Raw genomic sequence first — 143,127 nt, 5'->3', positions numbered from 1 at the left:
CGTTTTTGCTAACAAAAACAATCTAAAATATACGAGTGCACAGAATGCAATACGGTAGTAATTACTAAATATGAGAACACAGCCTTTAAGTACAAACTCTCCGGCACTCGCAATCTTCTAAATATAAAGGGACACACACAAACTGTATTGATATCGAGAGTTGACTGTGAAACGGTTCTATCGCCCAACCTTTTTTATTAGAGATAAAATTGTCTCATGCTGAGCATGCAGTTAACATTGTTGCAAAACGCACTGTTTTATCCCTTTCTAGACTCTATACTTCCCAAAATTTTAAAAGTCAATCGTATAACATATGATTGTAAATGCTAAAACTGTTTTTAGATTGCACGTGTTCTATTTCGAAAAGTTTGAGGTCTACCGACGGAAAATTTTATATTCAAATTGATAGACGCGTACAAAGGTCAGTTAAGGTGAAAAGCTGAATTTAACAGCTGTGCCGAAAAAAAGGTACTAGCATGTTATATGTTGTGTACAGCTGCATACAACAAACATTGTTTTTCATTTGTTCGCATACAACGATGTTGAAAAGTTATTCTTTATGTTTGATTTTTCGTAAGTAAGCATTATGTAGTTTTTGAGCACACCAATCGTCGAGGACAAATGTTTTCTATCTTACAAACCACAAACTTTCCGTATAAAACAGGCAATCGGAACCTTTTACAACCGTTAACACAACACCGAGATGTGCGTATTTAATTATCAATTACCCCGTCCAGAATCACGCACTTTGGACTCGTTTTCAATATCAAAGCAGTCATTCGTTAAAAACAGACCATACTTCTTTTATCATTCACAAATTTACATAACATTGCCTTCCACAAATAAATTAAGTAGCGGAGGAGATGAAATTACAAGACAAAAGTCGGCCATAAATTGTGTTCCCATAATTTTCAGATCAAAGAAGAAAGATATACTAGCACGCTGTCATCAGAAATCCATGGAAATTACATTCAAACTCAAATTCGACGAAAAGTAATGGATTTGGTAGTTATTTGCATCTTAAAATATACTTTGAAGGAACGTCTTATGCATAGAGCATCAATTACTGTGAGAAAGTGTTCTTTATCTACTTTGACCTATGCAATCATGTTTCATATATATTCCTCAGAACACGAGAAGCTTGGTTACACCATTATAAACGAAACAAACATTTGTAAAAACCGAAGGACATGATTGTTTGGAGGATTGGTTGATTTATGCCTAAACCGTATATGTTTTAGCTATGTACATTATAAAGACGATATGGCAGTAAAAATTTAGATTATATTAAAACATCGTATTTTGTAACGTAAGGAAACCTAAATGAATATAATATTCTATATAAAGATAAGTTATAAGTTTATGACATAGAACGAACATGTCAAAAAAGTCATACACATTTTTTTTAAACGTGACACTGTTTTGAGGTAAAAACAGAGTTAACTAATTTTTATTTAAAAAACAATTTATGCCTATATAGATTAAACATTTTAATATGTTTGGCCAAATGCAAATGCAATGATAACATATGGCTTCATATTTTCAAACAAATGTAAAACACGCAAATTAATTTAATATTTAAGATAAAATCATACATGTACAAGTTTTCCGTATACCTGAACATAACATACAAAATAAATGATCACTTTAATAAGGTTTATGAGTTTAATGTGTATTTTTGATGATGATTCGTAATTTAATAAAAACATAAGAACGTCACAAAACCAGGTGTTCAACGTTTTACTCTATAATTGAATATAAATACTTGCCCCCCCCCCCCCCCCTCCAGGAGTTATAGCAAATATATGATAAAAGATACCCCGGTTATAAAGTTGCGAACACAAGTGCAGTAACCATTGCAGGTTGTACGCTATGGAAGCGTATAAGTTATTTTTTACCCCATGACACCTTTTTCATATCATGCCGTCATTGAATGTTGACATCATCACAGCATCAGGGTGTACCATATACGCTTCCATACACGCTGATCTTCGTATACACATGCTGATACATAAACACGCAAACAGTCTCCATGTGCTATCATTAATTGGGGTTTTACTTTCGAATCTTGACAAGTGCATGCAGATTGTAAGATCACACGTTTGTATTGGGATTTACCGAAACTGCGCAAATCTTTTAGTGTTTGAAAAGAAATAAGTCTACCCAGATAAACAGACAGAATAGACTGATTACTTGCACTACAGCATTTTTGTGAATAACAATTGTATTATCATGTAACGATGTCAATAAGTGTTTCATCCAGTGCACTATTACATCCATTCGGCGCTTTCTCAGCAATTTTAAAACGGCATAATTATACAAGTTAGTATATAACACACAGTCGCTTGAATTTACTTTCTCAAAACAATACACTCATCACTATTAGTTTTGGAACATTTTTAACTTTGTTTTGCCCTGTTTTCAGCCAAAATCGTTGTTTTTTCGTAACACTCAACCTTAAGACAGAAAATTTATAGACATGTTTAATGATAATTCTGCCTTTTTCGCTTATCTGGGATTACATCGATCACGTGTCAGCGTACACTTATCTGGGACATGAAACTCTGAATCTTCAGCTACATCATCGGGATAATAATTCTAAAATACCAAATGACTTTCATTTATTGCAAGTAACAAATTCCAAATAGTATGACATATATCACGTGTAATAGACACAAAACACAAATACATTACAAACAAATAAACATACATCAGACTCGTACTGCCATATTTATCGCCAGTTGATCAAGCGGAGTCATGAGTTAATATAGTTTTATATAGCACTAATTACTATGTATTATTCTCTTAAAGATGAAATACACAAATTTCTTTGTTATGTCGACCTTTTTATGACATGCTTTTAACAACAATAAAAAAAGAAGATTTAAATAAATCTCATTATAAGGTTCAACGTATAATTGTTGCACACTGCTGTAATTGAAAAAAAAGGGACAAAATTATCACAAAACCAGGTTTTCAGTTGAACAAAGTCTGATAAAGGGAGACAATTCAAAATGTGTATTGTTAACTCCCTTGTGTAAAATTGACCTTGATTTCAATTAGAAAAAAAAACAAGAGATATGGTCGTCAGAAACACAATCCCCTTATTGCGCCGCTTTGAAATAAAATAATGTATTATTATTATTTGTTTACCTTTGACCTTGAAGGATGACCTTGACCTTGAACTTCCACCACTCAAAATGTGCAGCTTCATGAGATACACATGCATGCCAAATATCAAGTTTCTATCTTCAATAATGCAAAAGTTATGGCCAACGTTAAAGTTTGTTAGTTATTTCAAAATCAATCTATTTTTAGTTGTGGCGACCTTGACCTTGTAGATATTGACGTAATTCTTTCGCGCAACACACCGTCCAATAATGGTGAACAAATGTGCCAAATGATTTAAAAATGTCACAATGAATGACATAGTAATGGCCCAGACAAACTCATTTATGGCCATTTTTGACCTTCAAACTCAAAGTGTGACCTTGACCTTGGAGATATCGACGTGATTCTTTCGCGAAACACACCGTCTAATGATGGTGAACAAATGTGCCAAATGATTTAAAAATCTGACGATGAACGACAAAGTTATGGCCCGGACAAGCTCAGTTATGGCCATTTTTGACCTTCAAACTCAAATTGTGACCTTGACCTTGGAAATATCGACGTAATTCTTTCGCGCGACACACCGTCTAATGATGGCGAACAAATGTGCCAAATGATTTTAAAATCTGACATTGAACGACAAAGTTATGGCCCGGACAAGCTTGTTCCGCCCGCCAGCCCGCCGGCCAGCCAGCCCGCCCGCCCGCCGACATCTAGTAACCAGTTTTTTCCTTCGGAAAACCTGGTTAAATATTTATTTACCTGATGAGCCGGTTGCACTCATTTAGATCTTTTATAACAATGTTTGTATTTCCATTTTTTTAACCGAAGTTATTCAAACGAAAACAGCGAAATAATTTTACATTATTATTTCAATCGCCTTAAAGTGAAATGATCAGGATTGTCTTTAAGCGGTATGTTAAAGTCATTAACAACACAGTAGGATATCATTTTTATTTTCTATTAGTATTCATTTTTTGTAACCGTTGGATATGTCCAAGATTTACGCATTTTTATCCCCACGCTTTTTGAAAAAAAGGTGGAGATATTGTGGTTATCTCCGCCGTCCGTCCGTCCGTCCGTCTGTCTGTCTGTCTGTCTGTCCGTCCGTCCTGGCCACTATCTCCTCCTACTACACTAAAAGCACTAGAACCTTGAAACTTACACACATGGTAGCTATGAGCATATGTGCGACCCTGCACTATTTGGAATTTTGATCTGACCCCTGGGTCAAAAGTTATAGCGGTTGGGGTGGGGCCGCGTCAGAAATTATCACTCATTTTTTTAGGTTATTTTACATTTACTTCTTTATTTCTACACCGATTCACTTCAAATTGATACTGGACCTCTCTTATGACAATACGGTCAATCTCAACCATGCATGGCCCCATTCCCAACCCTGGGGCGCCCCGCCCACATAGGCCACACCCACCAAAAATTTCCATTTACTATAATTTTTTCATTTCTACACGGATTCACTTCAAATTGATACTGAACTTTTGTTATGACATTAGGGTCAATCTCAACTATGCATGGCCCCAATCCCAACCCTGGGGCGCCCGCCCACATAGGCCACACCCACCAAAAAATTCCATTTACTATATTTTTTTCATTTCTACACGGATTCACTTCAAATTGATACTGAACTTCTCTTATGACATTAGGGTCAATCTCAACTATGCATGGCCCCATAACCAACCCTGGGGCCCCGCCCACATAGACCACACCCACCCAAAATTGCCGTTACTATAATTTCTTCATTTCTACACCGATTCACTTCAAATTGATATTGAACTTCTCTTATGACAATACAGTCAATCTCAACTATGCATGGCCCCATTACCAACCCTGGGGCGCCCCGCCCACATAGACCACACCCACCCAAAATTGCCTTTTACTATAATTTCTTCATTTCTACACCGATTCACTTCAAATTGATACTGAACCTCTCTTATGACAATACGGTCAATCTCAACTATGCATGGCACAATTACCAACCCTGGGGCCCCGCCCACATAGACCACACCCACCCAAAATTGCCTTTTACTACAACTTCTTCATTTCTACACCAATTCACTTCTAATTGATGATGAACTTCTCTTATGACAATACGGTCAATCTTAGCTATGCATGGCCCCATTACCAACCCTGGGGCACACCTAGGTCAAACATTCGGCGTGGGGATACGCGTCGGCCTCTGCCGCGCCATTTCTAGTTACTTTAACTTCTGTCAAATAAAGTAAAGCAATATTGGTCGGAATTATGCATCAAGCAAAATTACACCAATTGTGAACACAGGACCGACGCTTAATAAAAATAGTATTTCAATGTTGGAATACATGAAATATAAAGATTTTATATACTGATACCATTGAACGGTGTTTCAATGCTATCCGATTACCTCTTATTACTATGGTAATATTATAATTGGCCTATAGGTAGGCAAAGTTGTGTAGCTTAGAACCATATGTCCTCGAAATGTTGTTCTTAAAGGGTTCAAAAAGACTTTGAAGTGGGGAAAAAAGAAATACACCCTAATCCAAGAGTTCAATATGTTTCATTCAGTTCAGTCGTTCAATTAATAAAATTTCAGAATACTAAAAAAATATGTTTTTAATAAATTTAAGAAAAGTCTGTTGAAATACATTAAGCACTAAGCCCATGAGAAAACACATAGTTATAGTGGCCAATGAGGTTCAGTCGAATAAATAAAATATATATGTTAACAAATTGAAATATAAGCTGCATAAACATAACAGAAAAACGTATTATAGCACGTGTTCCTTTGTTTATGGAACAAACACAATGGCCAGAACGTGTGGCACAGAAACTGCATTTTTACACACACAAAAACGTTATTCTAAAAACTGACACATCAAAACACTGCAAATATGAGACAATAAAATGACAAGTACTGGAATTAGAACTGCATTCGCACAGCATGAATCAACTTGTTTTGTAATGCTCAAATATAAACGACTTGAAAATTCAGCTGCACAAGCAAGACAGAAACCTTCTCATAAAATTGTGGTCCTTTATTTTTGGCGATTGCCAGACAGTTTTACTACATATTTTAACAATTTATGATACATTTCAACAAAGTCTTTATTTGACTATGATCCGATTTAGCATAATTTTATAGATGAGGAATCTCAATATATTTAAAACAAATCTTAATTAATACAAATACGTATTCTAGCTATTCAACAAAGTCTTAGAATATTGTGGATCTAAAGGTATTGAAATCAATATATCAAGGTGAAATATGCAACGTTTTATCAATGAAAAGAATGTGTTTTGAGGCTAAATTAAACAGATATGTCATTATTTTAATTAATTGGAGCTTCGTAACTCAATTCCTACCTCTTGTACAATAAAGCAGAAAAGGGGATGAAATTAAAATTGTATTGAATCAATGTTTTAATGTCATGTGTTAATCAACTTCAATAAATATCAAATGAGTAACTCGATATTTGTTATATTACATTTCCGATTGTATATTTAATATAAAATATGTACCTAACAAAGATTGTTGCTCAGCGTTGTGAAGCTGTTTTGGCATAAAAATATCCTTCTTATATTATGTGCAAATATTCTTAAGATCTGGATGGAGTAGATACAATCTATTGACTGCAATTCTTATATCGCCGAAATTACCATTGAGTAAACTAAATCAAAATTATGTCATTGGACGAAATATATCAAACAAAACTGTTTGAATCTCCTGTTGAAATTAATATACGTGTACATAGCCATTTAAGCAAACCTACGATGTAAATGTGAAGTTCAGTTTGTAATATCTGAAATTTTACGATTTCGTAAAAATGTTGGAAATATATTTACTGTCATACAAATGGAAAATAAAGTGAAATATCGATCAAATAAGCAGTTATTGCGGCCGAATTATATAAATCCTTTTAATTTAAGGCATGACTTATGTCGAGGGAAATGTGTTTCGTGCCTAGAGAGCATAATCAATTTTATTTACTCGTTCATCTATACAGTACGAATAGAACTTAACTCGCATTTATTTTATTTCATCATGCATCAGACAGTTGACATAAGTGAATAATAAAGCATATAAATAAATCTGTTTTATTATAGTTTAATACTTATAGGTTATTAGACGTTTCATTGTACAATACGGAGATATATTTGGACGAGCACACAGTTTGACGTCATATTGGACGAGCCGTTAGGCGAGTCCAATATGACTTCAAACTGTGTGCGAGTCCAAATATATCACGTATTGTACTGTTCAAACGTCTAATAAACTTTTTATTCTATATCCCTTTCTTCAGCGTTGTGTTTATTTAATTTTAAATTGATGCTTTAATTGCATGTATGCTATTTTCAAGACAATTGCCCGTGTGAATCGATTATTTTTCGATCGTTATAATACGATTGCTTAGTGCACATGTACTCAACTGTCCAATATGGAAAAAATACAGACTTTTTGGATCTAATACCGGAATATATTGGACGGTCACGTGGTACAAATGATGAATGCCGATTGGATGAATTTATTGGATATAGAATAAAGAAGTAGTATTAGTAGTATACTAGTAGTAGTAGTAGTAGTAGTAGTAGTAGTAGTAGTAGTAGTAGTAGTAGTAGTAGTAGTAGTAGTAGTAGTAGTAGTTGTGTAGTAGTAGTAGTAGTAGTAGTAGTAGTAGTAGTAGTAGTAGTAGTAGTAGTAGTAGTAGTAGTAGTAGTAGTAGTAGTAGTAGTAGTAGTAGTAGTAGTAGTAGTAGTAGTAGTAGTAGTAGTAGTAGTAGTAGTAGTAGTAGTAGTAGTAGTAGTAGTAGTAGTAGTAGTAGTAGTAGTAGTAGTAGTAGTAGTAGTCGTAGTAGTAGTAGTAGTAGTAGTAGTAGTAGTAGTAGTAGTAGTCGTCGTAGTAGTAGTAGTAGTAGTAGTAGTAGTAGTAGTAGTAGTAGTAGTAGTAGTAGTAGTAGTAGTAGTAGTAGTCTTCGTCGTCGTCGTCGTCGTCGTCGTCGTCGAAGTCGTCAGTCGTCGTCGTCGTCTGTCGTGTCGTCTCGTAGTCGTCGTCATTCTCGTCGTCCGTCGTCCGTCGTAGTCGTCGTCGTCGTCCGTCTCTTCGTCGTCAGTGTCGTTCGTCGTACGTCCGTCGTCGTCGTCGTCGTCGTCGTCGCTCGTAGTCCGTAGTCGTAGTACTGTCGTCGTCGTCGTACGGCTCAGTCGTACGTCGTCCGTAGTAGTAGTAGAATAAGGAGTAGCGTCACTAGTCAGTGTACAAAAAGTAGGATTTATCTTAACAATTAGTAGAACGTAAATATGTTGAATCTTTCAGTAGCAGGCAATAAAATAACCACAAAATCAGAGTAGTTACACTGGTTTGCGTATTCTACATTTCTTATAAATCATATTAGCATCGTTCAGCCTGGACCTATTTTTCATTTATATTGAAGCTCTATTTATTTATTGCACAGTTGGCACAATCGCTTCAAGTTTCTTATTATTTCGACAGGCAATCTAGATGTGATGAATAGCTATTCCCCAATCTTACATGTGCGCTCTTGGATAAATGACGGGAATAAAAACATCTATTCGATATCAAACTGGCCGTTTGTTACATCTCCTTACTGTACGTGCTTCTTATTTTGCGCGTTTACTGTTATTTCCAAGTTTAATTTCGTGTGTGTGATTTCATTTTAACTTTTCAAGTGTGTATAGTTTTTTAATTGCGGATGCTGATATCATGGTCTAATAATATTCTATCACATTGTTGTAATTCTACAGGCCAAAATAAAAACGGAATTGCAAACGAACGATTAATGATGCGTTTATCGTACTTTCCTGCTAAAGTAACTGTAGACAACCACTGAGATCACAGGGCTATCCATGACTACACTCATTTTGAATGAGTCTAGTAAGATTGCTTTATTGTGAAAAAAGTATACGCAAAACAAAGTAAAAGCTGATGTTAACCTCTTACGTCTTCTGACCAGTATTGACACAAACAATAGTTATGGTGCATTAAGATCCGAGAACCAAACAAACAAGCCTTTTGCATCGCGAACATGTTTTTGATAAAGGCGAAATAAGATTTCTTAAACAAAACTGGGCATATCTTACATACCCTTGATTTTGTTCATATAACGAACAATTTTTATTGGAGATAAGTAAAAGTCTTAGTAAATCGATTCATAAACCTCATGAGACATCAATGTAACAAACGTATTCTTCTGTATATGTAGCATACATGATATACATATTCCAATGGATCATTCGAAAATATCGTTGATAGTTCGATATTCATAAAGATCTTATGCTATAATTTAGCAAGTAAGTCTACAGACGAAGTGATCCAATGTTCTTTTGTAGTTTTTTTGCCAACAAAACTCAAAACTTTAAATAACCTCACCCTCTTGAAGGTGTTGAAAGTCTTAAACCAACATTCTGTATATTGTAGCAGTTGTTAATTCTGTCGTCATTTTTAAGTAAACACAATTAACATAATAATCCAAACAATTTTAACTTTTGCAAATAATTTATGAGAAGGTTAAACCTTGCAATCAACAACTACTTTTACTTTGAATTTCTTTAGCAGTGGGAATATCATCGCTATAATATGAAATATTGTAACTTTAAACAAAACACGAAATATTTATTGATAATATTTCAAAAGCTACTTGCATTTGCTCAACATTTCTTTATACATCGGTTATGCATATTGTCTGAATTCTAATCATAATTCATTTCATATGAAGGGGGTTCAGCACCGCAGAGGTGTATAATCATTAACTGGTGAAAGCCTATTCAAAATCCAAATCCCAGAGCAACCGCTATGCCGATGGGTTAGTTAATTGAATTCATCGTTCTTTTGATTACAGATTCGCGATGTCGACAACAACACACAAAGTCGCAAAATGTGTATAAAGAATATCTTTACATACATTTTCCGAAAAAAGAATCCACCTGATTATGTTAAGTACGCGCAGAAGTCTCGATTTACTTGATAAGTAAATGTAAGAAGATTCAATTGACACATTAAAGAATCTGGAACAAACGCTATTATCGCAAATTGATTCAAACTCTGACCCTGATATTCTAGTGGGAGAATTATTTAAATATTTCTTGTTTAAGGGGGCACATATTCAAAGCGCATAAGCGATTTTTATATTCTGATAAATATAAACAAAAATGGTTTAACGAAAAGTGTAACTCATCTAACAAGAGCTTTATACGAGTACAATCTAAAATACAAATGGACGTACGCGAGAACAAATGATTGCTATAAAGAGGGATTACAAGTATACATGTAGGAAAGCAAAATTCAAATATAACAAAGACCAAAGCAAATGACTAAACGAATGAATAATATGAGACGGAAATCACCTCGTGAATTTTAGAAACTATTCAAGCGGAAACCTACATCACAAATCTCTGAGACGATAACGTTTTTTTTTAAACGAATTTCATGATCATTTCATTAAATTAGCCGACGGAGTCAATGTAAATTTAAATCCGTGTGACTCCGAATCTTTCTTAAATGAATTTCAAAATAGGCAAAACACACAACCGTCGTACCCCAAACAAGATAATCCTATACCACAAGAAGAAAAAATAAAGGCAACAAAACGATTTGTTTTGACTTATTATTATGTATCTCCTGACCAGACTGAGAAATGCGCATGCTGAGTGGGCTATATATATATGATGGGCGCATGTGGAATAAGACCCATTTTCGCATGACGAGGGTCATTAAAAATTCTCATTGTGAATTTTAAATGGCACATTTTAGCACAATGCTCTTCAATACAAAATTGAATTCAAAATAGCAAACTTGTAAATAAGGGCGTTCAGGAACGATTTCCAGACGTGCTGACCGAGTACGGCAAACATGTGTGGTTGGATAATTAAACGATTTTCCTCTTATCGTGACACTATACTATTCCGGTAATGTTTTTTTTCTCATTTTAAAGGCAAAACTGTATGTATCGATAGTCAATTATTTATTCCCCGAACGATTTAGGGAACGAGTGTACTGACCCTGAAATTCTGCGAGATGGGTTTAAAGCGTAGTCCGAAATTCCTTATATTGGACAGTGCTACATCCTTTGCGCTGAGTACAGACATAGTGATGTAGCCACAGTTCAGAAGTTTTATCTCGAACCAGCCTATGAAATATTTGAAAATATGCATGCGTGTCTGCTAGCGTTATGTAAAAGTCATTTAAGGTGACACGCTGGGTATAACAGCTATGCCGAAAAAGCGCGTTAGTGCTCTATACCTATGTTTAGGTCAGAGTTGTTGACACCGTGTGAACTGCTAGGGTAACAAGTACATGTAATGCATTAACAACAAAGTAAGGGTCAACAGGGCTGCCTTTATGACTACCTAATTCGTGAGTAAAAAGTATTGCTCGTAGTTTTATTTTTTTATATTTAATTCAATATTATTTTAGATTTAAAAGCAACGCGTGTTTAAGGCAAATTTAAAAGATCTTTAATGTATCTATCCTACCTCTTGTACAATCAAGAAGAAAAGGTGATGGCATTTAGATTGTGTTCAATCAATGAATTCATGGTATGTGTATTAACTTCACTTAAAATTGAATTAATAACGTGATATATGTTTTATTACATATCATTTGTATATGTTACATCAATAATATACAAAACAAAAGTTTGTTTGTGATGCTTGTCTTGGCGTAAAAATAACCACCTTCCATTATATATTATGTCGACCTTTTTAGGTCATGCTTTTAACAACAATAAAAAAAGAAGATTTAAATAAATCTCATTATAAGGTTCAACGTATAATTGTTGCACACTGCTGTAATTGAAAAAAAAGGGACAAAATTATCACAAAACCAGGTTTTCAGTTGAACAAAGTCTGATAAAGGGAGACAATTCAAAATGTGTATTGTTAACTCCCTTGTGTAAAATTGACCTTGATTTCAATTAGAAAAAAAAACAAGAGATGTGGTCGTCAGAAACACAATCCCCCTATTGCGCCGCTTTGAAATAAAATAATGTATTATTATTATTTGTTTACCTTTGACCTTGAAGGATGACCTTGACCTTGAACTTCCACCACTCAAAATGTGCAGCTTCATGAGATACACATGCATGCCAAATATCAAGTTTCTATCTTCAATAATGCAAAAGTTATGGCCAACGTTAAAGTTTGTTAGTTATTTCAAAATCAATCTATTTTTAGTTGTGGCGACCTTGACCTTGTAGATATTGACGTAATTCTTTCGCGCAACACACCGTCCAATAATGGTGAACAAATGTGCCAAATGATTTTAAAATGTCACAATGAATGACATAGTAATGGCCAAGACAAACTCATTTATGGCCATTTTTGACCTTCAAACTCAAAGTGTGACCTTGACCTTGGAGATATCGACGTGATTCTTTCGCGAAACACACCGTCTAATGATGGTGAACAAATGTGCCAAATGATTTAAAAATCTGACGATGAACGACAAAGTTATGGCCCGGACAAGCTCAGTTATGGCCATTTTTGACCTTCAAACTCAAATTGTGACCTTGACCTTGGAAATATCGACGTAATTCTTTCGCACGACACACCGTCTAATGATGGTGAACAAATGTGCCAAATGATTTTAAAATCTGACATTGAACGACAAAGTTATGGCCCGGACAAGCTTGTTCCGCCCGCCAGCCCGCCGGCCAGCCAGCCCGCCCGCCCGCCGACATCTAGTAACCAGTTTTTTCCTTCGGAAAACCTGGTTAAATATTTATTTACCTGATGAGCCGTTTGCACTCATTTAGATCTTTTATAACAATTTTTGTATTTCCATTTTTTTAACCGAAGTTATTCAAACGAAAACAGCGAAATAATTTGACATTATTATTTCAATCGCCTTAAAATGAAATGATCAGGATTGTCTTTAAGCGGTATGTTAAAGTCATTAACAACACAGTAGGATATCATTTTTATTTTCTATTAGTAATCATTTTTTGTAACCGTTGGATATGTCCAAGATTTACGCGTTTTTACTTTAACTTTTGTCAAATAAAGTAAAGCAATATTGGTCGGAAGTATGCATCAAGCAAAATTACACCAATTGTGAACAAAGGACCGACGCTTAATAAAAATAGTATTTCAATGTTAGAATACATGAAATATAAAGATTTTATATACTGATACCATTGAACGGTGTTTCAATGCTATCCGATTACCTCTTATTACTATGGTAATATTATAATTGGCCTATAGGTAGGCAAAGTTGTGTAGCTTAGAACCATATGTCCTCGAAATGTTGTTCTTAAAGGGTTCAAAAAGACTTTGAAGTGGGGAAAAAAGAAATACACCCTAATCCAAGAGTTCAATATGTTTCATTCAGTTCAGTCGTTCAATTAATAAAATTTCAGAATACTAAAAACAATATGTTTTTAATAAATTTAAGAAAAGTCTGTTGAAATACATTAAGCACTAAGCCCATGAGAAAACACATAGTTATAGTGGCCAATGAGGTTCAGTCGAATAAATAAAATATAAATGTTAACAAATTGAAATATAAGCTGCATAAACATAACAGAAAAACGTATTAAAGCACGTGTTCCTTTGTTTATGGAACGAACACAATGGCCAGAACGTGTGGCACAGAAACTGCATTTTTACACACACAAAAACGTTATTCTAAAAACTGACACATCAAAACACTGCAAATATGAGACAATAAAATGACAAGTACTGGAATTAGAACTGCATTCGCACAGCATGAATCAACTTGTTTTGTAATGCTCAAATATAAACGACTTGAAAATTCAGCTGCACAAGCAGGACAGAAACCTTCTCATAAAATTGTGGTCCTTTATTTTTGGCGATTGCCAGACAGTTTTACTACATATTTTAACAATTTATGATACATTTTCAACAAAGTCTTTATTTGACTATGATCCGATTTAGCATAATTTTATAGATGAGGAATCTCAATATATTTAAAACAAATCTTAATTAATACAAATACGTATTCTAGCTATTCAACAAAGTCTTAGAATATTGTGGATCTAAAGGTATTGAAATCAATATATCAAGGTGAAATATGCAACGTTTTATCAATAAAAAGAACGTGTTTTGAGGCTAAATTGAACAGGTATGTCATTATTTTAATTAATTGGAGCTTCGTAACTCAATTCCTACCTCTTGTACAATAAAGCAGAAAAGGGGATGAAATTAAAATTGTATTGAATCAATGTTTTAATGTCATGTGTTAATCAACTTCAATAAATATCAAATGAGTAACTCGATATTTGTTATATTACATTTCCGATTGTATATTTAATATAAAATATGTACCTAACAAAGATTGTTGCTCAGCGTTGTGAAGCTGTTTTGGCATAAAAATATCCTTCTTATATTATGTGCAAATATTCTTAAGATCTGGATGGAGTAGATACAATCTATTGACTGCAATTCTTATATCGCCGAAATTACCATTGAGTAAACTAAATCAAAATTATATCATTGGACGAAATATATCAAACAAAACTTTTTGAATCTCCTGTTGAAATTAATATACGTGTACATAGCCATATAAGCAAACCTACGATGTAAATGTGAAGTTCAGTTTGTAATATCTGAAATTTTACGATTTCGTAAAAATGTTGGAAATATATTTACTGTCATACAAATGGAAAAAAAAGTGAAATATCGATCAAATAAGCAGTTATTGCGGCCTAATTATATAAATCCTTTTAATTTAATGCATGACTTATGTCGAGGGAAATGTGTTTCGTGCCTAGAGAGCATAATCAATTTTATTTACTCGTTCATCTATACAGTACGAATAGAACTTAAATCGCATTTATTTTATTTCATCATGCATCAGACAGTTGACATAAGTGAATAATAAAGCATGTAAATAAATCTGTTTTATGATAGTTTAATACGTATAGGTTATTAGACGTTTCATTGTACAATACGGAGATATATTTGGACGAGCACACAGTTTGACGTCATATTGGACGAGCCGTTAGGCGAGTCCAATATGACTTCAAACTGTGTGCGAGTCCAAATATATCACGTATTGTACTGTTCAAACGTCTAATAAACTTTTTATTCTATATCCCTTTCTTCAGCGTTGTGTTTATTTAATTTTAAATTGATGCTTTAATTGCATGTATGCTATTTTCAAGACAATTGCCCGTGTGAATCGATTATTTTTCGATCGTTATAATACGATTGCTTAGTGCACTTGTACTCAACTGTCCAATATGGAAAAAATACAGACTTTTTGGATCTAATACCGGAATATATTGGACGGTCACGTGGTACAAATGATGAATGCCGATTGGATGAATTTATTGGATATAGAATAAAGAAGTAGTATTAGTAGTATACTAGTAGTAGTAGTAGTAGTAGTAGTAGTAGTAGTAGTAGTAGTAGTAGTAGTAGTAGTAGTAGTAGTAGTAGTAGTAGTAGTAGTAGTAGTAGTAGTAGTAGTAGTAGTAGTAGTAGTAGTAGTAGTAGTAGTAGTAGTAGAATAAGTAGTAGCATCACTAGCAGTAGCAGTAGTATTTATAGTAAAAATAGTAGAAAGTAAATATTTGCAATCTTTCAGTAGCAGCAATAAAATAAACACAATCAGAGTAGTTACACTTGGTTTGCGTATTCTAACATTTCTTATAAAATCATATTAGCATCGTTCAGCTGGACCTATTTTTCATTTATATGAAGCTCTATTTATTTATTGCACAGTTGGCACAATCGCTTCAAGTTTCTTATTATTTCGACAGGCAATCTAGATGTGATGAATAGCTATTCCCCAATCTTACATGTGCGCTCTTGGATAAATGACGGGAATAAAAACATCTATTCGATATCAAACTGGCCGTTTGTTACATCTCCTTACTATAAGTGCTTCTTATTTTGCGCGTTTACTGTTATTTCCAAGTTTAATTTCGTATGTGTGATTTCATTTTAACTTTTCAATTGTGTATAGTTTTTTAATTGCGGATGCTGATATCATGGTCTAATAATATTCTATCACATTGTTGTAATTCTACAGGCCAAAATAAAAACGGAATTGCAAACAAACGATTAATGATGCGTTTATCGTACTTTCCTGCTAAAGTAACTGTAGACAACCACTGAGATCACAGGGCTATCCATGACTACACTCATTTTGAATGAGTCTAGTAAGATTGCTTTATTGTGAAAAAAGTATACGCAAAACAAAGTAAAAGCTGATGTTAACCTCTTACGTCTTCTGACCAGTATTGACACAAACAATAGTTATGGTGCATTAAGATCCGAGAACCAAACAAACAAGCCTTTTGCATCGCGAACATGTTTTTGATAAAGGCGAAATAAGATTTCTTAAACAAAACTGGGCATATCTTACATACCCTTGGTTTTGTTCATATAACGAACAATTTTTATTGGAGATAAGTAAAAGTCTTAGTAAATCGATTCATAAACCTCATGAGACATCAATGTAACAAACGTATTCTTCTGTATATGTAGCATACATGATATACATATTTCAATGGATCATTCGAAAATATCGTTGATAGTTCGATATTCATAAAGATCTTATGCTATAATTTAGCAAGTAAGTCTACAGACGAAGTGATCCAATGTTCTTTTGTAGTTTTTTTGCCAACAAAACTTTAAACTTTAAATAACCTCACCCTTTTGAAGGTGTTGAAAGTCTTAAACCAACATTCTGTATATTGTAGCAGTTGTTAATTCTGTCGTCATTTTTAAGTAAACACAATTAACATAATAATCCAAACAATTTTACCTTTTGCAAATAATTTATGAGAAGGTTAAACCTTGCAATCAACAACTACTTTTACTTTGAATTTCTTTAGCAGTGGGAATATCATCGCTATAATATGAAATATTGTAACTTTAAACAAAACACGAAATATTTATTGATAATATTTCAAAAGCTACTTGCATTTGCTCAACATTTATTTATACATCGGTTATGCATATTGTCTGAATTCTAATCATAATTCATTTCATATGAAGGGGGTTCAGCACCGCAGAGGTGTATAATCATTAACTGGTGAAAGCCTATTCAAAATCCAAATCCCAGAGCAACCGCTATGCCGATGGGTTAGTTAATTGAATTCATCGTTCTTTTGATTACAGATTCGCGATGTCGACAACAACACACAAAGTCGCAAAATGTGTATAAAGAATATCTTTACATACATTTTCCGAAAAAAGAATCCACCTGATTATGTTAAGTACGCGCAGAAGTCTCGATTTACTTGATAAGTAAATGTAAGAAGATTCAATTGACACATTAAAGAATCTGGAACAAACGCTATTATCGCAAATTGATTCAAACTCTGACCCTGATATTCTAGTGGGAGAATTATTTAAATATTTCTTGTTTAAGGGGGCACATATTCAAAGCGCATAAGCGATTTTTATATTCTGATAAATATAAACAAAAATGGTTTAACGAAAAGTGTAACTCATCTAACAAGAGATTTATACGAGTACAATCTAAAATACAAATGGACGTACGCGAGAACAAATGATTGCTATAAAGAGGGATTACAAGTATACATGTAGGAAAGCAAAATTCAAATATAACAAAGACCAAAGCAAATGACTAAACGAATGAATAATATGAGACGGAAATCACCTCGTGAATTTTAGAAACTATTCAAGCGGAAACCTACATCACAAATCTCTGAGACGATAACGGTTTTTTTAAACGAATTTCATGATCATTTCATTAAATTAGCCGACGGAGTCAATGTAAATTTAAATCCGTGTGACTCCGAATCTTTCTTAAATGAATTTCAAAATAGGCAAAACACACAACCGTCGTACCCCAAACAAGATAATCCTATACCACAAGAAGAAAAAATAAAGGCAACAAAACGATTGAAAAACAATAAAGCGCATGGTCCGGACAATATTATATACGAATTCTTAACAGAAACAATGCATGTGATTTCTAATATGTTAGAAATATTATTAAATTAAATCATGGATGAAAAATGTTTTCTACGCAGCCCGGCGTCCGGAGTTATCATACCAATATATAAACGTGGTGACATAACAGACCCAAATTACTATTGGGCAATTACGCTTATTAGTTGTTTTGCCAAACTCTTTACAAGTTTATTAAATGAACGTCTTAAATAATTGGCGGAAACAAATGATATCGTCACGGATTTACAATTCGGCTTTAAACCAAACTGTAGCACAGTAGATGCAATAATTATTCGTAATGCCCTCATAGAAAGGCAGTTGCAGAATAAAGAAAAACTGTATTGTTTTTATATTGACAACCGGAAGGCATATGACGTCATCAATCGCGGTCAATTATGGAGTAAAATGATTAATCGGGGCATCGACGGCAAATTCTTGACCCTTATTCGGTCCATGTACAGAAAAGTAAAATTACAGGTTAAACACATGGGTAACCTGTCAGACATATTCAGTAGTAACGTTGGTCTATTCCAGGGGGAGATTACCTTGCCCATATTGTTTACTCTTTATTAATGACATCGAATTAAGTGTGCAGAATGGAATAAACAACGGCATGACATAACATTAAATATCTATCTTTAATTATTCGCTGACGACGCGGTTTTATTTTCTGAAACACAAGATAAGTGCAATCTAATAGTAAACATTGAAAAAAGCAAGGTCATGGTATTCCGAAAGGGTGGTTAAATCAATAAAACATTAAAATGGGCTTATAAAGGTCAAGAACTAGAAATTGTGAACAATTTGAATTACCTTGGACTTGTTATGTCAAGTGGTGAATCGTTTAAGTCCGCAACAAATACACTACATGGCAAAGAATTCAAGACAAAGCATTCTTTGTTCAACCTAACTAAAGATATGAACGTACCTATAAATATCATGTTTAATTTACTTGACGAATATGTATCATCCAGTTTAAACTATAACTGCGAAGTTCGGGGATCCATCAACGCGGAAAATATTTTTTGAAATTACATACTATGAAACAGGGAAATTATATTCTTAAACAAGTTGCACTTTAACAGAGATTATAAATTGAACGTAAAAATAGTGCAAACAATTGGTCATTGAAAATACGGGACGTTCTTAACCAAACCGGATTCATCGATGTATGGCTATTTCCACGAATCTGTTAACAATGATCGATTTATCCCGTTATTCAAAAACAGATAACGAGATAAGTATAATCACAAACTGGAATGTCAGTGTGGCGTCGTGTAGATCAATGATCCTATAGAAGGAGCTAAAACCAGTATTTGAAAGATCATCGTTTCTTGATATTGTTGAAAATAAAACAAAAACATAGGAACATTATTGCTAAATTACGTTTGTCGTCTCATAAATTATTTATAGAAACGCGCAGACACCAGAACATTGAAAGAGATCAACGAAAATGCGTATTATGTAACCTAAATGATATCGAGGACGAATTTCACTTTGTTCTTAAATGTCCGTATTATAATGATGTTAGGAATGCACTAATTCCAAAATATTATAGAATCTGGCCAAATATGTTCAAGCGTATTAAACTACAAAACTATATTAAGAAAGCTAGCCATGTTTTTTCGAAAATGCTTTAAAATAAGAGAAAATGTCATATACATGTAGTGTAAAATATTTATGCATTTTTTACAAAGAAAATAAGGTCAGAATTATGTAAGTATTGCTACAATTGTAAAACTATACGCATAAAATTGTGTGATCATTATGTAACACCCTCAATTTCAACGCATGTTTTTATTTATATGTACGTTTACGACGATGGCTTTCACATGCTTAAGTAAAAAATATAGAGAATAATAGGTAAGTGTTGATTATAGATCAGGTTTATCATGCGAGGCTAAGAAAACAAAAAGCACGAGCCTTTGCAATTGCTTTTTCTGGTTCGTGCCGAGCATGATAAACCTATCTATAATCAACACTAACCTATTGTTTTATCTATCCCACCTTTTATTCAGTAAACCATTTTATTAAAACAAAATAAGTTTAACTGGATAATTTCGCGTTTTCATGAGTGTTTGTCGTACTTTGATAATTACTGTAGTGTAACCAAGGTCAGTGTATTACTCCGCGTTCCAAAAATAACTGCTGATCAAATAATTTTTTTTTTTAATCAGAATATCGTTCTGTGACAAAGAGTCGTGCGTTATTAATTACAATTTTATTCATATTGAATTGCAAATCCAAAAGTTTTATAACATCAATATAACATTTAGTTGTTATATACATGGAACTACATTTGTTTAGAACGTAGCCTAACAACGAAGCACGTGCCGTGGATAATACCAGAAATTAAATAAACGGGGCTTAAATCAACCGAATTCGCTGTAAAAGTGGGATTTAAACTATTCTGGTCTGTTATGTTATGTTCTATTAAAATAGCAAAAAAACGTTGATATGCATTTCAAAGTTTAATTTTAAAATTAATTGTGTTAACAATATAAATTCTTAAAACTTTAATTATGTTTTATTTATACAATAGAAAATCATAAACAAACATATCTGGCTAGCTTTAAAGCCCCAATTGTACACAGTATGTTTTGCTACATGTAAAATTTTAAGGCGAAAAATCATTGATATTTTTTTCAACAACTTGGTAAATCACAATTATACGTATTAATGATTAGCAAAACCAGCAAATATGTATATAAATAAGCAGTAACATACACATTGCTTGATTTTTTAAACACATTAACAAAGATTTATCTACACGCAGGTTCGTAGTTCAGGATTAACTCCATACATGTTTACGTGTGAATTGCCTAACAGCACTTGCAAGACTTCAATGTGTAATATCTTTCAGTCATTATATGTTGCTTCTTAATTAAATATACTAGTATTATGGTTTTGAATATCATCAATTTTAATTATTGTAATGTAATATTTTGGGTATCTGTCATGGTATAATGAGAACAAAGCCATATATTTATTGGCTTGAGCTAACATCCGTATGATCAATATTTGACTTACAAATGTTAACACATATATAGATATTCATTATTATGTGAACGTTTGTAACGCATGTGCACAATAATTGTACTTATAGCGATGTAGTAAAAACACAGCAACTGCAACCAATAACAATTAAGCGAGTATATTTACACAAATTTGAAGTGTATATAGTACTTCTGCAGGACTTAAACGGAAACCTGAGCAGTACAACACAAATGTTACGTGTTACGTATAGTTCATCATTTCTATTGAAAATTAAACACAACGAGTTTCATGCGTGCATGAATTAGTATAATTCGTTATACTTGATATGCATCATTAGATGTACATAACTTTGAAATCAGCCAAATAAACATCGCTTAAAGCCTCTCGGTATCGCATCTCCTTCGCTGAATGATGATACAAAATGTGATTAATGATTGCCCCCAATATACATTCGGCCAAGTCTGGCAGACACGGCGCTATGTATTGTTATATTGTTGCTTTAGATTGCTGCTGCCATTGGCGAAATTAAAAGCAATACATCAACACCAACATCAGTTGAATATAACTTTGATGTTACAGTTTAGATTTGTGTTGTCCAACTGGGTTATTCTCTGTGGAAAGCACTGATTGCCGAACGTTATCTTTTACGCTTTGTCCCGCGTCCGCTTTTCGTTTCAAATAGCTTCATTTATCAAACCAAATAGAAATACTTGATTGTAACCCATTTATGCCTAGTGGACTCTCCCATCCTTCTAAATTGGATCAATTTATTTCCAAAATTGAGAATGTCTAGTATATTTATTTCTATATTTAGAATATTTCTTAAATTCCTTTAAGCAAACAGCGCAGACCCTGATGAGACGCCGTATCATCTAGACGCTAGGCATAAATGGAATAACATATCTTTGCACTTATATTACCTTACCAATTATTCATTCAAACTAATTAGAAATATTAAATCGTCTCACCAGAAACCAATTGCTGGATATATAAAATGCTTTCACACAAATTATCCATCTATGACGTTATACCGAATTCCTTAAAACTATTTTATGGTTATCAAGGGCGATGCAGCTCTTCGTTTATGCCTATATAAAAAAAATGACAACCGTCTAAGATTATTTGCATAATTCCTAAAATGCCTTTTAACTTAATAAAAAGACAGCCAAAGGGCATGCTAGCTTTCAATACATCATTTTTTTTAATTAGAAATCTTCTTCTTAGAATCGGGTGATCGAATGTCCAAGTAAAAAAAGAGATATGTTCATAGGATGACCTTCTGTTTTTCTTGGTCTTATTTAAATCTTCAAGTATTTTGACATATCATGTGCTAATCAGGGACGCCACTCTCCGCTTATATGATATAGTTCGTTTCAAGAAAGTCTCTTTTTAGCAAAAATCCATTTTCTGCGGAAAGTGTCGTCCCTGATAAACCTGTGCGGACTGCACGGGCTAATATGGGACGACACTTAACGCATATGCCTTTAACCCCCTTTTCACAGAGCTCGACTCATATGTATATTTCAAAACAACGTCTCAAATACGTTGCAACTTTAATCAGATTTTTTTAATTAAAATATGGTCAACAAAATAGTGTTTACAATACGACGGAAATTCGACCAATATAATATGTTACATCTAGTTTGTGACACACGCTTTAATTTATCGATTCCTTCCACTACAATAAGGGATCCGCGTCTAATACTTATAAGAACATATTAAACCCCAAAAAGCTTGAGCAAACTGTACATGTTTATAAGCATTGTATGTTATTTTTTATATAATAATTTTATGTATTCATATCAAATCATTTTTTTACATTGATCTAATGTGTGCAAAGGTATTTAAAAGGATTATAATTCGTATGGGACGATGTTGACATAATACAATTATCTTGAATCTTGAGTCCTTTATCTTATCATCTCGTTTTGTCAATCAAAAAGGGTTTTCCAATTGTTTATCGGGATGGAGTCTGCAGATAACATTGATTTGAATGTCCTGCTATTCACCATCTTGTGTACACGCATCGTTACAACATGCCTTTAGACATTGCTAGTCAGTAAAACGCACCGTAATTTCGTTGCATTCTGCAAGAAATGATCTTGACAAATGTCCTTAATACATTTCAAAGTCTTCATACAAATGCCTGTGTCGACTGCGATATGTATTAAAAACAATTATTAGGATAATTGTAAATGAAATATTGTTACATGCAATGCATACAGGAAAACAAACTATATTAAGGTCCAACTTTTGGATGAATACATATTTTAACATTATGTATTTGTTTCTGATTTGAGGCAAGAATTTTTCATTCGACCATAAATCTTTTTAAACATATAGTTAACCCATTCATGCCTAGCGTCCTGAAAAAAGGACATTGAAAACAGCGTATACCCAGATGAGACGCCGCATGATGCGGCGTCTCATCTGGGTCTACGCTGTTTGCTTAAAGGAATTGTAGTAAGTAATATTCTAAATATAGAAATAAATATACTAGACATCCCTAATTTTGGAAATAAATTGATCCAATTTACAAGGATGGGAGAGTCCACAGGGCAAAAATGGGTTAATGCAGCGTCTTGCGACTTTCAAGAAACAAAATATCTTATTTTCTAACCGGAACATTTGCGTACTTAAATATCACGTGATTCTTTTTTTACATGAACAATCGTAGCAACTATTGATACATCTTACAAGAATGATCCGTGTGCACGATATATACAGTTATGATTAGTTAGTTCCGATGCCCACAGAGGACTACACTATTTGTGATCGGCCCATTGTATAAGATCAGACATAACGACAATGATATATTGGCTTTGTTTATTCCAGGTCAACATAATAAAGAGAGTCTGTTAATCAGAAAGATAATCTACTATTACGTTTCTTGTTCGTTCGCATATCGGCCACAGCAGCCGAATGTTCTTCAATATCGTTTCTGTAAAATGTGTTTTTATTTCTCCTCAATCAGTATTATTTAAACAATAAATACATAAGACATCAGACCAATATTTGTTCATTTGTATTTGAGTATCATAACATAGTTCTAGAATTTCAAAATAGCTACAAATACGTTGCGGTTGCGGGTGTACGCATGTATGATCATGTATATGTGTCGTGTTCTGATAAAACTGGACATAATGCATGTGCGTAAAGTGTCGTCATATATTAGCCTGTGCAGTCCGCACAGGCTAATCAGGGACGACACTTTCCGCTTAAACTAGATTTTCGGTAAGAAGGGACTTCCTTTAAACGGAAAAATACTATTACAGCGTAAAGTGTCGTCCCTGATTAGCCTGTGCGGACTGCACAGGCTAATCTGGGACGACAATTAACGCACATGCATTTGGCCCACTTTTCACATAACACGACACATATGTGTACATATGTGTTTAAGACTATTGTTAATTGGTCAAAATATAAAACATTTACAGAAATATCACAAACTGATATGTTCTATTATATTTTTACCTTAAATCAAATCAAAAAAGCATGTTTGTTGACCAACTCGACGATGTCATCTACGCGTATTCTTGAGACGAGGTTGTTCTGGTTGCACTACAAAACATTCCGACGGTTGTTACTATATTCTACTTGCTATCACAACACAAACATCACTCATCACAATCAAATTTTATGTTAGTTTTATCCTTTTTGTCTCCATGTTTGCAAAAGCGCTGCCAATGAATAGCATGGTATGATGCAGTACTTAATGTTCTATCTAAAAAACTGTGCAAAGTCTTATTTAAGATGACAAACATGGATTAAAATAAAATATTATTTATATGTTGCAGTTCAACAATAATAATTTAGTTGCATAGTCGGACGGTCGTTGAGTAACTTTAATACATATTTACGCACAATATTCTTGAGGACTTCGTTTTTTTCTGTTTTTCATATGACAACAATACTATTTATTTGTTTAGGTGTGTTTTTCATAATACACTTGGTCATGTGATACCATGTGTGGCAAGCGCAGCTCCAGACCAGCCTGCGCATGCGCGAGTCATGTTACAAATTCAATTGTTTGCTTGTTCTTAACGTGTTCTGCTTGTAATCACACCAGGTATTTAAAACATACCTTAAAAAAAATTCTTAACTTGATTTAGTTTTACTTTTTGTCAGCTTTTATTGTTGTGATGAGGAAATTTGCAATTTTTTTGTAACTTTCAGTGTTGAATTATATTATTTAAATTATTTGGTACTTTCATCGAGGTTTTCGTATTACTTTTTATTTACTGCATAGCTGTATTGAAATGATCTTTATTGTTGTTTTGCTGTAATGTTCCGAGATTCGAATCTAAGATGACTATAAGTAGTAAACACGCCGCTAATACTGGCAGCCACATGAACTTATCTTCTCACTCATGAACTCTGGATTCTGATTCCTCTGTTTTATGATAACAGGAGCATGTACTTAGTTGTACATGGACGTAAATTCAATATGTTAACGTTTGTTTCCGCTTGAAATAATGGTCGGTTTAAAAAAATTCTAGTTGCCCATGTCATTACGAAATGGCATGGATTTCGTTGGAACAGATTAGCCATTTTATATTTTTCTGTTGATATGCATATACTATCATTTCTTAAAAAATAGCTGAAGCTTTCCCTTTGCCATTATTATATCATAAGCTTTAAGTAGATGCATCTTGTCAGAATAAATATTTATTAGCCCATGTGGTTTTGATGATGTCTGCAAATGCGTCGTACAAAAGTCGAGCAACGAATCATGTACTCGAATATGTCATTCAGTCATCAGACACCTAACAAACGCTACTGTTGCATTACTAGATGCAAACTAGCGGTTGTTGGCCACTGAGGATCGGTTTCAGGTAAGTTTTGTCAAAGCATTCGTGGCAATTGTATGTGTCGCGGTCTGAGAAAACTGGGCATAATGCGTGTGCGTAAAGTGTCGTCCCATATTAGCCTGTGAAGTCCGCTCAAGCTAATCAGGGACGACACTTTCCGCTTTTATGGTATTTTTCGTTTAAAGGAAGTCTCTTCTTACCGAAAATCTTTTTTATGCGGAAAGTGTCGCCCATGATAAGCCTGTGCGGACTACACAGGCTAATCTGGGACGACACTTCACGCACATGCATTATGCCCAGTTTTCTCAGAACACGACTCATATAGATCTTCCAATAGTGAATTCATCGATTCCTCTCGTCATATGTAACGTTTGCACTGATATATAGGACCAATGCATGCAAAACATAATATAAATCGGTTTGCGAAGTAAAACTGTGTTGTTGTTTTTAGTAGTATTCGCGTTTTTTATTGATGTATTGTTCTTATCACTCGTTTGATGTTATTCAACTTTATGTTTTGTTTATTCATATATTATAAACACTTAATAATGTAAATTTCTACTATTTGATTTTAGAATTAAATCGACAAACTGATTTGTATGGTACTGATATATATTGTAATGCTCATATTTGAAACAGTAGTATCATTATACTCATTAGTTACACACTATCATTTATTTAAGGAACTACCATGCTCAAACAATGATGTCAATAACAGTCCATTGAAATATTGTACTTGATCTTCTCTATTAAATTGAACAGGCTGCCAAATTAATTTGCTCATAAGGCAGTGCACTTGCCCCAAAAGACTTCACATAATACTGTACACAATGTGTTTAAACATCCTCTTCTTTCAGTAATAGTGGTGTCGGTTCTTTTGCTTTGCTAAACAATTATGAAAGTGACTTATTTGTGCATGTATTGCACAACGTAGGTGCCGTTACATTGCCATATGAACAGCGCTATTAAAAAGTGAAATCAACAGAGTTATCTTTTGTTCATATGTGCAGAGAAGAAGACTTGAATGAAAAACAGTAACAACAATAATTTCAAGTTAGATCTACATAGTTTAACGTTTTTTAACAATTAAGAATTGTAAAGTGCGTTTTAAAATATGATGAAAAACGCTTGTGTTAACATCTTTTATTATAACATATGTGTATATAGTGGTTCCTTTGCAGAACGAAAAGCTTATATAAAGTTTTATTTGAAAATGTAATATTTTTGTATAGTCTGGATCGGTTTTCGCTTAATGATCCTATTGATTACTCCCACACAAAAGGTATACTGGTTTCAGGTTGTCTGTCCGTCCGTCGCCGTCGTCGTCTTTCCGACGTCGGATTTTCTTATCCGGAGATTATCTGAAAATCTATTGCAAGCATCATCTTTGGATTTTTTATGTGATAGCTCGTATTGAAATGGTGTGAAGTCAACAAGAAACATAACTCTTCCAACACTTATTTTAGAGATATTGCCCTATGTTAATGTTTGCACCTAAAGTTTGTCCGGTGCATATCTGGAAAAATAATTAAATGTATTTACTTAAAACTTCGAGTTGGACGTTAAAGGTAGGTTGATGGAAGACAATGACCAAGAACTATGACCCTTACTTCGTTGTTTTAAGAGTTATTGCCCTTTATAATTAGTTTCTCTTAACTGTAGTCCGGTGCATAGCCTGAAAGGGTAAAAAAGGTATCAACGTAAAACTTAATTGATATTCATTTCTTAAACGAGCTGTGCTGTCTTTTTTATGTTGTTCTTATTAAGTGCATGTGAATAACCCTTGCTCCTCTATTTTAAATTAATGGCCATTTGTTTATTTTTGTTCGAGGCTTATTTTTGAAAATATGAGAGGTATCAAATTTAAACTCCATATATAGCTAGCTCTAATTATAGGGATTTGTAGTGCACAACTTCAAAACCTCTCGCTTTTACAGTTCATAAAGTAGTGCCCTTTCTTTATTGCCCAGTTTAAATTTTGTACATAGCATTTATTGGGCTGTTTAAAAGGATTGAACTTGAAACTTAACATGTATGCTAATCTAATTGATGGGATGATTGGTACACAATAACCATAACTCCTCTTAAATATTTTAAAGATTATTGCTCTTTGTAAATGTATAACATACAAATGTTGAATGCGAATATATTTAAAACTATATGAGGTATCGAATCGACATTGTAAGCTAGGATTTCAATGGTGGAAAGTACAGCGATTAAGAGCTGCATCTTCTGCTTTCATAATTACACAAGAATTTTTCTCGTGAATTATCGTGTCGAAAGTTTGTCCGACAGTAACAGTTCTACGTCAAAATCAGTTTTGCAATGAAAACCATATCTTAGAAATGATAACAGCGGGCAAATCAAGAGCTCTATTTCTACGAATTCTATTTTTCTTTCAATAGATTTTGTTATTTGCTTTATTTACTTTTGAGTTTTACAACACTATTAACATTTTGTTTTCCACATTGTGTGCTTTCGGCCAGACAACATTAAGTTAATGTAGGCCCATCATTTAAAAATGCTAGCTTTTCTTTTTAATGAAATCGAAATCCTATGTGTATAAATTGATGAAGGAACAGACAGGTCAAGTTGGAAAAGGTTTGATACAATGTTTTTTAAAGTACATGTTATATAATTTTTATGATAGCCAAATGGTTTAATTTTTATTTAATCGTTCATGTGTAAGGTTTTCAATTCATGAAATAACAAACGTAAACGATGTATTGAAATTATTTAAGTAATGAATTAGTTTGATTGAATTATTTATTTGCATATACGATCATGTCTAATATGTTTCACTTGTTTCACAAAATAACCTGTCAAATGGTGCTTTGATGCTTTTTAGCACTATAAGATGCAGAGTGAAGTATTCTTATGAAGATGTCTTCAAAATACACGAAAAACTCATAGGTACATTGTATGTTGTTAAATATTTATCCATTGAACAATTAAAAAAAACTGCTTTATTCAGGCTGACACGTGTTTTGGAGTGAGCTGACAGAGTACGCATGCCGGATATTAAAGCAAGATTTTATGTTTGCTTACTGATATTATTTATATCGTCTAAAACCAAATTAAAAACTAGATTGACCTATTGATAAATTTGATTTTACACGTGTTACCCTTTCGTAAAAAAAGGTGAAAAAGGTGTTTAATCATTTTAAATATACCAAAGCATAAGCTTGTTACTTTACTTACTATGGTCGACTAACGAAATGCATAATAAAACAAGTTTTAATAAAATCGGTTTGTGAATTGTTAGTATCTTGATAAATATCATGTATTTGCATCGTAGATCTATTCGCCATTACGTTGATCAGAGTATCATACAAACACATATGGAACGAAACTTCCCGGTGACCGGGTGCATAACAACATGTGGAATTACCTCAACGTACTTTTGTGACGGTGGTGAGTTCTTCGTTTTGGCATGAATATTTATTGGTCAATTTTGCTTTTATATGTTTACAATCTTCTGGACTAGACATATATTTGCATATTTATAACCTGATCTGAGAAGACTGTTGTATGGGTTTTATTATAGATACATAAATAGTTATAGGATGTTATAACAGAAATAATATGCTTGAACATAATATTGTTTAAGATGTGTTTGTTGTGTGTGTGTTTTAAACACGAGCAATCGGGAGAAAACTAGTGTCAAAATTACTCTTTCTTATTGTAAAATGCACAATTGCTGAATGTGTTTTAGATTGAAAAATCAATACGACTGACACCTAATCATCGTTTCTTGCCATATTCATTTTTCTTAACAAAGTTGTTCCGGGCGGCGACTCAGTACTATAAATAGTTCACAACCGATTTTGGCTTACAATATGTGACGAAATGTCAGACAGTGTTTCTTTATTTGCCAATTCCTCGGTACCATTCTGCACTAAGCAGAACATGAACGATTAACGCGTGTTTACAGTACATAAAGTGGTCAGCTTGACAAGATTGTATGCAATCACTGCAATCGGTCCATTGGAAAACACACAAACACAACGACTATGATTTATAGGCTGTATTATGCCAGTCCAATACAGTTGATTTACAGAGGCAATAATTCATAGTTTGCCACAATGCATTCCTCTTCGCATCCTTTCGTATATTGCCCAAAGCAGTACAAAACGGGCTCAATCGTCGGACATCAATCATTGTTTGTTAAATTGCTTGCAGATCTCGGAGTCGTATGACTCCAAACATTTATATTCACTGACTAGATAAGCTCGGGAACTTTGGAACGAGAATTCCGTGCATCAATGTGTAATTGTTAAATGTAATATTTATATATTGTTGTTACTTGTCCCAAGACCCATATAGTTAAAAGCCTCACGCGAATGTGTATGTTGAGTTTAAATGTACAATAGTCGTATAACGTCGTTTACCACAAGACCACAAACACATGAAATGTTACGATTCCATTAAAACTGATTGAGATGCCACAACTTCTTGTATCTAACAAACCACACACATAACGTATATAAATGAAATGATGTCAAATTGAGTATTGGCATTTGAATTTCTATCTGAAGAGTGTCGGTTTTTTTTACACAGGCAACAACATTGCTATCGAAAATTCGGTCCAGACGTACTTACAATAAATGTCGTGTCTATTGTGATCAGATGTCGAAATAAATCCCGGCAGTCTTGCAATAAAAGTAAAGTTATGTCTGCGTTCATCTAGAGTTATGAAAATGATAATGATACTCGTGGAATCTCTATATTAACAATAGTCAAGCATTGTATAACAGGGGTGCTAAGTTGTCTCGCCGAAAATGAATCATATTAAAATACAAATAATAGAAAGCAATGTATCTTTGCAGAGCACATGCATATTTTGTTTATATACTAGTCATGGCTACGGACAGGTGCTTCAGTCTTTACTTAATTACTGATCAAGGTCATTTTTATTATTTAACAAAATGCATGTGTTTTGAGTGTATGCATCTAATATTGCACATATCGTTTACTTCAGTATGAACTATACGCGAAGTTTAAATCCTCGCGTAAGGTCAGCCGAGAGAAACTGAGACGTAATTTTTATGAAACATTGCCAGACAACAAAATATGAGAGAGCCTGACTAATGTTTCATATGAGGCAACTTTATTATAATACATCTCAAGCATTTGATTGAGCCGTCTATATGTATATAAAAACTATATACATGTAGCCTGGGATATGCTGAAGAACATCAAGACTATACATGTATTGCTAGTATTTTTTCTTTAAATCGTCGAAAAATAACGTGTTAGATATAAAAATTTCTTTTTTTTTTCTTTTTTTTTATGAAATATATAGTTTTTTGATTGTTTGATGTGTGATTTGTCTGTGTGTGTGTGTTTTTTTTTTGCTATGCCAACGTTATTTTTTATGCAAAACAGTATTTTCAATTGTGTGTCTCTCTATGTTTTATAGCGCTTTCTACTACCAAAATCATCCCTACGAAAAAAAACAATATCGCTTAATATTAGTGCACAATTTATATATGTTGATGCGTTAAAAAATGCAAATGCCGTATATGTCTTTTAATATGTAAAGAGGTATGTGTATGTCGGATATTCATCAAGGCGTGTTTCATATTTGAAGCATTTTGGGGGCTACACTCACACACGAAACATGTGTTGCCAACTTAAGCGCTTGGATCTTGTGAGTCACAATTCGGAGTGTCGTTCTTTTAGAAATAAAAATATGATTTATTTATCAATTATCCGTATATAGGTTTATGGAACTATAGTCTTAACACGTATCGAATAGACATATAGAATGCACATTATACATTGCTTATAATATATTATTGAATTAAGGTTATGCAGGTAGATTGTTTCATTTACTCGAGTTTTGGTGTGTAAATACATGTGTATATCCAATACTAAAAATGCGTACACTTAACTGTTAACAAAAACTGTTAAAAAGTATTTTCAAATGCCAAAATGTGTAGTGGATTTGAGCGCAAGATGAATATTTCAAAGTTCTCAAGCAGGTTACTAAACATTCCGAAAATATTGGTTTAAACATGGATTGCTATGACTATTTCTTTCCTTTGTGTATAAATATGAGTTTAATACGTCAGTTACATTCTATATATACAACATTCATATATACCACATTGCAATTTAAATTGTAATAATTTAGCTACATAACTCATTCACCATAAGCCGATATTCTTTATTCTAACACGGCACGCGACTTGTTTTCTATAGACAAAGAAGGAAATCAAGTGTGGGTTATTCTACAATAACTTATGGGCGGAGCTTAATGTTTCGAAAATAGTTCCGAATAAGCAAATAACATATTGCAGTAAAATGCACGTGCTAAAACCCACACTTAAAGAAATGTAATAAATGTAGCATGTATATAAATGTAATCAAACAACAAATTGTATAAATGGTGATAAGTGGCATAACCACGCCTACAAAGAATGTTATTTGTTAGGAAAAGTACTTAAGAAAACATTTATAGCATGCCAGCTTTTCAGTAGCATCAATAAACGTGACGTCATTTTAGTTCCTATGATTGTTGTTTTCTATGAAAGTGACGTCATTTTCAAAATTTATGAATGTAAACGACGTCATATGTTTGTACAATTCAATGACGTCACTAAATAGTGAACTTTGTACTAAGAACGGCGGAGTATTGAAAAATATAGTTAACGTCCAAAAGCTTGAACCAAATCAATCAGAATCGTGTTAGAATCGAAATAATATTTTTCTATGATGGTTTGTTGTTGAATAACCCACAGTAAGGAGTATAGATGCGTGTTATCAAATCACTCGTGCTTCGCACTCGTGATTTAATTCCTACGCATCTATACTCCTTACTGTGGGTTATTCGACAACAAACCATCATAGAAAAATATTATTTCTTAAATAATTAATGACTTTCAAACCGGCCTTCTAGGTTCGATAGCCAGTTGGGCACAATAAGGTGTGTCTGTGTTTTTGCGACGGTCGGGCACCACTCCGTTCTGATTGTAATCATGCTACAACTTCTGGATCAATGAATGCATGATCGGGAAAGTTTCGCGTTCAAACATTTTTTAATTCAAATGGTATCGGGGTATTTAAAAAAAGGTAACCGTTCGAAATGTTCTTTAAACTCTTGCTAGCGTTTCCACTCTGCGCGAATCCTGCAGCATGCGGAAAGACAGTATAAAGCTTCGTGAATAAGACTTTAGCAATAGTTCTGCAGCGTTCAATGTGGATGTAACAATGCGAAGTCCGGCAGTAGGCTTTCAGAGTCACAATCGACTTTTGTAATTTCTTTGCAGCCCGTAGTCTCTGCTCAGGTGGATGACACATTTCAATCTTGGCTTAAGGGTTACCTAAGATATCGAGTAAATTTCGTCGGGTTCGAGAACGTTCCAAATGGCTGTCGATGATTGGCAGAACAACCAAATACCGCCCCGAATTCGACTTGCAATTTTTGAAACATAGTTTGAATGCTGAATTGCGATTCCGATCTGGCACCGAAAATTCCGTATGGCTGCATATGGAATAGTACCATATCGTCGCTAAGACAAAAGATTTATCAGTTAGCATTGGTAGTTCAGTGCTACGACACACAGGAAGTCCTGATTTTGCGAAACTTGCTTCGGGAGTCTAGTATAATTTTTAAAACATTTATTAATTGTGTGTGATGTCGGACGGTGTGCAAGGGGCCCATTGGTCTTTGAGTGAGATATATATAGAACCTAGATAGGAGCACAGCGTGCGAGCTTCGTTTCGATGTTTAATTTTTGTTTCTCCACATGGATATTAAAATGGATCTGGCACAAATCGTCACTATGTATGCTAGAAACTATCATCGTGAATTGTCACATATTGGTCATTTGCCCATGGGTTCAAATTTATAATTTGTCGTTAGTTTTAGGTTTCAAAGACACACGTGAACTCATTTTTATTTATTTATCAATGTCAAAGACAAATGTGCTCTCCCGTGATTAATTTTAACAGTGAGTGAATATTTCACATCAGCGCCATATTCTTATCTCTGACCCTAAAAAAACTTCTTTATTGTTTGCCGCCTTTAATCAAACAAGATTAGAAGCCAATAAATGTGATTAAAATGATGAATGTTTACGCATGGAACCGCCCGTGTCACGGTAGAAACGTTAATCACAGTTGACAATAGTTCTGATGTTCCATAAACAGTATTGGAATTTCTATATTTACGATGCACAAATACTGTATAGACCAGATGTATTTATCTTAAAACATTTAAAACTAAACTTAAAGTTAGAAAGACAGAGATTTATATAGTATTTCATTGGTAATGGTCACCGATAAGTACCTAATTCTTTAGTCTATATCTTAATTAATTGTCACTGAAACAGTTTTACTCAATTAAACGTGAATTATATGTATTTTAAACATATACTGCATAAAATATTATAGCAAATATCCTATGACCGATAAATGAATTGGCACCGGCGGAAGTAAATTCGGAAGTCATCTTTATGGAAGGCTATCGGATAACATTACATCAGAGAGTCTGACTAATAAATCATCGGTGAAAACAATATAAGTTGATCAAAGCGATGGATTCAACCCGCTATTCCTTATGATGTTACTGTAGCCATATTCTTTGAGCGTAGCCTTGCCTGTCCGCTAATGACAGCACGAAACCTTGCGTGACGGTATAGCGAGAAGGGTAGCTTCATACAAGCCCAATGAATGCGCGGGCTGGTCTGGAGTTACGATTGCCGCTTATGGCGAAACACTTATTTCCGCATTATGCAGCTAGTATAAGTGGTATGCTGGGAATTATTTCTAGAAAAAAAGTTACTTCTGTGTGAGTTTACCATACCAACTGGTTGTGTTCTAATAAAAAAAAGAACATGTGTTTGTTCCTTTCGGATTGTTGTTCTTTTTTAAGACGATAATCTCTACATATGTCTATGTCAGCATTCTGTTCTGTCGGCAAAAAGTCGTTTCGATGAGAATTGTCGATGTACATGTGTAGTGTCCCGCTTCCTATCCTAAATTTTGTAAACCCTCGAAAATTGCTCGCGTTAACAAAATGCAATTTGTAAAATATATAACGATCAAAATATTAAAATATGCACAATAAATGTGAACATATCGATAGACACTGGAATATTTGTTAAAAGTACAAGGAAATAAATCATAAGGCGACGCTGTAACTCCCAAGATGGTCGAGGCGGCGCTCAACGCAGTTTATTGGCAGATGAAAAGTTTCCGCTGATCATAAGCGACTGGCCTTTGCCGTTCTGCACTAACATAGAACCTGCAAGACCGATTACTATGGGAAAATGCACTGTAACCAACAATATCAATAACAAATGTGTCTATCCGACAGTCATCAATTCGTTCGCATGTAAAAAGTGGTATATACCAGTACTAGTAAATGTTCGTAATTCAATATACTGTATAATATTATTTACAGACAATGCGATATGAGCTCTTTTTATTCCATTTTGAATACTTACACTTTTAGGACAACATTTCAGTAGTTTCCACAAATTGTTTGTTTTAAATCACTCTCATATACCCGACACAGCAATATCAGTTATCTATTGAAATCGTCGGACATTTGATAAATCAATATTAGCTGACAAATCAAGCTATGGAACTTTTGGATCGAAATTCGATATATTTTTATTGTTAATATAAATGTAAGATTTCCGTATCAATAATGAGAATATATAAATGTTTTACATAGGTATCGAATACACTTGAAAAATGTACATAATGCATAATTATAACATATTTTGTTATTCATGTTTAACATACGTGCAGATTTATTTATTATTATATTAAATGTTAAAATGTTAACAATTCCATGCCACAATTTGTATTGAAGTTTCACGACATTTGCAATAAGCGAAAGGTTTAAAAATTCGTTATCATCCTCATCAACATTCAGAATACATTTTTTAAATGGCCTTCGTTACATCGTTTACACAGGTATGAGCATTCTCGCGAATGTTATTGAAATTATGAGCAGCACAAAGTTGAATGAGTGACTTTCTAGAATAATCGTTTTCACAGTTTTATGTGAAACTGTATTTTGTGTTGCTAATAGTTTGCTTACTTTGAGGATACCAAAAATACCATTAGGTTGCTTAATACAGTTATGATCCAAATACAAATGTGAAATAAAAATATTTTTTTATGTAACTTATTAGGGAAAATTAAACCGTCAAGTTACTTTACACATGATAAATTTAATAATATAATAATGAATAAATATATTTCTAAACTAATAAGCATGCACATGTCAACCAATCGTTTGTCAATTTAAAGTAGACAATAAGTTGATCAAGTACATGTAGACGCTATGGCGCATTAATAACTTTACTTTGTTCTGGTTGTATTAAAGAAACCGTTAAATGGAGATTTGCAAGAATAACTTGTATCTAATAGTCCGTTCTCACAACACCAGTCACTCATATACAGGTACATATGGTCGAAAATTTACAATTGGCTCAACGTTTGAATATGAGCAATCGTTGAACTCAAAATTCTGTCCAGACACACACACACAATTAATGTCCGGTATGTTCTAATCGTGTGTCTAAACAAGTATTGCGTGGTTTTAAAAACAAAAAGTACATTTTTTAATTGAAATGTGATTATTGTTTTATCATTCACAGTTGAATTGAGTTATGAGAAGTGCCTCATGGCACGCCATAAAAGTCAAAGCCATTCTACATTCACGCTTGACAAACGCGGTCTTTACCTTCTACAAATAAGCCTCGTTCTGTGAATATGCATATGATGATTGATGTTATTTTTTATGAACGCATTTAGCTGACATATTCATTGACTCGATTATGATTGGTTGCTCTAACCAATAATTTGTATTATTTTTAAAGTAGTTATATAAAAGATCTATTAATCAACTTCGATTGGTTTTTGATATACCTTTGAATGTTTAACATCTAATTAATTTTTTTATAAATAAAATAACCCAAAATGTATTCTGCTACGTTTGTTTGCCATCTAGCATTAATAGTTGACAATAATCCCCCGAATTATTATACTTTTTTTTCATCACAATAATGTTGACAACTATTGAGGCTTAGTGAACAAAAGACTCATGGTGCAAGGGAAATAACTCAGATGTTAAACACGGAGTGATAATAATAATAATAACTTTATTTCACGAAGATAACACATTAAGAAATAGCATATCTTTTTTACAGTGTGGTCTTCAAAAAACACAGTATATGTAAAACTCAACAATGTCTAGCATACTGCAATCAGCCTTAAAATAATTACAAAAGCATCATATAATGAAAATAATAATACTAATACAAATAATATTAATAATATAAAATAATAGTAATATAATTACAATAATAATAATAATAATAATAATAATAATAATAATAATAATAATAAATAATAGTAATAATAATAATAATAATAATATATAAAAAAATACAAATAATAATAATAATAATAATAATAATAATTATAATAATAATAATAATTGTTATTTCATTCTTTCATAACAACAGACAATCACAAAGCAAAAAGAAGAAGAATAAAATACCCAAAGGCGGTATTTTAATCCATACAACCCACAATATCAGAAAAAGTTTTGCGTTTGTAGCAAGTGATGACTGGATTCGGTTTGGCGCACATATTTCCCTCCAATTTTCGCTCCGTAGCTTGTTTCAATCGTGAAGCCAGTGTTTATGTTGTTTGACCTAGCAGATGCCAGCGTTGTTTATCCTTGAGATTTTCCCGCCGAATACCGCGATACACAATTCGGGGGGTCATTTTACGAAAATCGAATTACCGTCAATGCGAAACACCTGTCATAGTCGTTATAGATGGGGCGCAACTAAAGTTTGGCCTGCTGATGGTATTAAAGGCGATTTACGCATATTGAACATATCCGGGCCTATGTAGTGATTATTGCCGACATATGCATCTGGATGGAACAAGACAATGTCTCTTTTTTGTGAGATGACAGTTTGCATTAGAGTCACATTTCACAATTAAGGAGTATTTCAGTTTCAAAATCCGCAGTTTCCTCTAAATAAGATTAAAATGTTACGACCACTTAACTTCATGTTTTATCGATGTATTTATCTCACGTCCGTAACTTCGGCTAAATTTAGCCATGACTTGCCAATAGATTTGTTATCGCCCGGAACTAATCGCTCGAGACCGCTTACGACGGATGAGACGAATGTGAAAGTTCAAAACGTCATCTAATCTTAATTTGATGGTCCTTGGAGAATCGTGCGATTTCCCGCCGGCCACCTGCTAATTAGTCTCGGGTGTGTTTCGATCGAATACAAACATGAATACGATATGATTAACATGCACGTGATCTACGCGCGAACCGGGTCTTCTCCTTGGTCATGGGAACTGGACATAAGCCAGTGACGTCATAAAACTTGATAAACTGCGTAAAGAGCAACAAATCAGATAACTTAAACATTGCGCCGACTGTTAGGGCTACGTCTTTATGGCGTTTGGATATGTCATATGATTTACAATTACTTGACCAAATATTCTACGCGTTTTTTATTTTCATCCAAATGTTAACTGGTATGCAATTACCCGGGAACATCCCAAAATCAGTATCATCATTTTTTGTTTTAACCGAGATATAAGTGTTCTCTGTAAGCAATGCAATGACAATTAATTTCCTTGGCGAATATTTCATCAAGTTAGCGCACTACTTAATGATAGATGTATCAGTGATAATCATGATTATCAAAGTTATGCACACACTTGATGCAACATGTGAAAATATACCAGTGTTACAATAATATACATACACATACAATAAATACCCCGTAAATACAATGAATTCAATTACATACAATACACCTAACCGGTTTCAGGCCTCTCGCATTATGAATTCGAAGTGTGTCCTGTCGTTCTTGAGGCTGTTGGTGTTAACCCATTTATGACTAGCGTCTAGAAAAAAAGGCATTGGCAAACACCGTAGACCAAGATGAGACGTCTCATCAGGGTCTGCGCTCTTTGCTATACAAGGGAATTTCTATAAGAAATATTCTAAATATAGAAATAAATATACTAAACAACCCTAATTTTGGAAATAAATTGATCCAATTTAGAAGGATGGGAGAGCCCACTATGAATAAATGGATTAATGGTTGCGGTGGTAGTAGGGCTGTTTTAAATGAAATATAAAATACGAACTAAAAGACACAGCCATACGACTTGATTATTGTATTTATCAAATGCAGTTGCTGTTTGCACGCTCAAAACTGTACTGTTGTGTCTAACGATCAAAACATCGGCGCTAATCAATTTTCAAGTGGAGAGCGGATATCCCCCACCGAGAGTATGTTTGTAACGTGAAACTGGAGGAATTTAAGAATTACGAGTTACCCGCTGACGGCTTGAGTGCAAATGTAAATGTTTTGTTTCATGGATAGTGTTGTTTTCTAAGGAATTAATGTATTCCTGTGTTTGATGTTCAAACCAAAGCACTCCCGATATCGACTCGAATTGCCCGTTCAAGTATTTTATTACAGTGCCTGTTTCAGATCACAGTTGCTGGTCCTGCTAAACCGGCCATAATAGACTAGAAGCAATGTGTTCCCATTAAACAAGTGATGCATCATTGTGGCACAACTTTGCAAAGGGAAATCGGCTAACCGCATACTATCAGTCTACCGTTTCCAGTCGCTGTTATATTTTTTTTTACCAACACTTTTTTAAAAACAAAGATCTGGGATCTATTTGATATTTTCAGACTACAGAACGCGATTGGTATGTATACCATAAAGCGCATATCATAAACTCATTATTTCCATATTTGTGAAAATTTAAATGCATTGGGGTTTAAAATTTAAAAAACACAGGCGAAGAAATATCTCTAAAAAATATTACACCGGTTGCTTCTGATTGCGAAAACAACATCATTCCATGTAATTTAACTTGTGGTCATAAGATTTTATTATTATGACTTACATGTATTTAATTATATTGTTATGTTCATACATCCACAATCATTTCGCAAGGTCCTCTTTGTCAAGCGTACTTACGGAATCATTAGTCACGTGCACAAAATACTCATCATTTGAGCATCTTTCTGAGAAAACTGTGCTTAATGAATGACAGTACAATGTCTTCCAAGATTAGCCTGTGCAGTTCGCAAAGGCTAATCTGGGACGAAACTTTCCGCCTAAACTGAAATTTTCGTAAAAAAGAGAGACCCTTAAAAACGAAAAAAACGCGGAAAGTGTCGTCCCTGATTAGCTTGTGTGGACTGCAGTGGCTAGTCTGGGACGACAGCTCAATCGTATGAATGCTAACTCGATCAAGGCTACTGGACATGCGCCATGTTAAAATAAGCGTTAACAAATGCACTTAATTACCGGGAAAACATATCAAGCGTGCCGTCCAAATTTGAATGGTATAGTAGGCAAAATTACAATTAAATATCCATTAATGTTCACATGAAGACATCAAACATTTGTTTAATTTAGCCGCTTTTTAACTTGAATTTTTACATCAAGGCAGATTTTCTAACGACGCAATACAAATCACATTACAGAGGCTGCCTTAACGTATCTGAAATATTACTTCAGAGGTTACAACATGAAAATTAAATGATGAACATATAAATCATCGAAATCGACTCAAAATGTTGTTAAACAATAAGCAAGATATTTAATGAAAACGGTAAATAAGAGTTTGATTTGCAATGAACGTGCGTGCATTTATTGTTTCATATTGCAAAAAAGTAATTTAACAAAGATATCAACAAATTTGGTTAGTTAATAGATGCTGTTTGATGCTTGTTGTTATCCTACAAACAATGCATTTGAGTTATACAAGACTTTCATACTATTATCGTTCATTTCTCATTCGAGATTTCGCTCATAATTTATATATGCTATTGACTGTCATTTGATTATATAGTTATCTCGTAATATAACCATCGTCATATTATCAAAGGTGTCTATTGATTGAAGATGCGCTAGTGCACTTAGTTTACGCAAACACGAGAGCCAAAATTAGTGGCAACCCAACAAATATTGACCGCACGCTACGTTGAAAAGACAGCGCAATTAAGTTCAAATTTTATTCTTCAATGATTTAATCTCATTAGAAAGGGGTGTCAACCTCAAGTTATTGGCCATTAGTTGTAATCAGACAGATGGGCGGCCGACTGACCGCGGACAGGTACGATAGCGATCACCCCGACCACCTTTGTAGGCGGCTTTATTAAATACTCGGATTGGCAATTAAGGGCTACGCACGGTAAGTGAGGAAATAGGAGAGATCCGTTTACAAAAGGGACTGTAATGACAAGCATCGTAAATGACGTAACGTTCAAGTGGAATAAATCTCCGGGCGTGTTGTTCGGACGAATTACGTTAAGTGTTATAAATAACCATGATGCGATCACGCTAAGAATGTGCGGTTTTACTTTCCCGCCAAAAATATAACAGCGCCATGTGTTCGTCATTGGAAGATAAAATAGGGAAACGTTGGTTACGAATGCATCTCAACAAATAAAGATAAAGCAAACATATTATCTGCAAGTTAAACTTTTACGACGAATATGCATTAGGATGTCTGTAAACTTATCATAGCTATCGTTACATTTAGTATTTAAAAAAAAACAATGAAAAAACTATATTTACTGAAAAATGCAATCACTTAGATTTTCTTATCGCACACAAACAACATACGCATTGGTACTACACAAATATTGACATGGATGCACAGCAAGCATCCACTACTTATCCAGCAAATACGCGGCACATGTGTTTCGGTTTTGTCTATCGTGGTTGTTTCCAAAGAGATTATGTACAACAAAACAAGCAAGTATTAAACAGAAACCACTGACATTAATTATCTTTCTTTGTGATTCGCGATTTTCATGGCTCGGCCTTGATCTGACCGTGAGATTTAAGCTCACCTGACCACAACGTCGGTAAATAGCTATACATAGCTAATGTTTTATATTTCCATATATGCACCAACTTAAAATAAAAATTGAATTGAATTGAACGTGTTCATTGTGAGCTTTTGTGATCGCCTTTTGTCCGTCGTGCGTCGCAAAAAATTACATTGGTTAACACTCTAGAAGTCACATTTATTGTCCAATCTTCATGAAACTAAGTCAGAACCTTTGTTCAAATGATATTTTTGATAAGTTTTAAAATACTTCCGGTATTCGAAAACGGCTAATAGTGTACGTCGGAAAATCATATCCGCCAGGCGGCGGCAGTTTCCCGTATATGGCTTTAGTGAAACATGGTAACACTCTGGAAGTCACAATGTTAATGCAATCTAAATAAAACTTAGTCAAACACTTGTTCTAATGACTTCTCGGTCGTGTTGGACAATTATTCTGGTTTGTTGAAAAACATGGACGCCGTTCAGCATTGGGTGGGCAAGTTTTCACTATATATGGCTTATGGGCTAGATAGTGAAAACTTGTTGACGCTTTATCAGCTACATTTACTGGCCATTCTACAGAACTTGATCAGAACATATGTCTCAATAAAACTCGGATAAGATTGAACCTGAATCATGTGAGCTCACACACTAGTTCACTATGTAAAATTAAAATATCAAGTAAGTACTGTAGAAGTCACTTTTTGGACCAATCTTCATGAATCAGCACGCATTTTTTTCAGAATAAATAAGTTAATTTGGGTCTCTGTTGAGCGCCTTAGGGCCAATGACCCTCTTGTTTATCAACCTTATCTATACATAATACCGTCCCAGTTTCGTTCAAAAACGTTTATGAGTTCAATGTTTTGTTTAAGTTTAAGAGAACAGTGTTTTCCCTTCGGCATACCTTAATTAGACATAACAACAACAGTGGCAAACATAATAATAAGCCCATTAGAGTTTCCACTATTCATGTAAATAAGTTGTAACATAATTCCAAAGATAATCAAAAGTAAAACGGAAAGGGAGTGTTATCAATACTCGATCTAATAAGCATAAAAATGAATACTTGAGTCAGTGATTTGATGATAGTATTATAAAAAAGATCACAGGGCTCATAAATATGTTATGTTTTCGATTATTGATCAAATAAATAATAATCGTTTTCAGTTTACCATTACAAATGCTTTGCGCGTATCATTCTTTCCCACTATATTAATTCACCAACAATAAAAGAAGATAATAATGTATTTTATAAGTTTTAAGAGCGGTCTCATAGGGATGAACCATATACTCAATACCGTTTATCTATAACAATGTAACAATAAAATGATGTCTGCACGGATTTTAAATTCGCTGAACGCAAGCAGGAAATAAGATGGATCTATCGCATGAATGACGCAGTATTTCTCCCTGGTCGGGCGGCAACAGGGCCGTAATATTGACCGGACTACTCCCCTCGAGAGAGCTGGCCTTTTCGCAATATTCATATTTGATAAATTAAAATTTCCCAGACCTGGCAGTTCTACAAAAGGAGAGCTTGGCATGAAACACGATGTGAAAAGTCAATTCACCATTGGTCAGGAGAACGCAATTACGCGGCCGGCTAAGCTTTAGAGCGATCGCCTTTATGCTGATAATGGACATAGAGGCCAGATCAAACGGTTTATGCATGCAATTAATATCACTAAAATATATTGTATGCATATAATGCCCCTAAGGGTTAAGTCTAAACGATATGACACTCGCTCTGGGAAAATTGTGCTGTAGTCATACGCGTAAAGTGTCGTCCCAGATGAGCCTTGCAGACCGCATCGGCCATCCAGGCACATCGGCCATCCAGGCACATCGGCCATCAAGGCACAACGCAGACCGCATCGGCCATCCAGGCACAACGCCTCCCGCATCGGTTATCCAGGCACAACGCTTCCCGCATCGGCCATCCAGGCACAACGCTTCCCGCATCGGCCATCCAGGCACAACGCTTCCCGCTTTCATTGAACTTTCTTTTTAATAAACTCTTCTTCAAGAGAATTCTGTCTAGGCAGAAGGTGTCGTCCCTGATTAACCTGTGCGAACTGCACAGGCTAAAATGGGATGACACTTAACGCACGTGCATTTAGCCCGTATTTCTCAGAGCGAGGCTCATATGTACACTGATTGTTAATCGCAGGGGCTGGTCTTTTCAAACATCGTTCGATAAATTTTAGTTACGATTTTAAAGTTGGAGAAGTTTAACGGATAAGCAGCAACGTTTTTATATAATTATTTTTAGTAATTCTATTGATTTCTTTTTAACCTTTCACAAGGCCTTTATTTTAGAAACAAACATATCATAAATTGGTATGCATGCGAAAAATACGTCGTAACTCGAGGACAGGCCTCTGCACACAATTGCGATTATTCATTACAAAAATATTATCAGAATAAGAATTTTCTGCTTTCTGCCAACCAGCAAAACATTATGTATGTACGTCATGGCTGATCAAATAAATGCATTTTTACCGTATCTGAAAAGCCGGTTGGGACTTCAACTCTTAGTCGTTTTGTGAACAAAAGGTGGCTTGCGCCTATGCTCATTCGTTTTCATTCTTTCCTTTAATTATTATTGCCTTATACTCAGCCATTCTCACATCATAATGCAATATCCTAACATGATCTTTACTTAACGTTATTTTCTATAAATATTATGTTGGTTGGAATTTAAAATAATTGATTGGTTTGTGGTTTCCATATGTTGCTGATACTGGTCTTGGTTGTCTTATCAAAATGCTTTTCGTGTGATTCGTACAGAAGGTGATATTTTAAGCAACGACTGTATGTGAATAACTATCAGTTGTGCGTATTTTTATCTTTCAGCAGAGTATTATATTTTGCCACATAGAATAAGGGAAGCAATTCATATTGCAACGCCAAATCGTTTGCGTTCGTTTACTTTTCTTGAGTATTCAACAACAATTCTCCAACAAAATACTATTAATTTAAGCCATGATTCGTTCCGTTCGATCCAATAAGAATTTTTAAAATTAAAATTTCAAACAGAGCGTATGCTTATATAATTTGTATTAATGCATTATTCTTTCATACATTTATTAATGCATTATTCTTTCATACATTTATTAATGCATTATTCTTTCATACATTTATTAATGCATTATTCTTTCATACATTTATTAATGCATTATTCTTTCATACATTTATTAATGCATTATTCTTTCATACATTTATTAATGCATTATTCTTTCATACATTTATTAATGCATTATTCTTTTATACATTTACTAATGCATTATTCTTTCATACATTTATTTATGCATTATTCTTTCATACATTTATTAATGCATTATTCGTTCATACATTTATTAATGCATTATTCTTTCAAACATTTATTAATGCATTATTCTTTCATACATTTATTAATGCGTTATTCTTTCATACATTTATTAATGCATTATTCTTTCATACATTTATTAATGCATTATTCTTTCATACATTTATTAATGCATTATTCTTTCATACATTTATAAATGCATTATTCTTTCATACATTTATTAATGCATTATTCTTTCATACATTTATTAATGCATTATTCTTTCATACATTTATTAATGCATTATTCTTTCATACATTTTTTTCATTTCGCTATATTAAAAATGTACCTTTGAGAGCAAACTAAGATGTAGAACTTTATGTCGTCAGCCGTGGACCTGATGAACGTTTTAACAATGTAGTATTTATATTAAATATGTACACATCGACGCAGAAATTTCAAAATGCAATACTTAGCAATAGTGGTGTCATACACATGTATATGCTATATAATGCAATACTTAGCAATAATGGTGTCATATACATGTATATGCTATATATTTAAATCGTTGAATCGCATGTTGAATAACAACTGACGCAAGCTTGGAAATATCCGGTGTTCCTGGATGATTTATTTTAGGTAATCTACTTTATTATACCAGTTTATTATTACACTCAGCACATTAACAATGAGATATGAGGTATATTTATACATATTCAGATAGTGTACAGGCTGCGGGTATGCACCATTGTTTTGATGTGTGTGCATATTTATCATATACACATACTTGCATACACAAGCACATGAACATATTAAGATGTATCTAGCGATATCAACAGACACAAAAATATTAACAAAACAGTTGGTGTTGGCCGGATGGCTAATGCACTCTGTTCAGAGCTGCATTCATGAACTCGCCTAGATTCAATAGTGTGTGTTTATTATTAAGACTTGTTCTGAGGAAACAGGGCTTAATGCATGTGCGTAAAGTGTCATCCCAGATTAGCCTTTGCAGTCCGCACTGGCTAATCTGGGACGACACTTTCCGCCTAAACTTTATTTTCGGTAAGTATGGACTTCCTTGAAACTAAAAATACTTTAAAAGTGGAAAGTGTCGTCCCTGATTAGTCTGTGCGGACTGCACAGGCTAATCTGGGACGACACTTTACGCACAATCATTATGACCAGTTTTCTCAGAACGCGACCCAATATGCATTACGCCAGAGTTCCCACAACGACTAAACAATTCGTTGCAGTGGTCTGAAGGCCCCTACTGCTTACCGGATGTGAAGTCTTCGTATGGAGTAGAGGACTCGGAGAGGTTGTGGATGGGAATAGCGACCTTCCTTGCGAATTCGTGTCGATCGGAAGTGAACATCCTTCTCCTTTGAGCTGAGAGATTTCATTTTCGCCTCGACGTATTTTTAGTCGTCAATTTCTACATATTTAGAATTCATTCGAGACAAAATTGTGTCGAATGTAAAGAGGTTATTTATTAGCTAAACCCCACAACCCCACAACGCCATAACCCAACAAGAAAAGCTTCACTTTTATGACAACAAATCACTTAATTTTGACCGCTGTTGTTTTTTTAAAATAATTAACACGCCTTCGAGTCGTCCAAAGGAGAAAATGTACGGATTGCTTTACCATGAATTTGTTAAAGCTTTTAGCGGTTTCAATAACATCTTTAATATTGAAAAGATCGATAGACACGAATACCCACCTTTTCGACGTTTATATGGAATAAGAACTTAATATCACATGACCGTGTGCGAGAGGGCATAGAAGATAGAAGTCTTCGACTTTGTATGTCATACACACAAACACAGAACAAGAAACTTGCAGTGTTTTCGTATATAAGAATCGTGTTACAAACAAAATTCAGAATGTTGCGTTTTTTTTTCCATATTTCTATACATAATTTTCCTTTAATTACGTTAATGCCGATTAATATCTGACGGCCTAAGTAAAAGTATACTTATACACAGCTCTATAATGGTATAATTATGATCGCCTTACGTCTTACGAACATAAACCACAGTTTGTGCCTCTCAACCTTGCTTGTTTTCAAAATTTACATCCATCGACTTTTTGATTTTTTAAGCGTTCAATATGTGTAACTTTTGAAACAATGGGTATATCACGGAATATCGTTAGTGCCATCGTGGTTACACATTTAAATCCAGAGGGCGACAATGCAATAGTGCAATAGTACGATGGCGACAGTGTAATAGTACGATGGCGACAATGCGATAGTACGATGGTTACAATTCGATAGTACGATGGCGACAATGCGACAACGCGATAGTACGATTGCGATAATGCGATAGTACAATGGCGACAATGTGATAGTGCGATAATACAATGACCACAGTGCGACAATACGATGGCGACAGTGCGATAGAACGATGGCGACAATGCGATAGTGAGATAATACGATAACGACAGTGCGACAATACGATGGCGACAGTGCAATAGTACGATTGCGACGATGCGATAATACGATGACGACAGTACGACAACGAGATAGTACGATGGCGACAATGCGATAGTACGATGGCGACAGTATGATATGACTATATATCGCATTGTCGCCATCGTATTATAACGTTGTCGCATTGTCGCCATCGTACTATCGCATTGTCGCCATCGTACTATCGCATTGTCGCCATCGTACTATCGCACTATCGCATTGTCGCCCTCTGGATTTTAATGTGTTACCACGATGGCACTAACGGTATTCCGTAGTATATTTAATTGGCCTATGACTATGTATTACTGTTTGCAAAAAGGAAGATAACATGCGCATTTCCAAATATGTTCTTATCCGATTGGTTGTACGCATGTTTTCAATGTTAATGTGCAAATATTGACTGTTCATGACATGTACAGTCAATATTTGCACATTAACATTGAAAACATGCATAACATGATGTAATATCTCAGTACAAGGGCATACTTTCGTCGTTTATATGATTGTAATCATGATTAAAACTTAACAGTTTTAAGACAGTTATAGGAAATGGCCACTAAAAACGTTCTAGCGGTCTGGAAGCTGTTACTAGTAATGGGACTTGTTGTCTACGGAGTGTTTGAAAGACTTGAAAAAGCATGTGATAAGCAATCGTGTTTGAGAGTGGAACCTCTTTATCTAAATTCATCGGTAACAGACGTGAGTATGCATCTCCTTTGTGAGGTTGTGAGGCGAGCTTTCCTACAGCGTCCACTTGTATGCCACCATCTAATACTACGATTTTATTATTCATTGGAGACTTCAGCGCTACAGGGGCTAAAGTTGTGCATTTAAGTGAAGGAGGCTTTGACTGGGCTAATTCACTTAAAGAACTGTACTTTGATGGCATCGTTTCAATATACTTCGCACGCGGTGCTTTCCGAGGATTAACAAATCTTCGAGTCCTCAACATGAGCGGATGTACGGATGTGTTTTACCACGATTTCTTACAAGCTTTTCAAGGATATAATACTTTTTCGAAGTTGGAAGTTTTAGTATTGAGTTCAGCTGGCAATCAAGTATCGAAAGATAACTTTAAACTTGACAACTCATTCACGGCGGCATTAGCGCATACAAAGCTGAAGTATCTAGACGTATCCGATATGGTCATAGACAAATATAATATATCGGACGCTCCCCGGTATCTACCGCATTTGCAATGTGTAAACATTTCTGGTATTGAAATAATAAACAGATCCATTAGCGATGGTGAAATAAGGGATCGAAGTCACATTCCGAGTGTTTTAACAATCGATGCAAGTCGCATAATGGCTGATAAAACCAACAAACAAAACAGGATCTTCTGCAAAATTGCGACGGTACGTATTTATTCCTCGTATTATTTAAATATAACAAACTTTTTATCGCAAGCCATCACGACATTGATTTTGAATAATGTGTGTGGAGACGGAAAAGGCAGAACGTTTGAGAATATAAGAAACGTGACCATCAGTGGACAATCAGTCTTAAAACGATTTTATGCGCGCGAAAACAATTTTCCAATCGTAGACATAGAGGCTAATTTTGAAGTTTTATCGAACATAGAACTAATAGATTTGTCTTCAAATGGAATTCAGTTCCTTAACAACAACACGTTTTCAAGTTTAAAAGAATTAAACACATTTCTCCTTGCGGATAATCAGCTTGGGAATATGGCCAAGACGCATAATGATATGTTTACACAAATGTTTGCTAAATTTGTTAAATTGGCTTTCTTAGATCTTTCCCGAAACGATATTGCAACAATTCCAAATAATTTATTTCTTAACAACCATTATCTAGTGGATCTTGATCTGTCGGGAAACATGCTCACTAAGTTAACATTTAAATGTGATCATCTTCACGTACTTGAAAGATTGTACTTGCGTGGTAATAGGTTGACCACTTTAGATATTAACGCTAGAATGACGTTGGGTGCATTACCTAAAACAACAAACGTAACAATCAGTGACAACGCGTTTACGTGTTCTAAATGTGACGATTATGACACCATTCGATGGTTAATACAACATGCCCACATTCTGGATTTAGATAATCTTAAATGCAAAAATGAGATCGGAAAGTCAGTTCCTGTAACACAAACCATTCAAAAGGACATTAACGATGTGTGCGAAAAACCGCTGAAACTTAAAATAAAAATTTCTGTAACTGTTGGTACCGCTATCATCCTTTGCATTATTACTATTGCGACGGTGTACATCATAATAAAAAGACGAACTAACAGGAGACAAAGTCGGAAAAGATTAAATACAATTACCAAACTAAACGACGGTCGGCTAGAATTTCTGGTATTTCTCATTTATTCAAGCAAAGATGAAGACTTTGTCCATACCAGTCTATACCCACTCCTAAACCAGCATCTTCACCGCATCATCCCTATAGAGGAAGACATGATTGCGTTCGGTGATAAGGACTTCAGGGTCGGTAAAAGCATATTGGACGAGACAATCAGGTGCACCAAGTCATCAGCAACTGTTGTGCTTCTCTTAACAGACAATTTTGTAAGTAGTGATTATTGCCTACAAGAATTCGACGTCGCGTTTCGTGTAGGGAAGCCGGTCATTCTGATGTTGAAAGGCGACGTGGACATGGCACGTGCCCCGCCTGTCATTCGAGATCTCTTCCACTCGTACGTGCGCGTCTTGTGGAAGCAGGGCGACAACGGGGAGTATTTCCTTACAACGAGCTGGGAGAACGTGTGTAACGCTATACTGGAATCGGGATAATAGTCAAGCTGTAATCGCAAGGTCACCCGTACAATGTTGTTTTTTGTTGTTGTTTTTTCAATTAATTATTTTATTTTTTAAATTGTATTAATTTATTTGTAGGCCTATGGTCTAGATTAGCACAAATCTCTAAGTTTTTATGTTTTATTTTTAGTTACTTCCGTTTGTTTGACAAATGCTTTGCTATTTATGCCATAATGGACTTTAGTATTAATGTTTGTCTTAACCATGTTTAAATAACTTTACTGTTTCTCTTAACAGCTGCTTATGTTTTATTTTTAGTTACTTCTGTTTGTTTGACAAATGCTTTGCCATTAATGCCACAATGTACTTTAGTATTATGTTTGTCTTTAACATGTTTAAATTACGTTACTGCCTCTCTTAACAGCTGCTTTTAATGTTATTATTATTACACTTGTTAATAATGTCGGTTTAAAAGATAATTATAGCTTATGTTTATATGTTATGTACTCTTGCCGACTTTAAATAAAATTTACTTGACTTGTACAAATATGTGCCGCGTTTTTGGAAAACTGGACTAAATGCATATGCGGAAAGTTTCGTCCCAGATTATCCTGTGCAGTCCGAAGGTACGAAACTTTCCTCTTTTATGGAGGTTTTCGTTTAAAAAAAAGCCTTTCTAAAAGAAAATCCAGCCTGACGGAAAGTGTCGTTCCTGATAAGCCTCTGCAGACTGCACAGGCTGATCTGGGACGATACTTTACGCATATGCATCTAGTCCAGTTTTCCAGAACGCGGCTTAAATCATCTGCCCTTAATTCTGACAAATTCAGTACATATTCTACAATAACACGTCTGAAATAAACTTGGAAAATACAAACAGTTGTGATATCGAAGACCTTGGGCAAATTCAAAGAAGGTGTGGGCGTCCGGCATTGCCAGTAAAACGGCACTCCATGTTATCTGCCTTAAAATTTGACGTGTTATGGGAAAACGGGAGCTGAATACACGTGCGTTAAGTGTCGTCAAAAACAGGTCCTTGTCCAAAATTAGCATGTGCGAATCAGGGTCGACACTTTCTGCTTTTATGGAATTTTTCGCTTACATAAAGTCTCTTCTAAGCGAACTGCACAGGCTAATCTGCAATGACACTTTACGCACGTGAATTAAGCTCAGATTTCCATGAACGAGGTCACCTAAGCGTGTCTATGCTTCTCAGAGGGTACTGCAATGTAGCAGGAAAAGAGAAACCATCTTAGAATTTATCTGCAACTGCTACCGCATGTTTCACGTGACAAGTTCCAATATTTATATATTGCGAGCGTATATAAAAACCTTCAAATAATTGTTTTAAAAAAATATTAAGTTTGTGCTGCTCTTTGTTCAATTAATGTAAACATGAGATGTAAAAAAATATTAAATGTATTGTATGGTAAATCAACCATAAGTTAGTATTAGCGCATGCATATAAGGTTACTTAAGTGTGCTTTATAAATGAGGGTAAAATAAAACTGTTTCTTTCAAATTTTATTCTTTTAAGGTGCAATTGGTTTAACAGATACAAGTCTTCATTGCCGAATAACACTACTCTAACAGACAAATAATAAATAGATAAATAAATAAAGAAGCTGGTAACATAAACAATTGAAGGTTTTCCAAACAGTCCAACTGTCACTATGACAAAGCAATAATTCGTGAGAAAATAACAAAACTACAAATACAAAATGTACAACAATATATATTACTGCAAAATATAGCACACATACATGTTGGTTTATTGATTGAAGTTTTTTTTAAATCTGAAGCCATTGAAAAACAAAAGAAATACTTAAAAAAGTAAAATAATATGCATAGCTGGCACTGTGTTTGGCAGAGCCTTTTCAAATAAACCTTTGAGTCTGTACCTCAAACAGCATTGCGTAAGAGTGTATAATTGAAACAATAAGCTAAGTTAACAACAAAACCAAAACAAACATTCACAATATTCAAATATGATCACATTCAACATCATATCACAGGCATGGCCACACAATTGGCAAAACAGGGTTGAACTATTTGGATCGTTCTAGAGTACTGTGTTGAGCAGGTGGAAACTGGCAGTGGATTGAGTATCAAACTTCACCTTAACACACAATAAATAAATGAAAAACTGTCTGTGCATATGTATATTTATATAAGACGGACTGGAAATGTTAATAATGGAATAACGGAAAGGCTTACTTTACTTGTTAAGTGTTATATTTGTACATACAAAAGTTCAATAACCATCTCTTGTTTTGCTATAATTTCCGTTCCCTTCAAGCCCTTGTTAACTATAAATTTCAGTACAATTTAAACAAATATTCTTAAATACTACTTTCTGTAGGATTTATATGAAAAATGTAATCATTAGTAGCAAAAATTCAACAGTCCTGGCAAATTCACCGTCAAAAATAAGTCTTCCATAAACATATTGCAACTAAAAGAAGCATTACGAGCATTGGGAGTGAGCTAGTCATACATTTAAATGGTAAATTTGCTATTGATTGCCAATGACCCTAAATAACATAATTACAACATGGATTGATCAACAGACATGGTGGTGCTCACATCGTGACCACCAATGGCATGTCCTTAATTATCCACTATAATGCCATGCCGGATATACAGATTACATTAAATGTAAACAAGTGGACGGATTAGTTAAATAAAAAAAACAGAAATCAAGAACTACACATCGACAGAGATTAAGTCAAAATACAATATGAGTAAAAGAGATCAAATTAAAATGGTAAAACATTTTTGCCAAAATTGAACAACACACACAATATACAACAAAGATTGAAAACTAAATCCAAACAAGATTAAATTCAAATCTTAATTCACAATAGGTTTCATAATATATTATTAAATCCTAAAAACAACAAGCACTCAATATTTATAAAGACCTTAACTAATACCACATTACAGCAGTTTTCATGTATTGATAAATAAGATTATTCAGGATAAAAATACAAATGCATGATTTATTTGAGCAATGATCCCTGGTCAAAGCCAGTTTTAAACAGGATCATTTAAAAATTATAAAGGCATTTTAGCACACATAATTAACAAGACTATTGCCAAGCAATATAAGTCCCCTACCTTGAAAACTCCACCATTAACAGCAACATTTCTAGTCTATTTGTTGCCATAGCAACCAGAATTCTCGACGTAGGAACAAAATGAAATAACGTGCATAATCTCCATATTGCCATCTATACATGTTCCAAGTTTCATCAAAAATATCAAGAACTTTTAAAGTAATCGCAGGATCCACCATTTTCAACAATATTTCTAGTCTATTTGTTGCCATAGCAACCAGAATTCTTGACGTAGGAACAAAATGAAATGACGTGCATAATCTCCATATTGCCACCTGTCCATGTTTCATGAAAAAAAAAATATAAGAACTTTTAAAGTTATCGCAGGATCCAGAAAAGTGTGACAGACTGACAGACTCACAGACTTAGGCACAGAGCGCAAACCATAAGTCCCCTCCGGTTTCACCAGTAGGGGACAATAAATAGGAATACAAATAGAAGTGTATAGAGACGCGTCACTGTGAATGGGATAAAATAACAATTTGTAATCAACAAAAAATTGTCAAAAGCAATTCAAATTAAATAAATATCAGCAAAAGTTTGGGGAAAATGTGAAAACAAACTCAAGGAATACATCTTCCACATATACATAAAAAAGTCTGTATAAATTAAACAATGAAAAAATTTTTTTTTACTCCAATAAGTGCTTCCTTGTGCAAATAAGACTAACAGATAATCCTTTCTATCTACCAATTAAGTAGTTCATAACAAGAATACAAGCGTATGAGCTTTACCAAATTAGGTGAGTATTTTTCTTCCATACAAGTTTGAATCAAGCTGTTGTTTCAGTTACATCAACTTATTTACATTTTGAGAAACTACTGAAACAAAATCATCAAACTAAATTTATTTAAACTTCCATCATTGATTATTCAAATAAAAGTGAAAACACTAAACCCTTTATTAGTTTATTGTTTGAATTCTCCAGGAAGATGCTTTCCAACTATAATTTTCACTACACAAAAGTGTTAAGTTTTTTTCAAGTAATTTTTAAAATTTTAAGCATCCCCCCAAGCCAGATTATGCTGAATATCATATACAACCCATATGTTTTTTTTAAAGATAACAGCTATTGCAGCTCAATGGGGTAGTTCTAAAACCCTTATCAACTCTTTTTCACTCAATAAAGCATAAAACCAGAACAGTCTGCAAGTTACTCTCAGGCTGTTCAGGTTTTATTGCTGTTTTCTTCCCATTAGAAGCCTTAAAACTTAAATATATTAAGAAAGGTCTTATATTTTATATGATTTTCAAAGGAACTACAAAAGCATCAAAGTGTGTATTTGTAAGTCGTTGCCATGGTTTCTATCTCAGCTCCCTGGGGTCATTCTCAAACACGGCCCTCAATGCGGCCACTGGTTTCTTTTCAGTGTCCTCGAGGTAGGCCCCGTCCTGCATCTCATGGCGGTTGTAGAGTAGCGTGCGGAAACCCAGCTCACTCAGGCCCAGATCAGACTGCAGCAGCCTCTCCCAGTCCACTGGCAGGCACTCTATGGCTGCCTAGCAACAATAGGAGGAGGGAGTGGCATTGATGATTTAAGATCGATATCTTCTATACCAGCTATTGAGAAGATGCATTTTGTTTATTCAATATAGTTTACCTTAATAAATGTAAAATTACCTACTATTATTATTTTAACTGTTCGAGTTGTAATACTGAATAGTCAGACATAAAACAAAGCACAGAAAATGGGTGGGAAGAGAGTTATTTATATCTATGCATAAGACATTGAAAGGCATTTTAGAAAAAAAAGTTTGATTCAACATGAGGGGCACATAATTTATTTAAATAGTTTTTTGAAACAGAATATAAAATATCAGATATAACTGTTCCTAAAAAAAGAAAAAAGATAAATACTTACACATGTTTGTCAATTCACACATTTTTTTACGGTAAGTTAATTTGTACATACTCACATGGTCAAACTTATATGGACCAATCCGTTGATGAGCAGTAATAGGATTGAAATCAGAGGTTATAGGTCGTGGAGTCATATCCAAAGTGAACTTTAGTCTCTCTGTGAAAGGTTGTGCAAGCATCAGGCCATGCTTGATGTCCAACTGTTTGTGCAGCCACTCTTCATTGTTGCTAAGCAACCAGTAAAGGCGCTTCAAGTCTTCCAGGCCTGTGTCAACATGTTCTAAGTTAAGTATAGGTAAATAGTTCAGCTCAAACAGAACATTAGGAGTGTTTTATTTCTTATCATTTACTTTCAAACCAGATGAATTTCTCCTGTTAATAAAGAAGGGTATGTTTTATGAAGTTATTACAATTAAACAATAGGTATCCTATTTTAACAATCAAATTGTGAAATTCTTAAAATAATTGAAATTACAGTTTGTTTTTTTGAATAAAATCAAGGTAATGTTTTTGATAAAGTTATATGAGTCTCGTTCTGAGAAAACTGGGCATAATGCATGTGCGTAAAGTGTCGTCCCAGATTAGCCTGTGCAGTCCGCACAGGCTAATCGGACTGCACAGGCTAATCAGGGATGACACTTTCTACCTAAAATTGGATTTTTGCTTAGAAGAGATTTTCTTTAAACAGAAAATATCATAAAAGCGGAAAGTGTCTTCCCTGATAAGCCTTTTCGGACTGCACAGGCTAATCTGGGATGACACTTAACCCACATGCATTATGCCCAGTTTTCTCAGAACGCGACATATATATATAAACTTGCAACACAACAACCCTGTACACCCTATTCTCACCATGTGTGGTAGCCAGGAGGTCACTGGTGAGGGACATGTACAGCTGGTCCTGGAACTCTGTGCTGGCATCCTGGAGCAACAGATTGCTGCTCTCGTCAAAGATTCTGAAGAAAATATAAGCTGCAATGTGGAAAAACTCCGCTTCATGCATTTGCGAAGAGAATAATGCCACATTAGCCTGAGCAATCTGCAGGCTGATCGGTGACAACACTTCGCTTTTCAAGAATATTTCGGTTTGTTTGAAGTTCTAAAGTTCTAAAACAAAATCCAGTCTAGGCCGAAAGTATTGTCCCTAATTAACCTGTTTGAACTGCACACGCTTATCTGGGATAATACTTAACAACATACAGCGAACCCATTTTCTCAAAGACATTTACATTAAACTAGACCTTTTTCACAAACATGACTCATACTCAACGTTTGATATATGATCAATGGCAAATAACACCCCAGTGTAAGAATCAATGGGGACCAACGGTGTCTTGCACATTTACACTTAAATATGATGACAATATTTAAGTTTCAATTAAATAGCTTGAGAAATGTAGAAGAACTTTGCTACAGAAAACAAACTGACCAACCAACTCTAATATACCTCTTCTCACCAGGTGAATAATTGTATTGGTACAGGTAATAAAGAAGTATCCTTATCAACACTAACATAAATTAAAGTACCGGTAATGATTTTTAAGATATTAATTTTAATACAGTTGAATTCGAATTACAAGGTAAATTATAGTCAAAACCTGATGGCTCGAACTCGCCGGGACCAACAACAAAAGTTTGAGCTATCCGGAATTTGAGCCAACCTATTTATAATTACTAACATGAATCTGCAACAAATTTACATCTTCAATGGCAGAGTATTTAATACTGCCTAAACTCTGTACTACTTTCTGCTATTGAATCAACAAGAACTAAACATATAATATTTTAAAACATTTACACAAACAATCAAACAAATATATGTTAAAAACACATACATGTATGTATTATATAATCGCGTTTTACGTAGAACATTTACAGGTACATGGAAGAAACAGCCCTAAGAAACAAAACACGAATGAGCACTATATACACATCGCGGAAATATTTAGCAGCACTACATAAATTCATTTATTTGCTTTTTTAAGAATGACATGATGTAAATATGTGTAATGTTAATACGTTGTTTGGATACAAAGTCTTCAATTCCATTAAGAAGACATTGTACATGTATTGATGCAGCTGTTCCAGCCATAATAATACTGCATCTACAAACACTCTGGATTTGATATGGAACATCATTTTTTACTCAAATCAATTAACGATTGAGTCGATGACATGTTTGCATTTAAGGCGTGGCTATAATCAAGCACTCCTAATCGATTAACAACTTTAAGCAACCTGAAGCGAGTTAGAGCCAAACAAAGAAAAGAATGTGTGAAAATTGTGACTGGGACTATTGAAACAGTTCGAGCTTTCCGATATTTCGACCCTGGCAAATTCTAGCCATCCGACAGAAATTTATATGAATATATAGCAATAAAGAATCGGTGCTTCAGGGAGAGTTCGAGCTGACCAGAAATTCAAGCGAGTTCGAGCCATCGGGTTTTGACTGTTTATGATATGTTATATTTGTGAAAAATCTGCAAACATCATTTAGCCAAGAACATATGTTTTTCCACTTTGGACACCTTTTTTGATATAAATAACATAAAATGTGCTATGGTGAAACTGTGCTAATTATGAGAGTCATTCTAACAATTGATCCAGGTTGACAATACCCCTTTTATGACATTTTTTGTGCTAGTGTCTGTTCTAAACATAAATATGCTATCTGCAGAAAGAATGGTTCTGGATAAGCATATGCCGACCGCCAAGGTTGATCTGCATGACACTTCATGCAAATGCATCAAGTCCAGATATCAGGATATACAAGCCCTGTCATGCCAGAATGAGTCTTATTCTATAAGAGGCCAGTGCAGCTCCAGACCAGCCTGTGATGTTGCGCAGTCTAGTCAGGAGCTACCCTGTCCGCAAATGAGACCATACATCTTCATAGTGGACAACAAGGGTCCTGCTTATGCCGGACGCTTATGGCATAAGACCCATTTTTTAATGAAGCACCTCGTATGTTAACTATCTGTGAGAGCTTACTCGCTGGAGAGGTAAGTGACCAGTATCTGGATCTTCTCATTGATCCAGTCCTTGTTGTCCTTGCAGAACCTGCCTGCAGATCTGGGGGTGGAGCTACCCTTCACTGAAATGTGGTTACTATGGTTACATAGAGAGGTTACAAACGGTGATGTAGCAGACTGAGACAACTTGAGTGGATCTGATATCACTGGATGGAGTCCTATTAAAATGAAGGATGAATTTCAATGTTTTATTGCTACCTCAGAGACAGTGGCTGCAAGTATTTACCTCTGACAATTTACAGCCATTATCCTCAATTATTTGTCAATCCGCATAAAAAGTAGCAAAATTACATTGACTGGCTTACCTTTCCCATATACCAGCATGTGGTGAACACATTCTGCTAGTTTGACCCCCCCCCCCCCATATGGCCTTGTTCAGTATTTCTATATTTATTTCAACCTTGATGACCCAAAGTACCTTAACTTTCCCAGACACTAGCAAAAGGTAGGCATTTTTCTAGACATATTTACACCCCAATATGGGCTTATTGAGTATTTAAACATGCAAAAAAAACTCAATGACCTAGAGTACCCTACCTTTCCCAGACACAAGAACATGGTAGACACAGTCTGCTAGCAATTTGAACTCGTCTCGTATAGGCTGGTTGAGGGAGCACTGGAGATCCTGTGACATCTGACTGGCATTCAGCAGGTACTCTCGCAAGGACAGCGCTATCAGCTGGGAAAAATGGGCCTTATGCAAGTGTGTTAAGTGTTGTCTCTGATTAGTCTACGAAGTCTGCGCAGGTTCATCAGGAACGACACTTTACACTTTTATGGAATTTTTTCGTTTGAAGGAAGTCTTTTTATAATGAAAAGCCTGTTCAGGCAAAAAGTGTCGTCCTAGATCAGTCTGTGCGGATTGCACAAAGGACATAAGTAGTTATACGAAGCAGACATCACAAAGTTGCATGAAAATGACGGCTCAAATATTTTACGCTCAAGTGTGCACATGACAAAGAGCTGGTTTGAGAACCCATGTTTTTTGCAGAGTCTAAATGACCTTAACATTCGAGCCAATTTTCATTTTAATAAGGGATGCAAGAGGTTAACCGGTTAATTAACCTACCGAAACAACCAGCTAATTAGTTACATTTTATGGAAAAGGTTAACCTGAAACAAGATGTGTTTGTGAAACACAATGTCCCCCTATATGATGTTTGACCTTGTAGGATGACCTTGACCTTGTGAAGGATGACCTTGACCTTTCACCACTCAAAATGTGCAGCTCCATGAGATACACATGCATGCCAAATATCAAGTTGCTATCTTCAATATTGCAAAAGTATTAATAAAATAAGCGATTTTGGCCACATATATTTGACCTCTGACCTTGAAGGATGACCTTGACCTTTCACCACTCAAAATGTGCAGCTCCATGAGATGCACATGCATGCCAAATATCAAGTTGCTATCTTCAATATTGCAAAAGTATTCATAAAATAAGCGATTTGGGCCACATATATTTGACCTCTGACCTTGAAGGATGACCTTGACCTTGACCTATCACCACTCAAAATGTGCAGCTCCATGAGATACACATGCATGCCAAATATCAAGTTGCTATCTTCAATATTAAAAAAGTATTCATAAAATGAGTGATTTTGGCCACATATATTTGACCTCTGACCTTGAAGGATGACCTTGACCTTGACCTTTCACCACTCAAAATGTGCAGCTCCATGAGATACACATGCATGCCAAATATGAAGTTGCTATCTTCAATATAGCAAAAGTTATTGCAAAATGTTAAAGTTGGCGCAAACAGACAGACCAACAGACAGACCAACAGACCAACAGACAGACCAACAGACAGGGAAAAAACAATATGTCCCCCACTACTATAGTGGGGGACATAAAAATAATTTTAGTATACTTTTTTCTTCAAATATTGTTTTCTCTTGCTCATAATACATTCATACGATTTAACGTTTTGCGCCCGACATACTGCCAATTTTCGCTAGCGACTAGTAAAAACAGGCCGCACCATCGACGGTAGTAAATAACGTTTCAACAAACAAGGCAATAAAACAATAAATCAGAACCTTTGTTGTTACATACAGGGGATACATTTTGATAATTGGCACTTTTGTTTTGTTTAACTCACGAAAATTTAATAAGGGAACTGCTGAGAGTGGGGGGCTATTAGCGAAGACGCTATTGACACGTTTATTGAGCTCTTGATAAAATTCAGTTGAGACACTGGATGGTTTATTTTGTTGTTTTGTTAACCAATATCCAACACTGATTGCTCGCGAAAAGTGATGGGGAGGGGGGCTCTTCCAAAAATAAGTAAATGACATGTGAAAGTGAACATTGTGTAATTCTTTATTTTTTTACTCATATTCTTTAACGAAGGAAAATTAATACAATACAAAGCAAACATTTACAATATTATTATAATAATTGTTACTATACATTTTATTAAGAAACAGACATGTTATCAACGCAAGCAATCTTAAATTACTTTCGTTTCTATCAAGAGTACAGGTACAAGCAGTATGACTTTGTTTACGTATACATTAACATTTTAACTACTTAAGGTGTTTCGCATAACTGGTTACTAACTGGTTACAGCAAAATGTAAACAGGTTAATGATTTTTGTAACCTCTTGCATCCCTAATTTTAATACATAAACAGGGAAAACAGGCACAGAGAATGCTTGAAACAGAGGCTAGAATATTTGACCTTCAAGTGAGATCTCGACCTTGAGCCAATATGACTCCCTTATGTCTACAATACTTAGTCTCAGTGATCTCAACAATTGAACACAATCCCATGAAAAACTGTTGCAATGTACAGGAGTTATGGAGGGGAAAGGCATATGTTACGATCAAAAGGATAGATGAAGGGCATTGTGATAACTCCTACAGCTTTGTAGCAAGTTTTCAACATCAGATTTTAAGAGCTGTCGGGTAATACATTCATTTCAGCCAGAAAATACACAACTTTCAACTAGAGCTTTGTCACAGACGTGACGTATACCCCCACATGCTGCATTGACACAGAATATTTTGCATTCTGTCTTCACAAAACAAGAGAAGCTAATTTATGGCGATTTTTCAGAATCATTATGCCATTATCATATATGTCCATTTTGACCTTCAAACTCTTGAATTCTTTCGCATAACACACCACCCACCACCCAATGACTGTGAACAAAATAAATGTACACAGTCATTTTAAAATCTCACAATGAATGACATAGTTATGGCCCGGACAAGATTTTTTATGGCCATTTTTGACCTTTGAACTCAAAGTATGACCTTAACCTTGGAGATATTGACATAATTCATTCGTGTGACACGACGTCCAATGATGGTGAATGATTTTAAAATTTCACAAAGAACGACATAGTTATGGCCCGGACAAGCTCATGTATGGCCATTTTTTGCTTTTGAACTCAAAGTGTGACCTTGACCTTGGAGATATCGACGTTATAACTTTTGCGCGACACACCGTCCAATGATGGTGAACAATTGTGCAAAATGATTTCAAAATCTCACAATGAACGACATAGTTATGGCCCAGACAAGCTCATTTATGGCCATTTTTGACCTTTGAACTCAAGTGTGACTTTGACCTTTGAGATATCGATGTAATTCTTTTGCACGACACACCGTCTAATGATGGTGAACAAATGTGCCATATGATTTTAAAATCTCACAATGAACAACATAGTTATGGCCTGGACAAGCTAATTTATGGCCATTTTTGACTTTTGAACTCAAAGTGTGACCTTAACCTTGGAGATATCAACGTAATTCTTTCGCGCGACACACCATTTAATGATGGTGAACAAATGTGCCAAATGATTTTAAAATCTCACAATAAACGACAAAGTTATGGCTCGGACAAGCATTTTACTTTTGAACTCAAAGTGTGACCCTGACCTTTGAGATATTGACGTACTTCTTTCACGCGACACACCGTGCCATGATGGTGAACAAATGTACCAAGTCATTTCAAAATCTAAGATAAATGACATAGTTATGGTCTGGACAAACATTCTGTTTAAAACGCACTAAGTGACCCCGTGACCCAGTTTTTGACAAGGCATGACCCATATTAAAACTTGACCTAGACATCATCTAGATACATCTTCTGACCAAGTTTGGTGAAGATCGGGTGAAATTTTCGGGACAGACAGCCCGACAGACGACAGACAAAGTGACTCCTATAAAGCTCCCATTACCAGTAATGGGGGTATAAATATGATTTAGTTGCCAGATCATACCAGAATACATAAAAATAAAAATGCTTCAGATTTTCAATTAAACCATACATCATCTGTGTGAAGGTCTCAAAAAAATAGTATAGAACAGCAGGGTTTACCCCAGCAGATATTGCTTGTCGCTGCCGAAATACCATCTTCATTAGCATTAAACATCCCTCACTTTCACAACTTGCCTTTAGTAGCCAAATGTCATCAAGGTTAAACAATAAAAAGTCAAAGGAGACCCTAATAGGGAACTCTGCAATATTATTAAGTGAGGTTATGCCAAAGATAATCATTTCCATAATTGTGTTGCTACTGAAAACCATTGAGACATCAACATTTTTGAAAGCATTTTCATAAGCTGCAACCTTATACTGTATTTATATTCTTTATTTCACACTGTGAAACGCCTTTATAGTTAAGTTTATAAAGAGTATAAAAAAAGGTTTAAATGATGTTACAATGTAGTTGCATCACATGCATTTATATCTCACATTTATCATTTAAATGGTGATTTATGTTAATAAAAAAGGGGCATGACTTTGAATTGACATTAGTTTTTTGCTATTATAAGAATTTTGCAGTTAAAAACAACTTCACAATCTATATTGAATAAGCTAAAGCAGAGAAATTTCAACATGACATGTTCCTGTTGGCATGCCCTAAATGACGCAACTTACAATTAAATGTCTGAAGATGTGTATCTGTTTTGTGTGTTTTGTGTGCGCTTAAAATATGTTTTAAGTGATTCAGCTAACACAATAACCAAACAAGAGGCCCATGAGGGCCTGAACCGCTCTACTGCTATAAACACTGTGCAAGTTTGGAAAGAATAAAATGGGAACTGTGTACTTAATCGCGCAAACAAGGAGAATTTCCTCAAATTCAAGGGGAGATTATTGTGTACTTATTTATCTGATACTGCTTATATTCAATAGGTTTCAAGTCCTCATTGATATAAAGATACTGTGCAAATTTGGAAATCATTGGATAAAAACTGTGGAATTAATTGCATAAACAAGCGGGATTTCAAAATTTTCTCATGTTCAAGGGGATGTCATTCTAAACTTTTTGCTTCGATATTGCTCTTTTTAAAAAAGGATTTGAGTCCTTATTGTTACAAAGACACTGTGCAAGTTTGCCAAGAATTGGATGACAATTATGGACTAAAAAACTGAATTTTCTGAATTCCGATATTGCTCATTTTCAATAGGGTTTGACTCATCATTCAGATAAAGACACAGTGCAAGTTGGGAAATAATTGGATGAAAACTGTGGACTTTATTGCGTAAACAAGCCTAATTTCACAATTTTTTCAAATTCAAGGGGAGATAACTCTGGACTTTTTATTCTGATGTAACCCATTTTCAATAGAGTTTGAGTCCTCATTAATATAAGGACACTGAACAAGTTTGAATAAAATCGGATGAAAACTGTGGACTTTATCGCGTAAACAAGAAAAAGTCTAACGCACGCATGCACGCACGGACTGACGACGGAAACTACGCCATGACATAAGCTCTTCAGGCCTTTGGCCAGTTGAGCTAAAAATATTGGCCATGTTCTATGAATAAGGGGTTTAATGCATGTGTGTAAAGTGTTGTCCAAGATAAGCCTGTGAATTCTGCACTGGCTAATCAAGGACGACACTTTCCTCTTATATATTTTTCGTTTCAAGGAAGTCTCTTTTTAGCAAAATCAAGTTTAGGCGGAAAGTTTCCTCCCTGATTAGCCTGTGCAGACTGCACAAGCTAATCTGGGACTACACTTTATGCAGATGCATTAAACCCCTATATCACAGAGCACGGCTCATATGTATTCTAGCTATAATCACATAACACATTATACAGACAGAAAAAAAGGAACAACACCAAAAATGATAATTTAAAACAAGACTATTGCCAAGCAATATTTGTCCCCTACCGGCTCTACCATTGTCAGAAATTCCACCATTGTCAGAATTATATATATATATATATTTGTTTCCATAGCAACCAGAATTTTTGACATAGGAACAAAATGAAACGACGTGCATACTGTCCATATTGCCATCTATCCATGTTTCAAGTTTCGTGAAAAAATATGAAGAACTTATAAAGTTATCGCAGGATCCAGAAAACCACCATTTTCAGCAGTATTTCTAGTCCATTTGTTGCCATAGCAATCATAATTTTTGACAAAATGAAATGACGTGCATAATGTCCATATTGCCATCTATCCATGTTTCAAGTTTCATGAAAAAATTTAAAGAACTTTTAAAGTTATTGCAGGATCCAGAAATGTGTGACAGACAGACAGTCAGACTCACAGACGCAAAGAGCCAAAACCACAATTCCCCTCCGGTGAAACTGGTAGGGGACAATAAGAAACTTAATTTAAATAGCAAGAAATCTAAAAAGCACACCTTAAAATGAGATCAGTTGACAAAGAAAAAAAGAAACAGGAAGTATAAGGACGTGACTTCAATTAATAATACACGCTTTTAGATAATAATTTAATGACTAAATACTTTTGATTTGTGAACAAAACTCATATGAGACTTCAAATGCTGACTTGACGCTTCATTATTTGAGCTTCATTCCCGGTGTACTAGGCTTATTGCATGTGCATAAAGAGTGGTCCAAGATATGCCTGTGTGGTCCGAACAGGTTTATCAGGGAGGACAAAATCCACGTTGAGCAGAAAGTGTCGCCCCTGATTAGCCTGTTTAGACTGCACAGGCTAGGCTGAGACAATAGTATAGGCATATGCATTAAGCTAAGCTTTCCAAAAACGTATCTACATACCTTAATGCCGACGCAGTGGTGGGGAGTCTTGAGTCCCTTGCTGGCACACTGCTGCTCCAGGATGCGGAACAACACCAGTACGCTGCTAGGCAACACAAACATGTCCTCTGTAATCTGGGTCAAGGTCATCTTTAACACCACCTCCACAGTGTCCTTGCTACCTGTAATGGGGCAAGTCCTATTTAGTCAATTTCTTTTCCACACAAAAAATTAAGTCCAAGGCGCTTAATTGCTAGTATACTACATATATAATATATTTATAAAATGCCGTATTGAAATAAAGACTTCTTTCAAAAGATGTAAGAAATTTATACTTTGAAGTGCAGCAAAAAATAAATACATTTTCATACATAATCAAAAACAACTGAATTAACACTGTTAACACTTACTTGCTTATATTTTGTAAGGGTAATATATTTAGCATTTGCTTTGGAGAAAAATAAATTATTTGCGCCATATTTCCAGAATTGTTGATCAAAACAATAAACCAAATATGCCTTATTTAAATGCAGACTGGCTGCAAAAAATGTTTGAAATATATAATTTGAATTGCAGCCAAAAATAACAGATTTTCATGTGTTTAAAAACTAATCAATGACAACTTAATTAACATTGTTTTATATCCGTATTTTCTTTTAAAATATTTTGTGGGAATGCATTATGAACTGAAATATTTCCTTTAACAAAAAAATGACATAAAATAAAACATCAAACACCATTACATAGTGGCTTCTAAAGATCACATATTGAAATTCTAGTAACAAATTAAAAGTTATATATGAATATTTTAGTACAGGTCTATTTTAAACATCATACTATGCCCCAGTGTCACTCACCCTCAGCCTTGCGTGCTGACCTTGGCGTTGTCGTGGCATGTGAGCGGCAGCCGCATGGCAGCTCCTCAGTTACCGTGGAGATGGGCGTGATCTGCTTGCTGTCCGCTTGGGTCAGAACAAAGTCCAGTAGCGGCTTCAATACCCTATGTGAGAATTATATGCATCATTATAATGCTGCTCAGTAAATAAAATATAAACATAGCTCTTGGAACACAAGGTTTAGTGCATTTTTTAAGTGTCATCCCAGATAAGCCTGTGCAGTGTGCACAGGCTCATCAGAGACAACTCTTTTCTCTTATAAATTTTTCGTTTAAAAGAAGTCTCTTCTTAATAAAAAATCCAGTTAAGGTGGGCAGTGTCATTCCTGATTAGCCTACGCCAGTTAAGGCGGGCAGTGTCGTCCCTGATTAGCCTACACCAGTTAAGGCAGGCAGTGTCATCCCTGATTAGCCTACGCCAGTTAAGGCGGGCAGTGTCATCCCTGATTAGCCTACACCAGTTAAGGCGGGCAGTGTCGTCCCTGATTAGCCTACGCCAGTTAAGGCAGGCAGTGTCGTCCCTGATTAGCCTACACCAGTTAAGGCGGGCAGTGTCGTCCCTGATTAGCCTACACCAGTAAAGGCGGGCAGTGTCGTCCCTGATTAGCCTACGCCAGTTAAGGCAGGCAGTGTCGTCCCTGATTAGCCTACACCAGTTAAGGCAGGCAGTGTCGTCCCTGATTAGCCTACGCCAGTTAAGGCAGGCAGTGTCATCCCTGATTAGCCTACGCCAGTTAAGGCGGGCAGTGTCGTCCCTGATAAGCCTAGGCCAGTTAAGGCAGGCAGTGTCATCCCTGATTAGCCTACACCAGTTAAGGCGGGCAGTGTCGTCCCTGATTAGCCTACGCCAGTTAAGGCAGGCAGTGTCGTCCCTGATTAGCCTACGCCAGTTAAGGCAGGCAGTGTCGTCCCTGATTAGCCTATGCCAGTTAAGGCAGGCAGTGTCGTCCCTGATTAGCCTACGCCAGTTAAGGCAGGCAGTGTCGTCCCTGATTAGCCTACGCCAGTTAAGGCAGGCAGTGTCATCCCTGATTAGCCTACGCCAGTTAAGGCAGGCAGTGTCATCCCTGATTAGCCTACACCAGTTAAGGCGGGCAGTGTCGTCCCTGATTAGCCTACGCCAGTTAAGGCAGGCAGTGTCGTCCCTGATTAGCCTATGCCAGTTAAGGCAGGCAGTGTCATCCCTGATTAGCCTACACCAGTTAAGGCAGGCAGTGTCGTCCCTGATTAGCCTACACCAGTTAAGGCAGGCAGTGTCGTCCCTGATTAGCCTACGCCAGTTAAGGCAGGCAGTGTCGTCCCTGATTAGCCTACACCAGTTAAGGCAGGCAGTGTCATCCCTGATTAGCCTACACCAGTTAAGGCAGGCAGTGTCGTCCCTGATTAGCCTACACCAGTTAAGGCAGGCAGTGTCGTCCCTGATTAGCCTACACCAGTTAAGGCAGGCAGTGTTGTCCCTGATTAGCCTACACCAGTTAAGGCAGGCAGTGTCATTCCTGATTAGCCTACGCCAGTTAAGGCAGGCAGTGTTGTCCCTGATTAGCCTACGCCAGTTAAGGCAGGCAGTGTCGTCCCTGATTAGCCTACACCAGTTAAGGCAGGCAGTGTCATCCCTGATTAGCCTACGCCAGTTAAGGCAGGCAGTGTCGTCCCTGATTAGCCTACACCAGTTAAGGCAGGCAGTGTCATTCCTGATTAGCCTACGCCAGTTAAGGCAGGCAGTGTCGTCCCTGATTAGCCTACGCCAGTTAAGGCAGGCAGTGTTGTCCCTGATTAGCCTACACCAGTTAAGGCAGGCAGTGTCATCCCTGATTAGCCTACACCAGTTAAGGCAGGCAGTGTCGTCCCTGATTAGCCTACGCCAGTTAAGGCAGGCAGTGTCATTCCTGATTAGCCTACACCAGTTAAGGCAGGCAGTGTTGTCCCTGATTAGCCTACGCCAGTTAAGGCAGGCAGTGTTGTCCCTGATTAGCCTACACCAGTTAAGGCAGGCAGTGTCATTCCTGATTAGCCTACACCAGTTAAGGCAGGCAGTGTCGTCCCTGATTAGCCTACACCAGTTAAGGCAGGCAGTGTCGTCCCTGATTAGCCTACACCAGTTAAGGCAGGCAGTGTCGTCCCTGATTAGCCTACACCAGTTAAGGCAGGCAGTGTCATTCCTGATTAGCCTACACCAGTTAAGGCAGGCAGTGTCGTCCCTGATTAGCCTACACCAGTGAAGGCAGGCAGTGTCGTCCCTGATTAGCCTACGCCAGTTAAGGCAGGCAGTGTCGTCCCTGATTAGCCTACACCAGTTAAGGCAGGCAGTGTCGTCCCTGATTAGCCTACGCCAGTTAAGGCAGGCAGTGTCATTCCTGATTAGCCTACGCCAGTTAAGGCAGGCAGTGTCATCCCTGATTAGCCTACGCCAGTTAAGGCAGGCAGTGTCATCCCTGATTAGCCTACGCCAGTTAAGGCAGGCAGTGTCATCCCTGATTAGCCTACACCAGTTAAGGCAGGCAGTGTCATCCCTGATTAGCCTACGCCAGTTAAGGCAGGCAGTGTCATTCCTGATTAGCCTACACCAGTTAAGGCGGGCAGTGTCGTCCCTGATTAGCCTACGCCAGTTAAGGCAGGCAGTGTCATCCCTGATTAGCCTACACCAGTTAAGGCAGGCAGTGTCGTCCCTGATAAGCCTACGCCAGTTAAGGCAGGCAGTGTCGTCCCTGATTAGCCTACACCAGTTAAGGCAGGCAGTGTCGTCCCTGATTAGCCTACACCAGTTAAGGCAGGCAGTGTCATCCCTGATTAGCCTACGCCAGTTAAGGCGGGCAGTGTCGTCCATGATTAGCCTACACCAGTTAAGGCGGGCAGTGTCATCCCTGATTAGCCTACACCAGTTAAGGCGGGCAGTGTCGTCCCTGATTAGCCTACGCCAGTTAAGGCAGGCAGTGTCATCCCTGATTAGCCTACACCAGTTAAGGCAGGCAGTGTCGTCCCTGATTAGCCTACACCAGTTAAGGCAGGCAGTGTCATTCCTGATTAGCCTACGCCAGTTAAGGCAGGCAGTGTCGTCCCTGATTAGCCTACGCCAGTTAAGGCAGGCAGTGTCATCCCTGATTAGCCTACACCAGTTAAGGAAGGCAGTGTCGTCCCTGATTAGCCTACACCAGTTAAGGCGGGCAGTGTCGTCCCTGATTAGCCTACGCCAGTTAAGGCAGGCAGTGTCGTCCCTGATTAGCCTACGCCAGTTAAGGCAGGCAGTGTCATCCCTGATTAGCCTACACCAGTTAAGGCAGGCAGTGTCGTCCCTGATTAGCCTACACCAGTTAAGGCAGGCAGTGTTGTCCCTGATTAGCCTACACCAGTTAAGGCAGGCAGTGTTGTCCCTGATTAGCCTACACCAGTTAAGGCAGGCAGTGTCGTCCCTGATTAGCCTACACCAGTTAAGGCGGGCAGTGTTGTCCCTGATTAGCCTACGCCAGTTAAGGCGGGCAGTGTTGTCCCTGATTAGCCTACACCAGTTAAGGCAGGCAGTGTCGTCCCTGATTAGCCTACACCAGTTAAGGCAGGCAGTGTCGTCCCTGATTAGCCTACACCAGTTAAGGCAGGCAGTGTCATTCCTGATTAGCCTACGCCAGTTAAGGCAGGCAGTGTTGTCCCTGATTAGCCTACACCAGTTAAGGCAGGCAGTGTCGTCCCTGATTAGCCTACACCAGTTAAGGCAGGCAGTGTCGTCCCTGATTAGCCTACACCAGTTAAGGCAGGCAGTGTCATCCCTGATTAGCCTACGCCAGTTAAGGCAGGCAGTGTTGTCCCTGATTAGCCTACACCAGTTAAGGCAGGCAGTGTCGTCCCTGATTAGCCTACGCCAGTTAAGGCAGGCAGTGTCGTCCCTGATTAGCCTACACCAGTTAAGGCAGGCAGTGTCATCCCTGATTAGCCTACACCAGTTTAGGCAGGCAGTGTCGTCCCTGATTAGCCTACGCCAGTTAAGGCAGGCAGTGTCGTCCCTGATTAGCCTACACCAGTTAAGGCAGGCAGTGTCATCCCTGATTAGCCTACGCCAGTTAAGGCGGGCAGTGTCGTCCCTGATTAGCCTACGCCAGTTAAGGCAGGCAGTGTCATTCCTGATTAGCCTACGCCAGTTAAGGCAGGCAGTGTCATCCCTGATTAGCCTACACCAGTTAAGGCAGGCAGTGTCATTCCTGATTAGCCTACACCAGTTAAGGCAGGCAGTGTCGTCCCTGATTAGCCTACGCCAGTTAAGGCAGGCAGTGTCATTCCTGATTAGCCTACACCAGTTAAGGCAGGCAGTGTTGTCCCTGATTAGCCTACGCCAGTTAAGGCAGGCAGTGTTGTCCCTGATTAGCCTACACCAGTTAAGGCAGGCAGTGTCATTCCTGATTAGCCTACGCCAGTTAAGGCGGGCAGTGTCGTCCCTGATTAGCCTACGCCAGTTAAGGCAGGCAGTGTCATCCCTGATTAGCCTACACCAGTTAAGGCGGGCAGTGTCGTCCCTGATTAGCCTACGCCAGTTAAGGCGGGCAGTGTCATCCCTGATTAGCCTACGCCAGTTAAGGCAGGCAGTGTCGTCCCTGATTAGCCTACACCAGTTAAGGCAGGCAGTGTCATCCCTGATTAGCCTACACCAGTTAAGGCGGGCAGTGTCATCCCTGATTAGCCTACACCAGTTAAGGCAGGCAGTGTTGTCCCTGATTAGCCTACACCAGTTAAGGCAGGCAGTGTCGTCCCTGATTAGCCTACACCAGTTAAGGCAGGCAGTGTCGTCCCTGATTAGCCTACACCAGTTAAGGCAGGCAGTGTCATCCCTGATTAGCCTACACCAGTTAAGGCAGGCAGTGTCGTCCCTGATTAGCCTACACCAGTTAAGGCAGGCAGTGTCGTCCCTGATTAGCCTACGCCAGTTAAGGCAGGCAGTGTCGTCCCTGATTAGCCTACACCAGTTAAGGCAGGCAGTGTCGTCCCTGATTAGCCTACACCAGTTAAGGCAGGCAGTGTCGTCCCTGATTAGCCTACACCAGTTAAGGCAGGCAGTGTCGTCCCTGATTAGCCTACACCAGTTAAGGCAGGCAGTGTTGTCCCTGATTAGCCTACGCCAGTTAAGGCAGGCAGTGTCGTCCCTGATTAGCCTACACCAGTTAAGGCAGGCAGTGTCGTCCCTGATTAGCCTACACCAGTTAAGGCAGGCAGTGTCGTCCCTGATTAGCCTACACCAGTTAAGGCAGGCAGTGTCGTCCCTGATTAGCCTACACCAGTTAAGGCAGGCAGTGTCGTCCCTGATTAGCCTACGCCAGTTAAGGCAGGCAGTGTCATCCCTGATTAGCCTACACCAGTTAAGGCAGGCAGTGTCGTCCCTGATTAGCCTACACCAGTTAAGGCAGGCAGTGTCGTCCCTGATTAGCCTACACCAGTTAAGGCAGGCAGTGTTGTCCCTGATTAGCCTACACCAGTTAAGGCAGGCAGTGTCGTCCCTGATTAGCCTACGCCAACTGAACAGGCAAATCTGGGACGACATTTTACGCACATGAAATTAAATTAAACTAGGCTCATATATCCTAATAATGCTGCTTAGTAACTTTATAATCACATAGCATTATTCTGTTTAATAATACAGAAAGTTTAATCATCCATATTTTTCAAACCACATTTTCCTTTAACACAAGGAAATAATCATCAATAGGTTGTGTTTAAGTTAACAATTGTATTTGATGCATCTAAATATATTATTTTCAATACGCTTGCAGTATTTTTAACATAAATACATATTTTCTGATAAGGAAACAGTATTAAATAAATTAAGTACTCTTTATACAATTTTTGCCATTATGGGATATTTTGGTTTGTACAACAAATTGCAAACTTCATAAACTTTTTCAAACCAGATTTCATCTTTATGCAAGAATTTAAGTGATTTGGATAAGTTTATTAGAACTATACATATTACCCTACTTTATAGTATGGACACACTTAACTTTTGTTTTACCTGTGCACAAAAGGCTTCATGCACTCCATAAAGATGAAATCTGGCAATTTGTTGTACAAACCAAAATATCCCATAATGGCAAAAACCAGATTTCATCTTTATGCAAGAATTTAAGTGATTTGGATAAGTTTATTAGAACTATACATATTACCCTACTTTATAGTATGGACACACTTAACTTTTGTTTTACCTGTGCACAAAAGGCTTCATGCACTCCATCACGCATTCCATCCACAGAGGAATCTAAAATACAGCCACATCACCTTCTTGTTACATCAGAAATACTAACCACTCTACGAAGAAAACTTCTTTAGAATGTATACACAGTTTCATACATTAGCACCAAGTAAAAAAAATCATAATAAAAATCACATTATTTTATCACTCACAATACAACAAGATTATTGTGAATGTATACGATACTACTTTGTAAATAAGATTGAATAAGTATCCACCAATATTATTTACAAACTACAGTATCAATTATGTCAGTATTCTATAAGACCGTTGCTCTGGGAAACCTGGGCTTAATGCATGTGCGTAAAGTGTTGTCCCACATTAGCCTGTGCAGTCTTTGTGGGCTAATAAGGATTAAGACTTTCTGCTTTTAACATTTTTTGTTTAAAGGAAGTTTCTCCTACACAAAATCAAGACTATGCCAAAAATGTTGTCCATGTCGTCCCTGTGTCGACTGCACAGGCTAATCTGGAATGACACTATCTGTACATGCATTTAGCCCATTTCCCCAGAGCTAGGATCCATATTAATGTATCCCTACTGTAGAACTACACTCACTGGGACATCTCGACCTGGAACATGTCTGGCATCCAAACAGACCCAGCCATGGCTTCTGAAAACATATCAAATGTTGAATACCATCCACTCTTCTGCTTTTTCCTACATTTGAATACCATTGCAATTTGATTATAATTGTCATTTTATGTAAATTGATTAACAAATAGCATATAAATTATGAGAAATAGCTTCCTAAAATACCATATTAATACACTGTATTAAAAGTTGAAATATATTTTATTGAAATCATGACATACCAAAAACAACACTTTACTAAATACTTTTGCAACAGAACCACTACCATAGTAGTACAAGACAGGTAATATCGATACAAAATAAAATGAAATGATACAGAACCAACAATCTTTTATCAGACCACTATATTGATTTATTCCAGATATAGCACTGTCTGATATATAATTTTTTTATTACATCAGCAGGAAGTTGATATATCAGTAAATTTTTGGAGGAAGGTCATATTACTTGGAAGCAATAATAGTCATCAGTTTTTGAGTAAAATAGAACCAATTTCAACCAAATAAACAATTTACTACCAAGATTTAATATGTATAAGACACAAAAAGCAACACAAATATTTTACAACTATTCAGCGAAAGACCTCATGATCTCATTACTAACATGTAAAATGAGGATGCAGAGGTATGATAAACAGAAAAACATGTTACTGCCTAATATTTGTATATCAGGCTCAGCAGGAATAAAACAACGGCCTTGCTGTTCTTTTAATCTAAGCCCCCCCCTACCCCCATATATACTACACTATTATAGGACGGTGAGCTGTAATCCTCTATATGACTGAAGAGTCAACATTCAAAAAACATCAACACTTATTTTTTAAGTTCAAAATAATGTCATGTTATATATTTTGTAATTTTAAACTGCCTTCATTGTTTTAAATGCGTTTTTTTGGCAAATCATTTAATTTTGGGTCTCTGATCAATTGTCACTTTGTAATTGGATGCTATCTCAAACAGTGACATTCCTTGTTTGCATAACAGGTTTTGTTTCTCAATTGACGGGTTAAAAATAATTTCCATGGTAAAGCACACTTTTTAATTGTAATGCATCAAACAGACTGCTCGGGTATGCAAAGATTGCAAATCAACAAGTTCAAGTGCAAACCAAATGTTCACATTAAAAATACCATGAAATTCTGTGTTGACAAATATACATGGTTTTTCATTATTGAACAACAAACTATGATAGCACAAATGTTATTTCTTCAGTGACATTTACCTCTCCAGTAGTGGAACAACCACCTTACAGAGGCCGTCAGTGAAGCCTGAGGCAGTGGTCAGCACTCGGAACAAGGACATCATAAACACCTTCTCTGGGCTGTTCGTCAGGTCTGCTGGGTGTTGTGATATACCATTGCATAAGACTTTGTCATAATTATAAGAAAACATACAATCCAGACACATTAACAGCAGAAAATTTCTGGTTAACCTCCTGTAGTCTTTTATGTAGGGCAAGTGACACATCAATTTGTGTTACCAAATCTCATTTTAATTGTCTTAAGTTACTGTCCTTGGACAGAATCTGGCCCAAGGCCCATAACTTCGCCAAAACTCAATTGACCAGAACAAAATTCACACTTCATTTATAAGTCATGAAGGTAGACTTACATACCAAAAATCTGCTTAACATATGAAAGCGTTGTGTAAAAAACACTGGGAAACAGTTATTATAGAGACAATTGTGACGTCAAAAGACCATAACTTCTCTAATAAATGGACCGAAACGAAACTCACACTTCATATGTAAGTCATGAAGGTAGACTCACAAACAAAAATCAGCTAAAAATCTGTGTTTAAAAAAAAAAAACTCTCCCAAAATTACTATTACACGTACAGAGAAAATTTATAAGTCTAAGGCCAATTACTTCGCCAAAAATTAATGGACCTGAACGAAACTCACACTTCATCTGAAAGTCATGAGGGAAGACTTACGTAACAAATATCAGGTCAATATTGGAAAACGTTTAGAACAAAATCTGGGAAAAAGAATTCCGGACAGACTGACAGTCCAACTGCTATATGCCATCCTACCTGGCGTATAAAAACAACAACCCGGTATTAAACTAGGCAAAAGCGTTCTTGAGTTATCATCCGGAAACAATTTTACTGTTTCGGGTCACTGTGACTGTGAAAATCAATAGGGGTCATCTGCCAGTCATGATCAATGTACCTATGAAGTTTCCTGATCCTAGGCGTAAGTATTGTTGAGTTATCATCCGGAAACCATTTTACTATTTCGAGTCACTGTGACCTTGACCTTTGACCAAGTGACCTGAAAATAAATAGGGGTCATCTGCCAGTCATGATCAATGAACCTATTAAGTTTCATGAACCTAGGCGTAAGCATTCTTGAGTTTTTTTCCGGAAACAGTTTTACTGTTTCGAGTCAATGTGACCTTGACCTTTGACCTAGTGACCTGAAAATCAATAGGGGTCACCTGCCATTCCTGATTAATGCACCTATGAAGTTTTATTATCCTAAGCCTAGGCGTTCTTGAGTTATCATCCAGAAACCATCTGGTGGATGGACCGACCGACAGACCGACCGCATAACAAGGGGGGCATAACAAGTTGATAGTACATGTATATATAATTATTTCCAAACCAGTTTTCGCGCACCGGAAAACAAAAAACTGGTTGGCTCAAAGAAATTTTGGGACAGCGCTAGCCCTGGTAGATAGACCCCACGACACCAGTACATAATATAATCTGCAAATGTGGTCCTAAACTGCATCCAAGAACGAGTCACTGTGACCTTTGACCTAGTGACCTCAAAATCAATAGGGGTCATCTGCCAGTCATGATCAATGTACCTATGAAGTTTCATGATCCTAGGCGTGAGCGTTCTTGAGTCTCCTCTTCTTCAAAGGGGGGCATAATTATATATTAGTCAGTATTAATAAGGGCCGCTGCCTGGGAAAACCACACTTAATGTGTATATGCATGGCCTTATTTGATTTCAAATCCACAATGACAGCACATTTAAGATAATATGATATTGTTATATACAACTGCATTGCTCTTCTTGTATGCTTCTCGCAAATATTCTTACCACAAATATTCTTCTCACAAATATTCTTACCAGATTGGTTCCCAGACACCTGTGTCTCTGTCTGGCTCCCATTTTCAGAAATGGTTTGAGTTATAAACAGAATGGAGAGTGTGTAATCCTTCATGAAGTAGGCCTACAAGACGAAAGTCATGTTTAATGCCACAATAATTCACTCCTTACTTCATTATTACACTCCCACCATATCTTTTTGCTAAGCAAATTCTAGTTATTTATTAATTCTCATTTAAGTGCAATATGTCTGCATTTTCTGCTCTATTGAATTAATAAATGACATAGTTGTGGCCCGGACAAGATCATTTATGGCCATTTTTGACCTTTGAACTCACAGTGTGACCTTGACATTGCAGATATCGACTTAATTCTTTAGCGCGACACACCGACCAATAATGGTGAACAAATGTGCCAAATGATTTGAAAATCTCACAATGAACAACATAGTTATGGCCCGGACAAGCTCATTTATGGCCATTTTTGACCTTTGAACTCACAGTGTGACCTTGACCTTGGAGTTATCGACGTAATTCTTTCGCGTGACACACCGTCCAATGATGTTGAACAAATATGCCAAATGATTTTAAAATCTCACAATGAATGACATAGTTATGGCCCAGACAAGATCATTTATGGCCATTTTTGACCTTTGAACTCAAAGTGTGACCTTGACCTTGGAGATATCGACGTAATTCTTTCGCGAGACACACTGTCCAATGACTGTGAACAAATGTGCCAAATGATTTTAAAATCTCACAATGAACAACATAGTTATTGCCCAGACAAGCTCATTTATGGCCATTTTTAATCTTTGAACTAAAAGTGTGACCTTGACCTTCGAGATATTGACGTAATTCTTTCGCGCGACACACCGTCCAATGATGGTGAACAAATTTGCCAAATGATTTTAAAATCTCACAATAAATGATAAAGTTATGGCCCCGACAAACATTTGACCCTTGAACTCCAAGTATGACCTTGACCTTGGAGATATCGACGTACTTTTTTCACTCGACACACCGTCCCATGATGGAGAACAAATGTTTCAAGTTATTTTAAAATCTAACGATAAATGACATAGTTATGATCCGGACAAACTTTCGGTTTAAAACACACTAAGTTACCCCGTGACCTAATTTTTGACCGTGCATGACCCATATTCAAACTTGACCTATACATCATCAAGATACAACTTGTGACCAAGTTTGGTGAAGATCGGATGAAATTTCGGGACAGACCGACCGACAAAATGACTCCTATATAGCCCCCATTACCAATGGTAATGGGGTTAATAATGATTTATCCTATGTTGTTTTTATTGGATGTTTGCTCCATCTGAATTTAATTTAGACTCATGCCATATACATGAAATTTGCATACTATGATTAATTTTGAAAAAACAAGAGATGTGTTTGTCAGAAACACAATGCCCCCTACTGTGCCGCTTTGATTTATATTATTTTGTTTTTATCATATTGCAAGTACAGATAACTAGAGCTTTGTCACAGACGTGATGAATACCCCCACATGCCGCATTGACACATAATATTTTGCATGTCGTCTTCACACAAAACAGCGGACACCATGCTCAATTTTTAAAACGCACTAAGTGACCCCTTGACCTAGTTTTTGACCCAGAAAAGCCAATGTTCTAACTTGAACTTGAGATCATCTCCATAAAACTTCTGACCAAGTTTGGTGAAGATCGGATGTAAACTACTTGAATTAGAGAGCGGACACCATGCTGAATGTTAAAAAACGCACTAAGTGACCCCGTGACCTAGTTTTAGGCCCGGAATGGCCCATGTTCAAACTTGTCCTAGAGGTCATTTAGATAAAACATGTGACCAAGTTTGGTAAGGCTTGGATGAAAACTACTTGAATTAGAGAGCGGACAACATGCTGAATGTTTAAAACGCACTAAGTGACCCCGTGACCTAGTTTTTGACCCGGCGAGGCCCATGTTCAAACTTGGCTTAGACATCATGTAGATACAACTTCTGACCAAGTTTGGTGAAGATCGAATAAAAACTTCTTGAATTAGAGAGCGGACAACATGCTGATGTTTAAAATGCACTAAGTGACCCCGTGACCTAGTTTTTGACCCGGCAAGGCCCATGTTCTAACTTGGCCTAGACATCATGTAGATACAACTTCTGACCAAGTTTGGTGAAGATCGGATGAAAACTACTTGAATTAGAGAGCGGACACTTAATATGGACCGACAGACAGACCGACCGACCAACAAGTTCACTCCTATATACCCCCTTAACTTCGTTTGTGGGGGTATAATTATCTCCCTTGAAAGCTTATTACTTCCCTTGGATTTGTTTTTTGACCTTTGACCTTGAAGGATGACATTGACCTTGACCTTTAACCACTCAAATGTGCAGCTCCATGAGATACACATGCATGCCAAATATCAAGTTGCTTTCTTAAATATTGCAAAAAAAAATGGCCAATGTTAAAGTTTTCGGACGGACGGACAGACAGACAGTGCAAATGCTATATGCCAACCTACCGGGGGCATAAAAACACAACATTGCACTGGCACAAAACTTATGACCAAATCAGATATGGAAATTAACTCTACTTGTTCTAATTTCTACACTGAAAAATTAATAACTCTTACTAACATTATGGTTTTAAGTTTAAGCAAAAAAATCTTGTTTTCAAACACAATACCAAAATAACTAAGCTGTTTATTAAGTGATTTATTTCAGTATATTTGCATGACAGAAAATGGTCAGATCCTTTAACTGAAAAAATCCATATCAAGAGTATCCTTAAAGATTGATGTGAAATTAAAATCATCAAAATTAAACACCATTTCAACGTAAATAGATTGATTTTATCTGTTGAAAAAGAAATTACAATATATGATAAACTGAATCGAATGTTCAAGTGTAGGGTACAGTTTCAAAGTAGGTCACAACAGATGAAACAAATATGTTTGTCACACCTTACCTGAATGGTCAGAGGAAAGTTCAACTCTGGTTGGCGTAGCAACAGCTTTGTATTCAGATAAACAGCAACTGTTGTCCTCATGTCATTGTAACTGAGGGCATATTAAACGATGTATATCTTGGATAATAATACTGACAAAATCATATTGCCAAAATGAATGCATTGATAGTTTGATTATTAATTGTAACTTCAAGATCAGTGTTTTAACAAAACAAACTCAATAAAAAACATTATTATTAATTGGAGCATTACACCAGCCTACCCTGCACAATTTAAAACATGTGCACACACCGCCAATTAAAGCGGGACTGCACGATTTTGTCAAATATAGTTGAATTTATATCAAATGTGTTAACAAGAGGGCCTGAAAGGCCCAAAGTCGCTCACCTGGGATAAAAAGAAATGACTTGTTTTTTGCAGCCCAAGATATCAATGGAACAAATGTTCTAACCAAGTTTCATGAAGAATGAACAACAAGACAATTGCCAAGCAATATATGTCTCCTACCGGCTCCACCATTGTCAGATTTTATATATATATATATATATATATATATATATATATATATATATATATATATATATATATATATATATATATATATATATTTGTTGCCATAGCAACCACAATTTTTGACGTAGGAACAAAATGAAATGACGTGCATAATGTCCATATTGCCATTTCATGAAAAATATGAAGAACTTTTAAAGTTATCGCAGGATCCAGAAAAGTGTGACAGACTCACAGACAGACGGACACACAGAGCGCAAACCATAAGTCCCCTCCAGTGAAACCGGTAGGGGGCAACAAATGGCCCCCTGGCAGCCATGTTTTTCAACAGACCTGATTCATTTTTGAACTCGTCCAAGATATCATTGGGACAAATCTTCTGACAAAGTTTCATGAAGATCCGACAATAAATGTGGCAGCTACAGTGTTAACAAGGCAAATATTCATGACGCACAATGGAAGACAGACAATTGACAAAAGGTGATCACAAAAGTTCACCATGAGCAAAAAATATTATGCTCATAAAGATTGTCACCATGTTTGAAGATAAAACTAATTGAGTAAACTAAATCAAGATATGATAACAACATTTGCACTCAACAAGTGTCATTCAGATTGAACTAAAAATGTGACTAAAAGTATTCACAATGTTTCACTATAAACAACTGTAGACATACAATAAAACTACCACCCCCCTGAAAGCCTTGTTTATAAACAAACATGAACTATTTTCAGACTCACCTTGCAATTATATTTCCAATTAACTAGAGTGTTAACAAGGTTTTACTACAGCCATATAAGGAAAATAGCCCCGCCCCTGTGGTGGCCATGTTTTTCAACCAACCGGCATCATTTTTGAACTCGACCAAGATATTATTGGGATGAATCTTCTGACCGAGTTTCATGAAGATCGGACTATAGATGTGGCCTCTAGAGTGTTAACAAGGTTTTACTATAGCCTTATATAGCCATATAAGGAAAAATGCCCCGCCCCTTGGCGGCCATGTTATTCAAGCAAACATAACCATTTTCAAACTAATCCAAGATATCATTAAGACAAATCTTCTGACCATATTTCATCAAGATTGGACAATAAATGTGGCCTCTAGAGTGTTAAAAAGGTTTAACTATAGCCATATTAGGAAAAATGCCCCGACCCCTGGCGGCCATGTTTTTCAACCAACCGGCATCATTTTCGAACTCGTCCAAGATATTATTGGGATGAATCTTCTGACCAAGTTTCATTAAGATTGGACAATAAATGTGGCCTCTAGAGTGTTAACAAGATTTTACTATAGCCATATATAGCCATATAAGGAAAAATGCCCCGCCCCTTGGCAGCCATGTTTTTCAAGCAAAGGTTACCATTTTTGAAGTAATCAAAGATATCAGAGGAAAAAATCTTCTGAGCAAGTTTCATGAAGATCGGAAAATAAATGTGGCTTCTAGAGTGTTAACAAGGTTTAACTAAATCCATATAAGGAAAAATGCCCTGCCGCCTGGCGGCCATGTTTTTTAACCAACCGGCATCATTTTCGAACTCGTCCAAGATATTATTGGGATAAATCTTCTGACCAAGTTTCATGAAGATCAGACAATAAATGTCGCATCTAGAGAGTTAACAAGATTTTACTATAGCCATATAAGGAAAAATGCCCCGCTCCTTGGCAGCCATGTTTTTCAAGCAAACCTAACCATTTTCGAACTCATCCAAGATATCATTGAGACAAATCTTCTGACCAAATTTCATGAAGATTGGACAATAAATGTGGCCTCTAGAGAGTTAACAAGTCAAATGTTGACGCCGTACAACGCACAACGGACAAAAGGCGATCACAAAAGCTCACAATGAGCACGTTGTGCTCAGGTGAGCTAAAAAAACTTATTATACATATATTTCAATATAAATTAAAATAAAAGTAAAGAAGAACACGTGTCAAAAAATGCGAAATAAGCCAGATGTTGAATTCTGAAATCGAAAATGTCTGTACAGTAGAATTCGCCAGCATGAATATCATGCATGTACAATGTGAATCTAAATTTAGTTTTACGGATCATTTTAATTTCCTGCAACGATATCTATTCATACGACACCCGATCCTAATAAAAAGACGAATGCTTCGGTTATTGTAGGAAAATATGTACAAAATATCTTCGTCACAATAAGCTCGAGGTGCTAATTTGTCGTGGCTGCGTTTTATGAAATTTGTCTTCAATGTATAATTTTTCTTGCCTATTTTGTGTTATTGTAACATATTTTTACAAATATATTACAATTTAACACATATAAAAATCGTATAATCTCACTTTAACCCCAACTTTCTTTTCAAGTACGGATGCTGTCAGTTACTGGCCAAAATATATGTACACTTAGTACTGGAAGACCTGGTAGATCATCTAAGTATGCTCAGGAATAGTATGAAAAGGTTCAATGATTGTAGGCTAAAATACTTTTTAAAACAACCAAAAATCCAAACAAACAGACACACCCACCATTTGACATGTTTGTCCATCATGGAAGGCTGTACCCATGACAACCAGTAACTGTTAAAGCCCCTATCAGCCTGGCTGATACTCTTCCTCTTCTGTCTGTATCGGTATCCCTTCTTGTTCACTCTGTGGGGAAATATTGAATACTTGAGTTTTTCAAACCATCAAATAAAATACAAATATGTACAGAAAATGTTTTCATGAACACAATTATGTAAAATACAGTTGTTCAGTTAAGATTATGAAATATACACCTGTGTTTAAGATCCCCAAAACAAAAGAATGTAACTATTGACTAAGATGTGAATGTTGTGTTTTTTTTACAAATATCTTTCATAATAACAAGATTCAAGTACCTGGTACCAAAGCCTCATACATGAAACATGAAAAATTTGCAGAAATAAAGACCTGTCACATGTGAAGTACAGAAACAAAGTGACCAAATTTTTTATTTTTAATGCAAAGCTTATAAAGTTAAATACTTATCTTATTAATAGATTGAGATGTTAGACACTTTAATTGTACACATGTTAACCTGAAAAAGGCCAACATTGCCACAAAATTGTTTTAAATTTTAAAATCTAAATATTCATTTCCTCCTTTACCTTCTTTCTTCCATCAACAATATTTTATACACTGATTTGAGGAGTTAGAATTCCATTAAAAACAAGAAGGTGTATCTAGATTAAGAATAAGTTCTAAATTAAAGCCAACAAGCCCAGTCTGATTTCAAATCAGCCTTAATTTGGAAAACTGTTCTTAATGCATGTATGTTAAGTATCGTCCTAGATAAGCCTGTGCACTAGGCCAGGCTATGTTAAGTATCGTCCTAGATTAGCCTGTGCACTAGGCCAGGCTATTAAGGCATAACACTTTACACTTTTATGGTATTTTTCATCTGAATGAATTCTTTGCTAAGCACAAATACAGTTAAGGCAAAAAGTGTCGTCCCATATAAGCCTGTGCGGACTGCAGAGGATTATCTGAGATAACATTTTAAACGCATGATTTAAGCCCGTTTCTAGAGTGCGGATCAAAAGTTTAAGTTTATCCAACTCACTTGTAGAGGACATCTAGTGGTGCAGCAATCACTGCCATGGCTGACAGCAGGGCAGTGCAGAGGTTATGTATGGAGTAGTGGGGCCCCTGGGTGTGACCGGGATCTATCACCCTCGAGATTGACCCACTACACCAATACAGCATCTCACTGGCACATAGCAGTATTGTCATGATGTCACACCTGCACAGTACACAGGCACAATTTTTTATAAGGAAACATTAACACAACAGCAACTATACATTTGTAAAAGGATTGACAAAGGGCCCACAATAATAGAATGTTTGAAGGTGAGGATGCACAAATTTGGTTAGAATGAATTGAGATATTTTAATAAATTTTTATATTTACAATCAATACTTAATTTATATATTTTACCACATTTGGGATTGTTTATCACTGTTAGAAGAAACAGAAACATTCTTGTTTAATAAACCAGGAGAACATCACTGGGCAAATACCTGAACCCTAAGGAAGGATGGCTTGCAGTGGGTATAAACCTGAACTGTCCAACCCTACAGAAGGATGGCTTGCAGCGGGTATATACCTGAACTGTCTAACCCTACGAAGGATTGCTTGCAGTGGGTATATACCTGAATTGTCCAACCCTACAGAAGGATGGCTTGCAGTGCGTATATACCTGAACTGTCCAACCCTACGAAAGGAGGGCTTGCAGTGCGTATATACCGAAACTGTCCAACCCTACGGAAGGATGGCTTGCAGTGGATATATACCTGAACTGTCCAACCCTACGGAAGGATGGCTTGCAGTGGGTATATACCTGAACTGTTCAACCCTAGGGAAGGATGGCTTGCAGTGGGTATATACCTGAACTGTCCAACCATACGGAAGGATGGCTTGCAGTGGGTATATACCTGAACTGTCTAACCCTACGGAAGGATGGCTTGCAGTGGGTTTATACCTGAACTGTCCAATCCTACGGAAGGATGGCTTGCAGTGGGTATATACCTGAACTGTCCAACCCTACAGAAGGATGGCTTGCAGTGGGTATATACCTGAACTGTCCAACCCTACGGAAGGATGGCTTGCAGTGGGTATATACCTGAACTGTCCAACCCTACGGAAGGATGGCTTGCAGTGGGTATATCTTTGAGTGAGGAGCTGCAGGGAGTCATGAAGGATCACGGCCAGGCTGGACTGGGCCAGTTTGGGGGGGCAGATGGTCCACATGTCATGATGAACACCCTGCAGGTAGTAGTTCCACATCTGCACCGTGAATGAGCACCGCTCTCCCTACATGAACACCCGCAGAAGACATGTGAGATCAGCAGCACAATATTGAGGTAAAAAATTAAAATGTTCACAAAAATCAACAAGCATCAACAATAGAGGAGAAACAAGAGATGTGTTTGTCAGAAACACAATGCCCCCTATTGCGCCGCTTTGAAATAAAATATCAATATATCATTTGGCAGGTTTAGAAATTATCTCCCTTTTATAGCTTATTACTTCCCTTGGATTGTATTTTTTACTTTTGATCTTGAAGAATGAGCTAGATATTGTCTTGATACAACTTCTGACCAAGTTTGGTAAAGATCAGATGAAAACTACTTCAATTAGAGAGCGGACACCATGCTAAATCCTTGAAATGCACTAAGTGACCCCGTGACCTAGTTTTTGACCCAGCATGACCCATATTCGAACTTGACCTAGATATTGTCTACATACAACTACTGACCAAGTTTGGTAAAGATTGGATGGAAACTTTTTGAATTAGAGAGCGGACACAAAAAGTGTTACAGACTGACAGACAGACTGACGGACAGTGCGAAAACTATATACCCCCTTTTCTTCGAAAGGGGGCATAAAAACTTAAAAAATCACACCAAAAAGGAGGCAAATTTTGCAAATTTGAAAACAACATGATTTTTATGAATAATGTATGGAGCTATTTATTCTAGTAAATAATATAAAAATTATGCAACCATAAAATAATCTTCATTCTGGTGAATAAGTTTATAATTATTTTGTATGACAAAGCACACAAGGATAAACCGAAGTAAATATGGTAATTCACCTCATAGAATTCCTTGTTCTCAGTCCAGTTATGGCTGTCAGTGTCGTGCAGAACGCTGCTTGCTATGTAGTTGCCATGGCGCTGGATCACCTGCTCTGTTAGCGTCTCTACCAGCTCCACAAACTGCTTGTACAGCACACTGAAGGGCTTCTTGCTGTTATAAGTACACAAAACTATGTCTACTGATTTCTCACTAACAATTTATTCATAAATTAATAATTAGGCCCAGATTCCTTGCTATATATTTAGTCTGTTTTAAATTCATGAGCTTAAGTACACTTTTTATATATTAAAATAAAGTGTGCAAAATCTTTTGCAAAAATACAACAAAATTTAAACGAAAAATATATTTAATAAACAATATAAATGCTGTCATATACATCACTATCAAATTCCATGTAAAAATTGTGCAATAAGAAGACTATGCTATTACTAACATATAATCAGTGCCATAGAAAAAATTGTTGTATGCTGCATGCAAGCGCTGCTCATGACCAGCCTGTGCATTCACAAAGTCTGGTAAGGAGAGAATGCACAGGCTGGTCTGGAGCTACTCTGGCTTCATATGGCATCACACTCTGGCTTCATATGGCATCACACTCTGGCTTCATATGGCATCACACTCTGGCTTCATATGGCATCACACTCTGGCTTCATATGGCATCACACTCTGGCTTCATATGGCATCACACTCTGGCTTCATATGGCATCACACTCTGGCTTCATATGGCATCACACTCTGGCTTCATATGGCATCACACCCATTTTCCTAAGACCAGCAGCAGATATATGTTTAACCCATATACGTGTTACCTTTCTTCTGGTGCCAGGATGGTATCAAAGTGCAGCAGATGGTTGCGTATGAAGGCAGCACTGGACAACAGGACATACAGGTTCTTCATAGGTGACTGCAGTGGAACATCACTGGACATCTACAGCATACATATACCACACATACAAAACAAGACTCTTGAGGCAGGTGGATCACCCTGACAAAAATGTCTAATACTAATCAGCTAATTCTTAAAGCTTTATTTAGAATAATTCACTTCGCACTTGCATGGAAAATCAAACATCTACTTTAACACTCCATGAATTCCCTGGGTTTTTACCTATAATAAAATACACATTTAAATGCTCTCCATCACTATATGACTTTCTAAAGTATAATAAATATATGAAGACACATACGATAATAATAATGATACTAAAAGTTTTTTTATTTCTGGAATGAAATTAATATTGTTTAACCGTCCTTAGTTTAACGTGTCATATCTTACTAGAATACAGCACACAGAAAACGTGGGCCTGGTTGCACTAAATTGCACTATACTTTAATGGCCAGTTATGATAACAGCCCTTTATTTTAGGATCAAGTTCTTTATGTGACTTAATTTTTAACCTTTTAATATTTGTGTTAATTGTAATCAATTTTTTATGCTAAAATTTGCATTTTTTTCATTATTTTATTGCTTTGAAAATTCATGTAATTTGGGTCTGAAGTTAACAGACTATCACATTAACTGGCCTTTAGTCTAGAGCAACCAGGCCCAGATCAAACCTTGAGAATGTCAGCATGCATGTTCTTGAGTCCAACGTTAGTGGCCTCCACAAAGGCAGTGCGTACTGGGTGAAGGTAACCTTCGACCCCTGCCCGACCCAAGATCAGGTAACTCTCCACCACACTCATGATCTCCCAGGTGCACTTTAAAGTAAACATGACGCTTTGTACTATGAGTCACATTCAGGGAAAACTGGGCTTAAATTGTCATTCCATATTAGCCTGTGCAGTATGCAAAGGCTAATCAGGGACAACACTTTCCACTAACTTTGAATTCTGTTAAGAGGACAATTCCCTTAGACCAAATATTAAGCCTGTGTGGACTGTTTTCCCAGAACAAGGTTCATATTGCTATTGGTACAAGAGGGCTGTACTCTCAATTATTATTAATGAGGAATATTATGTGACTTTAAAAATAGGGGAAAACAGCATTAACACCAATATGTTTAAATTTCATTTCAAATATTGTATCTCCTCACAGGCCATAAATGATTAATTAGGCTGAATAGCAGAAGATGTCATTACAATTCTTTTTAACTACACACAATAAATATATTTTTAATGTAAATAATTACAATAATTATTTACAATGATCCTTCAATACTATGACAAGAAGAAAATATGAAGTCAACAAGCATCACCTTTGAAATGCACCTAGGGTAGTCAAGGCGACCACCAATGAGTGACTCAGGAACATCAACCACTTCCAAGGTTTGCTGCGTGCTCCACATGTTCTGTTCTGCCTCCATTCCTGCCTGACAGGTGCTCTGAATCTGGTGGGTTATTGAGGCAGCAAGGTCGGGTGCCACCTTCTTGAAGATAATCCTCCAATGCCAGTGTATTTTCTCCTCAGCCTTCATCTTTTCAACCACTTGCACTAAGACAGAAAATAATGCTTTATGGTAGAAAATAGTCCCAATCTAATCACATTTAGAGATTTGTAATCTATTATGAAATTCCACAACCTTGATTACAATATCTATGTACTTTGTATTTCCTTATAAACCTCTTTAAGGAACTTTACATTCTTAAAGAGGGCTGTCTATTAGTAGTTCAACCAATGACATTTAATTATAATTACATATACAAGAAAAACAAGAGCTGTCCGAAGACATGTGCGCTCAACTATTCTTCCTCTTTGTAAGCATTGTTGATATTTTCTGTCAGTCACTTGATATAATGATCACAAAGACATTTTTGAAGTTCTGTAATAGTGAATTAGTTTATGTAAACAATAAGCTGCATTAACAAAAATAAAAGCGAGAAATGTGATAATGAAAAGAACCTTTATTAAAACAGTTGAGTTTAATTGAGTTTGAAACCAATGTCTACATGTTAGCTACACACACAAATACAGCACAGTACCTAAATCAGAATTCAAATACTTAAGCAAAAACCGTTTTCTATGTTAAATAACAATGACCTTGACCCAACTGGCCCCAAATGCAATCCTACCTTCAAACAAATTTACATCCCAAATAATGTTAGCAAGTGGGAACACTTTTTGTATCTTCAGTAATAGTGACCTTGTCTCCACTGGCAGTAATCCTGCAGTAGATCAGGCTGTGACCTACTGACACACACAATTTCAGCAAAATACTCCCATAGAAATATGCTTAACATCAGGACAGAATGGTACGACTGGGACATTTCAGTGAAAAGTCGTGGTAACAAAACGTTGAATGTGTAGTTTATTATACAAACATCATAATCAAACATTAACATTAATATTGACAGTATTTGCAATGATCATTTTATCAATATTACCGTAATTACTATAAGTTTTCGGACACTCAAAATTGTTGGATCCCCCTTCTTAGCCCAAATTTATAAAAATGTGTGACTCTAAATTTTCATGAGAATTTCCGTGAATAAGTAATTATTCTATGCTACTTAACCAGAATTCTGCCCTGTCTCCCTTATCTGGCAACTCTTCGATTATGCGTTTTTACAGCTGGATTTAGGTCATATAAAGTGGCAGACAAATGCCTTAAGGCAATAAACCATTACATTTGCGTTATTTGGGTAAATATATACACCTGTAATAGACAATTGATTCACCCATTAGCTTAAACTCTTAAAGTGAAACATGTTGAAAAGTAATTTATACTATACAACCTGGTATTTTAAAAGCATGTGCTGAATATTCATTGAAAGAATACGCTATACAAATGGCATTCCCATATGCTAAATATTCACTGAAAGAATACGCTATACAAATGGCATTCCCATGTGCTAAATATTCACTGAAAGAATACGCTATACAAATGGCATTCCCATGTGCTAAATATTCATTGAAAGAATACGCTATACAAATGGCATTCCCATGTGCTAAATATTCACTGAAAGAATACGCTATACAAATGGCATTCCCATGTGCTAAATATTCATTGAAAGAATACGCTATACAAATGGCATTCCCATGTGCTAAATATTCACTGAAAGAATACGCTATACAAATGGCATTCCCATGTGCTAAATATTCATTGAAAGAATACGCTATACAAATGGCATTCCCATGTGCTAAATATTCATTGAAAGAATACGCTATACAAATGGCATTCCCATGTGCTAAATATTCACTGAAAGAATACGCTATACAAATGGCATTCCCATGTGCTAAATATTCACTGAAAGAATACGCTATACAAATGGCATTCCCATGTGCTAAATATTCACTGAAAGAATACGCTATACAAATGGCATTCCCATGTGCTAAATATTCACTGAAAGAATACGCTATACAAATGGCATTCCCATGTGCTAAATATTCACTGAAAGAATACGCTATACAAATGGCATTCCCATGTGCTAAATATTCACTGAAAGAATACGCTATACAAATGGCATTCCCATATCCAATCATCAATCTTACATTTTCTCTTAGTGTCTCTTAATTTTTAATACTTTTATTTTTTGTCTCTAATTTTCTGACACATGTATTCAAAAATGTTGTTTGTGATTTTAAAAAAAAAATTAATAATTTTCAAGTGTCCAAACACTTAGAGTAATTACTATCGTTGCATAGTCTAAGTTCGTGGATAGCTTAAGTTCGTGGACTGTCAGTTTGGAATAACTACACGCGCTAGATTTTGACATCCTGGAGACGAAAACCGGAATTGTGTATTGCAAACTATCTTTTTACAACTGAGAACAAAATATTTGAATGAAATGCGTTCTAAACAGGCAAACAAATTGAATAATGGCCATAAGTGTATTTTACCTCCATTTGCATAATGCACAAATTTCCTTTGCCAAAAAAATCGGTAACAAAATACATAAAACCTATTTTGCTCACTTTGTTTATATACAGCGTTCTATTGACACTGTATGTACACAGCCTCGTACTCGATTTTTAAATGCTTTTTAGGCAATGTAAAATAAGAAGTGTTTTACGGTACCTGGTTCCTTATGCCTTTTTATTTAATGTACACATGCGGTTAGTGTGTGGCTATGATATTTATTAGAGAAAAAATCATTTTTAATGATAAATAATCAAATTATAACGAAAAATCAACTTTTCTGAAAAAAAATATTTCACTATCATAGGTATTTAACTCAAAATGACCCTAAAGCGAGGTGCATCACTTTGAACAGCCATACCATCATCAGTTGTGCACGAACTCAGTCTTATTCAACGCAGAAATTAATTTACTTTCCGGAAATGTACATATCTTGCCAGATTTCTGCAAATGCAAGGAAATTTATTTCTGCGTTGCATTTATAAGACCAAGTTTGTGAAAATCTCTGTACACTTGATAAAGTTATGCCTGTTTTCGGGTGATCTTGAGTTGGATACCTTATTATAATATATCATATATATATATATATTTATTTGATAGTGAATTTTTTTTCAAAAAGTTGATTTTTCGTTATATTTTGATTATTTATCATTCAAAATGATGTTTTCACTAATAAATATCATAGCCACAAGCTAACTTACTGTGTTAATTTACAGGCCAATTCAACTCCATTGAAACATTAAATATTTCATTAAATAATGTTCTTTATAAATGTTCAATGTTCAGTTACATGTATTTTTTTATTGTTTTCATTCATGTATTAAAAAATGTTTAGAAAGCACACATTTCTACATTTGGCCTAATCAGCTGTTCTGGAGTAAGGACGTCACATGTGTCATCCATGAACTTACATGAATTCAAAATGGCAGTTCATACTGATGGATGGTGTTTGTTAACTTGAATTTGGAAGACAAGATTACAATTGAATTTGATTCTTTGTTATTATTTACATAGGTGAGGATTTAATTTATGATTAATTATATTAATTTGATCAAAATAAAAATATAATTACTTATAAAACTGTTCTATTTGTTATATCCACGAACTTAAGATAGACCAGGATAATTCTTTGTGTTCATGACAAAGGGGAAAGGTATTTATTAAAGATTATATGCTATATAAAAGATTCGTAAATAGTGCATACCTCTGGGCCCAGGCGGCTGTTCAAAAGTGACAGAGGACGTGGATACACAGGAGGCCAGCAGGCTGTCAGGCGTCCATGTGTCAGAGTCTATGCTCAATGTGGCACTGGCTGGGCGCCGCATCAGCTCTGGGCTAGAACTGGGCTTTAACACACCTGCACAGGAAACACTGAGGTCAATGAATTTAAATGAGCCTACTTAACGCATGTGCATTTAATCTTGGCCGACATTTTAAGCTTAAATGAATTTATTTTTTAAGGATGTCTCTTCTAAATAAAATTTCAGTCTCTATGAAAGTGTCGTTCCTGATTAGCGTATGCCAGCTACACAGTCTAATCAGGTATGACACTTTACACATATGTAAGATGCCTTATTTTCCCACAGCGCTCAAATATTACATGTATATCACTGACTTAAACAGGCACTGGTGATACATTAATCTTTTAAATAAAAAATATCCATCAGCAAAACCATGTAAGGAAAACTTTCTTTTTATGAAATACGTACATGCAGACTTTATGATAATTGCAGAATATATATTATCTACAATAATTCACATGTACATTCACATGTCATATTATGAAAATGTACTCATATATACATGTATCAGGTTTACAAGTTAATTAAGTTCCAAACATCCAATTTAAAGTTCCAAAACATCTTAAATACACATTGAAATGCATAAGTATACTATACATGTACTGCAGTGAACACATACATGACTGTATTGTTGCTTTCAATTACTGTTGCAGAGAGTGATACTCGTCCTTATTAAGAGTGAATAAAATATATATATATAATCATATACATTACAAATAAATGATTTTCAAAATCTAGTACATGAGAATAAACATAGCACCCAGTAAACATCTAAGACAGGTATCTATCACTCATACAAACCCTTCAAGCTGCCTTTCCTGTGTGATTTCTTGGTTGATATTCCCCCAAAGTCCCAGACGGTGGCTCTCTGAAGGCCATCAAGATGATCCTCAATCTGCTGTAACGTGGTCACAATATTCAGAATGACCTTTATGTACTTGACTGGTATGAGCTTTTGCACATTCCCTGTTGACAACCTATCAACCATGTTGTCCACGCTTTCAACACTCTGTGCGGACTTCAATTTCCCATTCATGTCCTGTTTGCTCTTCGACTTTCTTAAAGAACCCTCTTTAGTCAGTCCCTTTACCGGACCCTTCCCAGACGAATCCTGCAACTCATCCACCACCTCGTCGACAAGTGCTGACATTTCATCCGAGTACTTCTCAAGATATGACTTCTGAAATGCCTGGAATATTTTGGACGCTTTCTTGACGACCCCGCTGGTGAGGGTCACGAAGTCCTCGCTCATCATACGTGCAATGATCTGCGCTATCTCTGAGCAGTTACTGGACACTTGAAGAATGTCTGCTGGGACAGCCTCAGACTCTGGTATCAGGCGGCTGAGGCATTTCTCTAGCTGCTGAACTCTCACTGCATGGTACCTGGGGATTGCATAGTCAGTAAATATGTGAAAGAAAATCCAAATGAGCCATGCTCCGGTAAAAACTTGCTCAATGCCTGTGTGTCGAGTGTTGTCCCATAGTAACCTGTCCAGTCTGCACAAGCTAATCAGGGACAATACTTTCGGCTTTTATTGGATTTTTTATTTAAAGCAATTTTTTTCTTAGCTAAAATCCAGTTTAAGCGAAAAGTGTTGTCCCTGATCAGCCTATGCAGACTACGCAGGCTTATCTGGGAGGAAACTTTTTGCACAAGGATTTAACCCCAAGAGTAAGGCTCTTATTATATATATTACAGAGCAGTGGAACAAAAACACCGTGCTAGTTTACAATAACTGAAGAGAAACAAACAACAAGATGATAATCATGGATCAAAGATGCCAGAGCATTGAAATTAACTTATTTTTTCATCAATGATGATTGATTATTGGCAGAATTGACAATTTTATGATGTATCATAGGACAATCATTTTGTATAAGATTCACTTTGACTTTGTTATTATTTAATAAAGCACAATATAAAAACAGATGTGTTGTAAGAGATCACAAAAATGGACTTGAGTTCCATAACTTCCGGTGCATTCAAATGTTTTGGTAAATTGTTCTTGATTTATAAAGTCCTGAATTCATCAACCTATTTTACCAAAAAAAACAAGTTTCAGGCAAGCAAAATTATGTTAATAACAAGCAAATTCGTTGAATTGATAACCCCCGCCTATATGCTTCTGGACATAAAAGTATTATAATTGACACTAAAAAAAGCATTTTTTCAAGATACAAAGGGCCATAACTCCGTTATAAACAGATGGTGTACAATGCTTTTTGGCCTGCATCATCCTCTTATCCATATACATACTCATACCAAGTTTCAATGAAATACGCCAAAGCACTTCCAAGATATGGCTCCGGACACACAAAAAAGCATTTTTCAAGATACAAAGGGCCATAACTCTGTTATTAACTGATGGTTTACAATGCCATTTGGCGTGCATCATCCTCTTATCCATATACATACTCATACCAAGTTTCAATGAAATCCGCCAAAGCACTTCCAAGATATGGCTCCGGACGAACGGAAAGACTATGGGGGGGGGATAATTAGAATTTTTATATTTTAACTTTTGAGTGGAGAAACCATTAGATTTTTTATGAAAAGTTTGATGAAAAGTAAAAGTTAACGTATGATGAGATCGATATGAACAACATTGTAAGCTCTGTCCCACTTACTTTTCCCAGACCTCCTCTATGGGCTGCAGGGTGATCAAGGCCTGCACATATTTGAGCCTGCGTCTCTCATAGATGTTAACAGCTGGCTCCATGGGGCCCACTGGCAGCAGTGACAAACGATCAATGAAGAAACGCCTACAGGATGAACAATGTCAGAAATTAATGAATTTAAAGAGAGAAAACAAACGGAACTTTTATTTAGTTCAATAATAATTAAGTTCCTATAAAGTATACTGTTATTCCTCTTAGTTTTGGACAATTGCTTTTCTTTTCTTTTTTGTCCAAAAATATAGATAAAACAAGAAGACAATTTATATCCCACGCCAAATAAATTTTGTTTATAGATGGGTGCAAATCCCTTGATATACGGGATATTATTTTATGCTTTCCGGTGGTTTATAAAGAAATATCAGTGAAATAAAACTGATAATTTCACTGTTTCAAACAGTGAAAATTAACAGTGAAAATTATTTTTTTAACGAAATGATGTCATTATCCCAGCGAAATTCTTTAGTTAAACTCTTTAGCAATGTGTTTAAACTGTGAAAAAAAAGCATAAAATAAAAAGAAAATTTGCTGGATTCAGTGGAATATTGATTTTAATTCACTCGTGATCATAGAAAACATATTTTTTCTATGATCACTCGTGAATTAAAATCAATAATCTACCGAATCACACAAATATCCTCTATATCCTTGATATCTTTACACCAATTAAATTTCGTGTTTAAATTGTGTAGTGCATCTGAGATATAGCCTTGAAAAGTTACATTATACAAAAACAACAAAAGGCAATAACTCTTATGTAAGAAAGTGTATGGTTATGGTTCTTTTGCATGGCAATTTTCCTCATTGATATCTACACATTTGAAGTTTTAAGTTGAAATCTTGTACTGTATCTGAAAAGTTACATTAAAGAAAAACAACAAAGGGCAAATACTCTTATTTAATGTAATTAGATTTTCTATGGGACAACAAATGCATCAAAACGTGTATCTAAATATTAAAAACTTCCCTGACAGTCGCTCACCTGAGTCTGAAGGCGATCTGGTCCCACTGCTGAGCAATATGTATCTCACTGCTGTCAGACACTGTGTTGAGGGACATGGTGGAGGCGATGGGGTCCACCACTGCAGCCCTAAGGGGCAGGGAGAGGCCCTGCTGTGAGGAGAGGGATAGCAGGTCCTGAAACACTGCCTCCTCACTGCCAGGCACCGCGTCCAGCATCTTCCACTGTAACAGACACATGGGGCATCAATACTGGTTGGACTTTCATAACAACATGTAAAAACATTGTGTTTTCAAAATAAACATTACTAAAAAAAATAAAAAAAATAACCTGACTTCCGTTTAACATGTTCACCAATCAAAAAGCAAACCAATGACATTGACTAGCACTGTTCACTGTCCTTGGATAATCCTGGAACATTAAAATTGACTGCAATTGTTTTAGAGTTTCATTCAGAAAATGAAGAAACACTTGTGTTTCCTATAAGACATACACACTAACATGAACAACTAACCCCAAAACTTTTTCTAGCATCATTCACTGATTCATTACCATTGAACATAAACACTGGCTTTGCTTTTTATAGTTATTGTTTTATACGGGGATTGTACAACATTTTTATTTCCCACATGATATATCTATATACTACCATAAACAAACTAAGGACCTATTAGCATTCTCCACTTCAACATAAGCACAAGACATCAACAAATATTTTTAGTAATAGTTTCATACAGAAAACGACAACAGTTACATTAATAACCAAAATAACAAAATCTTACAGCATGGTTGAGTATATCTGTAATGGCGTCTGTTTCCGGGTCATAGCAGGAGTCGTTCTCCAAGGTGCGCAGGCTGAGCATACTGAGCAGGGCGTCCCGGGGGGTCACATACTCTTTGCCCACTATTGTGTTGGTCAGCTGCAACATCTCCTGCAGGCACGCATCCAGCCTAGAACCCACAGAGGTGACACACATACAAGGGATTGAATACACTCCATACCTAAGTTTTTTCTTAGGAAAATGAAGCATTAGCAGTCTGCCTCAAAAACTTGTTTGACTTTAGTCCTTCTGACTTTTACCCATGAAGAATTGCATAGCCCAATTGATTGTTTTATACAAATTCTAAATACAAATATAATTTCTAATAGAGTGTACGTATAAATTAATAAATATGTGCACAAACCTTTCATCAGAATTCTACTATGGCCCAAGGCTACAGCCCAATGTGGCAGATACGTCATCTTGCCATGTTTATTATTTTATGTTCATGCTTTTAAATAAAAAGATCTTTGTTAAAGTCAACCAGCAGTCGCCAACCGTATTCATGTTGTCGGTGTAATAACAGGATCTACATAACCATACCAATTAGTATGCATACTCTTAAGTAATGGCACCGTTTAAATTTCCTTGTTCAATTACAATTGTAACCAAAGTAAGCACAATTTTGGTATGATGAAAAAAATTGATGGGACTAACAGACAAAACTAAAAGAAGATACATATTCCCCACATGGAAACCTATCCACGTACAAAATAGCATTAACCTTAAGTATTTTTGAATTATCTCATGATCCAGATTAGTCCAGACAGACTGATGGCCAGATATCAACTGAAATAACAAGCATTTTCCCCATATGGCCCTCAATCCACACACTAAGTTTCATCAACCAAGCTAAAGTACTTTTTGAGATATCGCAGGATCCACATTCTGACAGACTGACTGACATACAGACAGACTGAGGTCTCAAAAGCACAATTTAATCTTTCAATGTCATTCATTAACTGAACTGATAACTCATTTATCTGCAGTGATTAACAGGATGAGATATTCTACGTCAAATGTTCATGAATTGCAAGTCAAGTCCCATATAAAAGAGAGCACAATTTTTCTGACATATTACTTCGCGATATTAACAAGGAAGATATCTATATTTCAGTCTACAGTAAGTAAAAAAAGTTGTAGTTCTTGGTGAATATTGACCATAATAGAGCACCCCAATCTGCTGTGGTAGGGTTAATTTAGAATACTTGTGTTGTTCTCTTACAAATGAAATGTAAGCTATATGCTAACAAGTAAAGCATATCAATATGAAATTATTTTCAGGGTAAATGTTAATATTATACAATGTAATATAAATTTACTGTTGAGTTCACAGATAACAATAAACATTTGTCATGGTTTTGTTTACATTAACCAAATATGTGGTGCACTATTCTAACAATGGTCCTAATATGATTGGACTCGGCGTTCATTCATTTATAAATGGTCTCCAAATAAATGTTATATTTTCGCCTTTTCAGAATATTCTATCATTTTTGGATGGAAGGTTAAAAAAGCTCAGTATCTGCCAGTTTTAAAAGAAGGAACAAGAAGCTGACAAACTTTCCTGTCTCTCTATCATTTTTTAGATGAACAGTGAATCACTGATAGGTTGAAATAAAGACAATCACATTATGCAATCTTAAATATCACCATGTATTATGTTAATTGAACATTAATACTGTTCCAAAATTTCAATTGATTACTACCAGTTCAAAAGACAAATTTACTGTAAAAACAGGCAAATAATTCTAGAAACCCACATTTTTACTACCAGGACCGTTGACCAGGGTCCTGGGGCAGCCTAAAATGTCATGTAAATGGAAAACACTGAATCTGCATACAGCGAACTGTTGCTGTGCCAGCACTACCTGGCTGATATTTCATCTATGAAAATTAAGGCACAGCAACATTGTTATATTCATAGACCAATCAGACTATAACAAGTTCAAAACTCTACAGTGGAATTGGAATTTATACAGCTTGGGCTCAGAATATAGGTTTTTTGCAAAGCCTGAATTAACATTTTAAAATCCAATTTTGTCCGATATGTGTAAGTTCTAAGTTTTTGGACATTTAAAAATTAATTTTGTTCGTGTCTGATAATAAAGATACAAAAAATATTTAAAAATGCAAATGTCTGAAAATTTGGAGACAAAAAATAAAGGTATTTGAAAATTAGAGACACTAAAAACATTTCATTGATGATCAGATGCTGGTATGTAAAGTTTATAGCCGATGATTCGATGCTGGTATATAATGTCTATAGCGTCAATTATTTCAACGAATAGTAGCATGTTTTTGTAAAATACCACACTGTATAGTATAAGTTACAATAATATAAGTTTCACTTTAAGCTGTTGGGTGAAGCAATTGTCTATTTCAGGTATTTATAGTTATTTACCCCATTAATAACACAAATTTAATGGTCTATTGCTTAAGGTGTTCCTCTGCTAGGTTTTATGACCTTAATCCAGTATAAAAACGCATGATTGCAAGTGTCACCAGATATGCGCAACAGGGCAGAATCCTGGTAAAATAATATCAGAAAATTCAAAGCCATAATTTAGGACAAAAACCTGTATGAAAATTTATAGTCAAGAAAAATGATAATTTTGGCCAAAAACTGAAAATTTAGAGTGTCATTCAACTTTAAGTTTTTACAGTGATCCAAATGGTTGTATAAGCAGTGATTAGTACTTCCGACATTAAAATGAAGACAACAGAGACAAATAAATTGGTAATGCATATATTTAAGAAACTTTGTTGTACGTCAATTACGGTACTTTATATCAAATCAACTATAGATATAATACTGACAATTGTTTACCAGCCTTTAATAGTATTTACAAATACACAATGAAATTGTAAGTTGTGTAGTGTGTGTAAGGGCAACACCAAGCAGCTGGATAAGCTCAATGGATAGAGCACTGTGCTAGTGTTCCTGTAAACCTTTCCTCCAGAGGTTACTTTATTGGTATCAGAAGTTAATGGCTTTAGTGCCTAGATTTCCGCATAAAAAGTGAATTGGGGAAGGAGTGTAGTGTGTGTGAGTAACAATCATCCGTCTGATAAGCTCATTTTGTACAGCTTGGGGATGTGTTCCGGCAGTCATGGTTTTGAGCCCCTCACTGTATACAACTATAATACTTATACTAACTCCTTAGCATTTTCCTCAAGATCAATATCCAGATCTGCAATATATGTCTCCATGGCAGCAATACTTGGAACGCCATTCGCCAACAGGTTCTCCATGGGGGGAGCACACTCCCTAAACTGTAAAGAGCTGGCCATCCTCCAAGGCAGATAGATGTAGTCAATTCAAAGAATGATCACCACTAAAATGTTAAGATAATATCAAATGAGCGTAGAATTTAAACTATTTTCTGATTTGCAAGAACAAAGTTTATGAATAGTCAAGCCATGTCAATTTTATTGGCAAATACAAAATAAATTGGACATAAAATTGCTGTTAGTAAATTTGCAATTTGTCAGACATACATGTAGAGACAAATACAGCATGCACAGAAATTCTAAGTACCTGCTTTCAAATCTTAATGATATTTAGTTTTTTAGGGATTCTTAAGTTTCTATTTGTTTATATTGCATTAGATATTATTTATTCACAATTGAACTTAACTCTTTCATCTAGAGGATGTCAACTAACTCTTACACATTGTGAGGATCTTTTCATTTGTGAACTTTCAATCGATAGATACATATACTACAACTATACATATGATACAGTAACCAGCAAAAATCTTATAAGTGATTAGGAACATATCAACGGGTATGACTAGATACCGAAAACAGTACTGTTTTCGCGAAAACAGTAACATGTACCGAAAACAGTGAGATTTCCCGCCTCTACATCGTGATAGTGGCGTTAAACTATGATTTTAATGACTGTTGACTCCAGTATGCGTTTAAATAATGCTTAATATTCATTTTTTCTTTTTTACAAAAAGCATTTTATTCCTGTTTCAAGATGGAAGCAATATATAATACGAGGATATGATACCGAAAACAGTAAATTTACCGCAAACAGTTAGATTTCCCACCTTTACATCATGATATTTCAGTTAAATCATGACTTTAATACATGATAACTTCAGTAAGCATTTAAGCGAAGATTAAAATATGTTTAAGACGGTGCTTGTAATTAAGTCTATGGTAATATAAAAGAATACATTAAGTGCTGTTTTCGCCAAAACAGTAACATGTACCGAAAACAGTTAGATTTCCCACCTTTACATCATGATATTTCATTTAAATCATGACTTTAATACATGATAACTTCAGTAAGCATTTAAGATTAAAATATGTTTAAGACGGTACTTGTAAATAAGCCAATGGTAATATAAAAGAATACATCAACAAAATATATATTTTATTATTTCACACATTTTAGATATTGGTATTTCTGGTAGACAAAATTAAATTAAACGAGCATAAATGTTTTACATAAAGACTGGAAATAAATAACATTTCATAATAAGATGCATAATATGCCGTTCGGTATCGGACCGTGTTTGAAATTGTATACTTTCTTTAAACAATCCTCGTTGTATCACAAAATAAAACGACAACAGAACTCTCCAATAATTGTTCAAACGTTTTTGTTGCATAAAATCCTTTTAACATAGATATCTATATATGAGTCGCGTTCTAAGAAAACTGAGCATAATGCATGTGCGGCAAGAGTCGTCGCATATTAGTCTGTGCAGTCTTCACGTGCTTAGCAGGGACGAAACTTTCCGCCTAAATTGGATTTTTGTAAAGAAGAGACTTCATTTTAACGAAACATGCCATTAAAGCGGAAAGTGTCGTCCCTAATTAGCCTGTGCAGACTGAACAGGCTAATCTAGGACGACACGTTACCCACATACATTATGCCCTGTTTTCTCAGAGTCATATTATCGACTCTAAGTTGAAATGCTTCAATACAGAAATTGCTTGTTTGTCACATTGCTTAAATAATATAATGTCCTTTAAAATCAAAATTTTCCATAACAACAATAAAAATACAATAGCTTTTAAAAGGAATTTAACAAGTGTTCTTTAATGAACGATTTATCAAAGAATCTATAAACAGGATGCATAAAGCACAAAACAACAAAATTACATTCTACAATTATTAGTGCGACAAGTAGAATAAATATAGTATACAATTATAATATTTCTCTTGCAAAAAATATAGGTACATGATATCGTAATATTTATTGCAATTATAAAGCTATGTTGGACATTATGTGGTTATTATGTATAAACAACCATGTGACACTCTCGCCAAAAAAAGTTTCATTTCGTGTATATCTAAATTGATCTTTGTTCGAAATGATGTATTTTATATTAACTTAAAACGCATGCTTTTATTGTTATATGTTTGTTTATGACGATGAGCTTTATATGCTTAAGTCTAATAATATATTCAGTATATTCTGTGTTATTGCATTTTAAAGCGCTATTTTATATGATGTCTACCCTATTTTCACTTATCTGGTGTCACTTCGATCAATCATTTTTATGGCCGGATTAAGGTAATAAAACCTTGCAGATAAATCCCTTAGGGCTGGCAATTGCCTATAACATTTGCCTAATTGAATTAAAAACCTGAACACATGTTAATCGGTATTAAACAATGGCTTCACACCTGACAGATACTGCGACAAATACTTTACACTCCAAAAAACGTAATGCACCCCCATATATTTATGCAAACAATTGAAGGTGTTTGACAACGACTGACGAACAAGCAAAAAATTAATAGGTTGCATATTTTGTTTATTTTAAAGTAACTTTCTGTACAAGAATAAATGATGTGAAGTTATTTCTACTAAAATGCAAAAACACTTGACAATTGCCGTTGTAAGCCACTCACACATTATCACAAGGAATTTCGAACAGTATTATTATTAAGAAGGATTCAAGACTGAACTTCCAACTTTTTATACCCAGATTTGAGTAATTCTTTTATGATTGGTTTAATCAATCTACGGAAAACAACAATGTTTATTGAAACAATTAGAATACAAATATTAAATTGTGAAAACAACAAACAAAATATACCAATCAGGTTCTTTAGTTTATCTCTAATTACAACCCCTTAATGATCACAGTTTGATATTGATAGAAAATGTAACATAAAAGAACACACGAACCGGTACTTGAATAAAAATATCCGACGTTAAAAACTAATATATTAAAGCGATCAATTATGACACCCATTTGCTATGCTATTTTTGGTTTCTTGGAAAAATAAACTTCATTACAAATGAATAAAATAGTATTGGTTATGTATTATCAATATCTATTTCTCACTTACATATTGAATACATACTGTTTTCGTATCTTTGTTCACTGTTTTCGGGCGTACATTTAACTGTTTTCGTATTCGAAAAAAAAACTGAATGTGGATTATTGTTATTAAAATAAATTTTATTTAAAAGTTTTAACATATAATTATTATTATGTTGAAATATCTTCAAACTACTATTCTTTTTAAACCAGGCATAGGAAAAAGCGATGTATTCGTCTTAATATTCATTGTTTAATAATAAAACACCGTTTTCGGTACATGTTACTGTTTTCGCTAAAACAGTACTGTTTTCGGTATCTAGTCATAACGCATATCAACAATTGTATCAAATATATTTACAAAGAATAAAGAATGTACAAGAGATGACAGGACTCAGAAGAAATGGCTAGTTCTTCTTGAATGCTCTGAGCTTTTATGAGTACATACGTACAGCTCCCAGCGACCAGGAGGGCAGCTGGGATTTGTATTATAGCAACTAAACTAAAAGTAATGGCTATTAATAGAACATTAATTGTATTACATCAGACAATAGTAGCTGGGCGTATATTTGAAATATATTATTAAATGGTTAAATTAACCTAGCTAAAAAAAAAGCAAACATTGAGAAATTAAATTGTGGCAAAATATGTTAATAAAACCATAAATGGAGAAACACACACTTGTTTACATATAAACGGTGATGCAAAAAATGTTTACCTTGTATTAATTACATTATTGAACGACAGAGTTACTCCTCTTTGATGCTGAAGGGAGGCAAGCTGGTTAGGTAATTGTCATAAAAGCCAATTTTTCGTCGACTCTTATCGTTTGTATTAATTTCAAATAGTATTTAATGTTGTAGCGAATAGGTTTTGCGTTATATACATGTCGTTTGCAATAGATCCATCTCAAATCTCTTTGAAATGTTAATGATTTTCTTTCCCTTAATTTCATTGTTACAAATCAAGGGAGATAAGTGCGGTATAATTTCGTACGTTTGTATGCAATTTATTTCCACGCCTTGATTTTATTTAATCAAATCTTGGTAATCCGGTAGTTAAGCTTCGTTATTTTTTGTTAAACAAACCGGTATTTAGTAACCTAGCAGGGCTATAGATATATTTTGGGGTATATTGGGTAATCAACCCTGTTTTTGACAACAATAGGGTTTTTGTAAATTTTATGTTTAAGCAAAAATTTTCACCTCCTTTTGTGCTTAATTGGGTTTTTCACCCCCGGTTTGTTAACTCAATTGGGCAATTTAGGGAATGCCATATATAATATAATATAAATCTACTAAGGTTACTATATATTATTTATAAAAATTGAATTCAAAAAGGACCTGTACATAACAACAAACAATTACTGAATTTCTGATCAAAGTTCATTTATTTTTGCGTTGAATAAGACCAAGTACGTGAAAATAGCTGCACAATTGATGAAGTTATAAAGGCTGTTCAAAGCCTTGCACTTCCTTTTCAGGTCATTTTGAATTGAATACCTTGAAAATTAAAGTAAAAATTGGATGGGTCTACGAATAATTACAATTATACCCCAAAGATTGATAACAGCTAGAAAGGCTGCCTTCTTTTCTTCATAGGACAACTATAAACTCTCAGGTACATTTTTGTATGGAAAATAACCAGTCTAAAAAATACGCCCGGTGTTTGTAAGAATTGCGTTTCGTGACGCAAGTTTTTTTGGGGAATGACGTTATTAAATTTGTATTTGCATTTTTGTACGCTTTATTTTGAATTTTATTACGTTTTCGGTTATTGTAATTGCGTAATAAAGCAAATACGCTTGTTATCTATAGCCCTGACCTAGGTTTAGAGTAAATGTTAGGCTTAGGGTAGGTAGGGTAACAAAGCATCGCGCTCTAAGAAAGCTGGGCTTTATGTCAAAAGTGTCGTTCCAGATTAGCCTGCGCAGGGACGAAACTTTCCTCTTTAAAGGATTTTTTGTTTAAAGGAAGTCTCTTTTAACTGATAATCAAGTTTAAACGAAAAGTGTTGTAACTGATTAGTCGATGCGATCTGCAAAGGCTAATCTGAGACTGTAATTTGAGCACATGCATTAAGCCCAGTTTTCCCAGAACAAGGCTCCAATAAACAATAACCGTAACCATATATATAAATAAATAAACATATTTCTAGCTGTCTAAAAAAAACAAAAAAATTAACGCCCCTTAACTACTGACTTACCGGAATCTTTTTTGTTGTTAATTATAAAAAATTTGTTTTTTATATCATACACTGCTTTTTTGTTTTATTTTTCTGGGAAGTCTACGTTATACTTGTAGATGAGAAATGGCAGGAACTCTTGCGCCGGAAAACTTTGTGAGTAACGTCCACTACAGAGCTGGCTTCCAGGGGCTGTACGCGCAGTTCAAGAATGGATGGAACTGTGATGTCAAGTTGATTTTTGTAGACAGTCCTAAACCAGTGTACATACATAAGTGCTTGGCAGACATATACTTTCCCAAGGTACAGGCTAATTTCAATATAGTCACACAAGGTTTCATGGCCTAATTAGCAGGCCGGCAAAGTAGCTCTAGACCACACTGTGCAATTGTGCAGGCTGGTATGGGACTAGCTGGCTGCATATGGCATATTAAGTTTTCCTGGCCCCTCTAATATATGCAAACTAGATCATAAGTAGATGTGTATAAATAATGAGATAATGTCAATTTTGTGAATGTGAATGTTTGCTGTTGTTATGAATTTCATATGCAATAATTTAATAATTAATTGATCTTCATTTTAAATTCACTTACAAGCCTATATCAATTTTGTGACCTTGGAAAACAAAAACTGTAAATTTGGCTCTCCTTATATAATAAAAACTCAAACGATCAGTATGGCTTTTAGGCATAATTTAATTTTAATATATAACAATAACCTTAATGTAAGAACATGCAAGAGTAGGTGTTTTAAAATGTGCCTTTGTAATAAAAAAACAACATTGAAAACTTGAAGGAGGTATAAAATATGAAGTATTTTTTTATATGAACGCCCCTTTTTGTGTCCCCCACTATAGTAGTGGGGGACATATTGTTTTTGCCCTGTCTGTTGGTCTGTCTGTTGGTCTGTCTGTTAGTCTGTTGGTCTGTCTGTTTGCGCCAACTTTAACATTTTGCAATAACTTTTGCTATATTGAAGATAGCAACTTCATATTTGGCATGCATGTGTATCTCATGAAGCTGCACATTTTGAGTGGTGAAAGGTCAAGGTCATCCTTCAAGGTCAGAGGTCAAATATATGTGGCCAAAATCGCTCATTTTATGAATTCTTTTGCAATATTGAAGATAGCAACTTGATATTTGGCATGCATGTGTATCTCATGGAGCTGCACATTTTGAGTGGTGAAAGGTCAAGGTCATCCTTCAAGGTCAGAGGTCAATTATATGTGGCCAAAATCGCTCATTTTATGAATACTTTTGCAATATTGAAGATAGCAACTTGATATTTGGCATGCATGTGCATCTCATGGAGCTGCTCATTTTGAGTGGTGAAAGGTCAAGGTCAAGGTCATCCTTCAAGGTCAGAGGTCAAATATATGTGGCCCAAATCGCTTATTTAATGAATACTTTTGCAATATTGAAGATAGCAACTTGATATTTGGCATGCATGTGTATCTCATGGAGCTGCACATTTTGAGTGGTGAAAGGTCAAGGTCAAGGTCATCCTTCACAAGGTCAAGGTCATCCTACAATGTCAAACATCATATAGGGGGACATTGTGTTTCACAAACACATCTTGTTCAACTTTTAAATTCTCATAAAGCTTTTTGTTGTATATGCAGATTACAAAAGGTGCTGACCAACAAGATTGTGACGAGAATTGCCTTGACCTTGCAAAGCATGGTATCCCATACGGCACAGGCATCAGTGTGATAGAGCATGTATACACAGGTGTTCTCAAGATGACCCCTGAACAAGTAAGCTGTAAACTGATGGAGAGTCTTGTTCGATCCCATATTACATGTTTTATATATAAATGATGCTATCGGATAACAACATTTTAAGAATAAATGAGAGATGTTCCTTGTGTGTCCTTCTACCAAATTTCTTAAAATTAGTTTAAAGTATTAAAAAAAATAAGTGCGAGGTGGCATTCTAGTTTACAAAATGCAGTTTTATTGAAAACTTCGAAAATCTTCAGAAATGAATGAGCGGATTTAAAAAAAAAAAAAAACATTGAACAGAAATGTTTCAAGATGCACTGCCATTTTGTAAATGTAACTTTATTTAAGTATATGGAATAAACTTATAATTTCTATAAGTTTTTATGCCCCCGAAGGAGGGCATATAGTGATCGCACTGTCCGTCCGTCTGTCTGTCACACTTTGCGTTAAGGTTTCGAGAAGTGCTCATTACTTCTATGTCGCTTCAGATGTAACATTCGTATTTGGTATGCATGTGTATATGGACAAGGTCTTTCCATACGTGCACACATTTTGACTCCTTTTTGACCTTGATCTTGAACTTAGGGTTCGCATTTAAGTTTTGAAAAATGCGTTTAGGTTTCGATAAATGCTCATAATTTCTATCAAAGCGTTATCAGGGTTATATGTTATCCTATGGAGACAGCTCTTGTTCTTCTCTTCTCTACATTTTACTTTTGACAGAGGAGCTTGTCACTTTTAGCTCGGCTGTTTTCTGAGAAAACCTGAGGTATTGTCATAGCCAGCTCGTCATCCGCTGTCAGCCGTCTGCAGGCGTCGTGCTAAAACCTTTACATTGGCTCTAAAATCAAGGTGCTTCCACCTACAACTTTGAAAATTTATATGTAGATGCACCTTGATGAGTTCTACACGCCACACCTTTTTTTTGGGTCACTAGGTCAAAGGTCAAGGTCACTGACCTTAAAAAAATAATATTCTGGCAAGCTTTCATTTATTCAAAACTGCACCCGCAGCCGAGCGTTGGCACCGGTTATGTGGTACTCTTGTTTTATAGTGCCATAACAGTTGCATTTTTTGTTATATTCAAATGAGGATCACAGGGTTATTATGTCCCTCATGTTTTATGATAAATGATGATAATTTGTATGCCAATTATTGTCTGTCAACATATTACCTGGAATCATGTAAACAGATGGGTTATGCATCTGGCTTTATCACCCGAGCTGTAGAAGAGCTGGACACAATCTGCAATATGAAATTGAAACTTCAAAGTCATCATCTGTTAAGAAATCTATTATGCATGTTCTAGGTACCATATGTTCTGATGGCAGCTGTTGTGTTGGGCTATGAAGAACTGGAGAATGTCTGTCTGAAATATCTTCGTGAAAAAGCAACTTCTGGTGATTATGTTTTCTTTTTGAGAATTCTAATGAATGCCAGTGATTCAAATATTAAAGTTATATTAATTGCCCCCATAAACAATTAACAAATCAAATCAGTTCTGTATTGTGTGCATATTTGTATTCTTATAGATATCATCATGAAATGTGTACACATTTGACTTTACCAACACATTAGAAAGATTGTTGTACCTAAAATAATGAAATCATTTAGTTGAGAAAACTTTCACTATTTTTAATATCTTTTACAACAGGAAGGCTTGACACTAAACTTCCACTGATATCACCTGATTGCCAGTCTGAATCCAGTGCTGCGTACACATCTGCTATATTGTCATCCAAGGGAACAACTACTGAGACTACTGATATGATGAGAGTTTTTGGTGACAGGTCTACAAAAGTAATCTCTGCACCTGTTACATCAAAAAACGTAAGTTCACTTCAGCAAACATTACTTTGTTCAAATTTACATATAACATTGTCAGATTACAGAACATAATTAGACAGATAATTCACTGAACAGTCTGAGCTATCTACTCACACAACTGTCGTGATGAGGGACTGTGTGATGCTCTGGTTAATGTAAACGTGCACCATCTTCATACCACTGTGTATCTGCTATAGGTATTTAATTGAAAATCAATTAAAAACTAAATTGAAGGTCACTGTTGCTTATAATATATCAAAATGTTTGCTTTCAATTACTTCAGTTAGGATGGAGATATTTTGCTGATCTAGAGATAACATTTGGGGCCAGTGGGTTCAAGTTCACTGTTACTAAAAAGAACATGCGCATAGCAGTTTACTGCGGGTTCATTTTGTAATATATCGGGCTCTGCAGGAATAACATGAGGTCTAAGCAAGCCTGACTGTTATTCTAAGCCTCGTCTGACATATTACAAAACAATCAGGCAGTTATTACTTATTTGCATGTATTTGCATACAAAATTGTTAACATGAAACTGAGGTTGAAAATAATGTTATATACCATTTGTACTTAAAAAACAACTTATAATGTTTTTCATAATATTTCAGGATATATTTCCATGTGGAGTGCCAGGCTGCAGAGGCAGGGCACAGCCAGGAGATAAGGAGTTCCGTATCCATGTTTATCCCGGATCCATGAAGAGGAAGGAAGAATGGCTCCAAGCGATTGTAAAAAAATGTGGTCGGAAATATTATGTAAGCATCACACATATGGGCTGACCTTCTGAAGTGACTGTGGTTCTCATGATGATCACATTTTGTTCATCATTGCTTGTCTGTTGTGCATCCTCAACATTTACCTTGTGCTCACTCTATAGGCTGCATTTATTGCCAAATTATCATAAGCCTTGTAAAAACATTTTTCTTATGATATCTAGGCAGAGTTCCAAACTGAGCCTAGTGGGGTCAAAACCAGGTCATGCTCAAATTAAAGAAAAAAGCTTTAACGATATCTCAGCTGAGTTTTAAAATGGCTTTAGTCCGTAAAAATAATGGCTGCCCTGGTGCAGGACAATTTTCCTTATATGAATATACATGTAGTAATTCCCGGTAAACAGTCCAGAAACCACATTTTTTACCCAGAGATAAAACTCGCTCAGAATCTTTGTTTTAATGATTTCTAGGCTGATTTTTCAAATGGTTCCAGTCCATTTAAAAATATGGCCACAAGGGGGTAATACATTTGTCTTTATGTAGCTAAAGTAATACCTTGTGAGGTCATATTTAAAGTCCAATCTTCCTGAAACGTTCACAGAATCTTTGTTCTAATATTATTTTGAATTATTTAAAATTGTTTGATGCCGCTTAAAATCATAGCAGTAAGGGGCTGTTTTCCTTAGATGGCTGTTATGAAATCTTGTGAAAACTCTAAAAGTGACAATTTTTGCAGGATCATCATGAAACTTGCTCAGAAAAACTGTTTCACTGATATCTTGACCATGCTCTGGTCTGTTTAAAAATATGGCTGCCAATTGATGCTTTAGTGTACCCTGTTATGTTGGCTTCAGTGCAACTTTTAACAAGAGTTGGTGTTGCTTCATTATAGTGCTAGCAATGACAGTGTGATGCTGTAGTTATTTTTGATGAGGATGCTGCTTAACTTAGCCATACGCATGGCTTCCATGTCACTTACAAATCTGTTAGTGGTTATTTGTAAGATTTGTGACAAAGCCTAAGTGTTTTCTCCTGTTTCCACCTGCAGAGACCAGCCAGCCAGTGTCTTGGGATCTGCAAGTACCATTTCAGGCCCGAGGACCAAGTGAAAAGCTCGCTGAAGCTTGGAGCCATTCCATGCATATTTGAAATAAAGCACTCCACCATTGCTGAGAAGAAAGAGTATTTGGCTCAATCTCAGGAAGAGTATGAAGTCCAGACATTTGAAATGGGAAAGTCAAAGCAAAACAAACTGTTTGAGTCTGAAAAGAAAACTCTTGCATCACAGACTGGTTTTGTGCGTAAGAAGAATATCTATAAGGACCTCGACTCACCGGTTGTCCAGAGTCAAATGAGGAGAAGTCAGGAGGAAGAAATTGCATCTGCAGAAACCTCTCAGTCATCTTTACAAGGTTTGTAATGATTATTGCCAAGAAAGTGATACACATTTATGTTTATATTGAATGTGTTATAATACTCTTCTTCCTCAAAACATAAAATATTCTGGAATAAAATCATTTGACAAAAAGACTATTTTTAACATTATGCATATTTCATGTGCATATTCCATGAAAACGTGATAATTGATTTTGAAAAATGACCAAAAGCAAATATATACATGTATTAAAATTGCCTTATAAACAATATGAAAATGGTAATCCTTCTTTTTTTTTTAGTGAACTCAAAATAATGTTACTTTTAAGAGTGGTATGCTTGATTAATTTTTCAAGCAGAAGTTCATTTGAGCATTCATGCATTTCGCACAATAACTTACATCAAAATTTGATCAGATCACTTTCTAATTGAGTTGTTTATCTGATTTGGTAAAACAAATTTATGTCACAAACAATATGACCAATCAATTAATTTGAATCTAACAATATTTCTAAACTGATGTATTCCAATGATTAAATATTTAGATTGATGAATACTTTATGCCTTGTTTTCTTGAGGTCCAATATCAGTTTCAGACTCGAATTCCGACGTCGATATTCCAGTGATTATCAAGACAGAGCCACTTGATGACGTTGATATTCCAGTTATTATCAAGAAAGAGCCGCTTGACAATGAGTACTACACTAACACCAGTCAGCTGCTGTCCGTTGACACTGATATTGTGGTCAAGAGGGAAGTTGAAGACCAGGACTATGAACCAGTGCAAACTGGGGCTGCAAACTGTTTTGGGACTTTTTTTGGTAGCTGGAACGAACACCATGAGCCATCAGATGGAAAGAGCGATTTAAATAGCAACATGAATGGTTATACTGATGACAACCTCGAACCTGCATTTTCAGGGGTGTCAGCAAAAGTCTTAGATCATGTTTCTGCAACATCCTCTCATGAAAAAGCAAACGTAGAATCCAAAAGAAAACCTGCTAAGACAAAAAGGAAGGTGAAGAAGAAGATTGTGGATTCTGAAACAAATACAGACTCAGACAATCAGGAAGCGCAAATGTTTGGCCTTGGCCTGCAGCGAACAAATGAGGAGACGAACGATAAAGCAACTGGTCCAAGCAGTCCTAAAAAAAGAATGACCTTGAGAGAGAAATGTAAGATTGACTACAGCAAGATGATGGATATAGACTTTGATGAAGAGATCGAGGGAGACGAAGACTCTTGGGAGAAAAACAAATTGCTACGTAGCACGTTTGACTATTTCTCCAGTACGGTCGATGAGCATCAGGCAACTTATGATAAGAAGATGTACTTTCCGCCAGCAGGAATCGTGCCAAAGGGATGTCGCTCCAGCTATGCAACTGGCGTCATAGCCAAGCCACGTGTAGTCACAAGGACCCTGACTGATAAGTTTGGTATGGGGTTGGTTAAAGTAGAACGTAAGATCTACCCAGCGAGGCATACCTTATTTCACCCAGAGATGCCAAGTAACTCAAAGGTTTTCATTTGCGATCCAGTGACAAAGATGGCTGTACCTCAGAAACTGTGGACCACAAACAAGAATAATGGTCTAAATTCACCACAGACCAAGACTGTTGTGGTTTGTCATCCAACTAAACCTGTGGTAAATGAGTATGGTAGTGTCTCACAAAAAAAGAAAGCTCAGTATGGTATAAACTGAATGATTTGTCCAAACTTGCATACTGTAAATATTTTTTCTACATTTGTATATGCTTTGTAGATCCTTGTTTTACAATAGTTGTATTTTTAAAAAGGTATATTTTACAACAAAAATAATTATTTGTGTAAATGAATGGACTATTTTAGGGTATAGAATATTTAAAAAAGTTAGTATGTGTACATGTATGATGTTAAAGAGTTTTTGACTCCATATTAAGTGTTGTGCCGATTACTTAATAACAATTTTATGTTCATTATTTGCATCAGCTTTGTCAAGCATCATTTAATGACAAACACAGTTTAAATTAAGGTTATTGCCATCACAAAGAATCTAAACGTTCTTTAGTTCTAATGTTATTCAGATGCACCATTTTAATGCCATAATTTGTATGTTATATGTTTTTTGTACAACTGTAGTATTTACTACTTAATAAGTGTAATAAGATTTGATGAGTCATGATTATTATGTCCCCATCAAAGATAACAGGATTGGTTTGGCTTGTTGGCTCTAAGTCCAACAGACTTTATGAGAACACTGCTACTAAACTTCATCATTATATGTGCGGGCAAAATATCTTGGCCAGTTTCAATAACCATAAAAATCACTTCATGCATTGGTCTTAAGATCACATTCATTTCCACTCTTTAAGTCGAATGTTATTGTCTGATCTACTCTAAACTGAATGAATGTGTTTGATTTATCATAACTTCACCTACTTTGATTGTTTACCTTATTATGCTCCCCCAAAATTTTTGGGAGGAACATATATTTGCCGCTTCGTCTGTCTGTGCGTGTGTCTGTCCACGCACATTTTTTGTCCGGGCTATTTCTCAGCAAGTAATGACCGGAATTCAATGAACCTTTATGGGAAGCTTCACTACAAACAGAAGATGGGCATATTATCAGCCAGTTATGGTCGGATGATTTTTCACAGAGTTATGGCCCTTTGAAAATTTCTATAAACTGTACATATAGTGCAATTCTTGTCCCCCCCAACTACTGACTGGAATTCAATGAAGCTTTATGGGAAGCTTAACTACCTTGAGGAGATGCGTATGTTATTTGTGGGTTCTGGTTAGATGATTTAGAGAGGTTCTGCCCTTTGAAATTTTTAAGTTGTTAAACCATCCATCATATTATTTTGTCCAAAGTTATGCCCCTCAAGACGTTTCCTTTTATCTGAATATATAGTGCAATATTGTGACAAAAAAACTTTGGGGAGCATCACCCGTCTCCGACGGTTTCTTGTTATTAAATTAGTTATTAAAAATTTTCTTTTAATGATTTCACCAGTTTTCTCCTCATTTGTTATTGCAGTGATCATCCCTTTGTTCTGGAGTTGAAATTGAAATTGCTGACTCTTTGAATCTTCTTTTATCAATTAATGATCTGACCAATTTAACATGTGCAAGTTTAGTCTCATTTGCACTTAGAAGCATTGAGAGGCATGCTTTGTCTAATCACATTCAATTTAGTTTGTGTTAGCCATTACCAATAGTGAACAGTGAGAATAACATTAATAACAGCAATAAATCAATGTGTTGCTATGTTTTGTTTTTAAAGATATGTATAATGTTAGTGTTGAATACAGATTAAGTTTTAAAAAGACTATTATTAGATTAAAATGCACAAACTTTAAATGCATGTCTAATTGGGTTATTAATTCTGAAAATATTAACATAATTATTGTTATATTATTGTGTATTATGTATTTGTAGGTCTTTTGGTGTATATTTGTAATATTGTCCATATGTTGTCAGGCTGGCAAACAGTTTGCTAGTTGGATTTTTTTTTTCAAGGAGCGAATTTTGTTTCATTCAATGAAATGATGACTTATTATTTTGTATGTTTGATCATGTCTCGTGTTGCAATTTGCATGCCAAATAAACAATCATTTGTCATTGTTCCATAGCATTTTGTTTTTTAATAATGACTAATATTAACTAAAGTTAATATTCTGCTGTTAACTGTTTAGCTCACAGTGTGCTCAATGTGAGCTTTTTGATGACTTTATCTTGCATCAATATTTACCTTTACATTTTTCAGGCCACATTTCACAATCTTTATTAAATGTGGTCATAATAGTTGTCCCAATTATATCACATCAGAGTTAGAAACTGGTTCATATGAGGTCAAAAGCTAGGTCAGTTGGTCAAATTATAGAAAAAAAGCTTGTGAATGCTTCAGAGGGCACATTTGTTGTCCAATGCTCATGGAACTTGGTCAGAACATTTATTGAAAAAATAAAGTTTCAATTAAAGAAAAAGCATGTAATCACTTTTGATGCAAATTTTATTGCCATATCTTCATGACTCTTGAGCACATGCTTTCAATATTATTAAAGCTGAATTAGATGTTGGATCATTTGGGGTCTGAAACTAGATCACTGGGTCAAATTAAAGAAAAAGGATGTGAACACTAGAGGCCAAATTTATTGCATAATCTTAATGAAACTTGGTCAGAACATTTGTCCCAATCATATCTTTTGTTGAACTTGACTGGATCATTTGGGACTAAAAACTAGGTTAATTTTTTTTAAAGGGTTTGGACACTTAAGAGAGGCCATTTTTTTTCCAATTATGAAACTTTTTCAGAATATTAATTTGGACTATCATTTAATTTCGAAAATGCTTCTTGAAACATAATAAAAGCTGATTCTAACAGTTCCTTAGTGGCGACCTCCTGCATATGGCCCTCTTTGTTTTAGCACAAAAAACTGAAAATAATGGCCAACTATTGAAAAAATTCACCTTTGAGCGCAACTTTTTTGAAAACTATTTGTAACATATACTATACATGTCAATGTTTTGTTTTTGAAAATAAATCAGGGAAGTACTAGTACATGGTGTGTTCTTTTTTTTTAATCAATTTGCTGAACTTAAGCCAGTAAACATGAACCTTGTGTAGTGTCCATAGAGTATCCTGGTTGTATGGCATGGAGTTTATCAATAGCAATTTAGTCAGGCATTAGTGTGTTAATCTAGTTCGATTGGCTTTACCGACAGGTGGGGTTTCCTCTGGTTTGTCAGCGTCCTTCCTCATCACCAGACTACACCAAAATTTAACACACATCTGGAAACATTAATAGCTGGAAGTTGCACCTATAATTCAAAATTACATAATCAAGCAAGTTAATTAGGTAGACATACTTGGACAGACTCCAGATCCTAATAATACAACCACAGGCACAGAAGGACCTCATAATCTTCAAAATACTTTCAGCGTCATTAACTTGCCCTCTCATAAATGCTTGGATTGTGAACACAATTGCAGTTTGGTTTGTGGTCATTCATATTAGACAGATGGGGCTTTTTTTACGTCGGCTATTTATGAAATTCTTTAACTAATTCAGAGAAATTAAATTTAATAATATTCTTTAAAGTTTATTAATTGACACAAGGTAATAGTTTTATAGATTAAGTTAAATGAATAAATATACATGTAAACTGTGTACTTTTAACTATTTCAATAAATTGAAGAAACAACGATGTAATTTATATGCAAAATATTCAAAGAAGCTTCGTAAAACTGGACCTGGAACTTTGCTTTCCCCTCAAAACACAATACCAATTAGAATGAAGATCTATGTTAAAAATCACTTTAGTACTTAAAACTTTAAACATGATGGTCATGAAAACCCAGTTACAGATTGTTCAATTCCTAACATGTCTGACAGGCAGTAAACTAACCAGATCAATGTCCAAGCACAGTGTATATTATAACAAGAGCATTCTTGTTTATCAGAAAACTGCATATACAATTTATCCATCACTGGAATTAAATTATAATCATTCATGATAACGCATAGAGTGCACATATTCTGTATTAAGAGCAACGATCACATTGAACACTGGCATAGAACATCATAATACCGGTACTTTATTTTGCTCATATTTTTTAAAATTGCCAATCAACAATTAAAATGTGTCAACATGTTAAACAGAAAATTAAAAATGAATATACTTCTGATAACAGATTTATCATGATATAATACATGGAAGTCATATAGAAGACTATACACAAGAAAAACAATATTTTAAGATATAGTACAAATATTCACTATTTTCAGATTAAAATGTGTGAACTACCAAAAAATAAATAATGCAAACAATATTTACTGGAAATTGTAGTAAAGTTTCATAAATAAACATTAAGTTCACAAAGCACACAGAACCATTAGTTACAAGTACCAAGGAAAATAGTTTTTTGTGACAACCATGCCATTATGTTTTCAATATCATTGCTTTTTTAAGTTTTTGTTACAAAACATGAAGATTTGTAAGTTATCAATAATAGCACAAACTTTGTTGCATAAATGTTTGGAATTATGGAAGGGTCAACAAATCGTATAAATATCACAGAAAAATATGGTGATGGCTGAAAAATAAAGCAACAAAACATATTTCACACACATATATATATATATATATATATATCAGGTCAATTTATTCACAAATAAAAAAATAATAAACTCATTTACATTATAATGGGTTTTTAGTCTATGCACTCATCATTAAAAGTGACAAATAGTGATTGTGTTTTCTTTAATTAACATTTAAAATAAAAAGTACAGAGTACAGAAGTACAATTTTGTCAACATTCTTTACATAAAGTATAATGAATTTAAATATCTACATACAATAAAAACTTGCAACCATTAAATCAGCAGTTCAAAATTGTTATAGACAAACAAACACTTGTTTTTGGAGTGAAACTTGTACATTTATTAACTACAATTTTTCACAATTTCAAGCTGAAAATCTTTATTTAACATCAAGCTCCCACTGAAGAACCCAGGTCTAAGTGGACCGTTGAGCCATGGCCCGGCGCATGGGGTGCATCTTTTCGTCAAACGGGTTATCAAGGCAAGCCTTCAGCCTTGCCTGGTACTCCTTCTCTGTTTGCATGCCCATCTTGTACTCCTGCTCGTCACGATCAAAGTTCTGTCTGGCGAGGCTCTGGTTGTACTCAATCTGGCCAATGAGGTCGCGCTGGTAGGTCGCGTGCTTCTCCTTGTTGCGCATGGCCTGCTCCTCCTCGTGGCGGCGGTTGTCCTCGATCATCCTCTGTAACGCCTCGCGCTCCTCCGCCGCCTCCCGCTGCTTGCCCAGGTTTGCATTCACTGAAACAGATCAATGTCATTAAATGTCAATCGTTAATAGATGTCATGGAATGACATTCACCAAAATATGTCATTCAATGGCATTCACAGAAAAATGCCATTGAATACCATTTACTGAATGTTATTAAATGCTTTTTACTAAAACAATGTTATGGGATATATCTTCCTCTGGTGTAAGATTTTCTTTAGCAACATTTAGTATATTTTGAATTGAGTCCCATCTTTTGAGATACTTCATAATATTCTATTAACAAAAATGTGTAGTCGAACTGAATTTTCTTTAGCATTTAGCATATTTTCTTTACTAGCAGCTATAGGCTTCTTTGACAAATGCCTCAGTTAGCCCTGATGGGTGTCCCACAGAATTGACACAGACAGCTGTATTATGGCTTTCGTTGATGAGGGGGTTTTCCATTGACCTTTGATCTAGTGACATGGTTAAAACATGCACAATGTTTCCATCTGGAGATCATTTGTTGCATTTTATTTTCAAAGTGCCAAAAAACCAATCAAGTTACAGTCCCGACAAGCTGAATGATGCATATATTTGACGTGTAAGGGTAAATGTTACCTTTGACCTTTGAAAACAGTTGTTAACACAATTAATATAATCAGTCATTAGCCATAGAGTAGCTTTGAAGATTTTGAAAATGGTATAAAAAATTCCTAAAGGCTAAAATTAGAACATCAATAATCAGGGCATGATATTAAGCCAAACGCATTACTCACATCGTTCCTGGACCTGGTTAGCCCGTATAGCCAGCACGTCCCTGAGGAGTTTCTTCCTCGCCTCCCTCTCCAGCTTCCACTGCGCGAGCCTCTTCTGCCACATGCGCTCCACTTCCTGTTGAATGAGCGCCTCAAGTTCCCGCTCTTTGACCTTCTCCTCCTCAAAGATCTGCTGAAGGTTCTCCCGATAGCGCCGGTCTTCCTCTCTCAGCTCCTTCTGCAAAGGCAGATCGCACACATTTTAGTATTACTTAAGAATGCGGAGGGTGTGATTTGTCCTACTTAAAACTGGGGAAAAAAACACGGAAAGTGTTGCTTCTAATAAGCCTGTGTGGACAGCAAGGGCTAATCTGAGATAACACTTTACGCACAGGCACTAAGTCCAGTTTTTTAGACTAGCTTCCTGTTTGTAAATGCTAGCATTGCTCAACAAAAAATTGTTCATTTCTCAGGATCTTTTTAAAAGTAAAGTGTTCTGGTGAAGCCAGTAAGATGCTTTGAGTTATGACCTTGTGGAGGCCTTTCTAAAATCACACCACTAAGAATGGTATGCGATTTTAATTCATCAATGAATTTGGTGACCAATCCTGATTTTACCTTTCTCTGCATGATTTCCATGGCCTCGTTGCGTGACTCCTCCAGCAGCTGTTCAAGCATCTTCAGATCAAAGGCCAGCTCCTCCTGCTCCTCTTTGGCCTTCTTCTTCATCTTCAACTACAACAGTAACAGAGTGAACTGATTGGTACTGATATATAGGCAAATATCAAGGACATAAAATGTATATTTTATTCTTTTTTGTTTTAATAGTGTATACTCAATTGCATTTTCTTCAATTGTAAAACAAAGTTTCTTGTATATATCATTCCATACACATCAATTTAAGATTTTGTAAGGCAAAAGCATGATATACAAACATTTGTATCCAAAAGCTTCTTTGTAAACATGCATGTTCACTGACTTTTTTCTTTAATTCAGCTAAACAGTAGGAAAGTTAGCTATAATAAGTATTAATAGATATGTCTTATAATTATATAAACAACAAATAGAGAACACATGGAACACAATAATTTCAACATTTCTTTGTTGTGGATAAAATCTGAAATGTATGCTAATTTTATCTTATTCTCACCAAATGAAATGAAAAACTATCTTACACGTTTCCACAGTACAGAGGTTATTGTTTTTTATAGTATACTTATTTACTTCCAACAAAAATGTGTACCTGTAAGGACAAGTCCAGCATCTCTCTGGTCTGTCGTTGCTGACGCAGTTTGTCCTCTCGCTTCCTCTGCTCCTCGGCTGCACGGAGGGCATTCTGCTCCTTCTGCAAGTCAAAAGAGTATGCATGGTCACCAGTAACCCTTTACCACTCAAATACGAACTATGACATGTTTGTAATCCCTTACAACATCTAATAAGATTTATGACCTTTCTTTTAAGATTCAAGTTCTAAAGGCATCATGTCCCTAAGGTACTCATGAGCAGCAAACAGCATAAAACCTAAACAGACTACGAGTTACTTGCAGGGTGTTATGGTTTTATGCTGGTTCCATAAAGCCATTTTCACTTTGCTTCTGAACAGTAAAGGGTTCAACGTTATAAACCATGTCAAATAAAACACAAAATTATATAGTTTACTTTAAAAACTGTTTCATACTTCATAACTTAATGCTACATATGGTTTTAATTGAAATTGATACAAACACATGTATTTTTATGTACTTGCATACTTATGAAGATATTGAAAACATTTAAGAAAGCTACTAGCAAACAAATACCAAGAGCTAACTTTGTCCTTTTCAAAATTAACAAATGACAACAATTTAGAACATTTCGTAAACAAATAAATACATATACATAAACACAAATTTTTCTTCAAATTAAAAGCTCTACAAAAATAGCCTACAAGACATGATTATATTATAATATGGGTTAATACAAAATTGTTGTTGTTTTTTCTTTTAAAAAAACATTGCATGGTAAAGGACCCACCAGAAGCTGTGCCTCTTCTTCCTTCAGTCTTAAAGCCTCCTCCTTTGTAGCTTCAAGAGCGGCCATCTGTTTTCTGAGAACGGAGAGAACCTCCGCATTCCTCTCATGGGCAGCCTTGGCATCCCTCTCCTCTCTTGCTGCCTTTGCCAGCATATCTTCCTCCCACAGACGGGCATACATGCGCTCCTCTTCTTTGCGATCTTGTTCAATCTCTTCCTTAATACGGATTTGCTCAAGACGCTCAACGCATACTTCATCCTGTTGTCTCTTGGAAAGTGTGGACCTCAGCTCTTCGCACTGGTTTCTTTTAAAATAATATTAAGACATAAAATAATAAATATATAATATTTATTTATACATACATGAAACTTCATTGGTTCTTGAATTAAATGTTATGCTCAAACAACTGCTTCCAAATTAAAAGAGCTACCAAACTTATTATTAAAATTCTATATGAAGCATTAGAAATAAAAAATAAAAATGTTTGAACAGACCTGAATTGTTGATCATATTTGTCTTGAACAAATTCAAGACGTTCTCTTTCACGCTTTTCCTTCAATGCTCTGGCCCGCTCACGCATTTTGGCCTGTCGCTCCAAAGTTGTTTCTTCTTTAGACTCCATTTCGGCAAGATAATCAGCCTCCTCTTGTTGCAACATTTCCCGCAACCTTTAAGTCAAATGTGTATTACATGCAAGTATTTAGCAATAGTTATCAAAATTCACTTAACAATATGTCAGCATAATAACTCCACCTAAACTACCAAAGCATTATAAGAATTTTGTTTTACCTTTCACGCCTGTCTTCAATTGTGAACTGATTGGTTTTCATCATTGAATCGACCCTTCTTTTGCATGTGTTAATTTTGTACTTTCTGTCAGTCCAACGTTCCCATTCATTTTTCAAATCATTAAGTCCAATGTACTGAGTATTTTTCTGGTATTCAGCTAACATATCTTCCTTTTTTCTTCGTTCCAATATGAGGTGCTCTGGTGGTCTTACATTGGGAGGTCGGGCTTTCTGTAAGTAAACATTTAATAATCCTTCATTTTAAAGATTTACAAAGTATGCAATATTTCTTCTTACTAAATTCTTATTGATTGTCTTTTTAAATAGCAAAAACTTAAGTTTGATGTACTGCAAATAAGAATGCAGGCACCATAAAGAATTGTACAATATGGGATCTCTAACAACTTATATATCAAGTTTAAAATCACTTGCAGATTGTCTATGAAAACAGTAGTCTTTTTATAAGTAGAAGAGAAATAACTGATTAAGCATCCATACAAAAACAATATCAGAATCAAGTTATTGGAAAAAAATGCATCGTCAAAAATGATATGTGTCTTGATTTTTTATGCAGTGTCTATTAAAAAAAAAAGCCACATGCAAAGAATTCATACAGACACATAAAGATTTGTATCGTCCTTAATTAACTACATAACTCTCAAAATTATTGATGCATAGCATGACATATAAACATATGTACAGCTCAGAGTTTTTCTTGTTAACCCATTTTTTAATGTCAAAAAATTATGTCCCACATATGTCCATAAATCAAGTTTAATCAACCGAATACATCGTTACAAACACAATACCTGTTATTACCGATATCAATTTGCGAGTGAATTGTGCAGAAATACGCAAAACAAAAACTTTATACAAAAACTGTTATCAAACTGAAAGCCAAAGTTTTGAATTGCAGTCTTGGCATTAATTGTTTTAGGCACCAGCCCAGTCGAGCTACCAGCTTTGAAATTTCAATAGCCCGAATCAATTTTAACTAGCCCGAAATGAATGTTGTAATTATTTTACATTTTTAGCTATATTTGCATTGAAGAAACATAGAACAATAAAGATTAAACAAATAAACACTTGATTCTGTTTTATTCACAGTTAATATCAGACAAAAAAATTATCACAAGGTCTCAAGACATCTCCATTCCATCATGGTCATTGTCTGAGTCACCGACATCCAGGTCTGCCATGTCAGTTATGCTCTTAAAGGCGGCCTGAAAACAAAAAAATGTTATAACGTATGAATTTTCCACTCAAATATCTGGATAAGTAAATGAAATGTCAATCTAGCATTAATACAATGTACCTGTGCATAATAAGTAGAACAAGAAGGTAATTTTCTGAGTCGTCTTAATTTAAAACGACTTGTTTAGCAGTTCCATTGCCTAAGCCACATCTGCTTTGTCGCCAATTGTACCAGAATCTAAAATGCAGTATTATAAAACATTTTAATTTAATGTCAGGATTTGTTTATTGACAGATAATTGTTATCTGTTAAAAACTAGACTTGTAAGTTAGTGCATGATATTTAATTGCATGTTGTTTGCTTACATTACGTATGAAATGCACTTACCAGCCAGCCAGTCAGCAATGATGGCTCAGAATCAAAGTCCCCAATACTTGGAGACATCAAAATGAAGCCATGACTGATTATTCTTCCATAAAGGTTGCAATTTTCGTATTATTGACTGTTCAAATTTTTTGTTGCAACCTTTATTCTCATTTTGCAGTTGATGTTTGTGCTTTGGGCGCTCAAAATAAAGCAGAAAAGACATTAAAATAAATTTATTGCCTCATGTTCTCCACCCAGTAGTAATAAAAGTTATAGCGTCTTGCGAAATTGACTTACAACACTGTTCAATAAGCGTCTTATCAATCAGTGCTCAAGGGAAATAACAAATGAAGTTTTGAATAAGCGTCTATATGAATCTATTTCGGACATGTTACTTAGTTCGGACACAAAAAATGCACTCGACTGATCGGGCTACCGGCTTGGAATTTTCACTCGACGGACGCAAAAATCAATTGACTCTGTCAACGGTGAGTGGGTTACGTCCAAGACTGGAATTGACAATTCGATCTTTCTTATGGATGTTCCCAAGATAGTCAGTATATTACGATTGGTAGATTAGACACGAGATCTATCTCGCCGAGGATTCTGGAGATAGTTTATAGTGTATTTTCGAATTCTGAATTTCTCGGAATACTTGGCTTTGTCTATTGAAAAAACATATACATGTAAATGAACCGTTGACGTGTTTGAAACTTTGGATTAATATCAATATTATGTGAGCATACAATATCATGTTAGTTGTTTTAATTCGCACATTATTGATATATTTACGATCTATTTGTGTTTATTTATGCCAGAAAATAGTTTATGTGGCTTATTTTTCGGATTCAACAGACGCCCAGATTCTGGACGGGGGACTTAACATGGAAAATGCCGTAAGCAGTTGCAACTCCCAGCGACCCGTAGGGTCAATAGCTGGGAGTTAGATTATTGCAACTAGGGTTGGCTGCAGGTGAATTTAATTTCGCCTTTTCGGTATTTAAATATCTACTTACAATTGCTACAGAACAGGGAGTTGGGCCCGTAAATTCCCTAGTTCTGCGAGGACGTTGAGAAATCATCATTTTTGTGGTTCTTCAAATAATTTCAGAAGCAGAGTGTTATTGGAGTATAAAAAATATATTAGTAAGCCAATCAATTTTGGACTTCACTGTTTATCTTGTAACAAGGAAGTGACGTCACGTAGTCAAGAATAACGTTTTGCGAATTATTGTATTATGTTCGACTGTCAAATTAGTAAAATTGTACACAGTTTATTTATTTATTTGTATTAAATTTTTATCAGAATAATCAACAATTATCACTTATTTAAACAAACGCATTCTGATTATGTCAATGAAAACTAAATAATTGCTCATTTTTTCATAAACATTTTCATAAATGTGTCACGAAATGGGTACTACAGGAATCGCAAAACCGCTCGTCAATTCGTCCTTCATTCTAACACATCCATCCATCCATCCATCCATCCATCAATCCAGTATATGTTAAAAAGCAAATATTTTTAAATGTTTACTTTTTATCTCCTATTGATAAAATCAATAAAATCGTCAGTTCTAATAGTAACACTATTTTAAGCATAATGGTAGCTTCTTTATGTACTTGCCATAAGTATTGATATCCCTCAATTGCACATCCGTTCCGATAACCTTCTCTCCACACTAGCATAGAAACCGCACATCATGCTATTATGTCAAGGAATAAATGTAATACAAGTATTGAAAATAATTAATAATACATGAGCGCTTTACAGTGACATGTTTGAAAACAATATACATGCTTTATGAGATCGGCGAATGGGAACTGTGCAGTTATTTTACCACTAAAGTGAATCGTGTTTGTTTAAGATTCAACTTTTGGACATTTCCTTACAGATGCACATGTTCATGGTAGTACTATATTGAAAAGCAAGACACAAAACGGATGGTGTGATTTGTATCATGCAATTATATTAGCAATATTTAAAATAGCAACAAATTTATTTTGCAAATGTCAAAATGCTAACGACACTTAAGTGTATATTTTAATTGCATGTACACTCTACGACTGGCTTCAAAACGTCAACGTTTTTTTTTATTGTGCTTCAAGTTCTTACAGACCTCTGGCGTCCGACTCGAACATCATAGCTATAAATCATACCAAAAACAGGGTTTCTTCAGTTTTGTGCATGATGGAATCAAACATAGACTATTACAAATATATCGGTTCTTCACCAAAATATTATCCTGCCAGTAAGCACCACTTATTCAATCGAAAAATATATCTTCCTATAGTCATACAAAATGGAGAGACCATGGTCTAATCTGCAGTCCACATTGGCCCACAGGTGGTTAGCGTGTGGCTATGATATTAATTAGTGAAAACATCATTTTGAATGATAAATAATCATATTATAACGAAAAATTAACTTTTACTTAAAAAAATATTTCACTATCAAATATATATATAACAAGGTATGCAACTCAAAATCAGCCCAAAACGGGGTGCATCGCTTTGAACAGCCATGTCTTCATCAATTGTGCAGCGATTTTCACGATCTCGGTCTTATTCAACGCAGAAATGAATTTCCTTTCTGGAAATGTATATGTCTTGCAATATTTTTACAAATGCTGGGTCAACTTGTAAGAAATAACACGATACACAACACGCATGACCCAGTTGACAGTGACCATGCATTCTTTATGAATGAAACCTCCAGTTGTAAAGACACACCTCCGCATTGGACCAATGAAATCACTCGTATGTTTAAAATGTCAGTTAGTTGAAATGTATGTAAACAAAGGTTTCAAACGGCGCTGGACAGTTAGTCTTGGTGCAGAATGTAACGACAAGAACGGTAATAATGTTTTTTTCATACGTTTTTTTGAATTATGGTATCGAACTACATGAACTTTGTAGGGAAGTTGCCCTTTACTCCGTGAAGATTTCAGTCTTAAAGACAGCATGATCACTGTCAACTGGGTCATGCGAGTTGTGTATCGTGTTATTTCTTAAAAGTTGACCCAGCATTTGTAAAAATATTGCAAGACATATACATTTCCAGAAAGGAAATTCATTTCTGCGTTGAATAAGACCGAGATCGTGAAAATCGCTGCACAATTGATGAAGATATGGCTGTTCAAAGCGATGCACCCAGTTTTGGGCTGATTTTGAGTTGCATACCTTGTTATATATATATATTTGACAGTGAAATATTTTTTTTCAGACAAGTTAATTTTTCGTTATAATATGATTATTTATCATTCAAAATGAGGTTTTCACTAATTAATATCATAGCCACACGCTACACACCTGTGCATTAGCCATTCGATGATTATTAGCCAATTTTCTAGTTCGGAATATACCCATCTCACTGCGGATTACTGGACCGAAATGACAGGTATGGCGTAGGTTGGTGAGGGGGATGGGATGGGGCTGGTACATTGAGCACTAGCAAAGCATCCAAGAAACTTTCTTCGTTTCCACCGTAGTTTCGTTTCCGTCAATTGTTCCTATTTAAATGAATTAAATTATTCACTCACTAATTAATTAATTACAATATTTTCATGTTTTTTTCTGCCGTAAACATATGCTGTAGTATACTTTAGCTGTGCACAATCACAAATATTTGACAGCGAACATCCAGTGCATATCATTATACAATTAACACAATAATGTGTGAAATATGTTTTGCAAAAGAAAAAGTTGAAGGATACCGCAGTTATATACACCCAGCTTCACATATTTGACTTTGTGTAAACATTTTTCGTATAATTTTCAAATGAATGCAACTGTTTCTTGATTGATTATTTGCTTAATTAATTATTCGGCTATAATAAAAAAGTATATACGTCCTCTGTAAAACGCATAGACAATCGCACAGATGCGATCATGATACCATTTAATATTAAAGGAAAAAGTGTAAAAATGCTATGAGGACACATTTTACGGAATATTTAAAAAATCGGTAAAAAGCAAAATGAGAATTCAATCGCCACAAACGATCGGTTACGCATGTAAGGACAAGATCTCATGTAAGTTATAGTTTAGTTTTAAATAAAAAAAATGGATTGATTCTTGTCATAATTTTGAACACTTTCGATTGTTAAAATTTACTTTCTATTGCATTTTTTGTGACAACTTCTTAGTGAGTTCCGATAGATTATTTATATGTTATTAAAGGTGGCTACATTTTTACGTGAACAGTGTTGTTATCACGAAAATGATCTTTGTTTCAACTCAAAACTTACTGCACCACCCCCATGTCCCGCTTTGAATGGATACTCTTGATAGCGGAATACAAGAGGTAGTGATACGTTAAGGGAACCAATTGGTCAGTTTGGATCAAATTTTTTTTTGGCAAAAGCACAGGAAGTCGGGGTACAATTGACATTCTATCGCTCATAATTAAATGTATTAACTGAATGGTCACGTGCGCAGGTCTACCCTATTGATGCACTCGTGAAGAGGCTGACATGACTGTAAATGAACTTCAAAATATACACACAAACGTATTTGCACGAAAGCAGTGCCTATTTGTAAAGGGTAAATTTTATTTTCTGGTTTAAACGCAATTTAGAGATCACATGTATGCGTTTTGTGGTAATAACCTTTATCCGGTGTGTGTCTGCGACATTTTGATGCATTTCATTGTGGACAACGGTTAAATATACACGTTTTGGTGCGTTTATTTGAAGTACGATTCTTTTGTCGAAATATCGCATCCGAAATTCTGTTTTCCGATGATGGCTTGCCTTTGGGCGAATTTTACTTTCTTAGAAGTTGCGAGAAGTTACCTATTTGATGCAATAGGAAATGCAAGAAAAATTCTCTGAAAGTTGGCAGTTTTATAACGGGTACCTATTGCAATTGGAATTAGTGTATTCCAACCTCTTGGGAACCAGATTCGTATACAGTTGTGCCCCTTTAAACAAAATATATGTTACAGTATTGTTTAAGTCCTATTGTATAATTTAATCAATTGAACCATAAATAAATCATTGCAGGTCTGCAAGAAAATGAATTTAATTTTGTATTTAAAAAGTTTAACGTGGCATGGACTGGTTCATTTACTTTGTAAATGAAATTTGCTGATATAATTAAAAAGCAGTCTAAAGCAGAATTGCACAAGTGATCACGTGATACCGGTCCTTTTACTAACGGGTCCGTGCTGGAGGACAAGATTCTATAATCGTTGTCCGGATAAACGACTCAATCCAAGATGGTAAGTACCATCCGTAGTTTTTCATACAATTAAATTGATAAATGATATATAAGCATACATTTTTATAACGTTTAAGTACCGTCAATCACTTTTTCTGTTGTTTAAATTGCAGTTCAAGATCGACCGAGTCTCGGTCTGTTTTTGCGAAACAGATTGACATACATTTAAACCGAACACCTTTGAATATTATTGTATTAACCATATTATTTCATTCATTTCGACAAGATGGTAATGACTTAATTGTTTACTTGGTTGTCACAGTTTATCTCCCTAATGTTGTTTTGACAGTTGACCGATAAAACTGGTTGAACGTAGACGTAGTTTCATTATTTGTCATAAGTGAGATCATCCATTTGTCGATTGTATTATATGTACATTGGTTTACGACACAAAGACATAGAGCTACCACGTATTGATGTTTGTGGTTGTGAGATAAAACTCAAAATGACACTTCTGTCATATGAGATTTTGAACTTTCTGTAAATAAACATTTTATATTGTGTCCTAGATCTAGATCAATTTCAGTTTAATGAATTTTACGTGCCCTTTGCTTTTGGCATTGTAAATCTTGTGTGTTTGAACAGTGTGTTCATAACATCCAATACTGATCATTGCAGTTAAAAAGACATGTTAAAGATCAAAATAAATATTTTGCAGGTGAACTTTACGGTAGACGAGATTCGGTCCATTATGGACAACAAGTTCAATATAAGGAACATGTCCGTCATTGCCCATGTCGATCATGGCAAGTCAACTTTGACGGATTCCCTTGTCAGCAAGGCAGGAATTATTGCCGGTGCCAAGGCTGGTGAAATGAGATTCACAGACACCAGAAAAGATGAGCAGGAAAGATGCATCACCATCAAGTCTACGTCAGTTTCTTTTGTGTATTTATGAAAGTTTGTAAAGCATTTTTGCAAGGCTTTTAAACTGACATTTTAAAACATGTGTACACCTGTTTTAACACAAAAATTGATCTTGTTTTTGGCTTTCTTATGCCCCAGGAATGAATGATCGTGGGTATTTTGTTGCAATATTGAAGATAGCAACTTGATATTTGGCATGCATGTGTATCTCCTGAAGCTGCACCTTTTGCAGGTTTTTTTTCCCCCTCTTTGGGAAGATAGCCCATGGCTTTGTATTTGGGAATTTTATCGGCATTTTCAAGAAATTGTGAAAATAAATTCAGTAGCCTTCTTTGGTAGCACTTGAGTACAACCATATAGAGTAATTTCGGGTATTATCGACCCTTTAGTGATAAATAACCTTATTTTCTTTTCATATCTACTTTCACTTCAGAAAATACATGTCACTTAGAAATACCAAGTTTGATTGGATAATTTAAGCCAATGAAATTACTTGTACCTCAAACTAAAGTGTATGGTTGAAACAGTTTAAAGTCAAAACAGCCTCTGCTAATATCGACCCCTTTTGGCAATTATCGATCTCCTTAAGGTTGTTTTTTTATTCAGATGTATGCATAAATCCATTTTTTAATTAACATAAGAAATCTGAGAAACACTTATGATATTAACACAGTAAATATAAATAATCTAAGTAAGTCAGACGCAAGGCATGCTAAGTAAATATCTACTACTTAGATATGAAGTATTTAGAGTTTTAATTAATTGTGATGTGTACTCGGATTTCTCCAAATACATACTTTGATTAACTTTTAGCGGAAAACCTATGCTTTAACAATATTTCTGTTAGTTAAATGCATTACTCGAGATCAGGATTAAGGTGCGCAGTGCATTCTTTTCCCATTAAAACAGAAAAGTGCATCATTTCCTTAATGAAAACTTGTTGATATCAACGCAAAACGTCCTATTTGAACTGGCGCGATTTAATTTTACCATATTTTTAACTTGCTTTTGCTTTAGTTTGTAAATTTAATCCAAAGTTAAATGTTAGCAAGTGTTTTTTTTTTTACTGGAATTGTAAACATAGAGTCAGTTAAAGTCTTTCGAAAAGTTGCACTCTGTGTGAATTGACAGTTTGACGTCATCAAATGAAAGCCGCTTCCTGTCTGAAGTAATAAAGCGACAAATTTCTCGCCGACAAAATTGGCTTCCTTTGTCTAGCAATCAACATGCCGAACCAATCGTGTGTTTGTTCCTCAATGGCAATCGTCAAATTTAATGATAGCAGGTGCATAGCTCCGCCTTCGAATCTTTTGCAGAGAACGGAGGTGGAGTTAACGGTTTATTGAGCAAGTGTTTGCGAGGTGAGTCGATATTACCTGTCTAACACAGTTATTTTTGTGTACGGTAATATCGACCTTCCCCCCCCCTTGAAATATTTGTTACAATGTAAACGATTAATTATGTTATAAAAACAACATCCTCGGGGCTTATTTTATCCAGATATACATATGATTGATCATATAAGTATCAAATCGAAAATTCAATGCAAACATACAGCACTACGTACTGTTAACTATGTGTTTTATTTTTACCGGTAAAAATTCGTAAGTTCACTCTTCCTATGTAAACATCAAACATGACGCGCGATGACGTCAAACATGACAGAGGCCGATCAACTTTATATTTTTCTTAGAAACACATAACAAGAACATTAATAACATGAATTTAATTACTGGGGGTTGATAATACACGCGGGTAGGATTTACCCGAAATTACTCTATATTGATATAACTCTGAATAATAATTAAAATTAAAATCATATAAATCATTATTATGTACTTTGTTACATGTAATTGAAATAAAATTGTGATAAAATAATCATTAGACACTTATAAAAAAAAAAAAACAATTATTTTTTTAAATTGGATTTTTTTTTCCAAATTTTGGGGAAAAAGTATACCTTTTGCCATTGGGAACATAGCCGTTATTCGGCTATAAAAACGGGATAAAAAAGACCTGTTTTGAGTGGTAAAAGGTGAAGGTCAAAGGACTTTTTTTTTCTACAATATTTTATCCCCCAATTCAATAAAAAAAAAATCCAAATATGTAGTTGAGCTTTTGTGATTATACCCCAACAAACGAAGCTTAGAGCGGTAGATAGGAGTGAACTTGACTGTCGGTTGGTCGGTCGGTCCGTATTAAGTGTCCGCTCTCTAATTCAAGTTGTTTTAATCCGATCTTCACCAAACGTGGTTAGATGTTGTATCTAGATGATGTCAAGGTCAAGTTCGCATATGGGTCATGCCAGGTAAAAAAACTAGGTCACCGGGTCACTTAGTGCGTTTTTAAACGTTGAGCATGGTATCCACTCTCTTATTCAAGTAGTTTTCATCCGAGCTTCTCCAAACTTTGTCAGAAGTTGTATCTACAGTTGTAGATTATGTCTAGGCCAAGTTCGAACATGGGTCATAACAGGTAAAAAACTAGGTCATGGAATCAGTTAGTGCGTTTTAAACAATGAGTATGGTGTCCACTCAATAATTCAAGTAGTTTTCATCTGATCTTCACCAAACTTGGTCAGAAGTTGAATCTAGATGTCTAGGTCAAGCTTGAATATGGGTCATGCCGTGTCAAAAACTAGGTCACGGGGTCAAATGCTGGTTTAAAAATTCATCATGTCCACCCTCTAATTTAAGTAGTTTTCATCCGATATCTTCACCAAACTTGGTCAGAAGTTTTATCAACATGATCTCTACCCCAAGGTTGAACATGGGCCATGCCAGATCAAAAACTAGGTCACGGGGTCACTTAGTATGTTTTACACATTCATCATGATGTCTGCTCTCTAATTCAAGTAGTTTTCATCCAATCTTCACCAAACTTGGCCAGAAGTTGTATCTAGATGATGTGTAGGTCAAGTTCGATCATGGGCCATACCGGGTCAAAAACTAGGTCACGGGGTCACTTAGTGCGTTTTAAACATTGAGCATGGTGTCCGCTGTTTTTTGTGAAGACAACCTGCAAAATATTTTGTGTCAATGCGGCATGTGGGGGTATTCGTCGTGTCTGTGACAAAGCTCTAGTTACCTTTTGTTGTCAGTTATCAACATTTTCCTTGTGTACACCAGAGACTAGATTTATGCACAATATTCATAAAACATAAAACTCAGTCCCAATGAAAATGGAGTACACTACCTTAAGTTAAAGAATTAGCTTGCGAACAAAATTTTACATATGTGCACCTTAAGGGCTTTGGCAGTCTTGTTTTAAGTTTTGTTGTTTTGGATTTCAGGGCAATCTCTCTATACTATGAGATTCCGAAAGAAGACCTTTGTTTCATCAAGCAGTCAAGAAGCCCTGATGGAGAGACCCACTTCTTGATCAATCTGATTGATTCCCCTGGGCACGTTGATTTCTCATCTGAGGTCACTGCGGCACTGCGTGTTACTGATGGCGCTCTGGTTGTTGTGGACTGCGTCTCTGGTATGGCATTTCTATTTAAAATAATCAAAATAATAGATTGCTGGTCTTAACAAAAATCTTAATTATATTCTCTCTGAAAATCTTAAGAGATTCTTCTGTAATGTGAAGGGGGGTCTGGTGCAGACATTCCAAAATGACCCGAAAACGGTGCATTGCTTTGGACAGCCATTATAACTTCATCAATTGTACTGTGATTTTCACGAACTCGGTCTTATTCAACGCAAAAATGAATGAACTTTGATCAGAAATTCAGTAATTGTAGAAATTCAGTAATTGTTTGTTGTAATGTACAGGTACCTTTTGTAATTCTATTTGTATAAATAATATATAGTAAACTTAGTAGATTTTTATAATATTATGCATGTCATTTCCTAAATTACCCAATTGAGTAAAAAAAAAACCTGGGATGAAAACCCCAATTTAGCTCAAAAGTAGGGGGTGATTTTTTTTTCTAAAACTATTGAATTTACAAAAACCCTATTGTTGTCAAAAACAGGGGATTGATTACCCAATATACCCGAAAAGTTATCTATAGCCCTGCCATCTGTTTAAGGTTCAAAATTCTCATTGGAAAGGCCCAGCCACTTGTCCTAGGTAAAAACACTGATGATTGAGTTCTGGTCCTTTTCTAAACAGGTGTGTCTGTGCAGACTGAAACTGTGCTCAGACAGGCCATTTCTGAGCGAATCAAGCCAGTGTTGTTCATGAACAAGATGGACCTTGCTCTGCTCACACTGCAGTGTGACATGGAGGAACTCTACCAGATCTTCCAGAGAGCCATTGAAAATGTCAACGTCATCATAGCAACCTATGAAGGCGAGGACAGCCCTATGGGAAGCATCAGTGTAAGTTCTTTTTTATGTTGCACCTGTGGTTCAAATGTTCAAATTTGAACATAAAAGTGAAATGTTTTGTAGCAAAATCTTTTCTGTACAAGTCAATATTGCTGGATTTGTAGATGTTTTTGCATCATTTATGTCATCTTAAAAGCAAATATATGCATCCATTTGTATTCCTGGTTTGTATGTGAAATAAATAGCATTCTGGTGTTGTATTATTCCAGTTACTAATTTGTTGTTTCGTAGTGTCAGTAGTTTTATACTTAACCTTAAGCAATAGCAGAGTATTATGTTTATCAAGGTTTCTCGTTACTATAACATCGTTGATATAGGTTGATCCCAAGGATGGCACAGTTGGATTTGGTTCTGGACTTCATGGGTGGGCCTTCAATCTGAAGGACTTTGCCAAGATGTACGCCAGCAAGTTCAAGATCCCTGAAGAAAAGATGATGAAACGCTTGTGGGGTGACTATTTCTTTGATGATGCTAGCAAGAAATGGGTGAAGATGTGCTCTGGTGACATGACCCCACTGAAGTGCAGAGGGTTTAACAAGTACATCTTGACACCCATCTACACGGTTTGGCATTATTTTGTAGAATTAAAAAAATTACATCTGCAATTATTCAGTGCCTACTCTAGACCGCGTGATTCACGCTACTTTTTCAAAGATCTAGCACATTTTCATCATTTGTGAAAGTTAATGTATAAAATGGTATTAGTAATTGCCCATCTGTTTTGAAAAAAATTCCCCCAATTTTTCAATGTGATGGGGCAATTTTCCCCAACTTTAGATTTCTAGAAAAGACTCTGAATAATTTAAACTGGCAGCATGTTGAGCTAGAAGCATTATTGTAACGCAGGATTTCATCGGCTTGTGTTTCCCAGTCTAAATCTGCTTTTGTTAATGTAATGGTTATTTCTTTGCTGATTTCAATTGCAAATAAAGTTATTCTGAAGAAAAAAAAAGTATTATGGAAAGAACAAACAACTATCACAGAATCTCCTTGATTGACCTGTGAGTGAAAAACAAATGAAATTTGAAATATTTAAAAACAACATTTAATATAAATCACTTCTAGTTTCCAAATGGTTACAATTATTAACTTTCCTTGTTAAATAAAGTTGTGCAGAAATGATGAATACAAGATCTTGATGTTGATGAAGATGCTTGTAACCCTCTAAGAAGTACTGATCTGCACTCAATGTACTCATGTTTTGCCACAAACACCTTTATATGATCTTTACTTGGTTTGCTACTGGGAATGAGCATTATAAGTGTTTCACAATTTCCATAAAGTCAGCTGACATTTTTGTTTTATTTTCATTTACATAGAGCTTTAGGTGCTCTGAAATGTTAAGTTTCTCTTTAAAATTATTTAATTTGGCATTAGCATTTTTTGACAATCTGATAAGGTCCTACGCTTCATGTCTTCCAAGTTGAGCAAATATTGAACTACAGGTTGCATGGTAAATGATTGTTTATTAAACTCTTTAAAAGTGCTGACCATCTATTCTTACGAAAATATATAACATTTAGCATGAATAAACAATAGCCAGTATTGGGATCAGGAAACTTGATGATGATCATTGCGGAATTCGCCCTAATGAATACTGAATAATTTACACCCTTTGAAATTTTTTGTTTATTTGTATGTCTGATTTAAGAAATTTGTCTATCTGTTATGCATAGCAGGTTGTCTAAATCGTTCTATATCACTCTTCTATTCTTACAGGGTATGCATTAAGATTCTTTTAATTGTTTGAGAAATTCATTATGTGTTGTTTAAGTCCATATATGTTCAGTTTTAACATTTCTAGGTGTTCAAAGAATGCCAAGAGGCTGAGCACTCCCCTGAACTGAAAGAAAAGGCACTGAAGCGTGCAGAGCAACTAGGTGTCAAACTGACCTCTGAAGAGAAAGAAACTGTGGGAAAGGTTTTGTTGAAGGTAAATGTGTATTTCCTAATTTTATAAACCCTGCACAAATAATTTGTAAATTCGTTAATTGTTAATTTTGAAAGTCAGCCCATTCCCATTAAAGCCACAATACTTATTTGGCATAGTAAATTTAAGTATAAATAAAAATCATATTTTATCTATGCCAATTAAAATATATCTGGTGGTTACTAGGTAGAAATCCGTCTGTTTGCGCTTTAAAACTTAAAAATAATTGCGTTTGTCGAAATGGACATGTACGTCTAGAAATCCTACTATCAGTTTTAAAAGCGGTACCGTTTAATAAATAATGAATTACTTGCTAACTAGGCTATAGATTAAATTTTATCTATTCAAATTAGAATATTATATATCTGGTGGTTACAAGGTAGAAATCTGTCTTTTCTTTGCGCTTCATAACTTAAAAATAATCGCGTTTGTTGAAATGGACGTATATGTATAGAAATCATACTTTTGGTTTTAAAATAAAAAAAATTACTTGCTATCTAGGCTCTAGATTTACTGACAATTTTGCACACTTTCAAATTGCATCTATATTTATTGATTAACATGTATTTCATTTCAAGGTGTGTGGCTTTAAATGATGCATGCATATTTTTCCACTTCCTAAAATTCCCAAATGATAGTTTCCCAATTATATGTTTAATGAAGTGCAACGTTCAGTTCATTCCTCTATATGTTGAACCTTAGAAAATATAATTAAAATACAACTTGTTTAATGTATTTGAAAGCAAAAATAAAAAAATCCCCAATATCCCAATTTGAAGTCCAAACAACAGGATTTTTCCCCATCCATAGGGCCTTAGACCCATTTCATAAATTAAGAAAGAAAACTGCATATGTTATAATTGTGTACACTATTTTATTCCATTCTTTACGTAGACCTTCATGAGGAAATGGCTGCCAGCTGGTGACGCCCTTCTCCAGATGATTGTCTTCCACCTGCCTTCTCCAGTAACAGCTCAGAAGTACAGAACTGAACTGCTCTATGAAGGTCCCATGGACGATCCTTGTGCCGTTGGTAGGTTTCTGTTCATGCTCATATTGTGCACATTTTTGAATGCTCATTTGAAATTCGGCCGTATTAATGGGAACACCCTGGTGAGTGATTATCTGGAATCGATGGATTTCAAATAATGTAAGTGATCAGCAGGAGTGTCGTACGCAGATGATTGTTGAAGCTGGAGCCAGTTTTTTACTTTTTGTCTATTTGTGTGCCGTATCAAGAGGATTTGTCCAACCATATATTGTGTGGGCATTGGTGTTAGTGATGCATTCTATTTATTCTTACAGGTACAAAGAACTGTGATCCCAAAGGTGAACTGATGATGTACATTTCCAAGATGGTACCGACCTCTGATAAGGGACGATTCTATGCTTTTGGTCGTGTGTTCTCTGGTACTTGTTCCACTGGCCAGAAGGTGCGCATTATGGGCCCCAACTACAAACCAGGCAAGAAGGAAGACCTCTATGAGAAGACCATTCAGAGGTGAACATTATTTTGTTGAAAACATAACATGGCTTGATAGTTTCCTGGTGGCCTGTGTAACCCAAGAATTGTCATGTGGCATGTTGCGATTGGCCTGTCCATTTGTTCTTCAGTCTGTCAGTCTGTATGTGCAAGGTTCACCCCTGAATGACATGTTTATTATAACATCAAAAACGCTTTCTGCAAAGCTTCGATAATTGCATTGATGTTATATATGAATTTTGTACCTTAACATTTACTTATTTTGGACTTGGACTAAATCATAATGTGCAAATTCTGGATTAAGTGACAAACTTCATGTAATGTCAATGCTGCTTTGCATTTATGTTTATCTATGAACACTCCAAACAAACCAACGTCACCTGACCTAATTTTGATCTTCACCTTGACCTACATTTGGACTTAAGACAAAATCAGAAGGTCTAAATTTTTGGTTTGTCCGAAATGTCTAGCATCAAAAATGCTTCCTGCAAAGCTTAGATACCTGCATTGATATTATCTATGTACACTATCAACACACCCACATCACCTGACATCATTTTACCTTGTGATTATACCCCCAGTGCCATTGTTGACCTTTGTTTTGGACTAAGACCTATATGAATCAATACTGACATACTGACTTAGGTCATAGGCGTTTTTTCAGGAAACATCTTTTTATGCGGCTTGAAATTTCCAAGGATGTGTTTTTTGATGTGAGGTTTTTAACTAAGATATGTGCTATTTGATCTATTTAGAACCATTCTGATGATGGGGCGTTACATTGAGCCCATTCCTGATGTTCCCTGCGGTAACATCTGTGGTCTGGTTGGTGTCGATCAGTTCTTGGTGAAGGGAGGAACCATCTCCACGTACAAGGATGCCCACAACATGAAAGTGATGAAGTTCTCTGTCAGCCCAGTCGTCCGTGTGGCTGTTGAATGCAAGAACCCTGCTGAGCTCCCTAAACTGGTTGAGGGTCTTAAACGTCTGGCCAAGTCAGATCCTATGGTTCAGGTAAAATCACTGGAAATTAATGGAACTTGTGATAATTTAGTAGTAATCATTTTGTAGCATAGAAAGAAGTGTTTCCAGTTTAATTGATAGTTATTAAAATCTAAAGTTTTTACAAACTGGAGTGAACAATAATCGTAAAGGAGTAGAGCTGAAATGGCAAGATCAGTTGGAGCCAGCATGTTTTGTTTGCAACGAAAAGTAAACATTAAAAGTTGCAACAAGGTTTCAACTTCTTTTCCTGTGGTCATTTCTGAGATTTATGTGATTTTTTTTCCTCTCTAAATTCTCTGTATTCATACTCTTAAGTAAGGTTAGTGAACTGTATTGTTTTGTAGTGCACAATTGAAGAGTCTGGAGAGCACATCATTGCTGGCGCTGGTGAACTGCACTTGGAGATCTGTCTGAAGGATCTGGAGGAGGACCACGCTTGTATTGAACTGATCAAGTCTGACCCTGTTGTGTCCTACAGGGAGACGGTGGAGGAGGAGTCACAAATCATGTGCCTGTCAAAGTCACCAAACAAACACAACAGGCTCTACATGAAGGCTAGACCTATGGACCCCCGTCTGCAGAAAGACATTGATGACGTAAGTGGAGTGTGCAACGGCCCCAATTGGAATGTTCTCTTCATATGTAAATAGTATTTCTGGTTTTTGTGCCACATATAGAGTATTATCAGTAATTTGTCTGATGCGTGTTTTCAGGGTAATGTAACCCCACGTCAGGAGATGAAAGAACGTGCCAGATACCTGTCTGACACTTATGAGTTTGATGTGGGAGAGGCCAGGAAGATCTGGTGTTTCGGGCCCGAGGGTACCGGCCCTAACCTGCTCATTGATGTGACCAAGGGAGTGCAGTATCTCAATGAAATCAAGGACAGTGTTGTGGCTGGCTTCCAGTGGGCCACCAAAGAAGCAAGTGATAATTGTTGTTGGCTTCTGGTCAACTGTTTTTCATAACCTCACTGCTTTCAAATGCTTTCATTCAGTTAATCATGTAAATAAACTTCCATTTACACACTGAAATTCTGATGAAATTACATTTTATCTACAAAATAATATTTTAACCCATTTGTAAATGCCTGTACACTTATTCTAATTTGTGCTTTTACAAATTAGTATTTATCTTTATAGCATTTGAACTTGTATACAAAAAATACATTTAGGGCAAGTATCAATAGTAACATTTCTCAATTGTGTTGCTCACCTCAGAAGTTCAGATTTGAGTATCCACTCAGCTGAGAATCGCGAATCTCCATCAGCTCAAGAACAATGTCATATCTCGGCTATAAAAATCCTCAAACTCAGGGAGTGGGCTTTGTTTATGTACACCATATTAAGCATAATGGTAAAATTTGTCTAAAAAAAATGAGACAAATTTCATGAGTTGAGTCAGAATATTGACTTAAGTTTGCCCTGATGTTTTAATTTCAGTTCTTGTTTGTTGCATCCAAATATGTGTAAACTGTTAAGTGTAATAATGTTAATCAATTACAATTCAGGGTGTACTGTGCGATGAGAACGTCCGTGGTGTCCGATTTGACATTCACGATGTGACCCTGCATGCGGACGCCATCCACAGAGGTGGTGGTCAGATCATCCCCACCGCTCGCCGTGTCCTCTACGCCTGCATGCTCACTGCTGTTCCTGCTCTCATGGAGCCCATCTACATGGTCGAAATCAGAGTGAGTTTGTCTTATTTTCCGTACATGGTATCCATTCTAGTAGCAATCTAATTTTTAGCTTGGCTGTTTTCGGAGAAAACCCGAGGTATTGTCATAGCCAGCTCGTCGTGTTGTCCGCCGTCCGCTAAAACCTTGACATTTTGTCAAGGTTTTGAACATTGGCTCTAAAATCAAAGTGCTTTATCCTACAACTTTGAAACTTAATATGTAGCTGCACCTTAACGAGATTTACATTCCACACCCATTTTTGGGTCACTAGGTCAAAGGTCAAGGTCACCGTGACCTCTTAAAAAAATAATCTGACAACCTTTCATTTATTCAAAACTGCACCCGCAGCCGAGCGTGGCACCCGTTATGCGGTGCTCTTGTTAACATATATTGTTGCTAGAATGCATATTAGTTGTTCAGATGAGATTAAAGTAAATAACTTTCTAAAATAATTGTAAGCATTTCCCCAACAGTTTTGGTTTGGAGTGATGTTCTGGGAACCAATGTTTTAGGTACCAACTGCTGCCCAGGGAGGCTGCTTCTCTGTGCTGAACAAGCGTCGAGGTGAAATGCAAGAAAACTTTGAAATCATCGTTGGACAGTCAGTCTTAAAGGCCTACTTGCCTGTCAATGAGTCCTTTGGTAAGTAGTTTGCCTTTTACTTTTATTGCAAGTATTATCCAATATTAAATATTGTCAAACAGTACATGCTTTTATGGTACAGATAGACACTAAAGATATTTATTAACGTTAGTTATTAGTTATATTTAACACTTTGGGCTTATCCTTGTAAAGCAGTTTTTTATCCCCTGCCATAGGCGGAGGGATATTGTTTTGGCATTTTCTGTCCGGCATACTTGTGTCCAGAGCCATATCTTGGAATTTCTTTGGCGGATTTCTTTGAAACTTGGTATGAATATATAAATGGATAACATGATGATGCACGCCAAATGGCATTGTACACCATCTGTAAATAACGGAGTTATGGCCCTTTGTATCTTGAAAAAATGCTTTTTTGAGAGTCAAATATAACACTTTTGTGTCCAGAAGCATATTGGCGGGGGATATCAATTCAACGAATTTGCTTGTTTTTCATAAATTTGTGTTATGTTGGAGACTGGCATGATGGTGACTTGGAATATATTTTTAAGGCGATCAATATAGGTGATCATTATCTATCCAGCACCATTCTCACAGTGTGTATTCAGGTTTCACGACAGAGCTCACAGTGTGTATGTAGTTGGGTATTGCAGGTTTCATGACTGAGCTGCCATTCTCACAGTGTGTATGTAGTTGGGTATTGCAGGTTTCATGACTGAGCTGCCATTCTCACAGTGTGTATGTAGTTGGGTATTGCAGGTTTCATGACTGAGCTGCCATTCTCACAGTGTGAATGTAGTTGTGTATTGCAGGTTTCATGACTGAGCTGCCATTCTCACAGTGTGTATGTAGTTGTGTATTGCAGGTTTCATGACTGAGCTGCCATTCTCAGTGTGTATGTAGTTGTGTATTGCAGGTTTCACGACTGAGCTGCCATTCTCACAGTGCGTATGTAGTTGGGTATTGCAGGTTTCATGACTGAGCTGCCATTCTCACAGTGTGTATGTAGTTGGGTATTGCAGGTTTCATGACTGAGCTGCCATTCTCACAGTGTGTATGTAGTTGGGTATTGCAGGTTTCATGACTGAGCTGCCATTCTCACAGTGTGTATGTAGTTGTGTATTGCAGGTTTCACGACTGAGCTGCCATTCTCACAGTGTGTATGTAGTTGGGTATTGTAGGTTTCACGACTGAGCTGCCATTCTCACACTGTCTATGTTGTGTATTGCAGGTTTCACGACTGAGCTGCGTGCTGCCACTGGAGGCCAGGCATTCCCTCAGTGCTGCTTCGACCACTGGAAGGTGCTACCAGGCGGTGACCCCACCCAGCCTGAGACCAAGGCCGGAGCCATTGTGGCTGACATCAGAAAACGCAAGGGACTGAAGGAAGGTGTTCAGGCCTTGGATAACTATCTTGACAAATTGTAACCTCTGGATTATGGACCTGCTATTTTTTGTTTATTTATTTTTTTCCTTATGGACAGGAAAGAGTTAAAAATCACTGCAAGTAATGGAGATGAAAGAAATAATTATGAGACTTTCATGTATCAATTAACTCCACACACATCTTGGAAATGTTCAAACGACCCAGATTATCTCGTCTACAGTGTATAGTGCTTCAACAGTCGAGTTGAGCCAATCCAGTGCTTTGCATAGCACATGTGCTATGTGATGTTGCTTTTCAAATAAATACCAGAGTCAGAAAGATTGTTCATTGTGTTTCTGCCTGCATGATATAGGTGCATTGGGACAGTATTAATTTATTGCTTTACATACACAATTTGCATAACATAAATAATTTGTTAATCATGACTAATGATTTTAGGATCTGTTGCATTGAAAGTGACCGTTGTCTTTAAATAAGTTTATTATCTTTAAATAAGTTTATTAAAGCCTAACTAGATCTAACAAAGATCGCTTTTCAAATAAGAGCAATTATGGGCTCGGGCTCCAGACTGCAATTGCAATGTTCATTTTTTTTTACCCTTAGTGGTGGCGAAGAAAAATTTAAACAACAATAACATTGCATTTATGAAACTTTAGATATAGGATTTGTTTGGATGGAGGTAATGCAATAAAATTGTTCAGGGAGCTGACCTGCAGGCCTAGGATGCTTCAATATATTCATGCACAAATGTTGGTTAATGTCAAGAAATGCAATCTGGCAAAGTGAATACTGGTAAGCTTTTTTAAGCTTGAATGTTGACCTAATTGTGACACAAGTCTAAAATATTCTGTGTTTTTGTTCACCATTTTGGTAGGGTCCCTTTCGTTGGGAACATTAATATTTACTAAGGTTCATTTTTTAGAGCTGGATTTGGGATGAATTAGATGTGGCAGGGGTTTTTCTGCCTATTTTGGGAAAAGGAGTCGGACCAAATTGGGAATTTTTTATCGACAAAATTGGCCATTTTGGGAATTTTTGCTTCGATGAAACGGCTCATTTGGGAAAAAAATGTGAATTTATCATGCTTAAATAATTCAGTGGTTTAACAAATAAATTTGTTTTTATTTGTTATTTTGTCTTCTTTATATAAACAGTTGCAATATTGGGCATGTTCAACGTTTATTCAAGTACTGCAGTTTTGTTTTTCAGTTACAGTTACACTCGTGAGATAAGAACTGAACAGTCAAAACCTTATAGCAGATTTTTTATACCAAATAAACACTGGTTAGTCGCACAAGTTATAAGACACTTCATTCTAAACAAAACACAAAAAAAATATAAAAAAATTGAAATTGGGATTTTTTTTATAAATTCTGTTTGGGATCGGGTCCGTTTGCTTTGGGAGTGCCTCCGTTTTTCGGAGGCGCAGACAGTGCTGAAAAACCCCTGTGTGGAGACTTGCTAAAACAAATTACAGAATCTTCAATTGGGGAATTTTTAGGTCCCATTTTCAGTCTTCAAGCGTTCCTAGTTTTATAAAGTCTCCTAGTTTTTACAAAAAGCTCCTAGTTCTATTAGTATTTTCCCCCTGTGACGAGGCTTAAAATTCTTTAAGGGCAAAATAATGGTTTGGCTTTGTTAATTTAATGTCACCTGGATATGTATACATGTATTCATGGTGTTTTAAATATATTTGGGTTTGCTGTAGGTATGCATGAATGGTTAGTTTTCCTAGATATGTTTGCTTGACTAAAAAAGAAAAGACCATAATTGCGATCCATTGTCAAAATGGTGTAATGCAGATTCTGGGAACTGCTTTGCTTTGATGCTTTGTGTGTTGTTAAAGCATATCCTGTTGAAATTCTGGCCTGTCTCAGTTACTGGGCCATGCAGATGGATCAAAACATAAGCAGCTGATGAAAGTAGCAATGATAAAGGTCAATCACAGCTATTTAGATCGCCTGTACCAGGTGGTAGTCAACAAGGAGGTGGTGATACTCTTTCTAAAGCCATTATCAGTAAGCGATCAAAAAGCAAAGGTGTGGACAATGCAAGTGGCATCATGTGAATATTCCTACTTGTCATGTGGATCATTTTCTTAACAATTCACAATTAGCAAATTTTAGGTCTAATATCAGATGGACTTGGTCGTTATTTTAGAAGGGATATTATGAAAAACATACATGTATTAAAGAGTCGTTTACAATAAAATTTGATGAAAACAGGAAATGCACAGGACTATCAGCAATTTGTTGTTCTTGTTAGATTTTGGAAAGAGTAGAAGGTGCTGCTTTCTGGAAAGGAATGCAAAGCACAAATGTTGTTTTTCGTGAGTATAGGGCCACTGTTTGAACCATTACTCAAACAATTCCAGAAGCAGGAACAACTCGTTCATCTCCTGTATTCTGAGATGTCTGACCTCTTGGTTGATTTTGTTGAGATTCATCAAGTATGTTGTTGTAGGGGAAAAACATGGACACAAGTTACAAACTATTGATGTACATGACAGCAAGAACTCTGTCCATATTGATAAATTGGAAATTGGTGTAGACACACAAGAAACATTGTCTCATATTGACCCACAAAAACAGAAAAGTAAAGAAATTGATTTAGTGAAATTCTACCAAGCAGTATCAAGTGACCTTCAAACAAAGGCTAAGCTTCCTCTACATGACACAGTGGTGCGAGCAGTACAGTGCCTTCATCCAGAAGTTGATGCGCAAGCTATGCATGGCATTGCCAACTATTGAAGGTATGGAGGTCATAAGTCACAGATGAGTGAAAGATCTATAGGCCAGAGACCATCTCAAACGACAAGATATACACAAACAGCTTGAAAGGATTGATTGCTATTGGAACTATGTTTTGAAAATCACGATTTGTTATGATATTACTCCTAGTTTTTCATAAACCCTTCCTAGTTTTCTCCTAGTTTTTTGTTCAGAGCACTCCTAGTTTTATTTTTAAGGCCTGCTGATTATTTTGGA

General features: G+C 35.7%; 4 protein-coding genes across 7 annotated transcripts; 2 read left to right on the top strand and 2 right to left on the bottom strand.

Moving 5' to 3' along the window:
- Positions 1-51,723: 51,723 nt before the first annotated feature.
- Positions 51,724-102,615, bottom strand: LOC127878148 (uncharacterized protein KIAA0825-like). Of its 2 annotated transcripts, none has more exons than XM_052424584.1 (26): positions 102,594-102,615; positions 98,776-98,953; positions 95,577-95,745; positions 94,816-95,018; positions 93,786-93,920; positions 91,957-92,540; positions 91,059-91,211; positions 87,254-87,489; positions 86,613-86,756; positions 85,865-85,983; positions 85,052-85,205; positions 84,077-84,267; positions 83,017-83,196; positions 81,960-82,082; positions 78,957-79,047; positions 76,008-76,110; positions 74,145-74,259; positions 72,888-72,942; positions 72,283-72,335; positions 66,069-66,211; positions 65,233-65,393; positions 58,764-58,905; positions 58,186-58,288; positions 56,047-56,150; positions 55,251-55,459; positions 51,724-54,833 (listed from the first exon to the last, which is right to left on the bottom strand). In XM_052424584.1, the coding sequence occupies exons 2-26, from the start codon at positions 98,907-98,909 to the stop codon at positions 54,639-54,641; spliced, it is 3,999 nt and encodes a 1,332-aa protein (XP_052280544.1). In that variant the 5' UTR covers positions 98,910-98,953; positions 102,594-102,615; the 3' UTR covers positions 51,724-54,638. The 2 variants fall into 2 exon arrangements, with proteins under 2 accessions (XP_052280544.1, XP_052280545.1); XM_052424585.1 differs by having other exon boundaries at positions 74,145-74,256.
- On the top strand, positions 102,589-114,276 carry LOC127878153 (uncharacterized). 2 transcript variants are annotated; one of them, XM_052424601.1, is made up of 8 exons: positions 102,589-102,700; positions 104,216-104,399; positions 105,718-105,852; positions 107,129-107,219; positions 107,474-107,649; positions 108,255-108,401; positions 109,408-109,771; positions 110,324-114,276. In XM_052424601.1, exons 2-8 carry the CDS (start codon positions 104,223-104,225, stop codon positions 111,433-111,435), a joined length of 2,202 nt encoding a protein of 733 aa, XP_052280561.1. In that variant the 5' UTR covers positions 102,589-102,700; positions 104,216-104,222; the 3' UTR covers positions 111,436-114,276. The 2 variants fall into 2 exon arrangements, with proteins under 2 accessions (XP_052280561.1, XP_052280562.1); XM_052424602.1 differs by lacking the exon at positions 102,589-102,700 and adding an exon at positions 103,373-103,532.
- Positions 114,277-114,786: 510 nt separating this feature from the next.
- LOC127878160 (cilia- and flagella-associated protein 53-like) lies at positions 114,787-122,836 on the bottom strand. Its single transcript, XM_052424610.1, has 8 exons — positions 122,644-122,836; positions 120,068-120,297; positions 119,773-119,946; positions 119,279-119,582; positions 118,509-118,610; positions 117,884-118,000; positions 117,287-117,503; positions 114,787-116,557 (listed from the first exon to the last, which is right to left on the bottom strand). Exons 1-8 carry the CDS (start codon positions 122,710-122,712, stop codon positions 116,235-116,237), a joined length of 1,536 nt encoding a protein of 511 aa, XP_052280570.1. The 5' UTR covers positions 122,713-122,836; the 3' UTR covers positions 114,787-116,234.
- A 3,850-nt stretch (positions 122,837-126,686) lies between these two features.
- On the top strand, positions 126,687-140,458 carry LOC127878152 (elongation factor 2-like). 2 transcript variants are annotated; one of them, XM_052424599.1, is made up of 14 exons: positions 126,687-126,851; positions 127,509-127,723; positions 131,010-131,200; positions 131,837-132,045; positions 132,372-132,617; positions 133,859-133,987; positions 134,879-135,017; positions 135,290-135,485; positions 136,223-136,481; positions 136,817-137,068; positions 137,186-137,395; positions 137,983-138,165; positions 138,666-138,795; positions 139,985-140,458. In XM_052424599.1, exons 1-14 carry the CDS (start codon positions 126,849-126,851, stop codon positions 140,179-140,181), a joined length of 2,559 nt encoding a protein of 852 aa, XP_052280559.1. In that variant the 5' UTR covers positions 126,687-126,848; the 3' UTR covers positions 140,182-140,458. The 2 variants fall into 2 exon arrangements, with proteins under 2 accessions (XP_052280559.1, XP_052280560.1); XM_052424600.1 differs by lacking the exon at positions 139,985-140,458 and adding an exon at positions 139,670-139,746.
- The last annotated feature ends 2,669 nt before the right edge of the window (positions 140,459-143,127 follow it).

The sequence above is a fragment of the Dreissena polymorpha genome, chromosome 4 (assembly GCF_020536995.1).
Source record: "Dreissena polymorpha isolate Duluth1 chromosome 4, UMN_Dpol_1.0, whole genome shotgun sequence".
NCBI lineage: Eukaryota > Metazoa > Mollusca > Bivalvia > Myida > Dreissenidae > Dreissena > Dreissena polymorpha.
The sequence above is the reverse complement of the archived record's forward strand: the minus strand, read 5'-3'. Positions and strand labels throughout refer to the sequence as shown.

Bases quoted from the DNA above. Each gene is read 5' to 3' on its own strand.
- LOC127878148 (XM_052424584.1), bottom strand. From the start codon at position 98,909: ATGGCCAGCTCTTTACAGTTTAGGGAGTGTGCTCCCCCCATGGAGAAC. The intron at 83,197-84,076 runs GTATATACCCAC...TGTACTGTGCAG, and splicing joins CGTAGGGTTGGACAGTTCAG to GTGTGACATCATGACAATAC. The intron at 72,943-74,144 runs GTAAATGTCACT...ATATGTTTTCAG, and splicing joins GTTGTTCCACTACTGGAGAG to AAGCCATGGCTGGGTCTGTT.
- LOC127878160 (XM_052424610.1), bottom strand. From the start codon at position 122,712: ATGATGATTTCTCAACGTCCTCGCAGAACTAGGGAATTTACGGGCCCA. The intron at 119,947-120,067 runs GTAAAACAAAAT...TTTGACTTAAAG, and splicing joins ATTGAAGACAGGCGTGAAAG to GTTGCGGGAAATGTTGCAAC. The intron at 116,558-117,286 runs GTGAGTAATGCG...GATCTGTTTCAG, and splicing joins TAACCAGGTCCAGGAACGAT to TGAATGCAAACCTGGGCAAG.
- LOC127878153 (XM_052424601.1), top strand. From the start codon at position 104,223: ATGGCAGGAACTCTTGCGCCGGAAAACTTTGTGAGTAACGTCCACTAC. The intron at 108,402-109,407 runs GTAAGCATCACA...TTCCACCTGCAG, and splicing joins AATGTGGTCGGAAATATTAT to AGACCAGCCAGCCAGTGTCT. The intron at 109,772-110,323 runs GTTTGTAATGAT...GTCCAATATCAG, and splicing joins CTCTCAGTCATCTTTACAAG to TTTCAGACTCGAATTCCGAC.
- LOC127878152 (XM_052424599.1), top strand. The intron at 131,201-131,836 runs GTATGGCATTTC...TTTTCTAAACAG, and splicing joins TGTTGTGGACTGCGTCTCTG to GTGTGTCTGTGCAGACTGAA. The intron at 138,166-138,665 runs GTGAGTTTGTCT...CCAATGTTTTAG, and splicing joins TCTACATGGTCGAAATCAGA to GTACCAACTGCTGCCCAGGG.